General features: G+C 41.4%; 2 protein-coding genes and 1 long non-coding RNA gene across 5 annotated transcripts; 1 reads left to right on the top strand and 2 right to left on the bottom strand.

Moving 5' to 3' along the window:
• Window positions 1-8711: 8711 nt before the first annotated feature.
• LOC142604095 (uncharacterized) lies at window positions 8712-74447 on the bottom strand. Its single transcript, XR_012837992.1, has 3 exons — window positions 74236-74447; window positions 73629-73824; window positions 8712-8829 (listed from the first exon to the last, which is right to left on the bottom strand). It is a non-coding gene; the product is annotated as an uncharacterized LOC142604095 (long non-coding RNA).
• On the top strand, window positions 51777-78985 carry ASIP (agouti signaling protein). 3 transcript variants are annotated; one of them, XM_075768378.1, is made up of 5 exons: window positions 51777-51991; window positions 53020-53151; window positions 71457-71611; window positions 77068-77129; window positions 78809-78985. In XM_075768378.1, exons 3-5 carry the CDS (start codon window positions 71458-71460, stop codon window positions 78983-78985), a joined length of 393 nt encoding a protein of 130 aa, XP_075624493.1. In that variant the 5' UTR covers window positions 51777-51991; window positions 53020-53151; window position 71457. The 3 variants fall into 3 exon arrangements, with proteins under 3 accessions (XP_075624493.1, XP_075624495.1, XP_010307344.2); XM_075768380.1 differs by lacking the exon at window positions 53020-53151; XM_010309042.2 differs by lacking the exons at window positions 51777-51991; window positions 53020-53151 and having other exon boundaries at window positions 71431-71611.
• A 13896-nt stretch (window positions 78986-92881) lies between these two features.
• AHCY (adenosylhomocysteinase) lies at window positions 92882-121304 on the bottom strand. Its single transcript, XM_075769162.1, has 10 exons — window positions 120617-121304; window positions 118548-118738; window positions 116355-116430; window positions 114407-114559; window positions 107931-108043; window positions 104896-105103; window positions 103972-104059; window positions 102939-103056; window positions 96990-97184; window positions 92882-93878 (listed from the first exon to the last, which is right to left on the bottom strand). Exons 1-10 carry the CDS (start codon window positions 120642-120644, stop codon window positions 93747-93749), a joined length of 1302 nt encoding a protein of 433 aa, XP_075625277.1. The 5' UTR covers window positions 120645-121304; the 3' UTR covers window positions 92882-93746.
• Window positions 121305-127319: the final 6015 nt, after the last annotated feature.

Genomic DNA, 127319 nt, shown 5'->3' with positions numbered 1-127319 from the left:
TTGCCCTGAGCTGTGCATAGCAGCTGGTCAGACTGTCAGTTCTGAAGAGCCAGGCTACTGCAGCAAGCTGTATGTGCGACTTACCTCGGGAGTCCTGCAGAGCAAAATAAAGGGAATATGATTATGGAGCACAATCCCCCCATCACAGTAATGTACTAAATAACTGAGTTACGATAGTCTCAAATACATAAAATGTTCAGTTAAAAGCCAACACAGGTTTTGCAGAGACATCATGCCCCAGAAATCTGAAAACATTAAGGCATTAACAGGCAGAGATAAAGATCAGCTCGTGATATACCAGTTTTAAATTTTTTTTAACCCATTTTTCAACAGTACCTTTATGAAGGCACTTAAAGAAACTGAGCTGTCATGGGACAAGAATTAAGTGCAAGACTGGACACTAGTTTTGTACCAACCACTACTTAATGGGTAGGAAAGAATGGTTGCTTTTCAGAAAGGACAAAGAGAAATCCAAAGGGATCTACAGGATGCTCATAGATGCCAAGTGATATCTAGTCCTTCTCCAGAATACTTAAGATAAATTTTGCTGACACAGTTATTCAGAATAGCCATGCACAAAGCATCAGGAGGTCTTGCAACAAAGCTTAATCAATAAAATTTCAACAATGAGAAGAAATGGACATAGAAGATGAAGCCTGAGTCCTTGATGACTCCATGAGCCCTTTCCAGAGTAGTTATCAGGGTGATTTTTGAAATAAATTCTTAGCAATGAAAAAGTCAGCACGCCATGGTTTAACCAAAACCAACACAGAGCATTAGGAAAGAATTTTAATTTTTTTTTTTTTTGGGGGGGGGGGGGGTGGGTGTGCAGGGCAGGGGGGAACGGCATAAACCAGTGATGCAGCTATATTTGGAATTCTACATGCAGTTGTGAATGTCGAAAAAGTCCAGAGAGAGGCAAAAAGGATGACCAGAGCTGAGGAGCAACTTCCCATCCAAATAAATCAACGTAACACTGGTTCTCAGAAGAGATGACTGTGGAAGGTGTGGGGTGCCGGACTTATCCAGGCTTGTTGGTGCCAAATACAGGGCCATTACGACCCAGCAGAAGGGGCCCTGGGGGAGTCCAGCTTGGGCGAGAGCAGGGATTGAGCAACTTGCTTATCTTGCACTGATAAGCACTGGACCTGAACAGGGGCAGGAGATGAGCAATTTGTTCATCTTAACAAGATGCAGCGCCTGACAGGTCTGCTCCTTACTCAACTAAGTGACGCCTGGGGTGAGGGGGAGCCTTCACAGCTTGATGTTACTTTGGTAAAACTAAACAGACCACCGCTCCTCTGTACTGAATGCCTTTGTTTGCCGCCGCTTCCCCACCCCCCAGCCCCGATCAACTGCACAACAAGCCTTGTTAAGGGCCAATCGGCACACAATACCTGACTTAGTCCCACCTCGCCAAAAGTATAAATCTGGCATTTAGAATCCTCTTTTCTGAGGACAAGACCTCCAACTATCCGGACGGGTCGACGGGCCTGGACCTCTCTCCTCCCCAAGCAGGGACGCCTCTTTGGTAAGACTTGCGCCTCCGATTATGTCGGATGTTACCCCAGGAAAACTATCATTAACAAAAGCGCTGAACTATTAACTTAAGCTCAAAATTGTTGCAGTTAGTGCATTTATCAACGGCAATGCTGAACTTTTATATCTGTCGCTTCAATAAATTACCTATTTTTCTTTTCAACTTTGCGAAACTGTTTCAGTGAAAGTCCTTAGTGGGGCTCTGACAGGCAAACGTTGACTCTGATAAGTGGCTACACACATAACCCTTTAGACATAAACCGTTGACCAAGTCTGGGACTAAGACTGGACCTTGCTGCACCTAGGCTCCTCTCTGAGAAGGAGTTTAGAAAGCAAGGGGGTCCTTTCTGAACCTCGTGACTCAATGGGAGGGCCTCCCTCAGCCACATATCAGACTTGTATCCTTTCACGCGACAGAAGGTACATGCGAAAGATCTATAAAACAGCCAATACAGAGAGAAAATGACTGTTCAATATTCATTGAAGTTCAAGAATTCAACTCCATTTTCAGACAACTGATTTAGTAAAGATACTCAAAATATGTAAATAAGTTGTTGATCTCCTTGGCACAGGACATTGTTGAGTCCAAAGCAGAAAAGGATTTTTTTTTTTTACTTGATGGAAATCCAGTTTGACCCATTGTGGCAGTTCTTAAGAAAATACTTTCATCTAGTGTTCTCGGATCCAGAATGGCTTGTATGGTGATAGCTTCTTTCTAGTCTGGAAGCAGGGCAAAATGCTGTGATAAAAACATCACATCCCCTTACAAGTGCTTATTTTACCTAGAAATACCAGTCTGTGCCATCATGACAGTTGGGGTATTGAATTCTCCCATTTAAAAAAAAAAAATAAAAAAATTAGTTATGTAGAACAAATGGATGTTAATATTTGAATCAAGAGTGTTGCACGTACATCACATACATACAAGTAGACCTTCTGAAAATTGTTCCCGTTAGCTGCAGTAGATTGAGTTATAGAATGCAGAAGGAATTGTGCACTCATCATCTTCTGGCATGCCCAGTGGACATACCATCAAGGGCAGTAGTCAGCCATGACATTTTCAGCTCCTGGTCTCTGCTTCATGTCATTTAAAAATGAATGTTCTTACTGCCCACTGGGCAGATGACATCCTTGGTGGCAGAGCCTTTTCAGTTTTATTTGTGCCCTGTTTATCTCTGAGGTTCCAGAAGTCAGTTCTTCGCATTTCTGTAGACGTGACACAATCTTTTTCAGCACTTCTTTCCCTGTAAGTGTTTTTGATGCAATGCTATACCCTTCCCCATGTTGCATTTTGGGTAAACACACATCTTGTGTGCCAAGGCATCGGCAGACATAGCTGTTGGTAATAAAATGTAGGATTAAACTGTAAGGTAGAACAGTGCAAATGTTCAGGCTATTTGTAACTGAGATTATTCTCTTTAGATACATGAATGCATAGCACTTTTCCCCTGACAATCTCAAGTTCCCTAAAGTAATGATTTTGCATCCAAGGCACAGCTAGAAATAAAATTTGCTCTAATCTTTGAGCTGTGCCTGTTTCTGTAGTTATAGCATGGTCTGGGTCTGTTGAAGACATCACCTTTCCTGGAAACAGAGAGCTGTCAGTCTGACATTGCATTTCCACACAGTTCGCGTTCAGACTGGCTGTGCTGACAGCCCACGGGCAGGACACGACCTCTAGTTACTCCCAAATTTAGAAATGTTCCAAAAATCCTAACATGGTCCAGACAACAGTGTATTGCAGGTTGCTATTACAATTCACCAACTTCATTGCAGAGCAGAAGGTGCTGATAAAATGTCAAATGCTATTGGTTTTGATGGACAAAAAGCTGTTAAATGTAATAACCACTACAAATTCTCTGTCTTCAGGCAGCACTAGCTAATGATTGTCTGTAAGCCAAGAGGAAAAGAGATTTGCAATATAATGCAGCTTCAAAATGTTAAACTTGATGGCCGTTAGTACACACAACTCTGCTCAACACCTGTATGTCCTCACAAAGATGACTGAGATAAACCTTTTTTGGATAGGTCTTGGCACCAGTAGCAACACTCGCTCTCTTCAGTGTCTTTCACAGTTAGTTTAAATTGTTATGACTACAACGTCTTACCAAAAGCAGACATTTCTGTTATATGAGCATCACATTTTAATTCTGAGAACAAAAGGAGCTTTTATAGCCAACTATTTCCTTAATGCTCTTGCTGTGCTAAAGTCTCTGTTTCTGTGGTGTTTGGTATGAAGCACTACATCCAGTAATTTTTTTGACAGCAAACAGACTTCTGCTAGCATGATATTACCAATAGGAGTAGAACAGAGTTCTGCAGATCCATGGCACGCAATGGAGGTCATATCTACCTACAGACATTCAGGCACAAATCCTTAGCTTGCTTCACTAAACACAGCTTTTATCTGAATTCAGCAAATTAGTAAATATTTAAAGCAATACAATTTTATAGTCCCAAGCCATATAGAAGCTGTTGAGCCATTATCGGCCTAATGCAGTAGAAATGCTAACAGCACGGGACCAAATCCACGTTTGTTTGAGTACATAGACAGAAGTAGTTTAAATGGTAACACCTGCAATTTCAGGTACTTATTGCTTGAGTACAGCAGTACCATGTTTGCTTTACCTGGTGAAGCAAAGAAACTTACTATTTAGGATCTACACTTCAGTAGGGCTACCAGTACCATTAGTTTGGTTCAAGACTAAGTGTTAGTTCCAACAGAGATTTTGTTTTTTTCCTCTTATTAGTTCTTTCATAGATGTACAAGCCTTCACAGGCCAGTTGTCACCTGTCAGCTTCTTCATCCTCCTCTGCGACAGAGTGCTGGCTTGGGTAGTGACATCAGTCTTCAATCAGGGCATAATTTTTCCAGTTAACTTGAAACACATCCAGCTGATATTGCTTTGAATAACAAAGTTGTTGATTTTCTCTCCTTTCTTGATGGAAAATGGTTTTGTTGATTCTTAAGATACAATGTAATTAGAGGAGGAAAGCATTAGTTTAAAAGCTCAAATCCTGTCATTATTAGCACTTTCTTTCAAAAATTTTTAGTTGAATAAACAGAGCATTAGAAGACAAATTTTTTTAAATAGTCATTGCCAGTTTTATCTACCTACAGACATCAGATACTTGTACATCTGCTTTTATTTAAGAGCATATGAGATGTCTTCTACTGTAGCAGACTCAAAGCTGCAGAAGTCACAGTGCTTTGCACAGGGATACATGCTCCCAACCCTTCAAACCTCATTCCTAGCAATACAAACTCTAGGATGTGGTATGATGGCCAAAAAGAACATTTTCTTTGTCCATTTGTCCCTCCTTCCTACCTCTTCCCAAAATTAAGACTAAATAGATCATTGGGTACGGCATTGTGTTCCTTACTGCCATTACTGTGACCTGTCTATCGATTATCACTGCAGCCATTTAATTTACTTAGAACAATCTATTCAAGTCTTGAACAAACAAGTCAGCGCATGCATCTGTGGTCTGCACTAAATACTATTCTTGCATCTCCAGAACTGTTAGGACTAAACACACCATTTTTTCTTAGGAAATTATTTTAAAATCCATCATCTTACTAATATCTTTTTTTTTTTTTTTTTTTTTTTTTTTGGTACTGTCTTGGTGATGCCTTAGGGCAACTGCCCTGGTGACACACATGCTGAAATGGTGCTGAACTGGACAGCTGCTGCCTGCAGGCAGCGTGCCCTGCCCGCCAGCTGCCTCCTGCTCCCCGGAGCGGCCTGGGCTTTGCATGTCAGCCAGTACACGGGCTGGAAGCTCTCTCCAGTTGGTGGTGGCACGTTTTTTTTGAAGATGATTGTTGTCAACTGTCTACTCACAGGTGGGCAAGCGGCTCCCTGTGTGCAGTGCAGCTATCGCTGCCCACCTGACTGCGATGTGGCCCTTGTGCAGGGAGTCTGAGAATTCATCTTGGCTCAGATTTGCTTGGAAGCTGCTCTCCTGGTTCAGATAACTTCAGTCTTGATATTAATGTATTTAGTAAACATTATGACTTAAATATGGAGGCTGTGTCAATTTAGACTCAGCAAGCAAGATGAAGGAAAGCTGGTATTAAAGGAATATGAAGTTACATGACCAAGCATGAGCAGAAAAAGACATGCCAGAATGGACATGATCATGTATCACAGAATCCAAAGCACATAAGATATGATTAAAGCACTTGTATGTATGACCTGTATAGCAATCTCATATGTTAATCTACTCTGCTTCTTGATTTTGCAGCTTTTAGGGGAGCATATTTTCAGGTTCTCAGTAACCACAATGTCCCTACCTTTCACTTTCAAAAGCGTTGGTTCTCTCTAAAGGAACAGCACTAGGATAGACTAGCCCGGGATTCAATAAAACTGTTAAAGTCAGAAAGACCTGTCTCACATCCTTCAGAATGGCTTTTGTCACAGCATTTACTTTTAAGTTTGCAGTTAACAAGGTTCCAAAATACTCAAAAAGTAGAATCAATGCATAAATGAATCAGTTTCACAATTCATATTTCAAAATTAAATTAGACTGAAAGTGGATGGAATAAGTAACACTGTGTCTAAAGTCCCTTTACATAAATAACAGGTGATTGGAAACAGGCAAATAGGACAGAGAAGGTAGTGACCAAAACCAAGACTCTGTTCTGCACCTCTCCACCATTAAAGATGACCTATTTTCATTCAGCATGTTTTTCTTAAACAAATATCTGTTATTTAAGTGAGGTAGACTGACAGCCTGTTTAGCATATTTGGGAAATAAACTCTTCCTGAATGCATATCTTTTTTCTTCAACACATAATACTAATTCTATTAAACACATACATTAAGGAAGTATCTACTTTCTCAGAAAATTTATTCTAGACGCCTTCTCTTTCTTTTGTAGCCAGTTAATCATGATCCCCTTTCCTAAATGAATTTCTTTCCCCTTCTGAAGGTAAAAAGAAAATACATCTAAAAGCAGCATATGCTTCTACACAGTAGAAATGAAATGTCTAAATTAGTACTAATCAAATGTTACAACTTCAAAGATCCAATTCGTTCCACTTACCCACACTGTGAAGACTCAGAAGATATGGGTGCAATGGGCTGCTATGTTTCTTTTGTTAAAACAAAAAAGAGGAGGAAATTGTGGCGCCCACCATTCCTGCAAGAGCCTTCAGGCTACTAGACAACTCATCTAATAAGAGATTTGTGGTTTCATCCCAGAGGCAGTTACGTTTCAGTTGAGGTGAGTAGCTTCTATCGCTAAACATCATGGAAATTCTCAAGTTCTTAAAAATATTCTGATAGACAAAATTTGTGTGCAGTATGAATATTATTTTTTGTTGAAACCCAATGAGAATGGAATTAATATATTTTTTTAATAGAAGCTAGACCCCCACTAGGATCCTGATTTGTAGTTAAAAAATGTTCTGTCACTGGCATATAGAGTTCAGATCAGCCGCCTGTGCAATCAACCAGGGAGACTGTTACTGAAAATGTCTATGTACTTCTAAATTAATTAAGTTTTTACCATTGCATTTCTGACTGCTAGCCCTGAAGGCACTGGAGAGATTATAGAAAGGCAATGAAGTTCGCTACTTTTCTTTGTATTTGTCCTTGCCCAAGGGAGAGAAATAAATCAAACTCTTTCCTGGAGCTATTACAAAAACCCCACAAAGATGAAAAAAAAATGGAAATGGTTGAAATAAGAACAAATATCTAAAATTACAGCACTACTCTGCATTTCCGTCCTTATTCCAGATTATTTCTTTGATCCTGCTTACACTCAGCTGAAACTCAGCACTAGGTGCATACCCTGGTCCCTGCTGTATTGTGAGTTTTAGAGCTGAAGATCTCCTAGAAACAGATGGATTCACTCAGTTGTGTACTTGCATGTAGGGGACTATGCCATGCAGAGTTTTCATTTCTTTTAATTTGAAATTGGCCAGCAGAAAGACCGCATAGCTGTAAAATTGTAGCCATTCTTTAGATATATTGATGGATTTTTGGTTTTCCTGTCTGTGTTCAAACTGAAGCATTGTTACACTGTCATCCAGCACAGCAGTCACACATCTTGAAAACAAAATATCAGAATCCCACTGGATTCCAAGATAAAAATTAGTAAAAATTACTTGTCTTCTATCTTTCTTCTCAGCCCTTTCTATCACATGTAACCAGACTGAAGCCAATGTTCTCTTCCATCAAATCATTCAAGAGGGGACTGAACTTAACTTTAAACAAGCAAAATGCTTTGTTTTCTGGAGGAAAACCAGAACATTCAGGCAACTTTGAGATTCATACTAATCAGTTACATTTATTTTTACAGAGTTTCTGTTCATGGGACTCATAGTTCAAACCTGTAACTGCATGGAAAATGGTTGGGAATCAGCAGATCTTGCCTGTTTCCATCACTGCATTTCCACATATATGTCACATCACCACTCTCTGTCTCCTTTTCCCCATTTGTAATGATGCTGACTTCTCTTTGTAAAGCATTATGCAATCTAGTGAGATTATATATATAAGAGATTATTATTAAAGTAATAATGCCAGTGTTCAGAGAGAAATGCAGCATGGTACCAAAACAGTGATTAAGAAACTAGAATCGTACAAAACCAACAGTGGGATACTAAATAGTTTTAAAATGACCAATAATGAAATTAGAATCAAATTCAGTAGAAATGGAGACTTGTAATACTGGCCATAGTTGTTGGGGTTTGGTTTGTTTTTTTTTTTAAATCAGTAAACTTGGATAGATAGAGAGAGACAGAGGAGAAAAAATTGATACAAGACAAGATGGATCTTAGAAAGATCCAGCCAAGATGGTCTTGGAAAGCCGAGCACAAACAAACGGCATGATGAGCAGTACAGCAAAATGTGAAGGAATGCAGGTAAGATCAAAGGACGTGGGTTATCCTTATATAATGCAGAGTCCTGATCTGGAAAAGAAACTTCAGACAGGACTTCAATGAGAGGAAAGAGGAGGAGACAGCAGAGTCACAGCAGCTAATCAGCTTACCAAGAGTTTCCCTCATGTTACCATGGTCAAGAAGTTTGCATGTACAGCCAGGAAAATTGTAAGAAAAGAAAGTTCTGCCTATAGCAACATGGCAGCTCAGCTTGCTCTCAAGATGGGGAAAGTGCTGTAAACCACTTTCCATCCATATACAAAAGCATCTTACCTTCTTAAAAATCTGAGTCCGGGGTTTTGAGATATGGTCCTTCAGGAATACTGGACCAGCACTCAGTCTGTAGTTGTGGTGTTCCTCAGAGTGGACTTCAAGTAGAATAGAAAACAAGGAGCAGCCTAGAGAAAGAATATCACTTGATCACATTTTGCTCATGTAAAAATTCAGCAGGCAAATAACCAATGACATGTTGATTCTCATGGGCAACAATTTCAACTGCTTGCAAAGAGTACTTTTCCTCACCCCTTCCCTGAGCCTGGCACAGGCAGTGAGCAAAAAGGCATGCTAATGCCATAATTTCCTCAAATAAATCCACTCTTACTATTTTCTCCTCAATTGCTTGCTATTTTAAACTCCTCCTCTGTCAGAGGATGTACAGTCACCAAAGCAGTCAGTCTGATATGTCAAGAGAATAGAGTTTCCCACACGAGAATAAAACAGTTGTGTTACTCCTTCCTTCTTCCCCTACAGCTTAACTTACCCCAAGAAGGGCACATGCTAGCTCATTTCAGAAATTGCCAACGTGGCTACAAAGGGTGAACTCTTCAGCAGGCAATGATAAAGAGCAAGGACAGTCCCTCCTCATGCCACCTCTCTCTTGTTGTGCACCAGTTAAAGTCAAATAGAGGTGTGCACTGGGCTTATTGCAGCACTGTTTATCAAGATATGGAGAGCTGTGCTCTTTGAAGAAGTTTCTTGGAGTGGACTCTGAGCCTATTTTTTTTTTACATTCCCCACTTTCGAACCTAGAGGATGAGCTAGAATTTTCAAGGCAACATCAGGATGAAGAATACAATTGTTCTAGTGCAACAGAGCCTCTGATTTGCATGTGAAAAGTGACTTCCAGACAAAGTTATTGTCCCACATTTAACCCTGCTGGTGAGGAATCCTTCTTTGATTTAACACATAGTAGCTTAAGACCAACACAGACATTTCCTATGTTGTTGTCCAGGATATCCCCAAGCTGCCAAGTGTGTGGAAAATCCGCAAGATGTGACGCTCACAGAAGGCAAAAATCCTGTGCTAATCAGGGAGTCAGGAGAGAGCTGGACTCTAATGAAAGATGAATTGGGGTGGCTCCTTCACTCAAAAGGAACAGTGCACATATTAACAAAAAAAAAAGGTTGGGGGGGGGAAGAGAGAGTAGATAAACACTTTATTCAGAAATCTTAAACACTTACAAATTCACAGCCACTCCTCAGATAACAAACTTCCCTTTGTTTCCAGGAAAAAAAAAAAACCAACCTCAAAGTCACATAAATTCCTTCTTATCACGTCCCTGTATGTGCAGGACACAAAAGTGGTCAGGCAGTTGGACTAGAGGATGTGCTGGTCTCTTTTCCCAAGGAACAAGTGATAGGACAAGAGGAAATGGCCTCGAGTTGTGTCAGGGGAGGTTTAGATTGGATATGAGGAAAAAAATTCTTCACCGAAAGGGATGTCAAGCATTGGAACAGACTGTCCAGGGAAGTGGTGGAGTCACCATCCCTGGAGGTATTTAAAAGATGCATAGATGTGGTGCTTAGGGACATGGTTTAGTGATTGGAGTTGGCACTGCTAGGTTAACAGTTGGACTTGATCTTAAAGCTCTTTTGCAACCTAAAACATTCTATGATTCTAAAACAAATGAAAATAATGTGGAAAGATCACATAAATAAAACACAGAAATAGGCAGAAGAAAACATATGTTCCTTCCAAGTACTTAGGGACAGATTGAAATAGTTAGCAAAACTTTTAACAAATGCATTGAGAGAAATAAGGAAAAATTATATAATGGGACATTTTATTTAATTACAATTGTTTCCAGGGAACAAGCAACAGCAAAACATGCTTGCATTTAAGAAATTAGACATTCACATGAATAACAGTTACATACATAGCTCTACCAATAGCCTATTCAGTTTCAGAGTGATGATAATTTATCACCTTGTGGTATTACTTCAAGATGAGCTCAAATACAGAAGACCAGATGATACAGCATAGGTGGAAGTTCTTAGCGGAGCTGCAACAGCTATGGGTTGTAGTGCAGCTCATTAGCAGCAGATACATGGAATGACACAGTCAACACTTGCGAAGCCAGCATCCACAATACTCACTTTGCAGAGGTTTTAGAATCATAGAATGGTTAGGGTTGGAAGGGACCTCAAAGATCATCTAGTTCCAACCCCCCATGCTGCAGGCAGGGACACCCTCCACTAGACCACGTTGCCCAAAGCTTCATCCAACCTGGTCTTAAACACTGCCAGGGATGGGGCCTCCACAACCTCTCTGGGCAACCTGTGCCAGTGCCTCACCACTCTAACAGTAAAGAATTTCTTTCTAACATCTAATCTAAATCAACCCTCCTTCAGCTTAAACCCATTCCCCCTTGTCCTGTCACTACACTCCCTGATAAACAGTCCCTCCCCATCTTTCCTGTAGGCCCCTTCAGGTACTGGTAAGCTGCAATTAGATCTCCCCAGAGCTGCCTTTTCTCCAAGATGAACAACTGCAATGCTCTCAGCCTGTCCTCATGGGAGAGGTGCTCCAGCCCTCTGATCAGCTTCATGGCCCTCCTCTGGACTCTCTCCAACAGCTCCATGTCTCTCCTGTACTGGGGCCCCCAGAGCTGGACGCAGTTCTCCAGGTGGGGTCTCACCAGAGCGGAGTAGAGGGGCAGGATCACCTCCCTCGACCTGCTGGTCACGCCTCTTTTGATGCAGCCCAGGACACGGTTGGCTTTCTGGGCTGCAAGCGCACACTGCCAGCTCATGTTGAGCTTCTCATCAGTCAATACCCCCAAGTCCTTCTCCTCAGGGCTGCTTTCAATCCATTCCTTGCCCAGCCTATAGTCATGCTTGGGATTGCCCCGACCCACGTGCAGGACCTTGGCCTTGTTGAACTTCATGCGGTTCACAAGGGCCCACCTCTCCAGCCTGTCCAGGTCCCTCTGGACGGCATCCCTTCCCTCCAGCGTGTCGACCACACCACACAGCTTTTACTTTAGTCCTGGCCTAATCTGGTGCCATGACATGAATGGCAGTTAGAAGTTGGAGTGTGAGTGCGTTGGGTGGGCTCCTGGAGTGCGTCTTTGGGTGCAGTTTTACTTGGAATGATCCCCGTGGCTGCAACACAAACCTAAGGGTGAGAAATAGGGTCTATCAGATCTCCTTCAAAAGCGTACTCTTGGTCTGAAATAAGACATTAAATGAAGGCGCACACTTTACTTCATGCCTACACAAAGCATGTAGAAGCAGTTTCTGGCATAATTGCCTTGTCTTCACTAGATCCAGACTGTTACATGCAGTTTTAATAGATACTATGTTTCTTAATGCTTCTTTCAATAAAAAAAAAAAATCCACCACTTGACTAAAAGTGACTTCTTACTTTCTCACCCACTACCATCAGTGCAAAGTAAAACAACTGGACCCTACCGTGATTTTAAGATGACACACGTGATTCTGTAATCAGAAATAAAGTTTTACACAACTGTCAAATAATTGCATGTCCATTTGGTAGCACTTACAAACCTAACTATCTAACTGTTTCCAGGAGAAAACTACCCTGCCAGCACCACTCCTTTAAAACAGTTTCCAGGTACAAACTTCCAGGCAGACTTGAAGCCCGTTTGAGAAGACAGGCTTATGGCTAGTCTGTTACACCATAATAGCTGGGGTCATGTTCTCTGATATTTGCGTCATCCAGCCACTGGAAGAATCCTGGGACCATCATGTGGGTAGCTCAGCTACAGCATGAGAAGAGGGAGGGAAAGTGCCAGGGCAGCAAACCAGCCTTATGGTTTATGTCACATGCTCTCTGTGAACAGCATCTCTTCCTGCCACTGCTGGAGACAGAGTATGGGGTTAGGCAGCCAGCCAGCCTGCCCTGGTAAGCATTTCTTGGTTATGTTCATCATAGGACATAGCACCTGGATGGTGCCAAGGATAGGGCTCCATGGGAAGGGCTGTCTTTCTGAGACTCAGCTCTTCTAGTACCAAGGTCTGAAGTTAATCCTCTGCCTTTTTCTCATTCTCTTTTTAAGCAAGATAACTTTCAAATTTTTGTTTCTGTATACGAGTACATGCTTTAAAGAGTCTGTTTGGTGATGTATAGACGAGCTACTAACTTAGATACACCTGCCCTAAGGATTACGTAGAAGGATACCATGACAAGATATATTCAAGTTTTTCAGTGGACAGCCAGGGAAGAAGCAAGAAAATTACTGAGAAGAGATGGTTTAATCATGACTTCTTCCCTGTGCTTACTGTGAGGGTAAAAGCGTATGACCTTGACTGAGACAGTATTGAATCCTGCCCTGGGGAATGACATGCAGACATCAAACAAAGGTAGCTTAGTCCTTAATTACAAAAACTTAAGTTATATTAGAAGAAGAGTGAAGAAACTAAATGCAACTTGAAGAATAATAGAATAGCTGTAGAGACTGACAAAGAAATGCAATTAGCAGGAATTCCCATCTCAGCTCTATTTCTTAGAGGAGAATCTGAAAAGATACATGCAAAGAGCTGGAGAAAGAAAGGAGACCAATCTCTGCTCTTGAAGCAGCAGCTCTGAGATTATTTTCTTCCTTTTGTTGAAGGATGGATTTTTTCTTCCTCTTTTCCCAGTATTTATTCACAACAACATTTTCTGACTGTTAACCAAACAAGAACGTAGTTAGGATTATATCTTTCCCCCTTGTTTGTTCTCTGAGCTTGGATATCTGCCACTCCCTTGTTAACAGATATTAGATTTCAGTGCCTGATATTTAGGCCAAAATAATACAATTAAATAAGAAGAACTTGTCAGAAGTCAAGTTTATGGCATTTGAGACTTGACAAACTGTATCACAAGAAATAGTTATTTGAATCTGATGTTCAAAGTCCAAACCATCTTCTTCCTTACCAGCTTTTGTTAGCTTAAAGATGTTAGTTGCAGTAATTAATTGGAAATAGTGCTGAGCTGCTATTGACACCTGTTTATATGTTAAGAACAGAGTATTGCACCAGTTCACATTGAGTTGTTTTCTACACAGAGAGAAGGACGTATTCTCGCAAAAATATGTTTTCCCTGAAAGCCTCCTTTTGGAGAGTGAGGGGGGGAAAAAAAACCCAAACACCAAAAAAGCACAAAGCCAACAACAGAAAAACAGCCAGGCATTTAGGGTCGCTATTCCAAAAAGAGCACAAAGCCAAGGCAAAAAGTCATCAAAAGCTGTTAGTATTTTGGAGACAGTTCATTGCAGTTAATACAGTTCTGCAAAATATTTTTATTTTATCAAGGTAGCATTTTCTGATCTACGCATAATTGAAACAATCTTTTCCTCATTTTCAGTGCATCTGAAAAGCCAAGTTCTTGGAAACTCTATGATTCAAAATTCTTCATTACAAAAAGCATAAAATAAATCTGTTTAAGATATTACTGCATGATATAATAATTCCATCCTTGCTGTTTTTAAAATAGGATAAAAACCCAATACAGAACATAAAATTGTATCAGAAGACAAAAAGCTGTGATTGTGAAAACACAAGAGAAAAGTGTCTTAAGATTGGGAGTGGAAAGTAAAAACAATTGCAGATTTTTTTTCTGCGAGCCTGGGGAGTCATAAACACCAGATCAGCTGACAGAAAAAGTAGCAGAAGATTTATAAGAAACCAAAAGACATTTTAATTTGGGATACTTTGAAGTATCCTCAAGTAATATCATCATATTGGTAAGGTAGTAGCCAAAAAGAGCTATTTAAGTGCCTGGAATAAGACAAAGTGATTTTTTTGGCAAGGTAGCAGTAACAGCCACAGTAACAGCCTCAACATTGGCTTTCCTACAGGTTTTCTTTTCAGGAAACACTCTGAATCCAAGTGTGATATGTGCATTAAAGAGAATACCTATTCCTCTTTAAATTTAAATTCTCTTTAAATTAAAAAAAAAACCCAAACTAAAAAAAAAAAAAAAAACCACCAAATTGTTATAAAATAACCTGATTTGGATAGTACTTTTTAAAAAATTTGCCTTGTAATGACAAAATTCTGCTCAGACTGCTTTTTTTTGGATGAGAGTGAGTACAATCACTGTCCCTTCCTTCTTCTATTCCTGCCCCAGAAAGTTAATGAAGAAACTTTTTTCCCTTCCCTTGCTTTTCCTAGAGTACTTGAAATGAAACATTTATGAACATTAGTGCCAAGTCAAGTGGAACATTTTAATATCAATGACTGAACACAGTCCACGTTTTGTATTTTCACAAGGAAAAGCTAAACTTTGTGCATTTCTTCCCCCTCTCCGTCCATTTTTTAAGTTAAATAAATTATATTAAAAAAAAAAACCATCTACCTTCCTGGCCAGAAGGGAAGTAAAATAAATAAGTGCTACACCACAGTTATACAAATCTTTCACTTGCAATTGCTTTTTTTTTTTTTTATGAGCCTGTAACTTCTCACAGACTTTAACTTCACAGATCCAATGAACGTCACGATCATAACTGATTACCGTTTATGCAGATATACTGGGGAGAAGCCTGGCACATCGTATTATGACAAACAGAATATTGCACTTACAGACTTTACAGTCCTAAAATCTGCTTACTGAAGAACTATCAGCATTGCAAGCTTGCGTGGGAGTCCCTGGATTTCTAACAGCAGCTTCAGTGTGGCACTCCACCTCTGCAGCATTTATAAGAGAGTCAGTTAAAGAGCACCACTTTAAAAACAACATCTTGCAGCATTATATCTTGGCCCACAGTAGATCCAGATCACATATATCCACTTCAGAATCTCACTTGCAGAGCAACCCACCACAGTCCACAACTTTGTGCCTGTCCTGCCTGCATTTTATATTAGTCTCAGTCAAAACAGAGGTTTTAGCTTTGCTAATGACTTCTGTTAAGATGCTCATTTGCCTTCATAGAATCATAGAATATTTTAGGTTGCAAAAGAGCTTTAGGATAAACTCAACTGTTAACCTAGAACTGCCAACTCCACCACTAAACTATGTCCCTAAGCACCATATCTACACATCTTCTAAATCTCCACCACTTCCCTGGGTGGCCTGTTGCAATGTTTGACAACCCTTTCGGTGAAGAAATTTATCCAAATACCCAATCTAAACCTCCCCTGCAACAACTTGAGGCTGTTTCCTCTTGTCCTATCACTTGTTCCTTGGGAAAAGAGACTGACACCCACTGCCTTCCAATTGCTGTGATGATTATAGAGCCTTCAGGAGTAAGAGTCGTTTCAAAAGTACCTACTTGCTGCTGAAACAATGTTCAAAACCCTTATGATTCCATTGTGACATTTGAGCTGTTTTTTCCCTTAGAGTATCTTCCTTTGCAGATGGATAATTATATTAAGATCATCACTACGGATGTATGTTCTTATTCCCAAAACTCTTCCTCTCCATAGCAGTAACCACAGCTTTTCCCTCTCCGTCATCCCAAGTTGTCTGGTTTTAATCTTGAAACTATGGGCATTTCAGTGCCGTAAGTTAGGTATCTGCGGAGATTTTCTTGTTTCTTTGTATTAGCACAGATAAGACAGAAAGACGACAGAAAATAAATTATCAGGCCAGAAGTATAGCCAGAACATAGAAGTCAGGGACTAATTTCCATACATCTGGATGCAATCTCTGCTCCAGCAGGGACAACTCCTCCTGAATGATGAAATATATGGTATATTTGAAAAAGGGTTCATTCAGAACTAAACCTTATCCACAGATCACATCACACAAGATTTTACATTTAAAAACACACAAAATAATTCTCTACACCCTGTTTTCAGACCTAAAGGTTTCCCTTAAGTTTTTTTGTTAGATGATTGAATTCTCACCACTGACTTTCTTTTACCTACTTACATGTTCAAACAATGTAAAGAGAGCTTTCTGCGAAACTACTTAAGATTCGAACAAATGACAGGTGCCATGAACCCAACACTCATAACTACACCCCCACAGAAGGTGAGTGAGCCTAACCCTGCAAAAACACACCGGTACGTGCCTCCACATTTATGAGCCAATGCTCAGTAATATTCCTTCAGTAACAAACTAGACATCAAAAATCAAGACCCAACTTCACTATAATCAACAAGAACAACTTAGGGAACGTATCTTTACAGTAAACAGCTTTTTTAGTTTTGCAGAAGTAGGATAATACTTGACTACAAGTTGAAGCTAGACTACCAAGTAAAAAAAAAAAAAAAAAAAAAAAAAAAAAAAAAGAAAAAAAAAAAAAAAAGAAAAAAAAAAAAAAAAAAAAAAAAAAAAAAAAAAGAAAAAACAGAAAAAAAGAAAAAAAAAGAAAAAAAGACAAAAAAAAAGACAAAAAAAAGACATATCTTTGGAAAGGAGTCACCAGAGCCACTTTCTTAAACATGCAATAGACTCTTTATCGCCTGAAGTTTTTATGACATCTAGGCAATCAAATGGTTTGAGGGGAAAACTGTATATTATATGGCCAATACAAAGCTCTGATCTGCAGGTTACAATAAACAACTGTGTGTGTTTGCAGGTCTTCAAGAGTACAGTATCTTCTTTAAACTACACTTGTTTGATTTACATGAAAAAGTGTAATTCAGATCCTCTCTTTCCTTTCTCTTAAAAAAACCCAAAACCAACTCAAACCAACAAACCAGAAAAAGCTGCTCAGCCAGCAGCAGGGCAGAAAAGCCTGAAACCAAGACCATACCAACATATGCTAAAGGCTCGTGATCTAGAAGAAAATAATCTAGTATCTTTTAAGCCTTCTGATATTTTAAAATCTTGCTTTCTGCAAAGACTAGTAATAATTCAGTATTTGGGACTATAGATGCTGCTTCTAATTACAAAACATTTAAATAAAACTGAAGTCAGAGATGTTAAAGACTGAAACGTTTCTCAGGGGGATTGATTTTGGGGAGAGACCATGGAATTTTTTTCAAAAGTAGAGTGCTAACAGTGGCATATTAACAACAGAAGTATATGATGCCACTTCAGGAGAAAGAGGCGCCATCACCTACATTTATGAAGCTGCTGGAAAAAAGATAACTTGGGCCAAGAAAAGGTACTAAATAATACCTTGCCTTTACAGGAAATACTTCATCCAGTGACTACAAAGGTAAAATCTCTGCACAGCTTCAACACTTATGTAGGAAAAGGTTAAGCATCTCTAGATCCACACTAGCTTAAAGACTTGATTTTCAGAGGCAATGATTATCAATAATTCTGTCTTGTGCCCATGAACATGGAGGTGCTCAACAGCACCTAAAATCTAGAGACTTGTCTCAAACGGGTTTTCACTGTTTATGTGTTTAATGATCATGCATGAATATGTTAGCAGGCTTCAAAAAATCTTTTGACTTATTAGCATTCTTGTGTCAAAAAAATCAAGCTAAATAAGAAATCAATAGTCTCCAGACCATGCTTCTAATTACGTATTGTGTGAACATACACATTATTTAATTGATAGTATAGCAGGTGAAAAATTTGTAAGCACTTTTAAAAAATGTATAGAAAATGTGATAGTTAAAATAATGAAAGCACCACTTTAATGATAGCCCATTATATTTCTGTTATCTGTTTAATGCTTACTGGCTAGAGACTTGGGGGAAAAAATCACTCCAATATACAACTAAAAAGTGCCACTTTGAACATGAAAACCAGCCAGGAATATATTGAACTCACCAAGATTTAAGCTTCTGGCTTTTGAAAATTCTGCTCCTTAAATTTTCAATTTTTTACTCATAGGTGCCATAGTAATAAGTCCAATGGCCATCTGGAAGAGGAAATATTTTAAATGAGTTATTCATGTTGCTTTATGAATTTCAGATTTACTAGGAGAGGGGCTGGAAGTTGTGCTGTAGTAACAACCAGTACAGAGCGGGTTGAATGCAGGAAAGACGGTGAGAGAGATGCAAAGGGATCTAAACAAAAATTATTGGTTTCCAAAGCAAAATACATGTGGAGAAGAGAAAAAGAATAAAACACTTTAGTAAGGGCAGAGCTGCAAAACAAAGAAAGACTAAGTGTACTACTCTTAAGTTATCTCAAACCAAGGGTGAAGTCAATTGCTGAAGTTACATACTTCTGGAAAATGCTGTTCAAGTAACATTTAAACCTCAGATCTAACCTCAACACATTAAGACAGCCATTAATATCTCAAGCCCTTCAAATTTGAAAATGCAGGTTCTTTAAAATCAGGCCAGGATCATGACTTTAACAGAAGCTCCCCAATTCCTGCAAAGAACTTCACTGCAGAGAGTCAACGAAATGTTGATTCCTTTGTTTCTTCTTTCCTTCAAGAAGCAGCTCTCCAGCTTGTAACCTTAAAATACGTTGAATGCAGCCGACTCGTGCAATTGGAGTTACAATGCAAAAACACAAATAGTTGACTGAGCTTCTACCTTTCTTCATAAAAGATAATGGGAATTTGTGATAAAGATTCATTCAAATGCTGAATCACTGTGAATCAATGAAAGAGAAGAGGTCAGGGCATTAAACTGCTGTAATTGTTTCTATGGATATATAGAAATCAAATATCAAGACACAACATTTGTAGTAAGACATAGTATATTAGCTCATCTGAGAGAGGCATCCAGCCTCTGAAGGGGTTTTTAGTAACACATGCCATGGTATGCCTTGCTTTGGCTTTTACTCAGCAGTCTTGAATAGAAATTAATTTGGTATTATTAAGGGGAGAATTACAATAAGATAGAACAATGCAGTATTATTCTCACTTGAGTAGACGTCGAGGAATTAGTCTCATATAGAGCTGTACAAATTAAGCTGAATGATTGCTGACATATTCCATTGCTGTACTCCTGGCAAGCTTCCCCTTTCTGCCCAGTACCTTATGCCAAATTTTCTATGCCCATACGGTGAACCAAATGTGGCTTTAACAGAAGGCACAGAAGACATGGTGATTCCAGATACCTTTTCTTTGCCTATAAGTATGTCTCAAAATTAGTCCTATCCAACTTTCTTCACTGGCCATCCCCAGTAACTTCTCTTAGCACCAATTAATTTTGTCTTTAGGACTTAGCGATAAAGAAATTCCCTCTTGCCGCAAAGCATGTCATTTTCAGATCACGTTAAAGTTTTGACTACATGTGAAAAAGACCCATTTTTCTATACATAGATCAGGCAATCTCTGAAGGCAGAGGATACCAGAAATACCAATCACAGCACATTGGAAGTATCCCAGCCAACCAGCTGCTATAGTTGTTCCTAGGAAGGCAGGCAGGCAGGCAATTTTCTTCTCTTGTTCTAAATGTACTGAAGGAGGTATCACTGGTTTGGCAATTTGTAATCACAGTCTTCAGGGCAATATTATAGCCTGGGAAGAAGCCAATAGTGGCATTTGATATTTTAGGTATACCATCAAAAAACAACCCAGAATCTTTCCTAGTGTTCCTCACCTGTGGCCATGCTCCAAGCCATGAACATGCCAAATCTGATCTAGGTTTCTTTTATCCAGTTCATAGGCATCTAAATCTAACAACTGTTATGTAGAATGCCTGCAGCCCTAAAGAATCTGAAGGGGAAGACTGATGAACCTCATCCCTCACCTTTGGTCTGAACTCCACTTTGTACAGAGCTAGTCTACCACAAAAACTTTCAGATCACACTAGACCTATTCAGGGCTCTGACGGCTCCAGGAAACCAGATACAATTCAACCCAGGCAGCTGGAATATAACCCTGCTTGTGTGTCTAATTAAGGTTATTAAACTATGGGGCTTATATGGATGAAAGATAGCTGAACTGGCTGTATCAGTCAACAGAGATCACTTGGATGTACTAGTATAAATTACCTCACAACAATCCAAATTAGTGAAAGAGGCCTGAAAGTAAGTGCTCTCTCCTCCCTATTTTGAAAAATACAGCTGTTTGTTTAGTAACCTTCAAATATAAGATGCACGAACTGCTCAGGAGCAAAGCTTCAAACATTCTGGCTAAAAATCCTTTGCAGATATGCAGTTTTATATTTCCAAAACTACCAAACACTCACGTTCTGGCTAAAGGGAGAGCAACGACCACTCTGCTGTAGCGCACAACAGTTTGTCTTGGGCTGCTCTCAAGTAGACTACCTGCCACGGCTGCCAAGCGAGGACCCCTCAACAAGTACATCTCAAGCAACCACAATTAGCCATAAAACAGGATGCTTCAAGAGGAGTGATTTGTGCCACTGCAGAAAACAACTCTGAAGTGTCAAGAGCAGGATATAACGGAGGGCTCCCTTCTGACACATCTCTTATGCCATCATTATAAAGTTTGATTTTGACTTAGTTACCAGTTCTCTTGATTGTGAGGATTTCAGCACACACTAGTCAGCACCAGAGGGGTATCCATGTGGAATAGAGAGCAATTTTCCTCCTGGCAAGCATATTTTTGTAAGTGACTATTCTTATTCCAGTAAAATTTATTTCATACTTCAAGAGGGGGAAAAAACCCCCAACCCCCAAAAATCAAACCAACTCCCAAACCACACTGTGGTTTTAAACACTTTGTCTTGACAAACAACAATTGGGCCGGTGGCAGCAGAGTGTCTGTGAAGCTAGGATTAAGGAACAGTCAGAAAATGCTGATAGCTAAATTCTCTTTTTGAGGTCAAAGTTTGAATTACTTGCGAGAGTAATGAATGTAGACTGGGGTGAGAAGGCCAGACAGGGCAGCTCTCTGCTCCCATTCCTAAACCATCCTCTGCTCCCATACCTCTCACTGCACTAGGTGACTAAGATATTTGATAAATTCTCATTCCTTGTGCACTGCTGGAGTCAAAGTGAAATGAAAATTCAGATTAAGAATTAGTCCCATGGGTGATGCTGAGAGACCTTAAGCTTTCAAAGGGACACAAACTTCAACTAGATCTATGCAACGTGACTTAGGGAAGAGAAACAGTACTTCCAACAGCAGGTTAATAACAGCTATTTGTTAGGCTTGAGCAGAGAGTGTTCGTTTGCTGCAGCATGGCTCATGTTGCTGGGGCAAGTCCCACCATCTCAGCTGCCAAGTATTTAATTTCAACCCATTTGATGTGTCTCATCCAAGTATACTGCTCAAAAAAAAAAAAAAGGCAGAATCTTTCTGAAGAAACAAACACATTAAGTCTTTCAGTTTTTTGTTTTTAAGACAGAAGGCTTCATAAATTATATGAACTTTACTCATCAACTGAGAATTTGCAGTGGAGAAGCTACTGGAAAACATCAGAACATTTCAGGGTTTGCTTATTTACATAAACATGTCCCAGTGAAGAAGGGACAACAAAAGCAACAGTGGTTTCCCAGCCGTCACACTACTGAATACAGATTTCAAATGATACATTCCTTGCACAGATACTATAAAATCTCTTTTTTCCACAGGGACACCCCACACTGTGTAACTTCCAGATGTTGTCCTACAGTGACATGTTCAGTTCTCAGCTGCCATCCACAAGCAGATGTTTCTTTTCATGCTATAGTCTGTAAACATTTTGCCTTCAGCAGAAATCTATTTAAGCAGTATTTTTGAAGTTCAAAGAACTGCTTTATTTCTTTTTCAGTTTTGTGTATTTCTATCTTTGAGAAGCAGAGAACCATAATTTCTTTCTCCTTAGATTCATGCTTCACAGACAATCCTCTATTTATCACTCAAGTCAGTTTTGTAGTTAAATTCCACACTGAGAGGTTAAATTTTCGATCTATTCACTCTATGATTGCAATCAATCAACAAGTTTAAAAATGCATGTTTAAAAAACTTTTCTTACAGCAGTATTTTTATTCTCTGTATGCTACTATATTAATCCCACACACATTCCATAATTCCAATCTCCATGAAAAATAATTTCTTTCAAAATTTCATTAAAAACAAGCCTTGCTTTATTTTAGGTATAAAGTTTATTTATTCAAACCCACCCTCCAATGCTATTCCTATTATTTCTGAGGTTAATAATAATCAAACACCTAGAATTCAGCAAGAATTTTCTACAGAAAACAATATGTTTTGTTTCACCGGAAGTATAAATGATATGAAACATTTTCATTCTTTTTTTTCTTTTTTTGCATATTATTTTGTTATTTCTTCAGACAAATGTGCATGATAAATACTTTAAAGAACAGCTGTGATAGAGTGAATTTGCTGTTATTTGTAAATGACAGTGTTTACCATTCTTAAATATTCAGATAGCTCTTCTATATTTGGGGAAATATTGCAACCTCTCAAACTGTCATTTTTGCAAAATGATAATTCTGAAAATTTAGGCTTAAAACCAAGTCACTATTTCATACAGTCAAAGTTGCGTTTATGCAAACAAGGAAAAGAAAATTCTACAAATACTGAAAGTCTGCTCAGCTAGGGATCCAGTCCCCGCAGAGATACAGAAATACACAAGTACTGGATTAAAGTCCTTACAGACAGCTTCCTTGAATGAAACACAGGAGAATATTTCCAGACATTCACTTTTGATGTCACTGCATTTGCTTTGGGATCTAAAAAGAGTTGGTTTCATGCAGTCAGAGAGATGGTAAGTCACAAGCATGTTTCCTCCCAAAATACTTAATGTTTCAAATATTTGTCAGATACAGTGCTTTGCACTGAAACATGCACCCAGTAAATCAGTCAAGAGTCAGATAAAATATTATCTGAGGAAATCATAAGCTGTTTGCAGACCATTTAGGAAAAGAAGTGTTACTAACTGGACCCGGTCATAAAATTAAATGCTGGCTTTCGCATAGATCATCTTGAAATCCCTTTTCTATTAGGTATCTTATAAAAATTTACCAGGGGCCAACTTTTAGTTTTCTCTTTTCGCCCTTAAATCCACGCAAACTTGAATCCCATGCCAGAGCTCAGTTCTTTGGCCCCTATTTCCCTCTGGACACTTTAATCTCTTTCCAAGCATCATTTGAAGATTTGCCTCCTGTGAACACCTACTCTGCACTTTCCACACTTTGTAAGAGGATGTTCTTCCCACGTTCCCAAGTACTCCTTATTCTCTAGAGGTCTAAGTGAAGTTTATTCAAGAGATGAGAGCAGGCAACCAGCTTTCTTTCACCACCTGGCATCTATCATTACGAGTTTCACTTATTAGTCCTAATTCCCAGCTTCTTTATTATACTGTGCCTGAATATGTTCAGTTTGCTTTGAAGTAGGAGAGAATACGCAGACCGAGTAGGACAGCTCTTGGAAACATCATCGTCTACAGACATGTCCCAGTAGCATGATATTCTTCAAGCACAAAAGAGATGGCAGAGGACACCTGACTCATCGGAGGTCGGCAGGGCAGGGCAGCCCTCCAGCCCGGTCTGTAGGCACACCTGAGGGCAGTGCTGTGCATGTGCTGCTGTGCACAAGCCGCTGTCAGCACGGAGCTCTGCAGGCTTCACATTATGCAGGGCTGAGCAAGAGAGACTTTATTTCTCTGATTTCCTCTAAGGGTCTTTTGGGACAGGTTGGTCTCCTTGACGTCAAAGTTATAAACTTCAGCAATTCCAAAGGTATGAGGTCTCGGACAATATGAGTGTAAATTAAATTTCATAATCAGAATAACTATGACTAGAACAAACTGAAAACATTTTTATCAGTTTGCTAGACCATTTTACAACAAGCTCCACCTATAAAAGAGGACTGAAAGAGAGCACTCCTGCATAACAAGCACGGTGATATAGAAACATTTAATTAGTTAGGAAGCTGCTCTAATTTTGCTTGTTGGTTTTTTTTTTTAAGCTCTGCTTCTTTGAATTGAAGTAAGATGCAGCCCATACTGCATAGGCATTTTGCTCAGGTCTGCGCTGACAATCTCACTGGATAGCATTTCTGACCTCCTCCTTTTTTTTTTTCTTTTCATTTAAAATAAAGATTTTGTGTCTGAAAAAGATCTGTGTACTTGACAAGTCAATCAGCTTAAGCCAGAATAGGAACTTGCAAGCTTCTTTCTCTCCCTGCATGAAGGTTACACTAACAAGTTATACCAAGATCTGCAGGTCAGTAATGCTCCTTCATCCAGCTGAATATTGTCTAGAGCGTTAAGACAAATTTGAGTATTGGTCTGTGATCTTTTACCTTACCTTTTACAACAGACAGTGGGAAAAGCCACAAAACTCATATTTCCAGCAAAAGCAGCGAGCATATGCACCATTGCTGATGCCTTTAAATAGCCGAAGTCTGCAGGAGCAGAAAGGGTTGTCTTCCCTGGCCACTCCCTCTTGTTTCTACCTGCTGGTCACCAGATCACAGTATTGTGATCTATTCAATACTAACTTGGTTGGATTAATTCCTGATAGTCACGCTGAAATTATTAATAGAGACTCAGGTTTGTTAAATAGAAATCAGGAAGTTGACTTTTGCGGATGAGGGGAGAGCAGAAAACACTGCCTACCACGCTATTCTTGTGTCCAAGTTAGGACAATACAGTCTACATGGTTGGAAAGCTAGATCGGTAAAAAACCTCATGAATGATTGGGCTTAATGGGTCATACGCCACCTGAAAACCAGTAACAAGTGGAGTACTGCAGGACCCTGTTCTGGGACATGACCTATTTAATAACTTTATCAGTGACTTGGAGGAGGCAGCAGAGCACTTGCTGTTGCAGTACGCTCAAGGGCATGGCAGCCATCCAAAGGGACCCAGACAGGTTGGAGAAATGGGCCAAGGAGAACCTTGTGAAATTCAGCAAGGACAAACACAAAGTCCTGCACAGGAACAGCCCCTTGCAACAATACAGGCTGGGGAACAGCTTTGCTGGAAAAGACCTGGAGATTTGGGCAGACAGTAATCTGAATGTAAGCAGCGTGCCTTGGCGGCAAAGGTGAAAGGCAGCGTGGGTGTACGAACAAGGGGCATAGCCAGGAGAATAAAGGAAGCAATTATCCCTTTCAGCCTTCCTTCCGTCCTCACTATCCCCCATATCAATGCTCACTGGACCATCTGTAGAATACCTCATCCATTTTTGGACTCCCCAATACAAAACAGACATTGATAAACAAGAGTTCAGCAGAGGGTGACCAGACACAGGGCACTGGAGCACTTGCCCTGTGAGGGGACACTGAGAGACCTGAGCTTGTTGAGCCAAGAGAAGAGAAGGCTTCAGAGAATCTCATTGCTACTAAAGGGTAAATTTGAAATGCACAGTACAATCTATAGGTCATCTCATGACACAGGAATTCAAAATAATATATAAACATAATACCACTACAGAAATATTAATACGAGAAACAAAACTCCTTCCATCTACTTGTAAAAGAACTGTGGAAGGCAGGGACAGTCAGAGATGATCAGAAAGTTCACTCACATTGATTTGTAGGAAGGAAAAAAAATATGCCTTCAATAAAACTAAAATTTTCTATAGGAAAAAATGTTTATGCTTTTCTCCTTTACCTCTCAACCTCCCAGCTGTTTTTTTTAAGGAAGATGGAGAGGTGGACCTCCAGCTACCCATCCTGGAAGATTTTTTAATTTAGTTTTTGTTTACATAGAAGTAGTATGCCAGAACCCTGCCAGGGACTAAGTCCAAGCTCTCGGCCAGCCCTGACTGGATGCTCAGTGAAACGTGAAATGAGTCACAGCGTCCTCAGCCAACAGACCTAAAACTACAATATTAGATTCACAAGACATGAAATGAAACATTTCAGTGCTTTCCCTCCAGGGGAGGAACAGAATGGTTTCCCAATAGAACGTGAGTTGTGATTTTTTTCTTTCTGGTCATTAGTTTATACAATATCTTGGTTCTCACTGTCCAACGTCTCTCTCGTGCTTTTTGCATAAGGATCTGCAAACAAAATAGATTCATTTCATACAGCAATTCACCAACACTATTCATCTATAACCTCTGCAATCAGGCTTTCATTAATCACTACTTTACAAACTGCTGATTATGGTGTATCCACCAATGCTGCTTTTTAAAATGTTAAAAGAACAGTGTTTCCTTGAAGTTTTTCTTCTTGGTTAGAAAAAGAGCAGAGTTTTATCTCTGAAATTCTATTAAAATTCTATGAAATGCTATGAAAATCTATTAAATTGAGAAACTCCCATAAAACTTTGAAAGCAGATGATAACTATAGTGCCAAGTGCTATAAAAATGTGACACTGTAATAGAGTCCTTATTTGAGCCATATCAAATAACCCTCAAAGCTAAAATTCTTCCTGATTTTACATATGCTATGATTACTGTGGTAACTTGTTTAGTAATGATGTCAAAGAGTACTTCTGATATAGATTAATTTTATATTAACTAATACTTAAGTGAATGCAGACTTTAATAAATCACTTTAATATATTAACTAAATTCTTCCCTAATCATTTTCAAAGGGGTCAGAAAAGGTTCATTGGAAGAAAAATGCATTATTAGAACATATGCACAATATTTGAGCATCTTGAAACCAAACTGTCAAACAAGAGATTAATCTATACATTTTAGAAGCTGAAAAAGCAGGTAAATGCACCATATGGAGCTTTATTTTGACACTGGCAAAAGATTATATTAGAGATAAACTTCACACAAAGATTAAAGGTCTACCAAATGGAAAGTTTCCTTTACTCAACAAAAATATCTGAATTTGTTGGTGCTTTGACACCGAATGGTTGGAGTGTTTGGCAGAAAACAGCAAATGTCACCCCATTAAAGCTTCTGTCATCTTCAGAGGATGCTCTCACTTGTGAGGTGAGAGATCGTCATATGCACACCTTTGCTCTACCCAGGTCAAAACCGAGATTTTATACAACAGGGAGTTCCCAGCACCACACAGCAGGAGAACATGGTGCCCACTCAACTGCAGCACAAATGCAGATTCAAGCTGCTCATCTTACAAATAAATATTTTTTGAGCCAGGACTTGAACTGTGGCATCCCACATCCCCAGCCAGAAGTTACACGGTCCTGCCTGTCCGTATTTAAATAGCCAGGAATTAGTTAATTCAGAGCTTCAGTAGAACATGTTTGTGGAAAGTGCAACATTAAAATCATAGTGCCCAGTCTGATATTTTTGATGATGTCCAGCTGCCCTTTCTGCTAAAGTAAAATACTGTTTTAGGATACATGAACATCTTTTGTTTTTCTAGCAAAACTGTACCCTTGTTGAAAGGAGTACTATATATATGATTTTTTTTTCATCTGAATAAATTCCTTGAAATGATGACTCATTTTGTCAAAAAATCCTTAGTAAGCTGAGGCATCATTAGTAAATCCTTGCTCACTCGAGAGCAAGACCAGGAACACCAATTTTTTTTTCCTCCTCCTTCTGTTATCATCTCCAGGGCCCTCTGTTTCACCCACTTTTGTAGGAGTCTTAAATTAGTTCTCTGCCCTGAAAGTGCCTCCACGTGCAGTGACTCCATTCTTCTCCTCAAGCCAGCAAAGCTCCTACCTGCACTGTACGTATCATCTTTAGTCCCCACTCAACGTAGGTCTGATGGTTCCCCCTGAACAACCTCATACCCAGACAAGTCCTAATGTTGTCCGACAAGGTAAGTGACTTAAACTGCCTTCACCAGAAGAGAGTTCCCTTCTATCGTTCCTTTTCTTCTCCTCCCTCCTTTCCCCCATTTTCTCTCTAGCCATCCTTCTCAGATACATACGAAAGAGAGAAAATACAGAGCAGGAGGTAAGAACATGAGGCTGGAATCCCACTATTGCTTGAAGCCATGCACAGCAACACTTCCACAGGAACAAGTTTTTCCCAGCCAAGCTCCTCATTTTTGCCTCAACTCTGCCCTCCCTCCCTTGCTCTGGCACAAGCACTGGTGCAGCCAGGTAAGACTGTCATGCACAAGGGGCACAGCGAAGAGGAATAAGCTGCTGGGGGATAGAAGAAAGATGAAGTTGCCTCTTGCAGTAGGCATACCAGGTTATGGTGGCTTACTGTTGAAGTCTAGCCTAAGAGAAAAACTAAAAGGAAGAAGTTGAAGAAAATTTATTAATGGGACTTTTTGCCACAAATAAATGAATGAGCAAGGAAAGCAGAATAACACTGATCCCCATGTACCACATGTATTTCTGTTTCAGCACTTCCCATACAAATGGCAGCAGTAATAAAGAATTGTTATATTCCTCCCTGAATGCATAACATTTATAGTTTAAATATACAACTCCCATCCCCAGAATTACAAGTTACTAAGCCATTTAAAAATTCATCTGCCTTTCTGGAATCATCTTCTATTCGGTAATACCTTATTTCTCCATACACTGCATTCACCACTAGTATTCCCAGCAATATTTTGTAAGAAAATTATGAAAGACTGAAAAATATATAAAGCTGAGTCATCTAAAAGATTTTAAAAGGGCGTAATAAAATGTCCTTTATTCAAATAAATACTTGATTTCCAGGGGGTAGGTTTTATATATAGTGCTCTAGCAAGAGTCATGAGTCAGCCAGCTGGAACCATGATTTTGCCATAGCCAGCCCAGAGGGACAGAGCTGACCACAGCAAAGGTATTAGCTCCTCTGTCCTCAGTAGAGTACTGTACAGAGCACTGTGTGCTGCACAATGAAAACTAACTCCGTTCAAGATTTGGGAAGCACCTACCAATAAGCTGAATACTCAGCTCTCACCCCCTTTATGCTACATAATTATGAAAAACATATTTTTTATTCTAAGCACCACAGAGCAATACAAAATCAAATTACACATAAAAGGTTGTGGGGCATATGAGTCTGATTCAGTTCATCAAGAAATAAACAAAGCCCTCAGAAACAGGACTTGGAGCAAGAATATGTGCATTTTCTGTCAACACATTTCAGCAGCGTTCCAAGTTATTACCCTCCAATTATTCCCTATCAAGTGTATGCAGCTTAATCGTATGAAAATGGTTTTTTCCTAACTTTCTGCAGAGCAAGGTCAGCATGTGATCAACATGTGCTCTCCTCACAGTCAGCTGAATGTAACCGGTGGAAGCATAAGAAATGCATCCAATCTTTGGCACAGTTTAAGAAGTTCAGTTCCTGTCTACACCTGAAATATATTAAATTGGTTCAAGCCTACAAATCTGCAGATGCATTCAAGCATTCTCAATATAATAGTGTTTTCTGGCTGCTTGACCCTTGGCAAAGTGATTTTTGAGAAAAGAAATCAAATGTCTGTAAGCAGCTGGGACATCCTGTGAATCCTCTAAAGCTGGGGCTGCTTCCAGGCCAAGGGTCTGACAGTAGAGTTTGCATGAACTTATGTTAAAGACTTAAATATTTGACTATCTGCTATTATGAAACAGTTGAAAAGAGGCAGTGAAGCATGACTGTACCTGTACAGAATAACTACAAATTGTGCACCACATCTTCAAAGGGATACCAATTAAGATCTACAGCAAGGAGTCTCTCTTGACAATGTCAGACCCCAAGCTAGGAAACAAATTGTATATCCAGAGATTTAAGTACCTTCTTCTGGTTTCAAGTATTTGTCTTTATCATTACTTTCTTTAGATTATTTATTTTCATGAAAGTTGAGACACCCTTGGTTTGTCAGGCACAACTGAATTAACCAGCAGGTAAACTTGTTAAAGAAAACAAGATTATTCTAGAGAAAGGAGGAGGAAAAAAATAAAAAATTGAGATGAACTTCAGCAAATCAAAACATAAGAATAAATTACAAATTTAAATTACACACACCCATCTCTACAACACATCAAACTGCAGTCCACTTCCAGAGGGCTACCTTTTCAAGTGAACTTGTTCCTGAAGGGAACACACAAATTTGGTACCATAGCCCTCGCTACCAGCATGATCAGCACATTATAAAGACCCTTCTGAGTTTCTCTTCTTATTCTGAGCCTTCACCAACAGCAGGTTTTCCTCCATTGCTTTCCTGGTTTTGTTCTTGTTCCAAGTCACATTGCCACTCAGGACAGAGTAAAGAGAGTCCTTGTTCTCCCTGGGACCCTGAGCTTGCAAGTCTGCTGTGGTGTATACTCAAGGCATTCCTTCTAGATTAAAAGAAAGATACGAGACCTTTGTAAGGACTAGTCATGACACTGGGACAGTGCAAACAGCACATCTGACACTTGGTGTTTTCTCTCTCCATCATCCATCACAATAAGGCTCTTGTTACAGAATCATAGAATTGCTTTGGCTGGAAAAGACCTTTAAGATCATCAAGTCCAACCATTAACCTGGCACTACAAAGGTTATCACAGCAGTCCTTTCAAGACCTCAAAAGATGCACAGATTTTACAGTCTGCAAACCACATGGCTCTGTACCCATCTTTCATCAATGGCTGAGTCTGCATACAGCCGTGGCCCTAATCTGGACATCAGAACTGCACATTCATGTGACTACCCTCTCCTTATTAAAAAAAAAAAGGGTATGCATTCCTCACCAGCGGGGCTTACAGGAGGTGTACAGGCTGTCTATCTCCCCGATTAAATGTGCTGGGCAAGTTTTTGCTTTAGGTCTTACCCAAAAGCAGAAACAGGTAGGACCTTCTCAAGACCAGAAGTGCTCACAGAACTGGAGGATGAGGCACTCAAATCCTAACCCTAATCCTGAAGGGCCAGGACAACACACACTGCACTTAGAAAACAAGTAGCAGTATCCTACAGCAGTTTCTTCTGCTGAAATGCTAAAGACGTTGGAAAATGAGTTTGGGATCAGCATATGTGATCACTGGGTGGATACCTGCTTGGCAGTACAAGACTGTGGCGTCTACTTGGTGCGAGGAGACCATGTTCTGAAGATCACACATACACTGAAGCCTTTGGGCTTCCAAGACTATTACAGAAGCATTAATGAAGCATGGGTCACATTTTGGCCCAGCATTTACCAGTAAAAGAGATTGCTAACAAGCACTCCAATTTCATTTTTGACATAGCACCCAGTGAGACTTTATACAGAAGGCAGTAGACTCTGTCATCAACGGGGGGGGAAGCAGAAGACAGAAGATTTTTGGACCCTGGAGCCCACAGCCAACAGAATAAAACTCTACACATATCAGTGTGTTCTCAGGGGAATCTGTAGAAAGTGTGTCTTTTACTTCAGCTCATAAGGCTAGTCCCATAAAAGGCAAATTCAGAACAATTTAGTACATCCTGAGCGTATTGACAGAAAAAAAAAATATTCCAAGCTATAGCTTGCAGATTTCTAAAGTAGTTCTAGTACCATGTGAAAAGGAGTCAAATACTAGTCTGAGCAAGGTAAAGGTGGGGTTTTGTGGTTTAAAGCACTAAATACATTTAATACATTGAAATGACCCAGCCTAACAACTGACCCCAGTTCAGCCCAGCCTTAGATCCAACCATTACAACTCAACACAGCTTAAACACTTATGGTCCAAGTTTTATTCATCATGACATCAAAACCAGGATTTTTCAACAAAATGCTTTGTAGCTAGGGAGGAACCAAATTTTCCATCTCACAGAAATAGTGTTCTGTGAGAAAAAAATCCTTTGGCTGGACAAAATTGAAATGTACAGTTTGAAATGAAATGCCATCTTGAAATGCAAAAGCAAAGCGTTGTATCCTAGAGAAGTTAAAAAGTTGACCACTTCAATATCATTAAACTCTTTTGTTCTTCAGAAAGTAAGTTTATCATAATTTCTGTATTTTTGTAAAAAAAAAAAAAAAACCAAACAAAAAACATCACAGCATTTTTGCCAGGAAAATATTTTTCAAAACAACCCCATTATTTTCCTGGTGAAAACAAATGCTGTCTTCAGCGCTATCTGTCACTAGAGGACTGATTTGTTAATTTGGCTGGCTGACTTGAGTAGAAGTCATTACAATTACAATTGTAATTAGAAAGGGGAGCAATAAGCTAGAAAGACCGCTAGTCTACTAATAATCAACTGTAACTAACTGTTTTGCAACCATGAATCAAATTGAGGACTGTATTCAGAAAAATTAAATCATCTACTTCCGAGTAGAAGAGACTTTCCTGACTGCAGATGAAGATCAAACCCTGTTTCTTCTCCCTTTTCTCATGGATTTATGACCAGATCAGTAACAGATAGTACTTTTAAACATTCAGGATTATTTCTATCCTGGACTTTTCTCCCTTTTCTCATTCAGTTGCAAGCAAGTATGATTATTTCTGCTTCTCTCCACCATCTCCTGCTCAGATCTTGCACTACACCTCTAACTTTGGATGTCTCAGTTCTCTCTCTGCTCCACATGTAATGAACCTAATCTCACTAATTTGCCTTCCATACTTACAGTCATGCAATCTGGGCCAAGTTGTCTCTGTCAGAAAAGGAATATAGTAATTTACTTGCTCAGACTGCGTTTCTGATTATCCTGAGTTTCCAGTCAGTGAGAATTTGCCTACCTAGAAGCTCTATATGCAGTTCAGCCGGTGGAATTGCTCTAAGAAGGAAAGCAGCCCTCACGACCTGCATGTTTTTCTGGTCAGGCTCTAGATCTGCTCCTCCTAAAAAAAAAAAAAAAAAAATTATCTTTGTTCTGAGCACAGAAATGGGACTAGGCTCTGTGTGCCTTTTATGGTAAGTAGGTATTTGCCTTAGTTAATTTGCCCATCCTTAAGAAAACCTACACCCACATGGGGCAAAAGAGTCAACCTAGCCAAAGCACTGCAACATTTAGTAAAATTGAGCCCTTAAGGAAGGAGAAACAAGGAAAAAAATGTGTCACTTATTAAGAGAACAACAATAAAGCATTGACTTCTTTGCAAAGAACCAAAGCACAGAAACAAAGAGCATTCTTAGCCTAAGAATTTCTCAAGGACTCACCAGATTTTTGCCATGACACCCTCCCCTCAGACTCAAAGACTGTACCATTTCAAACTGACAATTATAAGGAGATGCCACCTCCCATCTATAAGTTAAGTGAAAGAAGAACTTTTTGTAACATCTGGAGGGGAACGTGACCTTCCCGCAGTAGGGTTTCAAACGCCAGAATCTATCCATCTTAGATCTAAGGATATCAAGGCCAGATGCTGCTAGGGATAGTCAGCCTAAAATGGTGATTGTATTCTCCTTCCATTGTCCTTTTCAAACACTCAGATCTTTAATAAACCTCGATAAATTAAGCCTTTCAAAACTTGGTCCAAAGACACGAATATTGTTTTCATTTCAAGAATTAAAAAAATAGGGCAAACGTTGTTATGGATACTAGAAAGACTGTAGAATCAAGAAATTAACATAGTAATTCCACTTTCCGAGTGCTTACTAAATGTGTTCCAACAAACCTACTAGTCCTCTATCCGGAGACACAATCTTCAAAGTTTTTCTGCACTTCACTCACTATCTGCATTGTCAGGCAGCCAAATTCTGAGTTATTATAAGTCTCATAATTCTCATAGAAAGACCATAAGCACAGATACCCACATACACAATGAATCATTTGGTAGACATTGTCTTAAAGAACTAGATATTATAATACTACTTACTGTTCAACATATGTCTAACAGAAAATTCACGTTAGTCTTATTCTTTGCTGCTTCATTAATGAACATACATTTGCTTAGGCTTTCCAAAATGTTTTCTGTTGAAACAAAGCTTTCTGCATTAGTTGAATTGCTTGAATTATTCATTGCAAGTAGTCTGAGCAATGTTATTTTTTATTTGAATATCAATCTAGACATCTGCAAATGCATCTTTTTATCCAGTGGAGAAAAAACAGACATTTCCAGGGTGTAAGTCATCCAACTGATATCAGATGTTCCTTTTAGGAAAAGATACTCTAAAAGCACCATTTTCTTTCTTTTGACGGTAAAAGAATTGTGGGCTGATTAGCTTAGTTGTTGACACCTACATTTAGTTACATGAATTTTATCTGGAAGGACTGCATCTTCTGACTGAATACTAAATATTTCCACCTATTGCTTTAAAAGCTCCACATAAAGAAGGTAGCAGCTGTGACTCCATTGTAGGTGCTATGTTCAAAGCAAGGGAAATTCACCTAGAAATTCTGAGGTTGACGTCATGTCTCCAGAACGATAAACTTCTCGTCAATGAGTTTAAAGCATGACTTGGCGATGGTAAGCATAATGCATAGCATCAAACCACGCCGCTGAGGCAGGAGATGAAACATCAAATTCCCAGGAGGCTTGTGTTGGACATCCAACAGTTGGCTCCGTGTGCAATATGCAGATAGCAAAGGAGAACAAAGAAACTCAACTATCGAGCAAATCCCTTCCCTTTGAGGAATATTAGCTGGCCTATATGTAGTCTTCTGTATTTATGACCTCCTTATTTAAGCAGACATTAACAAAGCTGCATTGAGTCCCATATGAGCTCATATTTGTGAACTAACACAAAACACAGAAAGAAAATAAACAGAAATTATCAAATTCTCCCATTTTAGAGAAGCATTTTCTTCATGTAATTTGGCCATATGCAACTACTTTATAGGCAAAATCAATATCTTCTGGACTTTCATATTCTCCCTCAGAAATATGGGTACCACTGAGATGAAACAAGCTTTCACCAAAAAAAAAAAAAAAAAATATGTTTCCTTTTAGCACTGTAATAATGTGCCTTCTTAATTCCTAGTGATTTTCACTAGAAATGGGAAATTTTTTGCAAGGTTAAAAAGGAAGAAAAATAAATCTATGGTACATGTTTCATTCCCAAGAAGTCATATACTTTTTCACCTTTTTTGCTACTTTTTTTTTTTTTTTACTATTTTGCTGTTTATCAAACAGTTTGAATACAGTGTAATACTAAACATAATTGCTATAATTGGAAGAGCAGAAAATATGTGTATTCTCTGAGCAGGAAGAGATGACCAAAATTAACTCAGTCTATCAAACCTTATGCAGGTAAGTCACAGTGCAGTACAAAAACACACACAACATTTTAGAAGCATGTAATAGACATAAAATGTCAGCTGAGAACACTTTGCTGAAGTTTTTGCTGTAAAACTCTGCCTAGATAAAATCAGAGCTTTTGGTGAAAATACCAGGTCCAGTGAAACTTCTTCTCAGTAATGTTTTTTTTCCAGATCTTTGGGGCTGCGTATCTTGTTTTTCCACTACAGTTCAGGTGGGGAAAAAAGGGAAAAGGGGCTGGAGAAATTAGGAAATTGCCACGGATTTCCTAAACCTGGCAATCTTCTCAGCGCAGTAGTGGTATTTCCAGTTGGACTGCCCACCGCCAGGGGCATGGCTGTGCATGTACCATTTACGGACAGCAAGATGATGTCTATTGCTCATGAACGCGTTTGTGGTGGAGCACTGGCAGGACCAGCGTGTCCCAGGCATCAGGCAGCCCACGCAAACCTGCCTCTTCTCACTCAAAGCTCACTTCTCCCTATGTGTTACTCCCAGATTTCTGTCCAGGACTTCTTGTACAGGAATACAGGCACCTTGTCTTAAACAGAAAGAGAACAGTAGCTTTAATTTATCCACTCAGCAAAAATGAGAAACCTCCCTTCAATGAAATCTGTCATATTAATTTTATATTTTCTCATTTACAGAAAGGGAAACAATGTGCTTCATAGCTGACTGGCTTGAGCATGCTAACTGGCACATACAAACCTCGGGTGAAACTTTTGTTCTTCCCAGATCACAACAAAGCACTAAGGGAGGATATCCCACCAGCCATATAAACACCATAATTTCTTGGCAATGGCTAACATTTTTTCGATAGTCACAAAAGGAACTGAGCATACATTTCTCCTACTTGAAACTTTTCATTAAATGAAGTTTTACTTTACAGGTGATGCTAGTTATAAATAAGACTCGCAACCCTAGGAATCATCTGGAAGTCCAGAGAAGCACATCCTATTCAAAGAGCCCTTATGGGAATGCATCTTTTAGTTGGGAGGCAAAGAGAAGCACATTTAGCTAAAACCAGACAACGCACTTCACAGAAGACAACCTTTGTTTTTTAGAAGAGCTAGATGACAAATAGAAGATGTAAACGTGGAAATGCTTCAAGAAGGCTCTTCATGTTTGCTCTTTCTAGGAGACACATCTATTTGGTGCCCTGCAGAGGTAAAAGGTGATTCCTTCAGTGTTACAGCACTGTGTGATGCAGGTGATGCAGAAACACCCAAGCAAGGGCCAGCACACTCAGGCCACGCTCTGCAAGCACGACCACAGCCACGCGTGTGCCCACCAGCCTCACAGCCACACTGGAGCAGGGCTCCCCCAGGCTGTATCACACTTGCTTCTACTTCTGTTTTCAACATCTCCACCATTCCCACACCTACAGAGCACTAAGGTGGGGAACAGGCAGGACAGAGCTGTCACAGGCACCTCCAGCCCAGCCCCGGTGCCCAGGGCTGGAGAGGACATGGGGTCCCAGCGGCCGTGGTGGGAGCCCAGGGCTGCTGGGGAGCCGTTAGCACCCTGACTCTGTGAAATTATCCCAGGGTTTAAAACTGATGTGACAGGAGGTGTTTGGGGCGGGCAGGAAGGTTTCTTAGCCACTTTTCTATATTAGAAGGGTAGCTCAGACTAGAGAAATGGGATATTTTATTGGGAGAAAATTGATGTAAGCAGAATTACTGATTGGAAAGTTAAAAAAAAAATAAAAATAGCTCTTTACTCCCTGGATAAAGCAAAGGAGATTATGGTATGCAGAGAGAGGAGCTGTAGGCACTAAATCTTATTTGCCACACTGGGACTAGAGCATGCTACAAGGTGTGGGAGAGGTCCCCAGGCTGCGCAGCTTGCTCTGCCCATAGTATTTACACAGTTAAACAACTATTTTACAATGCTCCACACATTGCCCTTTCCAAGATGCAACTATTTCGTACACCCGGCAGTGTTGTGGTCCCAATCAACTGCAGCAATCTCTGATGGAGCCAACAGCAATAGTGTCTGCCAGTTGCTTGACATCATCTATTTAGATAAAAGATCAAAGCTGTGGGTCATCTACTTCTCATCTAACTTCCCATGTGATCATACAACTTCTACGTCTTCTTTAAGCTGATGAAAATAACCCATGTTCCTTTGCCTTATAGCAGAATAAAGCAGTTATTTAGTTTGCCCTCAGTTCTGATGGTGTTGTAAGTATATTTGTGCCTAGTTTTTCCAAATCTGCAATGACTTGGACAGCCATGTGTCTCCAAACCAGGTCTGTGCCTTACACACCTGTGTTAATTCTCCTGATGGTGGATTGTCAAGAGTCCATAAGAGAAGCTGAAAGGCTCCTGGAGACCTCCTGGCCTGGTCTCCACCAGGGAGAGGTACACTGCTGGGAAGTGTTTCATCTGGACAAAAAAAAAGCAGCAGCACTCACCTGGAAGAAACCCTGACCAGTGCTGGGGCAGTGCAGCTGCAGGGAGAATATTAGAAGCTACCTGGCCTGCTGGACAGAGTATTAGCCTGCCTTCGTATGCAATACCATAACAACATGCTGCATTAGATACTGTGTAAGTACTCCAGAGTATGTATTTGACAAATACACATATACCCAAACATCTTTGTTTCGAGGAGTGCATTTGTAAATTCACCCAGACGGTGGCCTTCTACCCTGCAGAACTCATTTTGAATGTCGAGTATCCAACTGTAGTGTTGGGCAACTGAACTAATACAGGCACTTTGATATCATAAACTTCTGAAAGCAGGAATTATTCAGACGAAAAGGATTTTTCTTCTACATCATACTTTGGGTCCTGAAACAGCTGTACGTGTTTAATGACAAGGCACTGAAGTTTCCTCTGCAATATACTGCTTTCACTGAATGCATAATTCTCAGCAAGACTTCATGTATTTACTAGGATGTTATTTTTTATCTTAGTGATGCTACTCTGGGGGAGGAGAGAAAGGGAAAGAAAACCAGGCAAAGATGGTAAATACTACAAGAAGAACTGTTCAATAAGGATAGGCAATATATGGTAAGCTGCCCACAAACATTTTACCATTTAGTCTTTAAGTAAGCACAAAGGCAAGAGCCTTTTTGAGGATTTTGATGAGGTTGTGGAGTTAACTAGGCCATCCTGAAAAAAAAGAGACACATTTTTCCTTATTTCAGAGTTAGTCTTTTCTTGTTTCAAAGTTGGTCCTCTGTGGCCATTTGCAATGAGTCTTTTCAAACTGGTATTACTAGGAGTTTCTACACCAGCTACAAAGAATCTAGAGGTCAAAATTTACAGATGGTTTGAAACAACAACTCCGATTGGACCTATTAACTTCAATCACCTGAAGATCTAGTCTTCAATATTAAATATTTTTACTCAATACTAAATATTATTACTTCTAGGCTAACATGAAAATTTAAAAGTATGATTGTGTTGTCTGAGAGGGGGCAGTAGAAAAAATATAGCTTGTGGAGAGAGGAGAGATTGCATCTTATACAGTCAGAATTAAAACATTTCTAGGGAAAAAAAAATGAGGTTTTGCTTAAAATAGCCTCAGTGACAAAAACATGTCAGTGCCATCCTCATCTAATTTTTTTCTAATATACAACTAAAGAGGCATGTTTGGTAAACATACAACCAAATTCCCGAGGGGAGATTCGCTGTGTAATCACTGTCATAGGAAGCAGAAATAATCAGGGGTTTCAGGCAACTGTGAGGAGGCTCCAGCTGGTTCTGGCAGGGCTATATGCTAGCCATATGTTGAGCCAGGCTCAGCCTGATGCAAAGCAGATAAACTGAGACCAGAGCAAAAAGCAGGGAAAATACCGAAAAGGAGGGCAAATTACATGTTTTCCCCTTAAAAAGGGGGATAAGGATTTTACATGGTTACATTTCCAAATTAAACTCCAATTAAAATGTAAAGTCAGTGTTAACTGTTCTTGGTTCTCTAACTTGACAGCTTACAACAAAAGTTGTTCCAAAACAATTTCATATCTAGATAATAGAGAATATTTTCATCCACTGAAAGCCTTAATTTCAGCTATCGAAGATTATACGTCCAAGAGCCTGCACAGCCTCAGAACTTAAGACCCCAGAAACATCTTTTCACTGAAATAAAATCCAAGACATTATTTCTTTTTTTTTTTTTTTTTTTAAGGTCTCAATCTTTAAGTGTTTATCTGTTTCAAGTTGTTGTTCTGTTTTCTTATTTCCTTCTTGGGAAAACTCGAATGAATAGACTGTTTACATGTGTAGTTCCAGTCCCCATACTTAGGATCTGACTGACATACTCTCACAGCCTGTGTGGTACTTTCTGGACTGTGAAAAAGCACGGCTCTCCAGGCACAATGGGCTAACCCAGTACTGCTCTCATACCACAAGCAAAAATAAAAATCAACTAGTTTTGCATGCAGTAAAAATGAGAAGGTTTTCAAGACTGCACAATGTTTATTCATGTTTAGTAATTGCTTAATTAAAAAATTCCATTCAAACAAATACCCTTATACTTGAGAGTAAGGGCAGTAAAGGCAAGAGCTGCAGAAAGGGAAATGCAAGAGGACAATGTACCCCAGGTCCTGTTAGCAGAGGCAGACGGACCATCAGTCAAGCAGGTCTTGCAGAAGCAAGAGTCGCTTCAGCAAAATGTCATCCTCAACCATCAGGAAAGCAGGAACTGTTTTGGATGCTGTAGCCCCAGACTTCTTCCTCTCCCCTTCATTTCTCACCAATACAAGATCCATTTGGTTGCTGTGAAGAACAGCCTCTCCTCCCAGTCCTTGACTCACACAATGGAGGATGATGACCAAGGAGAAGACAGAAGGAGAAAGAAATACAATTCCTGTAGTATTATCTGCACCTTTTCTCTGAGTATGGCTTGTACAAGCTGAACACCTCATGAGTCAGACTGTTGTGTTGGGTTTGCATGGCAAGATTTTGGTAGCGGGGAGGGGGCTACAGGGGTGGCGGCTTCTGTGAGAAGCTGCTAGAAGCTTCCCCTGTGTCTGATAGAGCCAATGCCAGCCGGCTCCAAGACGGACCCGCTGCTGGCCAAGGCCAAGCCAATCAGCGCCTCTGGGATAACATATTTAAGGAAAAAAAAAATTAGAGAGCGCTTTTGCGGCCAGAGAGAGGAGTGAGAAGATGTAAGAACATCTGCAGACACCAAGGTCAGTGCAGAAGGAGGGGCAGGAGGTGCTCCAGGTGCCGGAGCAGAGATCCCCCTGCAGCCCGTGGTGAAGACCATGGTGAAGCAGGCTGTCCCCCTGCAGCCCATGGAGGGAGGATGAGGGGGTGTAGAGATTCCACCTGCAGCCCGTGGAGGACCCCACGCCAGAGCAGGTGGAGGCACCTGAAGGAGGCTGTGGCCCCGTGGGAAGCCCGTGCTGGAGCAAGCTCCTGGCAGGACCTGTGGATCCGTGGAGAGAGGAGCCCATGCCAGAGCAGGTTTGCTGACAGGACTTGTGACCCCATGGGGGACCCACGCTGGAGCAGTTTGCTCCTGAAGGTCTGCACCCCGTGGAGGAGACTCACGTTGGAGAAGTTCGTGAAGGACTGTCTCCCGTGAGAGGGACCCCAGGCTGGAGCAGGGGAACGATGAGAGGAGTCCTCCCCCTGAGGATGAAGAAGCGGCAGAAACACCATGTGATGAACTGACCGTAACCCCCACTCCCCGTCCCCCTGTGCCGCTGAGGGGGGAGGAGGTTGAAGCCGGGAGTGAAGTTGAGCCCGGGAAGATGGGAGGGGTGGGGGGAGGTGTTTTAAGAGTTGATTTTATTTCTCATTCCTCTACTCTGTTTTGCTTAGTAATAAATTAGATGAATTCCCTAAGTTCGGTCTGTTTTGCTCGTGATGATAATTGGTGAGTGATCTCTCCCTGTCCTTATCTTGACCCATAAGTTTTTCATTGTAGTTTTTCTCCCCTGTCTAGTGAATGAGGAGAGTGACAGAGCAGCTCTGGTGGGCACCTGGCCCCCAGCCAGGGTCAACCCACCACAACTGTATAAAATCCATGGTCTCTTCCACATGCTCCCCAACATGAGAGGCTTTAGGTCACATCCCTGAAGCCCACAGCCAGCAGTGCACAGGCATAGCCTTGACTCAGGGCACAGCTTCTGTATAGCGTATGGCCCACAACAATTTCAGCGTGAGGATGGATGGTGCACCAACATCACAGCAGTGTCATGATGCTAACCACACATTACAACCAGGCACCCACACAATCTCAATATTCATTATGGTAGTTTTGTGCCTCACTGCTGCCCTACACAGCCAAGTCAGACCCTTTTCTGCAATACTTGAATCTTTTCTGTCCCTGCCCCATCTTCTATCTCCAGGCCATGACAGTGCTACCAATGTGGTCCTTCTCTACTTTAAGAGTGGGAAAAGAAGAGGAGCTGGAGCCAGGCTGTGCTCACTCTCCTCTTCCTCAGCCATTGGTGTTCTTCTGTTTCCTGAGCAAATTGCAAGAGCTGCAGCACATATGGGATCAGTGAGTGCCTTGGGAGTGGGAGGGAAGGAAATGATCTTCTGTTTGGGAAGGAAGAGGTTTTCCAAGTGTTAAAGGGGGCAAAAGAGAAGTAGCTCCAGTTCCTTGGCCAACATCATGCTTGATGGAAGAGTCCCAGGGCTAAATCAGAACCTCCTGGCAAAGGAGCCAGAAAGGGGCATTTGCCTTCTCTACAGTCCCCCAAAGCTCATTGACTTTTTTAAATTCCCCCCAAATTTGACAGAAACCCAGCACTCAGTGGCTTGATTATAGCACTGGATGCTCAAAGGTTCCAGTGCTGTTGCCCACCATTACTGAAGTGAAAAAGAGAACTCTGCTCTGGAGTCCGTGAGACCTCAAGCCTCTGGAGGAGGCAAAACACCTGGTTAACAAAATCTAATTTCTGGGGTGGTGTTTTTTTGGAAAACCTGGAAATTCCATTAGACCAAATGTTCTGCCCCTTTGTGCCTTCAGAAAGGTTACCGAACCAAGAGACTTCCCTGCACGATGGGTCTGTAGAAGTAACCTGCTATTCAAAATAAATACCCTTACACTTGAGAGTAAGGGCAGTAAAGGCAAGAGCTACAGAAAGGGAAATGCAAGAGGATAATGTACCCCAGGTCCTGTTAGCAGAGGCAGAAGGACCACATAGCTTTTAGGCCTTTGCCTTCAACTTTTACTAACTGCCAATACCAAAGGCACAAAACAAGTAACCAACAGGTCACAGCTATAGGAACATAACTGTACATAGTAGAGCTAAATCACATTATCAGTTGCTTGCTCCTCTAGAACTGCACACCGGGTCTCCTATGTATTATGTACCTGATGCATAAACTTTTATTTTGTAAGTGCAATGGACCATGTGAACTGACAGCAGTAGTCCCATTTGACATTGCATTGGAGAGGGAGGAAAAAAACATTACACCCTTTCAAAGTACCGCCCCTGCCAACGTGTCTTGGATATTCAATATAAGCAAGACCTCTTAGATCTTTAATTCACTGATTGAAGGTTAACTTCTGATTTATACGAGAAGGAAGCAGAAACAGAACGTTAAAAATACAGACAACAGAAGGCCTATAAGAAAGGTATGTGGAAAATGCATTTGGATGTTCATTTCTAAGCAGCTACACAAAATGTATTGAGCATATCCTGCTGTTCCTTGTATCCTTAGGCTGATAGTACAATGCCAGGATGCCTTAATACTACAGTAGTTTTCACAGTTACCTCCTTTTCTTCGGTGGTTTATTTTTAAGAAAAATAAATCTATAGAAAGGCCTTAAAATGAGTTACCTAGGAAGCTCTAGATAAATCAAAGGATTTAGCAGGATTAGCTTCACTTGGCTTGCAGTGAGATTTCTTGCAATGAGAAAAACCAGAACTGCCAGTCAATGTACAGCACTTCAGCTATGACTTTCAAATCTGGCTGGAAGTAGATTGTCCTCAACCACAAGCCTGGGGTGAGTAAATTATTTGTTATTTAAGTGAATGTTTTGCTTTTATTCATAAATTTTTATTAATTTTTTTTTTTACAGTTTTTCTGTTACAACAAAATATTTTAGGAGGCTATAGCTCCAGCAAGAACTGTAGGTGTGATACGGATTTGTTTAACAATCTAAAATGAAAATACAGGGGCCAGAGAAATTTATGGCTTAAACACGCTGCTTATATGTTCACATAAATAGATACATATCATCCACTTCAAAAATAATAGCACTAGTCAGGTGAAACATGAAGGATAACTACTCACCAGTTTTTGTGATACAAAAAATGAGTATATTAAAGGAGACAAGTTTTAGTTAAATGAAAATATGACTTTCTGCAACTCTCCTTTATGGGCAAGATAGTGTTTTCTTTGTTTTTCAAGTTATCAGCTTGCCTTTAGAAATTGGACAGTTAAGACTTATAAATATCTTTTCATATGAAACATTCTTTTACTGGTTTTAGAGTTTTGTCTCATACTGGCCTCAAATTCTTTATATTATAGGGGAAAAATAAGCAGTTTCTTTGTTGCAGAGAGCTAAATCTTGGTTTCTGTGTCATGCGTGATTTTATTGAATGTTAGATATTTTTTTAAGCTGTTTCCAAAATTTTTTGTTGCCCTCTTCCAGTACCAGCAACTCTTACTTATAAATGATATACATTGTATATGTTCAGATTTATACAAGATGTTTTTTATGATGTGCATAAAATTCTGAAACCTGTAAACACACTGATGATATTAACAAGAATTAGATGTCTGTTGCCTTTCTTGTATAGAAAATAAGATGGGAGTTCTGAGTTTTTGAAGAATTTAATGAATAGGTCTTTAAATGCGATGCTTGATTTCACGTGCATGCAGTTTTGTGGCTCTTGCACACATGCAAAAGATGTTTTACACTAAGATTAACTCTAGCAAGTTTCCTCTGAGAAAACTCCATTTGTTGAAGGAGGATGGCAAGCTCAGATAATTTTTTGTAGGGCAATTAGATCAACAATCTTAATTTCCAGTAGCTTTAAGTTCTAAATGGAAGGAAAAGAAAAAAAAGGGGGGGAAGAAAAAATATTGTAATGCTAGTTTTGAGGGATTTTCCCCTCCCTTTCAAACTCCTTTGCAACAAAATATGTACCAATTTATCTGAAAATATAGAGTAGCACTACTGAGTACTGTCCGATACAAAATGTTGTTGCAACAGACAGAAATGTGGAAATATTAATTAAATATTATGGGGTACTTAAAATCCTTTTCTATGTTTAGTTAGAAAGTAGATGTAGTAGAACAATTCATTTAGAAGGTTCCAAGATACCAACATCCCAGCCTGCTTTAACGCTTAGATACATCCCCCAAAGCATAGTAAATCAGTAAGCTGTGAAAATGTTATCACTGTAGTATGAATAAACACAGTTATGAATGTAGAATGTAAACTAGCTATTTAATTAATATACTATTTTTCCTTTCATGGGTTGGTCACAACTACCATTAGAGCTTGTTATTTAAAGTGCAAAGAATATAAAAATTCAATCTAAAATATTGAAGCCCTTCCCAAGCCTCATTTTATATATATATAGAATATATGTATGTAGTGCATATATTCAACATTGAGGCATAGTGATGCACCATGTATTTGTTTTGCAGTGATCAGAAATACAGCAGGTTCTCCAAAGAGTAATGGAAATCCCTTCCCTAAAAACACTTACAGTTAAAAGTCCTGAAAACCTATCACAGAAGTGATCAGAGCTGAAACAGATGCAACAACTAGCACATCTAGAAAATATTGCTAGCAGCAATTAACGTATGTCTGCCACCTTTAAGTTTATGTCACTATTGCCTGTTTCTTCCCTGCATTATTCCTAATGCTCCACTCTACCTGCTTTGCTCTTGCTGTCTTTATTCTGCAAGCAAGTGAAGAAACTTCTAACTAAGGACACATCCTCTAAAATTTTACCACTTATTTCTATGAAAGCAGGAGCAAGCCAGATAAACATGTTATAAACTTGAAATATTTAGACTTCTGTTAAACCCTTCTGGTTAAGTAGGAAAGAAAAAAATAGTTCTTTTTTTGGATTAGTTTGGATTAACTGTTCATGGGTGGTCACCATTATTCAACAAACATCATGAAAGATGGCATGGATTCATTTTTTCAGGTTTTTAATCAATACTTTTCCTAGTATTATTCCAGCCCAAAAGCTCTGACATTTTCAATATTTCTATGATTAATATACTCTCTCTATTTCTCTTCTCTGAGAAATAAAGCATTTAAATTGCAAAGTAAAATCATATCTCATCTTGGCCACAACTTTCTGAAAATTAGGGCAACAGATAAAGAAATAAGGTCAAATCTGGCTGAAAGACTTTAGATCATCCTGAGCATGAAAGACAACCCACATTATGAATTTCCTAGCAAGGAAAAGGAATAGAGAAGCTCTGGTAACAATGACCATCGTGTATAAACATTGGGGGGGGGTTGGTGGTTTTTTATGTTGCATAAACACAGCAGTAAATCTAGTACTAACCCGCAGCCATGTGTGGATTTTACTCCTTTTGACTGCTTCCAGTGAAATAGCATTCTTTGATTTCTCAGATTTGAGGATAAACCATTAAATACCAGAGCTCTCAAGCCTAAAGATAAGACATTCCTCTGAACTGATGTAGTAATATTTTGCCAAAACGTAATGCAACTGTTCATAATATTTCACTCAAAAGCATAAATCAGATTCCATTGTATCATTCATGTGTCACTTCTGCAAACGCTGTTTCTCTGAATGTTCTCCAAATATGTCCATCATCATCATCTTATTACAGAAAAAAAAATTTTATAGCAATGCAACTCCACAGAACTAGCAGCAAAAGATGTGCCACTGAAATAATAGTGATCTTAAACTGCCTTCACTGATTTTTGCAAAGCGAAGTGTGCATCAAGTGGTGTTTCTGAGATTTTTGTGTCTATTCCCATACAAAAGCAAGAGCTAGATCTGTTTTCAGGAGCGATCAGGACCTCATATTTAAGAGAACGAGAAACCTCACTGAGAGATGATAGCCCTTCTGCAAAGGAACTCTTTCATGGCTGATTGTATTGTTCAAACCTCATCCTATCATGATGTTTCAGATATTTCATTACTCTACTTTTAATTATTTTTATTCATTTTGTCATGTATGAGTAAGGATTTATTTGCCTGTAAAAATCTGTTCCCTTTTCTAAATATTAGGTATATAAGCTGTGAATTTCCACTCTGATGTTCCTTCTACTAAAAGATTTTTGTTAGTTGCCAGTTATTTCATGTTTGCATTCCCAAATCTCACTGTATCTGAAAAATATAAAATATAAAATATTTAATTAGACATGTCACTGACTTAAATTGATTCAGAAAGCTTGTAAGAGTCTCAAAGTATGGAAATGCAGAAATTTGGTTTTGCTCAGACAGGGTTTCCAATTCTTAAACTGTATTGCTGCCCAAAGACAAATGTTATTTCTCCTCTTACAGAATTCACATGAGCATGCTGCTCAATTCTATTTGTCCCTTCTGATTGTCTTTCCAGCAAATATGTTTAGCTCACCTGCCAATATTAACATCACAGAAGCAGAGAACCTTCTTCCTACTAAACCCAGTGACAGTCTTGTAAATAACAGCAACTTTTATTTAAGTTGGATTTCTAACTTTCTTATTCATATATTAGAAAAAACACACCATAAGCCAAGTTGAATACTTTTTCAGAACAAACAGTTACAACTGAGAAAAAAGAAATAAATTAGAAGTGTTATATTCTTGTGCTGTATAAATGCAGCAAAACGAGGATGGATCAAGGCTGCTTTCTGTCACACAAACATAACTTTAAAATCAAAGAGATGTTGCCAAGAGGAGTCTGGTCTCATATGCCCAAAAAAAAGATATCAAATCCTATTATAAGGTATTACAAGCAGTTAAAAAATATGATCTGTAATTATCCACAGTCTATTCAATGGACTTTGCAGGTGGTGGATGCACACTGATCCCTGTCTGAATGGCAAACAGACCACATCCATATCCAGATCCTTATGGGAACAGCAGAAAAATTCCTTCTCTTGCATTCTTAAGGCAACTAATAACATTTGCAGAAAGATGTGCACATGAGGAGGGTACCAGGTACAGGTAGGAGGCAGGCATGAAAGAATCAGGGTGTTGTGCAACAGTATACATTCCGGATCACAGTGATGAAGGGTGTGGTGAAGGAGCCAGAAAATGTTACAAGGAAATGCAGAGGATGACAAAATGGGAAGAATTGACAGAGAGCAGAAAGAATGGATAAGAAAAAAAATAAGGTGTATAAAGGAAAGACAGAAAAGAAAATCTGAAAACATATCAAAGAGAGGAAAGTGAAACAGTTCGATAGAAAGAGAAGTGTGGAAAAACAAATGTCATAGAGCATGTTCATGAGACAGTACAGAAGACCAAGATGTGCCAAATATAGAAAGAAATAAAGAAATAAAGGGAGAGCGGGGGAAGGAAAGGCAAAATAAATACTTTTTTTGTGTGACCTTACAACAATAGAAAATATAATGAGCCAAACAGGGAGAAAATGAAACACTGACTGAAATCAGAAGGGAAAGACACACAAGTGCACACACATCCCAAATTTTTCACAAGGCTGCAATGGCTGGTACTGTGAATGCAAACCAGCCTTCCTGCATCACGCCTGACAACCTAAACCATTCTCCAGAGTGACAGCTGAGTCTCATTCCAAACCAGCACAAAACAAATCCCTGGGATTTCTTTCTTTCTTAAATGAGAAAATTAATTGCATCCCATAAATGTCTACAATATAATGAGATGTAAATTCGGTGCCTCAAGGCTGGAATAGAAGCTAAGAGCAGAATTTGGCCCTAATTCAGATAACAGCAGTGTCTGAAAAAGAAATTTTCCTTTATGGGAAATTTTGACTAAGATATTTTTTATTTCAAATGGGGAAAAAAAAAGGAGAAAATCAGAACATTTTGAACTTGAACTTTTGAAATGGAATAACAACAGCATTTAAAAAAAAAAAAAAAGATATTGCTGATGCTGTAAATTCCCCTGCAAATATCAGCACAAAGCTCTGTAATTGAAATTCTTTCAATTGGAAAATTTGGTTGCTGTTAAAGTTTTTCATGTGATAAATGTCAGTTTTAACAACTGAGAGCATTCCAACCCTCTAAAATTCAACCAGTTCTACTGCTAAGCGTTGCACTTCATATTCATCACCCAACAAAAGTGAAGCAACACAAGCAGAGACCAACGAGGGAAAAACATCTGTCCTTTCAAAAGCCTCGGCAATATTTTATGTTGGTCCAAGCCTGTCTTCCTCCCACTGTTCTAGGTTTCTTCTCAGAGCTACTCTGAGAGCACCACACAGTTATTTTTGTTCATAACGTTCATTTCCATCTGGTCCCCCAAACATTGCTTCTCACACATCTCAAGCACATTCAGTTAACTCACAGAAGACACACTCGTTTTGCCCACATTCCTGGTTGCTGGCCATAGCTTTCCTTTGTGTGGAACTCTGTTGGTGGATAATCCCCCAGTGCTCCAGGATCCAAGCTAAAGCTCTGGATGCTTGTTGGAAAAGCAGAGTCTAAGCACCGTGCATTTCCTTTAGTAGGAAGGGAAATCCCCAGATGTTCTGCGATATAATTTTGGTCATACATTAGCACCAAACAATAGTTTCTGAAAACCTTTTGGTCTTTGCTATATTTGTCTATAACAACAGCTGAGCTACATTCAAACTGGATTTAGCTACTTCAATTGATGTCACAAAATTTAGGTAAGGTTATCTACACACATTTCGAATCAAATGTGGAAACTAACTTTCAGCTAGATGTTCAAGCGATTACAAGCAAAATTCCCTACGCAGGTAAGATTGCTCCAAGTATCCCAGTCTCCCATGGTAGAAGTCACGTCATTATATGTACGCTTAACAAATAACAAATAACTAATTATCTGTGGATCACCTGCCCGAGTCCCTGTACCTTTCTGCTGGCTTGCAATGCACAGAGGCTTGGCCACAAATGGCTGGTTTCACATTAAAAACTTAGTTCCTGATCACATCTTTTCACTATTACTGCAATACTACAGCAGCATATAGCTTAGTGAAGAACATAGTGTTACAAATGTGCAGCTTAGTTCCTTCTTTTATTGTGTAATGATGTAAATATTAAATTTTTAATAATTACTACTTCTTTGAGGGCACTTAGAAATTTCCCTTTGACAATATCAGACAGAGAATGGAAAAACAAATTTCTTCAAGTTTTGTTGCAAAAAGAGATATCTCGGATGCAGAAGGTTTTCTTTGATTTATAAAGTTACTCAGTTCGAAGCAAAAAGATGTTAACAGCCCTTTTTCACCATGGTGGGGTAGAATTTAAATGCTGAAAGTCTACATTAGTCCTATCAGTTTACTGGACTAGTAATACTCCTTAGTATTGTATTTACACAGTGATATTTTATGGTTATATAAGTCTTCTGTGAAAAGCTGATTTTTGGTTAAATTTTTTTCTTCAACTCTAATCATCTCCATGTAAATCTGGAATTGTTGCATCATGACTTAAGTAAAACTACTTTAGACATTTGTCTCTGGAAAAAAAAAGTTACCTTGAATCAGGAAGACATACAAGCCCATGGTTGCTTTTAAGTGTTTGAATAACTTCACTCACTTTAATGGATTACCTACAAAGTTATGTGCTTTTTGTCCCCTTGGAATCTTACCATTCATATTTGTGTCAAATTCTTTTTTTAAGTTGTACGACCGCAGTCTGTACATTGTTCTGTTTCACCATGGAAGAGAACAGAAGCTGTAACACTGGAAAGGTAAAAGCCCAGTACAAAAAAAATGGAGAAAATATTTTTCAGTGGAGGAAAGAAAAAAATAAATAAAATCATCCTACTTATGGAATATACATACAATACTGCTAGCAATAGGAGTTTCCTAGGAAATCAGTCATGACAGACATTCAGGACAATCACAGGAGCCTGATATTTTAAACCAATCAAATGAATGACTGCAGTCAGTGAAGAGTTGGGATAATTTACTAGAAAGAAACTTTGTTCCCTCTCGGAAGAAATCCGTGACTAAAGAGATGGAAACTGAAAGACTTTTCAAACATGGCAAAAAGTACGCTACATTCTAGGCAGCACTCAGAAAAATATGTAACTTCACAATCTGTTAGTGCCTTAAACCAGAAGTACGAAAAAACCCCAATTTTTAAACTGTTCATGTTTACAAAATTTTCCAATGCATGGGTTGTGAGGAGTGGTTCCAACTCCAAAGCAGTAATTCCCATGGTCCCACGTTTTTTGCAAATGTTTCAAGCCCTGTAAAGTCAGCTTATATTACCTTAGCATCATCTTTCTCACCTAAACTACCACATTTTGGGAGCCGTACAGAGAAAAAGAAAAAAAATAAAAAAGACCTCCCAAAAAGAGTATTTTTTCCAACCCAGGAATAGTCCTGCTGAGATCCTGAGGGAACACTAAAGATAAAGTCTTTATAAAAATAGACTTGTTCATCAAACAGAGAAATGCAAAGGCCCTGAAGTTTTATTTCATATCATCTTTGTTCATACAAACACTCTTGAGACCATTAAATCAAATTTGATCATTCAACTTCCAAAAACCCATTGAGGCTTTGTCATTTATTCCAATCTGAAACTTTTGGTGCCCTACGCTGCAAACACGAGCTGCCTCATCAGCAGCTAAATAGCTTAATGATTACTTAATTCTATCTATCTCTTCACACAGAAGTTAACCAAGCGGGCATTAAAAAAAAAAGCTTATGGCACACATGACGCGCACATGGCTACAAAATAGCCAACAAAAAATATTAATATACCATTGAAATGCATAATTGAACCCTTGAAATTATAAAGAGACATTTGATGTGTTTTGAATAATTGCATCCACATTCTGGTAAACTCATCTGGTTTTTGTACATGCAGTTATCAAGCTTAAGAAAAAAGCCTTTCCTCCTCTATATTCTTACTTATAGTTACTCCACAAAACTATCTCATTGGAGTGGAGTTAAATCAATAAAAACTCTGCTATTCTCATGCTTAGGAAACAGCTGAGGAACTGCTTGTGCACAGGCCCAGCATTTATAACGATCTTCTTAGGGAGCGAGACTGCCAGATACAGAAACTTGCAGTAATGAGCCCTAAATAAGTACCAACGAGCACGACAGATGTTGTTTGCGTTTTGGGGGTTTTTGGTTTTTTGTTTTTTTTTTTTAATCAGTGGGTCTTTTCTGCTGTTCCCCATTATGCACCTTTTTCCACCTGAGTGACAGGAAAAAAAAAAAATAGCTGCCATCAGCTGAAAATGCCTTTGCCTGAAGACTGCTGGATCAGGACCATCCCCATGGCTTTGAAATGGGAAGAAAAAGGAGGGGCTGACGGTCAACTTTCCAGATTTTTTTCAGAGCAACCGTGAAAGAGAGAAGGAAAAAAAAAAGAAAAAAGGCACTGAGAAAAAGCAGAAATTCAAGTAGGACTCCATCCTCGTGATAATTTTGCCAGCTAAAATTTAGTAAATGCTTCTGCCCTGCTTTCAGGAGGAGGTGATATTTAAAAGCAGGCTGCTGAGCAGTCAAAAGGGAGTACAAACAACTCCAAAAGCTTTGCCTATAGTCTCTGCAGATCAGCAGAACAAGGGGGACCAGCTGCATTGATTTTCATTAGAGCCTGATGACCAGGACAACAGCTTACTGTTTCGGTAGGACCAAAACATTCAACCTCTTCTACAGGGTATTTAATTTTGTTTTACTGCTACATGGCACTGGAGATGTTTGTCTTCCTTTACACTCAAGTCAGTCCTGCAAATCTATCTCACTGGCCTGGGAAGCATTAAAGTTTTAAAACTCTCTTAACTTTGATATTTTACCTTTTTGCTCTTCTGCGTTTATTTGCTCCAATTTTCTGTTTGACTTCAAATACTTCCTTTTCAGCATTTCCCGTGACTTAGATTGTTTCAAATCTGTTTGATGTATCTGGCTCTTCAATTATTGCAAACTTTGCTTTTTAGTTTAGTCTACTTGTATCTGAGCTTTTTTTCCTCAAATTAATTTATATGTTATATTATCTCTATACATTCTTTTACTGTGTGATTTTAATGTTAAAGTACATTTCCTAAGCTGTATTTTTACACTGCTTCAATTGGTTAGCTAAATTTTATTCCTCATCCAAGTGAGGTAAATAAAATTACTATATAATGTTGAAATAAAATCTTTATTTTCCTGAAGCTTTTAACATTCCTGAAAGATTTTAAGGGTTTAGATTTAGTTGGTTTTGGAATGGTAATATTTCTCTTCAAACTTCAGACTTTAATTCTTTTTCTAATTTGCCCTGTAAGTTCTCTCTATAGCATGCCACAAAAAAAAAAATAATTCTACCCTAAGTGTATAAACCTCCATTAGTATTCATAATACTGTATAATTTTGTGCAAGTTTAGCAAGCAACAGTTGCTTTGCATAGTTAACAAGATTTGAAATGTAGAGATAATTTTATTTCCATTTGCAATACCAGCATTTTTCTTCCAACCTAAATTTCTACAACAATTCTATCAATTTTTAGTGACTGCAGTCACTAGAAAATGAGCAATAAAATTGCTCATTTTAGTATATTTGTTATTTTCCTAACCAGATGCACTTCCTACTGTTTTCCATGGGGGGGGGGGGGGTCTACTTTTTTTCCTGTTTTATTTCTCCTTGCATATTATACAGCTCGCTCTCTTTTGACTTTCAGCCATATGATGAAAGAAAAGGATAGCTCATCATGTTGAAAAGTTCCTTTGCTGCTTCACTGGCATTTTTGTAGTTTGTGGGCCATCTTAATATAAGAAACACTTCTGATTGAGACAGGAAGGATTCTTTAGCGGTATTATTTTACTGTAGAGTCTGCCCCCTTCCTTTAGAGTTACACACATTTTGTTTTGATAACTTGAAGTCTCTCCAGTCTACATTGTGGGCAGTTTTATTCACAGCCTCTCTCAAAAAGGTCTTTTGACGCTATTAGTGTTTGGTGCAGGGGGACTGTTGTGGTTCAGTTTTGGTGGTTGTTCTGGGCTTTTTTTGTTGGTTTATTTTAAAAGAACATGTCTCTTGTTCGGCTTTCCAAATATCAAAGTTGCACTTCCCTATGCATCTCCCATTTTACGAATTTTTTTTCCATTGAAGCAGGCTTAGAAAGTTTTCACAAGCATCACTAGCATTGTGCGAATACACAAATGATCACAGATAGGGAAGAATGTTATTTTTCTTGTACATGGAAAAAAAACCCCACAGTTCACTGAAAACTGAAGAAGAATTTTGCCAGCTTCAGTATACGTTTTTATCTTTAGTATTCCCTTTAATCTCTTATGCACAGACTTATAAGTAGAGCTAAATGCATAAATTAACCTCCAGTATTTTCCAGAGTAAAGATCTACTAAAATCCTTGACTAGATAGTTAACACCTTATTGAGTGTCCACGCTCATGTGGTATACATATTTGCATAGAAGAAATACTGCATAACTTCAAAGTTTTAACAACATTTCTTTAAACCAGCAAATTTCATGGAAAACCCCACAGAGTTCTTGAACAGTGTTTGCTTATGAAATTTGTTTTTCAAACTACACTTTCTCCTCAATCTTCTTTGACTCAGGTGGTTAAAATTTTATTTAATTTGAAAAAAGTATATCAAATTTGAGTTAGAAGGAAGTAGAGGGCAGCACTGAACAGTGCTCGACTCAGGAAGCACTCACTACACCTTTTTCTTTTGTTTCTCTCTGCCTTTTTTAAACACTCACGCCATGAAAGAAACCACCTGAGATGTCTTCCTAAGAATTTGTAGGTGAGAATGCATTACATTAATAATAGCATTTAATTAAGCATTTCAAATCCATTCAACACAATGATTTTAACTGTTTAGCAAAATGTTAAGTACATTTTCTTCCTGTCAATACAAGTATCCCAGTTAGAAATGCCTAAAATGAGTGTACACATATAAGCCTGTTTCTAGTCTTCCTGCAGAGTACACTTTTTAGTGGATTTTGCCAGGTTCTTTGCAAAGATATCTGTAACTGAGATATTTCCTGTCAAGCAACCCTGAAATTGGGAGCTGTGCTCAGAACAGCTGCAGGTCCAGTATGCAGCTGCTGATGGCAGGAGGTATGTTCTTTTAGGGGATACCCTCTGGGAAGGTTGCAGCTGGCAGTGACACCCATGTTTCTTGGTGGTGGTAACACGTTTGCTTAAAAGAAAAATTATAAAGGTGACTGATCCCACTTTGGGAACCGTCTGCAATGACCCACAATGAATCATTGGTTGTAACATGTGGTAAAATGAAATAAAGCTCTGTGCTGAGCAGATCTAGTGCACTCCTGTGATCAGTTAAAAACAGGAGGTAGAAAGAAACCACACAGACACCTTTCTGAGCCCAAACCGTGCAGAATCTACAGACTTATTTCCTATCTTATTTCTTACACAAAGCAGCAGAGAAGAAACTTCAGGCAGGTCATCTGAAAGCAATACTCTGCATTTCAGGGGACACAATGCATGAAAAAAATAAGTACATTGCAGTTACTACATATTTAAAGTATATATATAATCCCTAAATAATATCTATGCACACATTATTTAGGGATTCGCCCTGAGCTTTTTATCATTTGCATGTTGAATTTCAAAGCTTGTTGTTTCAGTGTATGCTTCCCAAGATTTTGGGATGGGCCACTTCAGTAGTCTGACTCAAAGCCTGACACTCTGGAGATAAATATGATTTATTTTCCTAGAGCTAAAGAGGTTTCAGAGATCTCAGGATTTAAAGAAAAAGAAACAACACACTTTGGAAAAAAAAAAAGTAGAGAGGTAGGCCAAGTTGGTAGGAAAACTGTAGTGCCGTAACTGTAAAAGCAGTATCTTTGTCTCCAGGATTATCTGTGAGAAGCGTGTCCCCAGCGTACCCTAGCTGAAGTGAATATCCACACTCCTGGCACAGAGTCAGAGTCTTGTAGGACCATAAATAAAACCGAAGGTCTAATCATTAGTTAGCACACAACACAGACAATGATGCCATTTCCAGCAATTTTGCTTAGAATTTGTATTCCTTAGTAAAAAAAATATATATATATAGAGTTTCTATAGTAGAAAACCCATATTAGCCTGTGCATAGATTTCTAAAGCATAACCATTAGTGAACCAGAATAGTCCAGATCTTAGAAATTTTTCAGACCTGGCTTCTACTTCTGGTGACTTCATCTCACTATACCTTTGCCATCTTGCTTAAAAACCCTTCTGTCACCCCACCCTCCCTCCAGCCCTGCCAAGCATGTTCAGGAGCTGAGACACTCTACAGTTTCTCTTTGGTATTAAAGAGATTGAGCTTTGAGAACTCTATTTAGACTTGGTTTTCAATTCCTTTGATCATTTTTATGATTTATCCAAGCCCTTTCCACTCAATTTGTGGCAGCAATAGCCATACCAATCTCAAATAAATATTCTCTCTCCAACTGAAGTAGGTCTTGTTTTCTCATTCAAGAACTACAGTAGCACTTTTGACAGCATTGTTACACTGTGACCTCATTTCCACCAAAACTCCCCAAACCTTTTGAGTCACTGCTTTCCAGAACAGTATGTCCCATCCTGAATGTACAATATTAATTTTGTTCTTAGATGTTTGTCCATAAGTTTTTTCATTCTTAGAATGCATGTTGTTTTCCTATGAGTGGTTTATCAATTAACGCGTATCTTCCAGATATTTGTCTTCATCCTCATTTCCCACTTATGGGCCACACATGGATTTCTCTTCTTCCATGAAGAAAGCTGTGCCTCGCAGCACTTTGCAGAGATAGTCCAGATCTCTCATTGATCTTGCATAGATACCCAAGACCGCTCCAACGTCTTTCTTCCATATGGTACACGTCTGAGTCACTGATGCCAGGTTTTTCAACACACAGACAAGAACAATGCAATTGATCTTATTCTTATTTTCTATTTCCTCATGTCTAAAAGAGCGCACAAGTGCAACAAATTGATTTGCGTTAAGTTGCTGCAAACTTTAATAGCTCCAATTGTTATTATTTGTCCATGCCACAGTCAGGATAGCACAACCTTGCCCAGATGTGGAAGGAATGCCCAGAAACCTCTGTTTTTCCCCATAGCCACCAGTGATCATGCCAGAAAGGTCTCCTCCCCACCACCCCATTCAGCACTTTCTCAGCTGTGGCAGCCAACACGTGTCACCAATATGCGAATGGTACCTTCAAGATGAAATTATGCTTATTACCAGACAACGATTAACATGAGTCAGAACCCTCTAGTTTAGGATGTCACAGACACAGGCAAGCAGAAGAGTAGGATATTTAGAAGTTCTGTTACACATGGAAAAGAAAAGATTTTTCTTAATCTTTTTCAAATTTAGCCCTTTAGTCACAGCCCCTTCAAGTTTCCCTTTTGCAAGTCCTTATGCCATCAGCTAAGAAGGAATTCCTGCCTTCTCTGTGGCATCCAAGGGAAGCAGGGAGCCCCCAAGGAGGCATCTCCCAGCTCTTCCCCAGCAGCCTGACCCCAGGTTACAGCTGGGCCATTTGGAACCAGCCTCAAGCACAGGCAGCCAAACCACCAGCAGCAGGGAAGAGGCTGCAGACCCTGTTGGTGCCCTCAGGGCCCCAAGAGTCTCTCAGATACAACATCCTGGACTGATCACCAAGTCTGATCACCACAGCTGCATCTTCTATGCACGTACCACACAGTGGGAACCTCTACCAACACTACATCTCCTATTACTCACTTTGTTTTCCATCCACTGCAAAGAGATATCATATGGTACTCAGCACTTCTGGTTCTGTTACGTTCACTGTGGAAACTCCCCATTCTCTGACTTTCAAACAAGTCACTTACAAGTAATCAGCAGAAAGAGCCAGAGAGTGATTTTATTCTGGTTTTACCATCAGATATAAATCAACCATTGTTCTTATTTATCACATCATCACCATTGCCAGAAGGATTATTGTTGGATTATTGAAGGGTTTCTGAAGCTAATTCACCATCAGCTTCCACCAGTCACAGATCAAATATCTCATAACTCATACCCTGTTTTAACAAAAATAACTTCACCACTTAGATGTCTTGATTATAACATAAAGGCCAATTTGTTCCTGAACATGCAAATGGAACAAAACCCAGGACAATAGAGGTTTATAGTGAATATAAATAGGAAATCTCACTCATCCACATCTGTAAAGCCTGTATCTAGTCATGCATAAGAAGAGGGTAGAAGGATGTGGGGGAAAAAAGTAATGTATCTTCATCAAAACAATATATAAGCTCTTACAAGATAAGGGGATAAGTGTTTCAAATAGTTGTTTCTCTGGAAAATGAGTATGGAGCAACAATAGTTTCACAGCTTCCTCCTTCACATGGTCTTCAAAGATAGATATTTTGCCAGTTTCCCATATTCTGAGAACATGCCTATCCTCCTAGAGGCAGTTCCATAGAGCTGGAAGGAATTATAACTTATCTCTCTCCCAAATGAGCTAGGAGAAAGACTGAAACATGCAGAAAATAAGGGACAGCCCAGAACACTTAAAGAACACTTTTCATAAAGTGCCCCAAATCCCAGTCCAAAGGTGGAAGTACATTTTCAAATAATCAGAGTCCTGTCCCTGAGCTTCAAACAACAGAACACTGCTCCAAAGCAGTTTTAAAAGGATAGAATACTATAAGAAGTTGATGTTAGTAAAAATAAGTTATTTAAAAACAGTAAGCAAAATGATAATCTGTGGCAGGCAGATTAAATTTCAAGTAGTGTCTGGAGATAAGCCCTCCTAATAATGCTATATATCTATTACATCATAGCACATGACTTGAACTTAAACAAAAAATAACAACACAGAAAAGACAAACATTTCCAAAAAAAAGTATTCAATTCATTATTGAGGTAAAAAACAGATATTAAAACCACTTTACCTTCCACCAGTCAATCAGAAGACAGGTACTGAAGTTGTTTTAAATCAACCAGTCTAAATAACTTGCCACAAAGCATTTGACATGCTGGCTGATGAACAGGGAGCTTCTCATAACTGAGATGTACATTCAGCATGGAGAGAGAGAGGAGCACTCCTTCCCCCTGAAGTCCTTAAGGTAGGAATCCAGGATTCCTTCTGTAATCAGTGGGTGGGTTGGTTGGTTGATTCATTCATTCATCCATCCATCCATCCATCCATCCAAACTCAACCCCAACCCCAGTTTCATCCCATACTGATAGAATCAGTTGCTCCTTGAAGGAAGGCTAGATAACCAGCTTAAAGTAGGTGCTAACTGTTAAGTGGGTGAAGCTGGGTGGGAAGCTCATTTTCAATAAGACATACAGCATCTGTATCTCTAGCAATGAAATTTTGTAATCATTTTATTATTCTCTGCTGGTATCCATTCTAATTTAAATGCATTTTTGTTCCACATGGGTGACCAAAATTGGACACAATACTCTAAATGAAGACCAGTATCTTGGACCAGAAATCCTTTCATATCTCTGTTACAAATACTTTTCTTGATACACACTAGAATTGAATTTGCTTTTTTCACAGCTGCATCACATTGTCACTCTTGGTCATGCTGTGATCAATACACCCAGTTCTTCCCCTTCTATGATTCGAAATCCAGAAGCCAATAACTTTAGAAATTTTTTTGCTCTCAGGCTTAAGTGTTTGAACCTGACCTCTGCACTATTGCATCTCATCCAATTTCATTGCTTCATTCCTTAGGGTTATCCAGCTGGAGATGATGACACGGTAGGGAGACAATGAAAGAGTGCAAAAGGAAAAAGAACTAAATGCATGAAAGGCAAGAGAAATTTTTCTAAAGGAAACTGTGTGAAAAGCAACAGGGCACAGTGGATCACTGAAAATGAAAGGAAACAAAAGGTAGAACCAGAAAATAGAAATCAAAGGAGTAGAGGAGCAAGAAGGGTAGCCTGAGTTCAAAACTTGAAAAAAAATGTTAAAATTAAAATTGCACAGAAACTTCACCACCACAGAAGTCTCTCTGGTGCACTTATTTCTGTACAACATATACAATTCATTTTAGTAAACTGATTGTGGTTTTGGTATAGAGAAACTAGAGAAAAGATGGTGCAGCTTGTGCTAGGCCTCTATATTTGGGAATGAAAAAAAATAAATACACAAAAGATTAGAGATAAGAGTCTGGAAGAAAGAACAACAGGAATGAGAACAAACTGAGAGAAGCCCTCCAATGTCAATTGCCAGTTTGACTTTGGCCAACAGTATTTTATAGCCTTGTTTTCAATTTAAAGGAGAAAAGCAGAAATTTGGATGTAACAGACTGGCATCCCATAGAAATTTTAATCCTATAAATTTGTGTCATCTTTTTTGTTTAAAAACAAGTTAAGATTGCACCATTTTATAGAGGTGAATAAGGATTTAAACCCATTTAATAAAAAGGGAAAGTTGAGCTCTCGTGGTCACCTGGCCACAGCAGGGAGGATCTTGGTGTCCTGCCATCACACGATGCTCCATGCAAGGGTCTCGCACAGGCAGCAGGAACACATGCTTGTCTGGCAGCATTTTGGGAAGATTGATGAAATCCCTGAGTAAAAGGTATGTAACCACTGAGCTTCACTTGCAGTTTTGGCTCCAGGGTAATTTTTGGAAAGCCTAAAAGAAAATATGTAGGCTGGAAGAGAAACTTAGCTGATAGCACTAAGAGGTATTAGAGGAGAACTACAAAAGTAGTCTCAACTATTGCCCTTAAAAGAAAAAAGACTTGGACCTAAATTTGCTTGAAGTCCAAAAAAGGTTGATTTTCACCTACAAACATGTCCATCTTCATAGATAGCATATGGATAATTTTTTAACCTGAGCTTATATTTAGACCCAAGCACCACAACTGCATGCTTTACATTTTTTTAAACAAAATGCAAACGCAAAAAAAAAATGCAAAGATAGAACATGAAATAATGAACGAAGTATCAGGCTGGAACAGAATCTTGAAACATGGAACCTGTTTTCCACAATCAAGGACAATTTTTTAAGAGCTAATCAGAAAAAATTTAGAATGGAAGATGCCCAGAAAAAAGTACACAAATGGGACAATCAAATGGTGATATTTCCCCTGGCCCTTGACTAACACAAAACAGATATTGTGGGGGAAAAAAAAAAAATTAAAAAAATCAAGAATCATTGACTCTTATAAATATGTAATCATGTTCAGAACAAACACAATGGCTATTATGGTTTGTGTAAAATGCATTTGTGCAGTGATTTTTATAGTTAGGTACAAGAGATCCACATAAGCATAAATCTGAATTCCTGATTCAATGTCAAAACTCATTGGTAAGTGGAATTAACATTGCTCTCATGGCTTTCAGAGCAGCTGAGTTTGGCAGAATTCAAATGCTGTGGTATTTATAAATGCAAGTGATTTGAACTACTGAAAAACAAACCCTCCAGAGATATGCCCATGCAGACAGATGCAAACAGTAGGACTGGCAGTAGCCAAGAAAGTTATCTCCAGGCAGTGTAGTGGTGTTTATTATACTACATCTAGCTGTATGTATTGGGTCTGGCTGAGATGGAGTTAATTCTCCCCACAGCAGCCCTCATGGTGCTGTGCTGTGTATTGGTAGCTAGCAAACTGTTGATAACACACCAGTGTTTTGGCTACTACTGAGCAGTGCCAGCACACATCAAGGCTGACTTTCCAACATTTCTTTTTCCCCAGCAGCAGGCTGGGGGTGGGCAAGATCTTGGGAGGGGACACAGCTAGGACAGCTGACCCAAACTGACCAAAGGGATATTCCATACCATATGACATCATGCTCAGCAGTAAGAAACTGAGACTAGGGGTAGGAACAGGGTGGGGGCATTCGTTGTTTGGGTTTTTTTTACAATGTTTGTCTTCCGGAGTAAGGGGCACGCTTACTGAAGCCCTACTTCCCAGGAAGTGGCCAGACATCGCCTGCTGATGGGAAGTAGAGAATAATCTTTGCTTTTTGCTTTGCTTCCGTGCGTGGCTTTTTGCTTTAGCTACATTAAACTGCCTTTATCTCGACCCACGAGTTTGGGGTTGTTTTTCTCCATCTTCCTTTCTCCCCTCCCTGCCTTGCTGAGGAGGCGAGTGATAGAGTGGCTCTGGTGGGCACCTGGCCCCCAGCCAGGGTCAACCCACCACACTGTAGTGAAGCAAAGAGGAAAACTTGGAGTATTTTGAGGATTTCCTATTATGATCAGTAGCAGATGGGAATATATGGGATGTTTCCCACAGGAAAAAGCCTGTTACACTCACCCGGCACTTAACGTGAAAAGGAGGGGCTGGATGTGCACACAAGGAGACCCACTGTACTCCATTTCATCTTTGCCATGGGTAGTGAGGCCACAAAAGTACTTTACCTATGATGATTATTGGTAGTTAGGTGGTTAGGTTGGGATTATGTTTAAGTGACAGTTGCGCATTTAGCATCACATGCACAGGGGGGCTGTGAACAGGGGAGACACGCTGAAGTTCAGCGGCCAACTAGTGTGAACTGCAGCACGTGACTCTCAATGCAAAGACACCCTGGAGACACCGCATGAGTCCGCACAAGACTGCTACAGATGGTATGATGACAGAGGTGATATCCTGCCGGGCACAGTGCTAGCACTGCCGTGTTGCACCACCCAGAAGGATACAACCATTGGGTCTTGGCTGCATGGAGTGCCCCAGGCATCCCCTTGAGCCTCACACCTCTGGAGATGCACACTGGTTGGGTTGCCACGTCACCGGTGAAGGATCTGCAGGAAGGGGTTAGCATACTCAGTGGCATCCAGAAGGACAAGGCTGAACCCAGCGTCCACATAAAGGTGGGAGATAGTCAGCCGAGACACCCTCCTGGAGATGGAGGTCCCTATCTACCACACTCCAAAGGTTTGTTGCTTGCTGAGGGCTGAGATTTGGGAAGATGCAGAGAGACTGCCAAGGCTCCTCTGGACCCTCATGCTATTATCCATTGCCCACCAACAATGTAGGAAAGCTTTGAGCATATCCAGAGCAACTCAAGCAGTCAGTGGAGCAGGGATATATAAAAAGATGAAGTACTTGATGTCTTCCCCAGACTGGTCAGGTCTGCTTTTGGCCTGAGCCTAGAGGCAGAGCCTCTGGGAACACAGCATTACCACTGCAGAGGAAGATACAGTGCACAGGGCACTTAAACCAGCTGGACATAGAAAAGTCCATGGGACCAAGCAGGGTGCATCCCAAGGTGCTGAAGATGCTGGCTGAGGTTACTGCTCACTTTGAAAGGTCATGGCAACTGAGGGAGGCTCCTCAAGCCTGGAAAAAGAAAATATCACATCCATCTTCAAAAAGGGCAAGAAAAGGATCCACAGAACTACATGGAAAGGAGACCATATTGCTCAATGTATTCCCTGAATTCAGCAAGGCCTTTGCTAAAGTCTCCCATAGTCTCCTTATAGCCAAACTGGTGAGATATGGACTGGATTAGTGGATCATAAGGGAGGTGGAAAACCAGCTGGTGCATAGGCTTAAGCACAGGCTTAAGGGTGGTGATCACTGGTATGAAGTCCAGCTGTTGACCAGTTACTAATGGAGTCCATCAAGGATAAAAAATGGGGCCAGTACTACTTAGCATCTTTTTATTATTAATCTAGTTGATGGAATAGGGTGCAGTCTCAGCAAGTTTCCCTGTCATATTAAGTTGGTAGGAGCAGCTGATGGGCTGAAGGAGCTGATCACATGAGAGGTTTTATGAACTCTGTCCATGAAGATATTCAGGTCTTGACTGAACGAGACTCTAAGTCAACTTGATATAATTTGGTACTGGTTTGAGCAGGATAGGACTACAGACCTCCATATGTCTCTTACTGCCTAAACTACTCTACAGCTCAATGGCAAATGACTTGTCAAAGCTGATTTAAGGAATGTGGTTCCACAGCACCACAGAGATTGCAAAAGTATCTCACGTAATAAAATAAAGACAGAGGGGTGCATGGTTGTTTTCTCCAATAGCTGAGCAAGAAAGGAAGAGGAGAGAGTTCAGTACTGCAGAATAATGTTGCCATAAGGCCCAAAAATATGTAGTGGCAATGAATAAATTCAGGCTGAAAATTAAAAGGAAATTTAATTTCTATATGGAAATTAAGGAGGGAGATATGGAAGGGCTTTACAATTGGAATAACAGAGGTCTACCTAGTCTTGAACCTACAAAGAGACGAACATGTGCTGATTGTGGGGGATAACAGTGTATTGGACTCAGCAATTCAAGAAGTTCCACTCAGTTTTTTCTTCCTCCAGCCTCAAGAGCTAGAGCGTTAACAATCACACCAAATGGTTACAACATAAAAAATTTCAAACTGGAAAAAATCAAAATGGAAAAAATTTGCAATCCCCTTCTTTCACACCTAACAAGGTGGCCAAACTTGTGTTAATTGTTCCAAGCATTTTTTTTTTCTAAGGTCATCATGTGTTTGCTCTTAATCATTTGATTCAGTTTCATTCTAGCTTTCTAACCACAAACGAGTTTTCTGAACAGTGGATATTTTTACTTTGGATTTTTTTCTTGTGGAGTTTTTCCTATCAATTCTGATCTTATGGAAATCTGTTTTCTTGAAGTCCACTGCTTTAGTTTGCTCCCCTCTCTCCTTTGTTTCTGAAGACTGAACTCTGTCAAACATCTGTATTTGCTCTTATTGGTTTTTCTACACTATGAGAAAATTTTCTACAGGATGTCTGGTTTGCTGTTGTAACCTTCTGCTATTAATCTTCTTACTGTTTTTGAAGATTTCAGGTTTCTTCTCCTTAATTCTGTTTTACCACACATATGCTATATATACTTGCTGTGTTCTCTCCCTCATATTCCTTGCTTTTTGGAAAGTTCACGTTAATTTCCTGAACGTAGAGTATAGAGACTCTATCTAGGAAATTCTAGTTTACTTATTAATATTTTTATGAGGAAAAAGTGTGGTCCTAGTGATAAGCCTCTAACATCAGCCTCAATTCAAACCCACAACCATAACACTTTCCGCTTTAGCTTCATTGTTCCTGGTGCCAGCAATGGCAACCCCATTGCTAAAGGACCATAAAGTCTGAGATTGTCATTACTCACTAGATAGCTGTAAACCTGAGCTGAACTCTGACTCCATTGGTGGTTCTTGTTGGTATTTAGCCTTGTAATGTGTGAACGTGTCAATGATGTGTGTGAAACCTGTCTGGAGCAAAAAGCAATCTAGAAGTGATTTTTTTCTATTGAAATCAAAGTAATCATACTTCTTCAGAATGACAGACAACTTGCCTTCCCAAATATATAATACTCTCACAGTTTCTTTTAATCACTGTTGGGCCACTGACAGGTTGGGGTTTTTTCTTAACTTTAGAAATTTCAGTTATTTTCAGTAACACCTTGAATCATAGATGAGGATTTCTCTGCTGAGTGGTAGATTAAGTAACGTTTTATGTTTAACATTAGTTGAGGAACTCTTAGACCTTTAGCTTCCTGACAGTTTTCCTCAACAGTTGTCATTTTGTTCAAGATAGCATGCTAAAATATTTGCCACAGCACATTTCCTCAATTGTTTCTCTATACATTCGCTTTCACTTATGCTATAGTAGCTAACTGAGCATTTCTTAGCAGCGGGACCCCTGAATAGCTTTCAATTTTTGTAGACAGCTTAGGGAATTGTGCCAGGAATTAAAACTTGTTTGGCACAGCTTTTACAGTTGTTGCACGTATACACTTTTCCATTATATCCAGCCACAGCAGACGTCGTCTTTATGAGGAGGATGAGAGAAGAACCAAGTAGTCACCTCTCTTCCTAAAAAATTTCAGGAAAAAGTCATGGCTGTAATGTTTCCTCCTTTTTTGAGAAATAAGTTTCCCCTATCACTAACGTGGGTGATGCATCGTCACCCAGCAGAATAAATGAAGGTGATAAACCTCAGAAAACATTTGGAGATTGAACTTCATGGGCAATCCCCTAGAAACCCTTTGCCTCAGTCTGAAGTGCAGGCTGTATAAAACAACCTTTATTGGTCCTCCTCCAACAACGTGGACAGTGTATAACAGCTGCCAAGTTGTACTTAAAGCAAAATTTTAATAGATCAGAATGTCGAGGAAAACGTATTCCCTGATGTACCTGGGAAATTAAAAATTTCTTGTGTTTTTGTTGTTTCAGTATTTGGCTTTTGCAATTGCATTGGAAAAGCATGAAAACTTGATCCCCAAATGTCCTAAGAACTCAAAAACCAGAACACCGCAGAGGTACAGAAAGGCACTGTTATTTTCCTTCTCGTGCTTCCAAGGGACCACCTCATAACACACAAAGGCTAGAAACCACACTAAACCAACCAGAATTGAGCATATGTGTATGCATACTACATAGCCACATTTTCATAAAGCCGCTGTTAAGCTCTCATTCAACTTTTCTCATATTTCAGTGGCATGCAAAAGAAGGGTAGATGTGTTGGGTGGGGCTGGCAAAGAGCGTGGGAAGGGGATTGAGGAATTCAGGTGTCCACCCAAGCAGCAAGTTGGCCCTGTGATCCTTCTCCCAGAACCTCAGAGGTATATGAGAGGTTCATGCCAAAAGGAGACCTAAGATTTTCAGCCCATTTCCCCAACATTGAATGAAACAACCCAAATGCATTGAGATTCAGGTTAGACTCCAAAGAGGGCCTCCAGGTTTATTCTGTAGGGAGAGCTTTGCTTGCGTTGATTTTATTTTAAATTATTTTGTGGTTTGAGGATGAGTAGCAGCTATTTCTTTGTGTTTACTCTTGTGTTTTTACATCTTGACAATTCACTTTAAAGCCTTGAAAAAGCACATAGCTTTCCGTGCAGTCAACCCTAACCTGCTATTAGGAAACTAATACTGCAGAGGAACCGCTGTAGCTGGGGTCAGTGGGGTGCTGCCTGGAGCACTAGTGATTCCCATTTTTCTTCCCAGGTGGATTCATTCCTTTCCGTCCAAATGCTCCCTAACATGCCATTTCCCTTTTTATTGCTATTCCTTTGCTGAAACCTGATGGTTGAGATGGGATTGCTCTGGAAACTGGATAGGATGGTTCTAGGTGACCATGAAATAATCACTCAGAACCTCCCCAGTCATCCTATTAACCTCCACATTTAATTTCCTCCCTTTTTCAGTCTCTCTCCATCTTAAAATCTCAGTATCTTTCAAGACATCCACTAATTCTTGCTTTTTTCCCTTGCATTCCCTGTTTTTCTGTCCTACCCTTTTCAAAATAGGAGCACAGCAGCAGAGCATAGATGAAGATTTGTCAGTGAATTACTGAGCGATGTACAAAGTTTTCAGTATTTTATGTTTCTTTGTTCACGTACTTTAACATTTTATTTTCCTAAACAGCTGTTTTCAGCGATTTATAATGATGCTGGTTTATTTATGAGTTGGTTCAAATTTGTCAGACCTCCTAAGAAAATTTCAACTTGTCCCTTCCAGTGTTTATGGCAGACTTCACGTATGAAACTGTTGAACTGTTCACTCTGTTGCTGTGTGAGGATAAATCTCCAAATAGAGTGAAATCAGCTGCGACAGGAAATGAGTTCCCCTCAAAAATGTTGAATGTACAGGGTGTTTCTGGGGAAATCAAATTTCTTCATGAAGACTTTTAATATGACATCACAAAATATAGATTAAAAAGAGACAAAAGCTGTTTCACATCATGTGTCATTTTCCAAATTTACATTCAGGCAAAATGCTTGAGAGAGCTAACAACTGGTGTGAGTATTAAAATACCTTATTTACATATCAAATATAATAAGCCAAAGCACAGAGGAAATGGCATAGAAAAGAGTACTGCGATCTCCGATGACAGTCAACAAACTTTTAAATGATTGCTTTTGTTTTGTTTTTAAATGTACTTCTGTCATTCCCTTGACAATAAAGGGCACTGCCACATGTTAACTATTTACTTACAGAATTTGCTGAACTGTGACTAAAGTTCAGTGGTTAGATTTCAGCACTGTGCAAGACTAAGTCCTCACAAACAACAATTAAAAAAAAATCATATGTTAAAGTTCTCCTAGCAGATTTTAGCTTCATTAAAGCAATAAATGGTAACCCTCTAAAGATACTACTATTAAAGCAATTTACTTCTCCATTGTTAGGAGGTCAATAGGAAAATAAACTTTTAAAACTATATGTTCATAGAAAAGCAGATATGAAGTTTGCTGGAGCTAAGGAAAATAGTTTGATTGCCTTAAACAGCATCTGATGAGTCCCAGAAGGAAAAGTAGGAAAATAATAAGCAAAATTGGAAAGTAAACCTCTCTTTAATGAGAAAAAAAAAACCAAACCAAAACCAACAACCAAACCCAACATCAAAGGGTTTTGTTATACGGTGCAAAAGATGAAACCCAACATTACACTTTTTTCTCATCTTCACCTCTGATTCCACTTTCCACCTCTTTCACCTTTTCATCAACTTTGCTGCACACATCTAGAGGCCTACACTGCTTTAAGGAGTGTTACCTTTCTAGCCACTTGGTATAATTTTCAGATCAAATGCATATTCACCAATATATGCATTTTTCAGGTTGAAACAGTCACTCAAAGGCTGTAAAATTCCTACCACCTAAGTGCTTTTGGCAAAAAAAAAAATCATGTGCACAAGAATTCAAATGAACACATGCAGCTAGGTTTGCATTTTAACACTAGAGCATGTTCAGATGTCACTGTTTGAAGTGAACAGATGCAAGCTGTAAAATTTTACTATTTTATTAAATTTGCACAGGCACAATTGCATTCATTGGCAGTTTTGCTGAGATAAAGAAAAGGAAGTACAATGGAAACAACATTTTGGGACTGTCGTGGTTTAACCCAGCAGGTTGCTAAAACGACCACACAGCTCTTCGCTCTCTCCCCCATGCTCAGTGGGGAGGAGAGTCCAAAAAAATAAAAAGGTAAAACTCATAGGTTGAGATAAAGACAGTTTAATAGGACAGAAAAGGAAGACGATAATAATAAGAAGAAGAATAGACTGCACAAAACAAGTGATGGAGAGCACAATTGCTCACCACCTGCTGACGGGTGCCCAACTAGTTCCTGAGCTGCAGTCGCACTCCCAGCCAGCTTACCCCCCATTATATACTGAGCATGACATCATATGGTATGGAATATCCCTTTGGTCACTGGGGTCAGCTGTCCTGGCCATGTCCCCTCCCAGTTCCTTGTGCATCCCTGGCCTCCTCGCTGGCAGGGCAGTGTGAGAAGCTGAAAAGTCCTTGACTTGGTGTAAACATTGCCCAGCAACAACCGAAACATCAGTGTGATATCAACATTATTCTCATCCTAAATCCAAAACACAGCGCTATACCAGCTGCTAGGAAGAATATTAACTCTATCCCAGACGAAACCAGGACAGAGACAGAAGAAGTTTATTTAAGTAGTACTTTGGGGGCGCGTCATGGTTTCCCTCCAACAGACAGTTATGTGTCAGCTGTGCCAGTACTCCAGATGATGAAGCACTGATCTGAAAATTATAGGTATGTTAAAGACCGTAGCCTGCAACTAGGCTAACAAGTTGCTTTAAAAGCAAAATTTACAGCATGAACACCACTATGTGCAAATCTAAACAGCTTGCTCTTTTCACCCCAGCTCAGAGCATGGAAAGAATTAGAGCCCAAAATGTCTACATCAAACTGTCATAGACATGTCCTGTGTCATAGAACCATAGAATGGTTTGGGCTGGAAGGGACCTTTAAAGGTCATGTAGTCCAATCCCCCTGCCATGAGCAGGGACACCTCCAACTAGATCGGGCTGGTCAAAGCCCCGTCTAACCTGACCTTGAACATTTCAAGGGATGGGGCATCTACCATCTCTCTGGACAATCTGTCCCATGTTTCATTACCCTCACTGTAAAAAATTTCTTCCTTCCTCGGACGCCTAGATCCTGTGAAAATCAGCATACTCTAATGTTAAACAATCTAAGATTTTTTAAGTAATATATTTTATTTGACCAACTGCATATTTAGAAAATGCACACGAGCTCTTTGGTACAAAAGCTGTTATATGGCTCTTTTTTGAATTTGAAGCATACACCTAGAATATGAACATCACCAGGGATGCTCAGGTTGGTAAAATTGGTTACATAAAAAGAAGTTCTAATTTTGATCTGAATGGTTATGGTTATAACCTAAATGGTTATCTACCTATACAGAATATATATCTATGTGTTAGAACAGTCTTTAGAATGCATCAAGAAATCTCAGTCAGGTTTGACTATCTTTTGTGAAAGGAAAAAAATAAAGGGGTATCCCCCTCTGCATAGAAAAAAAATTCAGGCTAGGTTCCTGACCTAGCAAATATATTCACGTACTTCTCATTATTCATAGGCATTTACCACAGGCAAAGGCTGAACATGTGTATAAGAGTTTGCAAGATCAGAGTATGTAAAAAATGAAAAACAGACATGTCATCTTGATTCTTTACTAAATTGCAATAGCTGAAAATTCAAGCCCACAATTTTACCATCACAACAAATTTTCATGGTAGGACTTGTTCCTTTCGTTTATTGCAATTTTTATTTTCTTCTAAAGATGATGTACTTTCTCCTCTTTTAGACGATTTGTGACCAACTTAAAGACTCCTCCCATCTCCTATTACAAAATTTTATTCAACTCATTCAAAGGACATGTCTATCCACAGTAATGACTATGATCCAGCTTGGGTCTCAACTTTCATACCAGCTTTGAACTACACTAGCTGCATAACATTTGAAATACAGACAAAGCAGCACTCAGTTCCCCGTAAGTTAATCGTCTCTATCATAAAACTCCAAGCTCAGATATATCTATTTCAGTTGCAGATGTCTAAATCACAAATGATCCAGCATGTGCACCCCTGCAAATCCTAATAGAGTCCTAATAGATCTGGGGGCTTATCCTCATGGCACAGCTATAACCAGCAGTGAAAGCAGCATTGATGTGCCCAGCACTGATTTGTTACATCATCAGGGCCTGTAGAACAGACTATTTTAGAAATGAGCCCAAACACTTGGAATTAGAGACATAATATTCGACATCTCACAAGGACGAGTTGCTCAGTGGAGGCTATAAAAGCGAGCGTAATACAGGCTCAGACTAGCAGCAGTGATTAGATTGAAGCTCTTCCAAGGCAGAAACTCTTCATCTTTTAACTCTCTGGTAATTTAGTCATTACGACCAGATTAATTGCTCAAAACATTTGATTTCACTCCCTCTTTTTACTGCTACTAGTAGCTTTTCACTGACAAAAAGCTACCCATAAATCTGGAGGCTGGCAGTTCCTCTGGGGGAAGGCTCCCATAACTGACACAGCATAAAACTAATGCACATGGAAATAAAAATCAACTTTGAACTTCAACAGTGTTAAGAATCTACAAGCAAAGGAGACCAGGATTTTGATACGCTCTGTGTACCCTACACAGCTGCACTGCATCACGCAGAGGTTGGCCAGGGCCAGTGGCTTTCTTCCAAGGTGTATGGCCACGTTCTGCAAAGCTCAGGTTTCTCCATAAGTATGTTCAAATCCCACAGACTTTGTTACATCTTAGAAGTTAAGTGCATACTAAACCCTAAGGCCCATAAACGCTTTACAGCACTGGGCCTTTTATAACTTGCATGAGTTATGGCTATGATTCACCATGGGATCAGAGTAGCCACATCAGGGTATAATAAAACAATGTATTGCTTCATGACTTATTTTTAAAAAGAGAAAGCAAATAGGAAAAATAATTTATGTTTTTTTAAAATGATCATTATCTTTCTAGGTTTTCTAGCACAAATTTGTAAACAAGATTTTCTGTGAAAAATCTGTTTATGTGATTGAGCAACTCAAGAGTGATGGCAGAAGTTCTTCTCGCCTTGGTCATACAATAAACACCACTGTAAAACTCAGTGGGGAGAACTCACAGTTTTTGGGAAAATAAATGTTTTGATAACAAAAAAACACGAAAAAAACCCCAAAACCATCTAAGTGAGCTATATTTGAGATAGCATTTCACCACTCAGACAACTGGAGTCTTAGGTATTGTGATATCAGAGGCAAAGTGCTAGAAACAAAAGAATTGTTCAAGGTATGTTGCTAAAGTTGCACAACATGACAGAAAAACATTGCCGAGATTCGTACCCTTGTGTCTCTTCTACGTGCAGGTTTTGACCAACTTTGGTTTTCATGATAATGGCATTTTTCCTCCCCAGGATGGAAAGTAAGAACCTCTTCCTAAGCCTATTGCTCTGCTACAGTTGGCTCAGAGCTGCCGATTCTCATATGGTAATTGAAGAGAAGAAAGAATGCAATCTCTCAAGGAGCAGCAAAATGAATCTCTCAGATCTCCCACCCATCTCCATAGTAGGTTAGTAAAATCTGCCATTTGGTGACAAATTAAAAAAGATTTGCAGGAAATTCAGTTGTTGATTAGCATGGATTATTTTGATAGCTTACTGCAACACTGCAATTTCATACAAATGTCTTAGTAGTACGCAGAACTGCAGTGGCAATGCGGCCACAGCATCCAAGAACAGTAAATGTGGCAAACTACAGTTTAGAGTAAAACAGTAATAATAATAATAATCAGACAGCTTATTTTAGTTTTACAAATTTCACTTCAAGTCCTATCATACTGTAAGCCATTTTACATTGAAGTGTTTTTTCTGTTAATATGGACATTAATCTTCCTTTGAATGTCTAGTGCAAATAGAAAAAGTGAACATAACTTTTTATTTTCAAATCTGCTCTCATGGCAAGAAATCAACAGTTCTCTAAGGTTTTAATATAACTTCAATTTACCTGTGTGCCAAGCGATCTTTAACCAGGGGAGGAAAAGAGCACTGCAAGGGAGAACCAGAGATCATCTACTTATCCAAGACAGGACCAGTTATGTCCCTACCTTCCCTGGCCTGTGACCATCTGTCCTGTTGGGGAAGAACCTTGTTAGGGCAATGCTTAACTCTTTTCTTCACAAATTTTTTTTTCCTAGCATCTGCCATAACTCTTCCAATGTAATTTAAACCAACTTTTTTTATTTCAAGAAACTTACATGTATTTGAGGATAATTAGCTGCAGAATATCATGCATAACTGTGACAAAATTTTAATAATTCAAAAAATAGAGCTTCTCTTGTTTATCTCCTTTCTACAGGCTTTTAGGAGTTTTATGTAAAGACGGTTGGTTTTTTACCTTGTTTCCTGTATTTTTCTCTGCACACTTGCTCAGGACAAAATTTCTTTAAGGAGAAGCAGTTGCCCCACGCATGCATTTCCAATGAAATCTGAACCTCTAAATCCTGAGTTAACTCAAGGTTATTTAACTGCAAGTTTATTAAAGTTTGTGCTGTTCTGCAGCCTCCCAAGCCATATCATTTCATGGTCCTTGTGGTCCTAGATGCCTTCAGTCTCACACTTCCAATAATTATTTTATTCCAATTAAAATCAGAGATATAAAATACATTCCCTTCAGCTGATTTTTCTATCTTTTCACAAAAATGTGCCCATGCCTGAAACATGGCAGATATGGCCATATTGCTTTGCAACAGACATCCAAGACCACAAAAATCCCCTAATGCTGTCAGGTTCTTTTGCTTTGGATGGTTCTGCAATGCCTCACAAAAACCCACCCTCCCTCCCTCTCTGCCCCATTTGGTTGTCTACAGGAGACACCTCCTCCCACTGGAGCAGAGCATCCATGTGTCCTCACTGCTCCATGGTGAAGCCCAGCTGCTCTGCTTTCCCATTTTATAGTCAATAGGAAGATGAAGCAATTAGCCAAAGTAAGAAAAGGAATTCACAGCAGACTAAGGGGCTGAATCTAAGAAAACAGCATAACCTCCAGCTCATTCTTCTCCTACATCCACGAAGATGATCCGAGGGCTGGAGCACCTCTGCCATGGAGACAGGCTGAGAGAGTTGGGGTTGTTCGGCCTGGAGAAGAGAAGGCTGCGGGGAGACCTTAGAGCCCCTTCCAGTCCCTGCAGGGGCTCCAGGAAAGCTGGAGAGGGGCTGGTGACAAGGGCAGGGAGTGACAGGCCAAGGGGAATGGCCTGAAGCTGCAGGAGGGGAGATGGAGATGGAGATGAGATGTGAGGCAGAAATCCTTCCCTGTGAGGGTGCTGAGGCCCTGGCAGAGGTTGCCCAGAGAAGCTGTGGCTGCCCCTGGCTCCCTGGCAGTGTTCAAGGCCAGGTTGGATGGGGCTTTGGGCAACCTGGGCTAGTGGGGGGTGTCCCTGCCCATGGCAGGGGGGTGAAACTAGCTGGGTTTTAAGGTTTTTTCTCAACCCAAAACGTTGTATGATTCTCTGCATACAAACAGAATGACCATTTGACACCGAAAATGCAAGAATAACTCAGAAGAGCAGATCTTGGCATAACACTCACCTCTTCCATAGTTCACTTGTCTTAGCTGACTGTTCCAAAAAGGAAAAATACAGATGCAAACCCCATTGTAACATCATTGGCCAGGGCTGCACTCACTTTCTTTGGGCACGAGGCATTTCCAGAGGTATCCCAAGGAGTTTCCGCAGCCCACTTGTTCAAAGGCGAGAGGCCAGTCTGATCCTCCACTACCCCACACCTAAAGAATATTGAATAAATACAAAGTGAGTAATAAACCTGAGACAAATCATTAATCTTTTTCTCATTCAATAGAATCTGACCTAAGTTTTTAAATAGTTTCTTTTGGAGCTGAAATGGCACATGCTCAAACCTTTCCGGGTTTTATTTTAGACAGCCAGGAGCCATATTACCTCCATCACTTGATAACTAAAATAATTATAACTTAATAAACTAAATATAAATTAATTGAAAGCATGCATTAATGCATGGCATATGAAAGTCCCTAGCCATGACCTTTCAAATAGGTGGAGAAAGCAGGTGGAGGAGAAAGGACACACACTGACACTGTTTTGCGGTTCTGGTTACCAGATCAAGGGACCTTCCTGGTGACAACTCCCGCTGAGAGCAGGAGGATGATGGCAGATCTCACCATTGTCACTGAAGTCAGCTGGGAACAATGTCGCCTGCCTCACTCCAGCGTACTGTAAGACGTAACTGGAGGCCCATCCTTTTCCCCTGATTTTTGCCGGGTTCATACACAGCAGCTGGGTGAAGAAATGGAGCCGTGCCCTTCACGGCGCTGGGTGTCGAAATGAGTGGGAGAGTTGCTAGAGAGAGAGAGAGACTGCCTTGACGACAGTCCTGCAGAGGATGGGGACAGGTTGAAATGGGAGAAACTAATGCAAATAGGGGAAAACAGCTGGAAAAAGCAGCCAGAGAGAAGTGGGAAGGGCAGGCGCAGAGGTGGATCCTCCAGCCCTGCTGCTGCTCCCTCTGCCTGCAGCCCCAGCAAAACCCCCACAACACTTGTGGGGGGGGGGAGGATGAAACCCAACCGCACGTGGTAATGTTTATTATAACCACAGCGTCACGGCAAAAGGCTGACAGGCTGGTCTTTCCCATCACTGCCACAGAAACAACTAATTAAGAGCAAATATTAAGAGAATGTTTAAATAACCACAGCCTCCTCTCCCCTCCTGATACTGTCAATTTCTTTACGATTCATCAGTTATAATTTGTCCTGTTAATATACGTATTCTATTCTTGTATAAGGTAACAGAAAAATTTGTCAGCTTGGTTTAAACATTTTGGATAGAGTTTCCTATTTGAGTGATGTTTTCTTATATCAAGTCCTATTCTTCTGGTTGGCCACACAGAACAGAGATGAAGGCACTCACGTTACAGCTCAGTTTTTCAATATTGCTGTAGCCATTCTTGAGTAATAAAACTCATTTGCAATCAGCTGTTTACACACCTGTCAATCAATCACAGTGCTCATGGTATCAAAAGATATGTCTGGCTCAAATTCAATAAACCCAAGACTGGACTTGAATCACATCTTGAAAGGTGAGCAGAGGATTTGCTAGCATCAATTAGTAAAACATGCAATCATCTAATTAATACATGATTTTTATAGTACTTCAAATTACAGTTGTATCAACAGGGGTTAGAGGTGTCTGTTATCAATATTTTCACAAGCCTGTATTACATTTTCCCCATATTGTCACAGATGAGATTTGTAAGGAGCTGGTCAGTCAGGCAGCTGTTGCAAATACTGTCAGTAGAGCATGAGGAATATGAGATTAGAGGCCAGCTGGGAAAAGTGGGTGTTTTACCCAACCCGGAGGAACTATAGAAGAGACAATTACAGCAGTTGCCTGTCAAAAAAAATCTCTACATTTCCCTCTCATCTGCCCACTGGGTATCATTTTCTTCTCTACTGAATTCCCAGGAATAATTAAAGCACATTTACATCACACCAATGTTTAAATCTCTGTTTAATGACATCATATACCCTTTAAATGAACATTATCAAAACAATTGTCGTGGTTTTGCCCCAGCCAGATTTTATAGGCAAAGCAATCTAGACAATCCTGTGCAATTCTACTATAGAAAGTTAAATTGACGTAGAATTAAATGGCTTACAAGTATCTTGGTTACCATCAGAAAGTTTCAAAGGGAAGCATAACAAACCCAACATAATCTGCCAGGTGGAACCGGATCTAAACCACTAATCCTAGTTAGTGCAATGCCTTTTTAAAGGTGTGCTTTTAATAAGTGACAATAACTACATGCCTGAAGTATAGGTCTTCCTCCCACTGTTTCTTAGAGATGTATAACCCTCACTATAATGATGCAAGGATAATAAATGAACCCCCCCCAAACAGCCCAAAATGTGTATTCTTCATTCTATAATTCTGTAAATCCTGGCAATTATTAAATATTCAAAAATGTATGGATAGTAAATACTGGAATAGACAAGGGGCCAGCATTCATCAATGGGGACATGTAAGTTTTTTATGTCAATCATTCATAATATACAGGTACTGCTTATTATAAACGTCACACGCACAGAATAGAATCAAAAATACCATAACAGATTAGTGAGCTGGGAAGTGTCTCACAATTTAAGAGTCTTGCTGTGTTAGATCCCAAGACAAGACTTAGTCATGAAGTTTATATATAGTAATAAGTAGCATTAGAGCTGATATGATAATAACAACTGCAGTAAATGCTATTAGCCCTCAGGGGATAACAGGAGGAAGTTCACAAATACTAGTGATTTGATCTAAAGAAAAATAAAGTTACCAAGTCCAAACACCTCCCCCTAAATTTATCACATCCAAGATTCAACTCTACAAATATTCACAAACCTTTAAGAGCTATAGGCACATTAACGAAACACCTTTGCAAGTAACATTTTGTAAAACAAGATGGTAGGTGAAAAAGGAACAAAGAACTGAAAAATGAAAGGTGGCATCATACAGATGAAGAGTTTATGCCAAATCAGCAAAGAGTTTTTTGCTTGTGAAAACCAGCATACACTTGTTAATTCCTGCCAAAGTTATGCAGGTAGCACCACCTTTTAACAGAAAAAAACAAATGGAATTCTACAGATTTTTCCTATTTTTATTCACACGACTAATGCACAGAAGCAGCCCCATCTTTTACACAGGGACCTTTAATTATATTAATCTGAAATTATTTTCCTTCTTTGCATTTGACCAAACAATGTGTAAAAAAGCCCTCCCAACATACAAACATCAGTGCTCTTCTGCTTCGCACGAGCAACAGCGATGGCACGAGTTCAGACATGCTATGTGTAAGTGAGGACGGATCCTAGAGATGAACGTCTTAGGAAGTGATGAGGTGGAAACGCAGGTTATCTGCCTTCTCTCGCAGAAAGATAACATTAAGCATCTCAAATAACACATGTGCTTTAAAATTGATTTAATATTATCTTGTGCTACTCTCTTTGAAGATTTAACTAAAAGATCCCAGAAAGTCAGCAGGAAAGAGGCAGAGAACAAGAAATCATCCAAGGTAGGTGGCTGTTCAGAAAACATTGTTGAATTAGAATGGTTTATTACTTCTATAGTTTTCCTCAGTCCATTCATTTGCAACGCTTTTACAGCCAATTCCCCAATTTAAATAATTTACATACAGTTTTTGTAGCTCTAAATACTGTAAAAACAGATACAAAACATTAATGGTGGAAAGCAAGCTATGTGATCTTAGATTAGTTGCAGGTTATTGTCTGGGAGTCTTGTTGGTTTTGATTTTGCTTTGATTTTTTTGTTTGTTTTTTAAAGTCCTCTCTTACACAAAGGTACTTTAACCTAGAGCTGGTTTAAGTATTTGTAAAATTATTTAGACATCTGCCATAAAGAGGTATCATTCCCAGTCACACCGTGTGGGTTAACTGTGCAGGCTCTGCAGTCCAGGGGCACAGACTCACTATCTGCTGATTTTTAACTGCAGGTGCCAAAAAAATTAAAGTAGAGGCATACCAAGAAGTTGGTATTTGGTTGAAAATGATAACCAACTTTATCAGATCAGTAGATTCAGATTGATAGATTTCCTTAATGTGATGTTATCCATAGTTCTCAAATGTGAAGTATTACATGGGCTAGACCTCTATATTTTAAAGATTGTCTAGAAGCGTAGAAAATAGCATTTTTACTTTATTTTTAATATGTCATGATAGCCATTTATAGCCACACCAGTTATTGCTGCAACCAGAAACATTTAGAGCTCCTTCTTTTCCTTTCTAGTTGATGTCTTGTGTGGTTAACCTTTCTTGAAATACTTCCTAAATTCACAGGATGACCCAGGTTGAAAGGGGCCTCAGGACATCATTTAGTTCAACCTTCAGCTCAAAGCAGGACATTCTTGCAATTGAACTTTGTCAAAGTATTTTGGCTTAAAAGCTCCTAAGGTACTCAGAGACCACAGAACATTTTACCTTAAAATTGAAACTCCTGAGAAACTACCAAGTTAAAAAAGTGCATAGGGTGCCTGTAGCTGGAGAGCTCCAGAGATCTCTCCCAGGTCCCAGGCACATGCTGATCAAACCAAAGTTTTCCATCATTCCAAATCACAAAGAAGCACCACTCCTTCGGTAGGCTGAGAGATATTTTTCAGCTCAGCTGTGTCTGCATTTAAGGATTCCCATGCACAAATCTGATGCACAAAGGATTACCGAGCTCTAAAGGCAACTTGACAAACAAACCACGTGAGGTAGAGCATTGCCATCACCTGCCCTCAGCCTCACAGCTCAGGAAACAAAGTGGGTACCAGCCCCACAGATTGACAGGGAGGTTTCACTCTTTCATTTGAAAAGTTTGGGGATCCATGAGTAATTTCTTTGTTTTACTGATAACATCATCGTCTTTGCAGATTCTTGCATCCCTTTCTTCGCTGCTGCCACATTCTTCCCTACAGAGCATTTTCCAATGCTCTATCCAGTCATTTTTCTAATTGCTCACAATACAAGGCTCATGAGGTTTACCATTTTGCTCGGTAGGTTGGTCTCAAGCCAGCATTTCCCATGATCCAGTCCCACCGCATCTCTATATTGCTACTAACATAGATCTCACTGCTAGCAACCTCCTACTCATCTCAAGCCAGAAGCTCCCACAGTTCACTTTCTTTGCACCTATGCTTTATTCTGACCCATACTTATTTTACATTTATATAAATTTTCATATTTTTTCTTCTAGAAAAATGCTGAACGGAAGATATCCCCGAAGCCAAGGCCCACACCAGCTGCTGACTGTGTGCCAAACTTCAAAACCTGCAAACCACACTTGAATTCATGTTGTAGCTACTGTGCTTTATGCAAATGCCGAATTTTTCAGACCATCTGCCACTGTCTAACGTTAAACCCAAAGTGCTAAGCCAAACTGGGAACACAGTAAGGCTTCTGTCTTTCATTAGCTTCTGAAGTGTATATTTCAAACTGTCCCATGTGCATAGCAATCAAAGTAGAGAGCTTTGAAGCTGGCAGCTTGGATTTGCCCCTCTTAAAATTAAACGGACAATGTTTTTTTTTTTCATGGGTTAATGCTATTGCAAACAGGATGTGTTTTCAGAGAGCAGACGACCAGGGAGATTGACATTGAACAGGTATTTTGAGCAAAATTGACCTGCATTTTAAGAAGAATTCTGGTTCTTGATGGTTTGGGGTTTTCTTGTTTGTTTGGGCTTTCGGGTTTATTTTTTTAAGGGTCATATTAACCATAGGCTGCAGTATTGCCTAACCGGTACCACAAAACCTGCACCAATGGCACGCAGATGGTCACACTAAAACATGACTGGTTAATCCAGTGAGGGACCAAAGCTTGGGTTTGCCCACAAAGACAGCACAGCACCAGCTTCGAGCAAAGCCCAAATATCATGCTGAAAACACAGGTTTCAGGGTTAACTCCCTTTTCACACATTCTGCAAAAATCAGGATGAGAATTTATATAGCTTATTCTGTTTGAAAAGACAGACCCAAACCAATAAGGCAATTTTTAATCATCCCCATCTGAACATCAGTAGATCCACCTCCCAGCTTTTTAAATATTCTACCAGTAACCAGTATCTCCAAGGTGTATAATATACATGTATATTTGAACCCTGAATGTATCTGTGCCTCATGACTTAAAAATCAGATTATTTTTTTCCCCCCCAGCCATTCTGTTGCAAGCAATCCATCTATCTTTCTTTCCCATTCTTACTATGGGCAACTCCCAGCACCTACCCCAAACGTGAATTTAGATGGCAATCTCCATGTGCTGCATGCAACCAGTAACCACAGGGGGGGAAAAATTATCGAACATTTTATCAACCCTTAAAGGCTCAGAAACAGCTCTGAAGGTATGGATGAAGCTCAAGGCAGCAGCAAACAGGTGTCTAGAAGACATCTTTCTCTTGTTCTTGAAGCTCTTTGCCTTAATCTTGAGTTATCCAAGATGGCACAGGAGCAAACTCCTTCTTGATTAAACCACCAGGAGAGATGTAGTAGGTTACAGGAGAGAGCAGGCCCAGAAGCTGCCCCCAACATTGAAGACTTCATCTGCCAGACTCCAGCTCTTGCTTTTTACCTCCTCTGTTCTGTATTCACAATGTTCCTCTCCTCCACTCCTGTACAACCTTTTTTTCTTCTGTGGGCCTTTCTTGATTTTAGTATTTTCCTTTCATCCCACTGCTATTGCCAGTCACCACCCAAGCCATGTGCGCTCCCAGGGCTAAAACCACATCTTCCATATTCACTCCACCTGCCTGGTAGGCGTCCCTACCAATGCTCTTTAGCTTTCACAATTGGATATTTTCTAACCATGAATTTCTAATCCCAGTCCTGAATTTCATAGTGCTCTGTTCAGGTCTAATTCAGAGGAAATTTCTTTACTAATTTGTTTCTAAGCACAGCTGAAGGCTACAAAAAATCTTCCAGGGAGGCAAAGATGATACAGATGACACTCTAAAGGGGCTCAAGCCATATGAACTTTCTTCTACATCAATCCAAAACCCAGAGCTCAAAACATTAGGTCAAATGTTGACAGAGGTGTTTGTTCATCTTAGAAATTATATATAGATGACAGATTAATCTAAAAGAGAGCCCAAATGATGACAGGATGTCATAGTGTTCCTTTTATAAAATACATCAGCTGTCATATATGATGCAAGCTTGAATTCTTTTAAATGTAGGTAAATGCCTTTTAATCAGATATCCTAGCTCAGGAATCCATAAGCCATTCAGTTATGATAAAAAGGATGAAAAGGAAGAATGATACATTACAATAGTCTTTGGAAACAGAATTTGGCCCCTTCTTTTACTAGGTAAAGATGTAGGTTCCCATCAAATTGTTTCAATATTATCATAAGAAATTGTCCTTGGTTGATACTAAAATCATATCAATAATCACACACCAACTTTTCATGTGGAAATAATATCATTTTCTTACCAGAATGTCCTGCTAGTCAGAAAAATTTTACGAGGGTGGAGGGGAGCAGGAGAGGAAAGGGAAGGAAGGAGAGCCAGAAATCAAACAAACAGCTGTTCACTAGACAGCAGCTCCCACTCCAGCTTTGCAGAATCACAGGATGGTTGAGGTTGGCAAGGACTTCTGGAAGTCATCTGGTCTAACCCCCTGCTCAAGTAGGGCCACCTAGAGCTGGTTGCCCAGGACCATGTCCGGACAGCTTTTGAGTATCTCCAAGGAGGAAGACTCAACAATCTCCCTGGACAACCTGTGCCAGGGCTCAGTCACCCTTGCCGTTAAAAAAAATGGTGTTTCCTGATGTTGGACTCTCTCCAGTACATTCATGTGTCTCTTGTACTGGGGAGCCCTAAACTAGGCACAGGACTCCAGATGTGGCCCTACCAGTGCTGAGCAGAGGGGAAGGATCACCCCTCCTTGACCTGCTGGCAATAGTCCTTCTAAGACAGCACAGGGCACAATTTGCCTCCTTTGCCACACGGGCACGATGCTGGCTCATGTTCAACTTGGTCTTCACCACAACCCCCACGTCCTTTTCTGCAAAGCTGCTTTCCAGCTGGGTGCCTCCAGCATTCATGCATAGGGTTGTTCCTCTCCAGGTGTAGGACTTTGCATTTCTCCTTGTTGAACTGCACGAGGTTCCTGTCAGACCATTCCTCCAGACTATGAAGGTCCCTCTGGACAGCAGCACAACCCTCCAGCCTATCAGTCACTCCTTCCAGTTTTGTGTCACATGCAGACTTGCTGAGGGTACACTCCACCCCATCATCCAGATCATTAATGAAGACATTAGCCACGGCTGTCATCTAAGGAAATGGAAAGCACTGAGACCCACAACAAGGAGCTACAGACACAGAAGGAGAACCAGTCAAGTACAGGATGGTGCATGCATACAGTGAAGGAAAAGGAAAGATCCTTTCAATGTGAGAATGAGGGGATTTTTTTTTCAACACATATGCACGTATTTTTTAATGTAGCATTTATATGTAGTGCATTTTGACTAATTTGATTTATTAATAAGTCTTTTTTGTAACTGGAATGGATTAGAAAAAGGTTATGGTTTCTTTGCCATTCATCTATCACACCAAAGAATATGTATAATCAAGTATTCTGAAATTGTTATTAGCCTTAGTAACTTTACTTTTCTGGGTAAAGAGATCATGTTGCATGAGGTAGTGATAGGATACAGAAATCAGTAAAACATGTACACCTAATATTTGCTTCCTGTATTTAGTCTGAACAGATAATTATATTGAGGCATTGTTTCTAAGTGTAAGAGTTCCCTAAGGGACATATCTGAAATGTCATTAGATAAGACACGTATAACAAAGATGGAGTGTTTAATTTTCAGTTGTCACATACCAAAATGCCTCCACTGAAAACTATTGGAATTCAAGTTTACAGACCCAGTAACACTCTACAACAGTCATTTTGCTCCTAGAGACTAATGGAAATTTTGCCCTAATTACAGCTTAGTAGGATTAAGCACAAATAAATCAGATTCACAGATTGGTAGGGGTTAGAAGGGACCTCTAGAGATCATCTAGTCCAATCTCCCTGCTAGAGCAGGATCACTTAGAGTATATTGCACAGGATGGCATCCAGGAGGGTTTTGAATATCTCCAGAGAGGGAGATCGCTATTAGCTCTTCTGAATATTGCCTATCTTTTGTGAATTTAAAATAGATACTGTATTTTCCCATCCAAAGTCCTGACTTCTTGCTTATTGTCACACTCAAAGACTATAAACATCCAAGTTTATCCTGATGGATAAAACAAATGGTAGAATTAACATCTTAATTACTGTTCTGCTGGGATAGAGTTAATTTCTTCATAGTAGCTAGTACGAGGCTACGTTTTGGATTTATGCTGAAAACGGTGTTGATAGAGATGTTTTCATTATTGTTGAATAGTGCTTATAGAAAGTCAAGGCTTTTTCTACCAGGACATGCCACCCCACCAGCAAGCAACCATGTAGTGCTTAGCTGCCAGCTGGAGCAAAACCACAACACTATACCAAACTAGCTCCAAACATGTCAGTTTTCCAAGCTAATTACTGAAACTGGGAGACTCCAGAAGGAAAACAAACAACTCCCCATGGCAGTCTTTAGGATCTTCCCATAGAAGGAAAGATTTGATGGAAGGTAGGACAACTTTTTCCAAGTTCTGTAGATGAGTCAACAGTATCTGTGATGCTGCATTGGCTAAGGGCAATGAAAAATTCAGTAAAGTCCCTTTGAGATGCAGAAATAGTGCTAACCTCATGATGAAATGAATTATAGAAGAACCAGATGGAGATTTGTATAACCAAACTGAGGAGGCAAGGAACAATTTCTACATGTCATGCCCAAAGCTGACTCTGTGGGAGCTCTGTTTTACAGTGCAAAAATTACAAATATTAGTCCTACAGCAAACATGCTTTTCAGAGTATTGTGGGACATGCTATTCGTGAGATACTGCAGTCTTGAGGTCGCTCACTGTATAGGTGTAGACATTAAATGGCATCCAAGGCCAATGCAAAAAAGCATTAAATCACAGCATTTTTCATCAAAGCAATCCAAGTTGGATTACACCATTCTATGGCCAGAAGTGACTCTATAAACACACTCAATAGGCAGATTCAGCATTTGTTCACATCCAGCACCCTATTTAACTCAGAGACACGACTGCATTGCAGAATCAGGGCTGAAAAAGAAAATAATTAAAACCGGACTCCCCTAACAAATACATGAGCACTTCACGTTTTTTTCTGTCTACTTCTGAGCTTTGAACTGTTGCCCTTCTGGACAGCCTTCTCCACACAGCCATGTCCAACATACAGAAGGAAATGCACGAGATGGCCTGCTATGGTCACCGCATTGCAAAATCCCAATTGCCACTGTAATACCTGTAACAGATTGGTCATAGACAAATTCCAAAACTGAAAGTGCACAGCAAGCAGCTACTCATTTCTAAACAGAAACATAATCTTAGATTTTTGTAGTACATTTATATAGTTGAAATAGTTGCTTCCTTTGTCAGATGCAAACTACCTCAACCACTGCATGCTTTTCTAATCGTGGAGATGAGACAAAGTTCCACATCACTTTCGATGGTCATCCCACCAAAGGCAATGAAGTCACGTGGTCGGCTATAGGCTATGGTTAGCAAGTCACACATAGACATTATAATGCAACTGAGGGCACCACAGGTGGGCCCACACAGGGGCAGTGCTGTATCTTGGCCCCCCATGAGTGGTTCTTTCATCACTATTTGTACAATCTCTACTCTGAGCTGTTTCAGCTTTCGTTTTGACAATATCCAGACTCCACTAGGTATTTTTCAATGGCATCATCAGCTCTCGTCAATGCAAGTATATGACGTGATTTAGCCGCAGCTGGGCACCACACGGCCACTCGCTCACCCCTCCGCTGGTGGGATGGGGAGGAGAATGAGAAAAACAAAGGCAACACCTCGTGGGTTGGGATAAGGACAGTTGACTGGGACAGCAAGGGAGAGGGAAACACCAATAACAGTACTGATAACAGATATTCGCAATGGGTGACAACAGAAAGTAATTTACCATTCTGACAACCAAGCAGACGCTCAGCCCGTCCTGGAGCCACACCGAACCTGCCCCTCCCCAGTCAGCCCCCTTTTATGGGGAGCATGACGGCACATGGTATGGAATAGCCCCCTGCCCAGCTTGGCTCACCTGTCCTGGCTCCTTGTGAAAATTAACTCTATCCTTGCCAGAACCAGGACAGTATAGCACAAAGCACGAGAATACCCACGATAGACCTGCAATGCATTTCCTCACTCTTTACAGGCTTAAGGAGCTACGAAATGTTGTGACACCTCACACAAGTTAGTTATGTTGCCAGCTACAGAACCTGTCGTAATATCCCACATAATATCCCAGTACTCATTACATGCTTAATGCCATTCTTGAATATAACAAAAACCCCACCACTTGCTCCAGAAAGCTCAGATTATAGATCCTGAGATGTTCTGCTGCTAACATGCTTTATCAATGCTCCCCGATTTCTTCAGATCAAACAATATATTGAGGATCCTGAAGTCAGCAGAAGCTTGCAGCTCTGTTGATTAGCTATTTCCAGTACATTGAGCAGAGAGAGAAGTTTTATACCTAGAGAGGATTTGGTGGAATTTCCTTCCCCTTCCCCAGCAAATTGCCCTGACATTTACCCTGACATGTGGGCCAAGCACCCAAATGTCAGTCTGGCATGCCAGGATAGTTTAGGTTTTTCTGGTCCTCCAGAATCAACACAGGTATTTTCCGCTTCTTGCACAGGAGCTAAGAAGGATATGAAAATTCCACACACTCCCCCTTTTTTCCCCCCTCTGGTAACCGACTTCCACAAAAGGACCAGTTAAACGGCATCAGCGTAAGTGCCCAGTGCCATCTCAGACACATCAAGGACACCCATGCAAGGCTGGCAGATGTGACATGGGACATACAGGAGACCATCCCCATCTGGAGCAGCAGCACAAGACTAGAGACACACTAGGCTGCCTGAAAGAGCAATCAATCACTCTCAAAGTGCCTTTCTTAAATTTGTGGTGCCTGCAGATTACTTTGAGGTAATACAAAGATTTTATTGGCAAATTCTCAGATGATATGCAGATGGCCAACATATGGCTAAGTCCCTCTCCTACAAAAAAAAAAAGGAGGCTTTAGTCATTTCTGCAAGATTTTTCAGTGAAATGAAAAAATATTGTAATTGCTGCATGGCACATGCACACATATTTCTATCCAGGAAATCTGTTGAGATGAAATCCTGGTCTGAACTATGGGAACCCTAAAATGGCTATTCACATGCAGCATTAATTTAATACATATAAAGGCAGGAAAAGACAAAGATATACCCTCCCCTAGTGATCCAGCTCAGACCCCTCTGAATCAGTGGAAATCTTCTATTGACTTTAACGTACTTTATTAAACACCTTCATTGCTCACCCTCTACCATCAGGTGGATTTAGCCAATAACAATGTTCTTGTGGTACCCCTGCTATTTTTGGCAGTTTCCTCAGCTAAAGCGTCACTCGTGATCTCATATGTGGTTCCCCTCACTCTGCGCAGCTGCCTCAAATAGGTAAATGACAGTATTATACAAATTATAACAGTAATAGCCAGAAATCAACAGTGAGAATACAGTCTCACTCTTCCTTGTGTTCCATAACAAAAAAGTGTGTCATTTTAAAAAAAAAAAGTATAAATTCATTAAAGGCTAATGGTCTTTCACCTATTGGTGAAGGACAGCAATTCATTAAGTTTTCTAGAATGGAAGTGGGAGCAGATGCATTTAAAGTAATTCAACAGCCACTGGTTCCTCACTCTGAAAAGGCCTCAGAAACACCTGGCAGAGCCAGACCACTTTAAGCCTGAAGGTTTCAGTATTTAAAAGATCTCCTTGCTATAAAGCTGTGATTCAATTCATAATTTCTCCACATTTGGGAAGCACTAAACGAGCACAGCAGATTTTTTACCTCCCCTTACTCTCTTCAACTTGTTCAACGTCCCTCCATCACTACTGCTTTCTTCTAAGTGCAAGGGCTTGGTCAGGGATGTCATTCTTTATCTACCAAATGGCATCTCGGTGGCAGGTCAGACAACATCACAGGCAAAAACCTTCACTGCCAAAAAGAGTCAAAAGGAGTTTGTATCCAGTTAATAAAATACACACAGGAAGCAACTGTTGGAGCAGAGGAAAAACAGGACCACCAAACGTTTGTTCTGAGTGGAAATCAAAATTAATAATGCAAAGCGGATACCTACAATAAACACTAGCTCAACACAAAATCTCGGTATCAGCCTGATTACTAAGCATTTAAAGGTGCTTCCAACACCTGCAATATTGCAACTAAGATACTGTTCAGTTTACTTCAAAAATGCTGCTGTTCCATCAAGGAAAAGGAGCACGTGCCTATGAATGTGGCCCATTTAATACTCCCTTACAGAAATGATTTGATGAAACCAAAACAAGAGTGCTACAGAAACATAATAAGCTTGCTGAAAAGTGTCTCTGGACTCTACAGATGGAACAAAAAGTAAAAACTTTGCTACAGACTTCCAAAATATCCTAAAGAGTTTCATCTCTCTGCTACGGAATTGCAGGGAATTTGATAAGCAGAAGGGATGTCAGTCCCCAGCCAGTTCAAAAGGACACTGCAGAACCTTAAACCCTTGTTGTTTTCATCTTATTAACTTCTGGAAGTAGTTTTCCACAGGATTTTTCTCTTTTCTTCTTTCAGAGCAGGACCTAGCAAGACTGTATTGCAAATTTGCTTTTTAAAATCATGGAGACTAATATATCTGGTTGAGAAAAATGGAAAAAAATATACAGCCTGTAATCTCTTATCACTTCTAACTCAACAGTGGAGGGAAAACAGGGGCAAGAGTTGCTATATTTAAAAGAGAACAGTTATTACACTGATAGCAATAACAAAAGCATTAACAGAAAATGAATCTGAAAGACATTTGAGGAAATATGTGATTACTCTTCTTGGCCAAATCAGAGACCTGTCTAAATACTAGGACTACAATCCTTCATCATTAATTTCGTTTTACCACCAAGTTCAATCATTTTGCAGGGGCAGACCACCCAAGATGACAGTGCTCATTACCATCCTGGGACAGCCTAATCACACAGTGGGCCAGTGGAAACTAGTGAAGATGTTAAACTGAAATTCAACATACTTTTCCTAGTGTGGTAACCAGGTCTAGTTTAGCTCTACTTTATTACTGTTGTTTTTTCTTGATCTACTTAAAAATCCCTGTTAAATTAATAGCTAGTAATGGCTAAATTTGAAGGACAGCTACTAACTATAATAGACTTTGGCATTTCCCAGTTCTCAGCCAGTGGTTGCCAGTATTTGGGGAACAGGGGAATTGGGGAGAAGATGTAAATCTGAGTCAATTCCTATTTTATGAAAAAGAGCACACACCACCTCTCCACATTCCTGACATACTGTACACACTTTCCCAAACTGGACCTCATTTATGCCCAGTTGGAAATCTCAGTTTTTATTTTTGCCTTTCAAAATGAGCCTGCAGACAAGATTGGAGGAAGAGGCTGATGAACTGGAAGGTCGGGCTGCTCTAAGACTTACTACATTTGCTCAGCCTGGTTGAGGACATTAGCCCAACAAATGCCACAGTCGAGCAGCACTGCTTGCTGCTCCAGGACAGGCTCTTCTCAGTACTCTTAACAGAGGATATGTGCAATCATACAATTAAGTGCATCACCCTGCTTGCCCTGTACACCAAACCTGTTGAGTTTCACAAATTTGAGTATGAAACTTGCATTTGTTCCCACTTCGCACTCATCCCTGTCCATGAAGGTCTCTATTTGCAACATGGCACAATGACGTCTCCTCCCGCTCTGAGAACCTGTGCTGACATTGGGGCTGCAGGCTCGCTTAGGTGCCTGAACAGTCCAAACCATGCCTTACCATCTCACTCGCCCTCTCTGCCGGCACCCAGCCTCAAAACTCAAAACGTCCAGCCCCTGCTCCCAGACCAAAGGTGCCAGCACTGTAAGGTGTTTCTGGCCTGGAAGCCAGATCCAGAGCCCCGCAGCTCACACCTCACCCCATCTATGTGACATCTGCTGTGCAGAGTCACACAACTGAGAAAAGTTGTAGTCTGTCATTGTCACATGCCTCACCATGCCAGATGTGGGATGCCACATGAGCTGCTGATGCATGGGGTTTCAGCGCTGAGGAGGGGGCGCTTGTGAGTTTCCGTATCTACAGATGCTGTCTCTCTTTGGTGCTATTCTTCATTCATTAGCTCCTGCTAAAACCACTGTAAGGTAATCACAGTGGGAATGACAATCTGTATTCAACAAATCAAGGTTCTCAATCTCAGGCTAGACTGAATACTGCATTAATTGCATGTATATTAAAAAGAAATTATATAACTAAAAAAATCTGTAAATTATTTAGTGAAACTTTCAGTGACAGATGTGCTCTTGCCAATAAAAAGCAAGCAATAAGGCTGAGTGATTTCATAGAATCATTTAGCTTGAAAATGACACTTAACATCATCAAGTTCAACCATGAACCTAACACTGCCAACTCCACCACTAAACCATGTCCCTAAATCTCCCCAGGGATGGCGACTCCACCACTTCCCTGGACAGCCTGTTCCAATGCTTGACAATGCTTTCAGTGAAGAAATTTTTCTTAATATCCAATCTAAACCTCCCCTGGCACAACTTGAGGCCATTTCCTCTTATTCTATCACTTGTTCCTTGGGAGAAGAGACCAACCCCCACCTGGCTACCACCTCCTTTCAGGTAGTTGTAGAGAGTGATCAGGTCTCCCCTCAGCCTCCTCTTCTCCAGGCTAAACAACCCCAGTTCCCTCAGCCATTCCTCACCAGACTTGTGCTCCAGACCCTTCACCACTTCGTTGCCCTTCTCTGGACACGCTCCAGCACCTCAATGTCCTTCTTGGAGCGAGGGGCCCAAAACTGAACACAGCACTCGAGGTGCGGCCTCACCAGTGCCCAGTACAGGGGGAAGGTCACTGCCCTGGTCCTGCTGGCCACACTATGTCTGATACAAGCCAGGATGCTGTTGGCCTTCTTGGCCACCTGGGCACACTTTTCTTTCAATACAGATCAGACACCCATTGAGAAATTAGCAAGGCATCAGGGCATGAAACAACAATATACATTTTTTTAAAGGAAATCAGCTGCTACATCAAAGGTCATGTTTCAAAGTCTTTCATCCATTCTGGAAAGCTTCAGAAACAGAAGTGAAATCTGCATATTTTACTCTAAAGGTTATTCAAAATTGTCCTTGAGTTCAAACAGAAGCAACACGAGTTTGGCCAAAGTATAGCTCATTACATAGCAAGAGGTTACATGACCCTGTTTAAGAAGAGAAGCTGCTAAGCTGTACCTAAACAATGGCTATGCAGTGTACAACAAGAGCTGAGCAAAAATATCAAACACCCTCTTGCATTAACACTGCCAATTCACAAACCACACTGTTGACAGGTACTGGGCATAGCATTTCTTCTGCCGGCAGTGCTAAACCACAATGGCACTGCAGGGAGTGGGAGGGAGGAACAGAAATTCTGCCAGTATTTTTATTAGGGTCTGTGTTTGATCTAGTCCTCTTCAACCACATAAAATAGAAAATCTAGCAGAATATATTCCAAATATAAATTTTATATTTTATCAATTCAAACCATGTTTCAAGACAAATTCCCACATTGTTAACTTGCTCAAACTACTGTATTTTCAGCAGCAAACCAGGTTTTCATGAGTTTGCTCAATGAAAATGCTGTGCTAGGAAGTCATTAGACCGTACTCTTCCTTCTTGCAGTGATGCTTTAGTGCCCTGGCCCAGGGCCTTGCAAAGCAGACATGGTTTCATACCTGGTTAAGCTGCTGGTGTCTGGACAATTCCCCAACTCATCTATTGAATCACAATTTCATGTGCTTAAACCCTCTGGACTTTGAACAGGGACTAAACAGGACTTTGCATTGGGCTCTCTAGGCATAGCTTTGCACACAGAATCTCTCACTAGAAATATTTTCAGCAACTCAGGAGCTGCTGCCCCTGAGCCTAATGTTTACCAGACTTCCTAAGAGCTCCAACAACCAGGAAACACAAGACCAAGTTTTCTGAGAACCAAACACACGTGTATATACACAAACAAATTTCTCAACGCATTAAACACCTGAATTCTGCAATCTGTAATGAACGTAAACAGAAATGTGGGGGAAAAAGTCCTGACCCACTACCCAACATACGAAATGAGAACAAAGCATTAACACAGAACCACTGGTTGCTAGGCCCTATTCAAAAACATCTTGACAAATCTTCCCAAAAAACCCATTCCAAACAAAAAAGTACACTGCTATCATAGCACACTTTATGTTGATCACCCAATGCGATATCTATTTTAGGTAAATTCAGGGTGTCAGCTAATCATCTTTAACTCCTGTGAGACTGCAATTCTTTCAGACTTGACTCAAAGGTTTCTGGGTTAAATATCGGAGGACAGACCAACTCAGGTGGCACCGTGGCAGGCATCTGACAAAGACCGCCTGACCAGAATAGGAAGTAGCTAAAAATTTCTTTAAGCTTTTAGCAAAACCTGGCAGACTTCATCTCAACCACTCTGGCATCTACTGAAAGGGCAGTACATTTGTGCACAAACAATCCAGATTTAAGGAGACCATCAAGGCCAATTTCTTGACACAGGTGGTCAATGAGCCAACTAAGGGAGATGATCTGCTGGATCTGTTACTCAAAACCCCCCCCCAAAATGATCAAAGATGGCAAGGTGAAGGCAGTCGTTCTTCCATAGACTGTGAAGTCTAAGGTCCTTGGCTGCCTGTGCAGTAAAGCAGACAAACTTTACCCAGAGCTGTACCAACAAAAGCAGAACGAGCAGGTCAGGACAAGGGATTCTTCTCCCATGTTTAGCACTTTAAGGACACCTGCATCCAGTTTTGGCTTCCCAGTATAACAACAACATTGACATACCTCAGAGCATTCATCTGAGTACAGAAGGCTATCAAGATGAGGGGACTGAAGGATGCACAAAGAGATTAAGACCTGGGTTTATTCAACCTGGAGAAGGTGAAGGGGGATTTATTGCTGCCTGTGACTAATACAAGCATGCAGTGAAGATGGAGCTAGACTCTTCTCAGAGATGCACAGGGATAAAAATGAGAAGCAATGAGTATAGCCTGCAACACAGAAAATTCCAGTTAAATGTAGAGAAATGTTTTCATCTAGAGGGTGATCAAATATTGGGAGAAAAGCCTAAGGATCTCTGTCCCTGCAGACAACTGAAACTCACCTGAGCAAGCGGATCTCCAACCTGACCAAACTGACCCTGGTATGAGGACAGGGATGAACCAGAGACCTCCAGGTGGCCCTTCCTAACTAAATTATTCTATGAATCCATGATCCAAGTCCAAGAGCAGAATTACAATCCTGTACTTCAGGATAGGACACATTCAGCTGACAAATGGGTTTAGAGAAGCCAAAGCTCACCTAGAGGAAACTAATCAAGAATAAGAAGGACAACACTCAGTCCTTGGTTTTCTATTGCATTTGTTCTACTACAACATCATTTTCTATCATTATTCTCTGTCACATGCAGCTATGTATGACACAAGGTGACCATTGCCTACATTTAGATGTGTACTGCAACTCTGCGTCTGCATGAATCTCAGTGTATATATGTAAGTTTAAAGGATAATCCCCTTTGGGATTTGTGGGACCCAAATTCAGTTAAAATTGGTGCTTTTTAGAGGTCAGTGCAAAACAAAGCAATGAAGAGTTGCATACAAAGCAACACCTTGTTTAATGATACCCTCTTTTTCCACTTCCAACAGTTCTTACTCTACACCATCTGTTTTAACTGCTCACTGACATCACACCTCGTATTTGGACATGAATCTCAGAGTTCTTCAAGCATGTTTTGAAAATCATACCAAAGCTTTCATCATCTTACAGCCAGAAACAGAGGTGGCCTGCTGTATAATGCTGACTGAAGGGGACAGTGGTAGAAGAGGACTTCCATGACATATACATAGATAAATTTGTGTGGGCAAAGGGGAAGAGTGTTTTTCCTGTAAGATTCAGCCCTTCAAATATTTAAATAACCTGAGGAGCAGCTCTTCCCTGTTCAAGTATATGATGCAGGCTAGCCACAGCACTGGCTTTGGCCTAGAGGAAGCCCTGTGTGGATACATATTTTCAGTAGCTTAAGGATCACACAAAAGAAAACAAATCCATGGCAAAACCCAAAGCATCTCACAACACAAAACAAGCCAAGCCACAGTCAGATCTTTAATAAAAGCACTTTGAGTCAGTGACAAACAAGATACAGCAGACATGACAACTCAAAAATCAAGTTGGGGGTAGAAGTGTGCTGCTGGTGTTTTCGGAGGATTGAACAAGGTCCCTAAACCTACCCGTCCCCTCAGTGGCTTCCCAGCTCTTCACAACACACTAGAAGGCTGCTAAAACAAAGTCACTCTTGCCTCCCCTCCTTGAGTTGGTATGGAAGAAGCATGGAAGGGTCTTTGTTCTCACCAAAACCAATGGAGTAAATTAACCCAGAAAAAAACCCCTCCAGCTCTAACCTCCAAGTAGGAGATTAAGTTGATTTTATAGGAAGGAGATTAAGTAACCTATACTCCTCCCTACTTCCTCCAGTTTTACAATGTGCACTTCAGCTAGGGCACTTTTGTGGAGAGAAGCCTGACACTGCCAGCCACCTAATAGGATTCATCTAATTTGAGCAGGGCACAGCAGAAAGCATCTCCCTGTAGAAACCGTTCCTCATTTTATTGGTTAGTCTGTTCAAAGAGGCTGCCAGCCACCTGTTTGACAAGACTGTGCATTTTCATTTAGCAATCTTCTGTCCTGTTCCCCTTATTGGGACATTAGAAGCCAATAAAAGGTGCATAGAATCCTTTTCACCATGACATTAGCTAAGTAACCAATTCTAATTCCAAGAGGCAGTGATCCTCTTTCACTAACAAATAAGGCCCTGAAGCTCCCTTGGTAAGGGGAGGGGTTCTGCAGCACTGAGAGGAGTACGGCAAAGCACTTGTTCTCAGAAGCCCAGCACACACAAGAGCTTTGGAAGGTTGCATCCCTGCACTTTGGTCTTTGGGTAGTGCCACCTGCTCAGTATCTGTAGTGGTCTGGCTTGAATGGCCCATCTCTTGATAAGCCTAGGTATTTGGCCTGCTTGTCACTCAGCTTTGTCAGCTTCACACACAGTTTATCCAGATGAGCAGCAGCCACAGCTTCATCCAGCTGGAAAACAAAACATTGAGACAAGAATATTAGCAGAACGGAATCCTATTAGTTCAGGAAGTCATGGTCAATAGTGAGAAATGAGTATGTGAAAACCAACAGCAGACCCAAGGAGGACTGAGCAGACTGACACAGATGAACAGTCAGACAGCTCTCTTCCTGCCAACATAGCTCACCTGCTTGAGCACAGAGGCATCTGCTTTGAGCACTGAACTGCATTCAGATAGAAAAGCCCCAGGCTTTTGAGGGAGTCAAGCTTAAGTGAGACAGACAACTTTTCTATAATCAAGCCCATTTCAATCTCATTTACACATTCACATCCATCCAATAAGTAAAGAACAGAGATCAAACCATTGAGAGGTAAGAATACCCACTTTGATAGAATGTAAAGCCTCAGTCATGTTTCCACCACAAAAACAGCTGGACATACTATATCATCTTACAAGTTTAGATAAGTTCTAATACCAGAAAAAATGCATCTCCTTTCCAGATATCCCATCTTAGGGGTACATTAACTAAGAAATTCATTCCAGAATCACTAATTTGGCAAGAATACTACTATCTATTGGCATTATCTTCATGAAGAATAAAGCCAAGGTGGGCTGTAGGACACAGGCTCAGAAATGTTTATATACTTTATCTCAGGTGTCAGGCAGACTGGCAAACTCAGGGGGTTGAAAAATGTGTACAGTGACAAGACAGTTGAGTGATACAGGAGATAGGTACAGAAGAGTCAGAAAACAAACACTAAAATGGCAAACTAGCTGCTATGTCAGAGGAGAATGTACAGCCATAAAGGATATTCAGAGATAGAAAGGACTGCACTAAGAAGGGACAGGGTGCTGTCAAGTTACAACAGAAGGACAAGTTTGACCACCTTTTGCAATTCCTGCAAAACACAAGCAATCATTGCTAAGGGAACAGATAAAAGGTAAGTCTAGATTCCAGCAGCATGGGAAAGACTGGTGATATTTCCCCCATACTAGTTAAATAGATGTGAAAGGTTCTGATATATTTGAGGGCAATAAATCAACAAAACAATCGAGGGCCAGATTTTCAGCTTGTGTGAACCAGCATGCCCTAAATGATTCAATAACTAGTCCTAGATTTCTCACTCCAAGGGAGTGTGGTAACAAGCAACTACTCTGAACTAATCCCATTGTAACAAACCAGGTAAAAAGCTACATCTGTACAGAGTACAATTCACTACAGCTCATAGATCTCTTGAGAATATGGAACCACCAGTATCTCCTGAGAACCAACACAGCCAAAGATGTGCAAGACAACCACTTCATCTTATGTTTTTAATTTTGAAGACTGTGGAAGCGTACCATGAAATCTACTGAAGAGTCAGGAAAATCACGGAAGAAAGAAAAGTTAACTGGAAGTACTGTCTTGAGAAGGGAAACAAGTATTTAAGCTTAGTAGAACCTGCCAGAAAAAGGAGGGTTAAAAATTGAATGCATATCTGGTTGACTAGACTGATAGGTGCATTTCCAGGAAGTTTAAAACAGATTACCCCCACTTGAAAAGGAGCTGAGTCCCTGACATTTCCCAGATCAGGCTCTCAAACTGGAGCAGAGAAAAGCTGTTTCACAGCTGCTTCAGCTTGGGGACTTCAAGATATAGATTAAAAAAGTACAAAAATGTAGACAAAGGTAAGCTGACATTCTTACCTTAAAATCAGATAGCTGAACATAAGGATGGACAGATTTCATGCCAAGAACACAGACACGAGTTTACCTAGATTTCTGCAAACACACATTGCAGAAATGTGTGCATGTTCGTAACAGCTGATCAAAGCAATATTCTTGCAGTCAAAGAAAGTGCGATGTAAGGTACTTGGTAATTCTTAAATTTTACATTTGGACCTGAAAGCTACTACACAGAACAAGGAAAAATACTAGCCAGAAAATTATCAGAGAAAGCTGCTCTTCCCATCTTTTGTTGGTTCTGACAAGGCAACAGCTTTGTTCTTTGAAGTTCTGTATGGAGCACAGAGGGTAAAAAGACTATTTTGTCACAGTACATGAACCTGAAAAGATCACTGCCATATGATCCACTAACACACCACTCCATTTGTAAGTAACTGATCTGGGCATTACTTCTCACTTCCAGTTCAAGTATGCTTACTAAAAATTGTTATTCAGGAAGAGGATGAAGCTACATTGTATTAGCAACATTGGACTATCATTTTCAAGAGAATTATCAACAAAGCTTTTTCTTTGAAGATGATTAAGTGTCAGCTTGCTGATCAACTCCTACATTGTATTTCTGGTATGCTTTGCTTGATCACTAACGTATGGTTTTGGAAGCTTAACACTTCATAAGCAAGCCCAAATATACACATTCTACTTCCCAAATGAAAAGTACTTTCACATTTAGTTTCACACCTGGTTGCATTCCAAAGGCAGTGGGACTGAACTCCAGCATCTTTTTCAATCACCATTTCAAATTCTCAGGCTTGTTTTGGAAAATTAAAACCAGGTTAGTTTTATAAAAAGAATGTGAGTTGTGACACGATCCAGATTTTTCCAAGAACAAAGAATGCAGAGAGAAGTTTAAAGGGAAACTTGAGGGAATCTGTCATTAATATTTTGTGACACTATTAGGACCAGATTGTGATAAGCTCTGCTCAGGTATAAGTGGGACCCAGACTCTATCAACCATAGTAAAAGCAATTCCTAGTTTCACTCCAGCTTCAACTCTGCCCCACAAGACTTTGCTGCTGGATAGGCAAGTGAAAGCTTGCCGTGAATGCTGACGTTCAGCAGAAAGAACAAGTTGATTGGGAGAAGCTCCCTGACTACTCTGACGCAGCACAGGACTTCCCAGCACCTTAGGTAAGAGCCCCAGGTCAAGCCAAAAAGTGACTAGATGTTCCTATCACATGTGACAGACAAGTCCCAGTTCTGAACAAGAGGTTAGCCACAAAAACCAGCCCACTTCAGACTGGGCATGACCAAAGCCAAGCATTCACTGAGGGACAGAAACTCCTTGCAACAACATTCAGTAGGAAAATGAACACGAGCACAAACAAACCAAATCTACACGATCACATCTGGAGTTGGCTTCCTTACAAGCTTACATCTTTCTGCTATTGTAACTCACCTTCTTTGGCAGGAAATGGACTCCAACAGAGTATTTGTCACTATTGGTCCACAGCTCGATCTGTGCCAGCACCTGGTTGGTGAAGGAGTTGCTCATAACAAAGCTCGGGTGACCCATGGCACAGCCCAAGTTGACCAGTCGACCTTCTGCCAGCAGTATAATATGACGGCCATTCCTCAGAGTATAGCGATCCACCTGGGTGGGAAAACAGAAGAGCAGTGCAATGTCAGGGTAAAGAGAGCATTTTAAATCATGTAAAGCTTGGTGGGCTTTCTTCCCACATCAACAATTCAGTGGGCTTGCAACAGAGACTTTGATTACAATCGAGACACCCCTCCCTCAATTCCCTGCCAGTGTTTGCAAAGCCTGTAGCTATTCTGCACTTTGCACAACATGAATCTTAGCATCTGCTTCATATTTAACCAGTTATCCGGTTCTGGTTTCTCCACATGCATGTTGTCTCAGACAGCTGTGGTGGGGAGCATGCTGCCAGCAGTAAAATGCAGTTCATACATGCCTAATTGCAACAACTGGTGTGGAGAGACAGAAGAGAAGAGGGAACACCTCTGCATGTAACAGTCCCGAGCCTTTGCATCTAACACAGAGGTAAGAGCCCGAGTCCTCAGCCTGCTAAAATGGCTCCCCTGTAACTCTTCCCACTTCCATAAGGTCACTGCTTTACAGCATAATAAACAGCTGTCCTCCTAGCTTCTGGTGTACCCTCCTCTGCCCTCAGGGGGACCAAAGACATGGTCCTCCACTCAGACTGATTTCCAAGCTATGCTGGGGGCAACAGGACTTTACACACAAAATCAAGTCTCAGATGCGCTAAGGAGATGGCTCTTCAGCTATATGAGAGTCCCACACAATTCGAAGGTAATGCCAATTAATATCTGCCTCAACTGTCTGGGCCAGATTGGGCTCCTGCAGTGTTAAACTTAACGCTGTTTCTCCTTTCCACCAGTCACTAGCTCTGATCTCCCTTGTCTTCAGCCCTCTAAGAGATTTCAGTATTAAAGCCCAGAACGAAACACCAATATGGCCTAGAAGTTACAAGAATATTCAGTATTCACTGGTGTTTGTTGCTCATGTCACACCAATCACGTGTGAGTAAATCAAATCTTTGGAAAGACTTAAAAGATAATCAACAACCAACTTTGACAAAGGCTAATGCTTTAGACAAGTCCATTTATCTTATGCCATCATAGAACAACAACTATGAAAGACCTACAAGAGTCCCTCCCCACAGGTGTACTTATATTTTTAGTCTCAAAAGTTATTTTATATGAAGCAAAACACACATCGTTCTCAGTTTCATTCCTAAATTGACCTGTAAGTTAAGCCACGTGGGATGAAGCTTTAACTGTAACAATACTATCTTCTGAAAAAACATCTTTGTGCAGGTCCTTAGCAGAGATGTAAAAAGTAAACCAATAGAAACCATTTTATTAGAACAGGTATTTATTAGAACAGGTATATTGTTTTCAGAGCAGGGTTTACACCTCCACCTGTCTTCCCCAGCTATGCTTCAATTACAGCACTATTTTCTACTCCTTGGGTTCATATAAGAGATTATTATGTTTTCAGCACAACATAAGCAGACAGTAACCACCTCAAACAGAAGCCCTAATATCATTCTTAATATCTCCTATCCAAGAGCAGTACAGGAAGTTAGGGTTAGTAAGAATTCACTGCACTGAGCAGTTGCAATATTTCTTATGGATGCTGACTCTCCATTGTAGACCACCAGTGACAGTGCTCAGTCCACCCAAAATATGCCATATGGGCTATAAGATTACAGCAGGAAGTAATGAAACAAAGAAGAAAGCAGCCAGAAGGCAGAACACTAAAAACCCTGAGAACAGCTAGAATATTATTTATATTAAATATAAATAATTATATTTACCGATTAAACAAGGTAGCAGTTAAACAGCATTTCAATTTTGAAGTCTGAATCATGTGGTTTAGGTGTCATAATATTATATCCATATAATATCCACACAACTTGCACCTGGACAGCTGCTCGCTTGTGCATAGAATCACGTAGCTTCAGCAATCTGCTGACATGACTTATTCAATGCACAGGGTAATGCAGAAAATGCAAATTTATGTCTTTGCACAGAAATAAACGCAAAAAAGTAGTAGTACCAGCAGAAGCTTAAGTCAGTACTGCGGAAACACATCTCATCTATGGGCAGATAAACAGGCTGATTCATATGAAATTGCTAGAAGAATTCAGGTTATCCAAGCATTAGGTTCATCTCCATACCTATACAAATGCCTCCTCCCTTTCCCCATCAGCATTTAGCCTGCTCTGGACCTTCTGGCTGCTTTGCACTTCCCTCCACAGCACAATACATAAATATTTTCAGAGCCAAATTTCATCGATCTCACCCTGACCTTTCCTTCCCCTCTGGAGTTGATGTTACCCATCAGTCTCTGATAAGGCAGCTGAGCAGGACTGCAATGCAAACTCATATTCAAAACAACCTGCCAGCTTTTTAGTAATAAGCCTATTTCCTCCTTAACTGTACTTTGAAAGCAACAGATAGGTCAGAATGTCACAATAAGACATTTTCCTTTCCCAGATATTAAACATTTCTTACACCAGCTCACCACCTGTAAATGGAGACCATACGGTACTGAAAACCTCTGTGTTGGGCACTTTTAATTGCTCTGTACCTCTAGCTGAGGTGTAGCAACCCTCAGCTCTGGTATTAATCCTCTGATCAAGAGACAGATGTTTTCACAGGAGGTGAGAGATTTTTGCTCTTGTACTATATTCCCCTCCCTGCTACAGGATATAGAAAAAATCTGCCAGGTCTTAGTAAAAATTTGACTATTTAGCAAGTTAGTACTTGGTATTAAAAAACATAGGATACTACACCCAGAACATCGATGCGAAAAAACGTGTTTTTCTAAGGATAAGTGCAAGACCTCACACTTAACACAGGACTGACATCCCCTTTAGGCGCCCAAGACTTGGTATAAGATGACTACCGAAATGTCCCTTTAATGAATTTGAGCAAGAAGCCTGAGAAACCAGCAATGGCCTGATAATTTCCTTCCCAGATTTGAGTATAAGAGCAATTCCATCAATTATTGTAATGACTCATCACTACTGGCCTGAGAAAGGTCCCAACACATGCAGATGAATTCCCATGCAGGTGGTGAGGGGCAGGAGCTGCGGGATGCCTCCTGGGAGCTTGGTTCTAAACCTAAAGTTAATGCATGACCTGGAAGAGTTAAACAATTCAAATTTCTAGTCAATGCCTTTTACTTTGTTTCAACCATGGAATTTAGGGCTCTAAAGTCACATTTTGGCTCCCAGTCTTGCCTTTGCCCCTTTTGAAATGAGTAAATTTTTAGGATGTGTATTAGTCCACTCGTGCTCAATTGCCCAGCCACCATGGCAGCCAGGCACAGAGAATGAAAATTAATAATGAAGCTTTTTCACAGCAGAAGTTGTTCACGCAACACCCGCTCAGCAGGTACCTCCTTACCTTGTCACGCAGGTCTGAAGTCTTTAGGGACAAGAAATCTGAACAGACACAAAATGGAGCATAGGGCTATACCACTAGCACAGTGTAGATACACAGAGCATTAAATACAACAATAACAGAATCCAACTGGAGATTCAAACTAGTTAACAGTGCTTCAGATTCACTGCTAGAAGTCAACAAAACCAAGTACTAACCTGAGTCATAGACCAGCTTTTATTGGGCTTGGCAACGTACACATCTATAGGCCATCCTCACTTCAGTAAAGCTTTAAACATATGGAATGGCCACATAAGATCAGATTTACCTCCAGGTACATCCCATCTCCAGTGGTAACTAGTAGATGGATAAGGAAAAGTACAAGAACAGCCCAAGGGTAAAGTGCTATTTCCCCCAGTGAATCCTCTGAGCTTCAGCTCTCTGTGCATCACACTGAGACAGAGGTGGTCTACTCAGGGCTCTGAGAGACCCCTTTTAAAAACTTCAGCTAATGACTTTTAAGCAAACACACTTATGGCACCCACTGCATGCTGGGTAGCTATTTTCACAGCTTTTGCTCTGTAAGCAGGTATCCTCTGGGTCACTCTGAACATCCTGCTTGCAACAGCAGCAGTTTATGTAACAGATCAGATACATTCACAATAGGAGGGAGGTCTTCAGCATTAAACCATATGGACAACCTTGACCCTAATTCCATCTTTTTGAAAAGGTAATATTATTGTTTTAACCAGAAACTTGTTACAGTTTTCATACCTTGCTCTAGACTGCATCTCATTGCGACCAGAACATCTGTGACAGACTAGCTCCTTCAATACAGAGTATATAAAGATAAAAGGACTACACTTCTGCCAACAGTGACACAATTTTTTATATGGACTTTAAGAGCCACATTGAATGGCCATGTGCAGGTAGTTTGTATGTTATCATATTAACATCCAACTTAGCCTTCAACAATGTTTACTTTTTGAGTAGTCCCAGTTTTAATTTTAAAACCCAAGCTACCAGAAAGCAAGCAGCTAGCTGCAGGCAGCTCTAGGACAAGAGCTGTTGAGCAAAGTCAGCTCCACACTAAGGTCATGGGCAAGAACATACTTGAACGTAGTGAGAACTTGAGGGTACAACTTCATACCTAGTTGAGCCCACATTCAGTGTCCCAACAGCAAACAGGATACTGAAAAGACTCTTGCACCTGCTTAGTGTTTGATGAGTGGGTGGCTAATAGAGTTTGGTGGCTTAGAGTTTGATGTGGGTGGCTAATAAGCCACCAGAGAGTTATGAAAATTGGAAGGGCAGATTGAGATCTACTAAGACATATGTTTGGGTGTGGTGTTTTTAAAAATGTAGCAGGATTCTGAGACAGGTTTTCTATCAACAAGCACACTCCCTCTTTAAAAGGTAACTAGAAGTCCCATGCCAAGTCAGGCAAAGCCTGGTTTGCTTTATGTGATGCTCTCCCTCACTATGCGTGTTACGAACCAGTTTTAACTTAGTTTTGTTTTGTTTCTCTGCTTCAGGAGACAGCTAAAAAGCTGAAATTTTTAGATCCCTATTTTCCTGTGTAGCTACAGCCATAGCTTGAAGTAAATACACAGTGGGAACGCAAGCTGAGCAAGGATAAAACATGCTGCCTTTTCTGCCCACGCATAGACTTCTGGTCTATACAAGTTTCTAAAATGAACCCACTAAGTCTGGAAAAGAAGTCTGACTTTGGCAGAGCTCCAGATAGGCTTTCCTGAGGCTTCAAATCTCTGAGTAAAAAAAATTGCTTTGAAAACAGAGGTGTGAATTTTTTCAAACCTTGACAGAATCCTAGAAGACATTCCCTTGAGATTCACTCTAATCCTGGCACCCTGCACCAGGACCAAGATTGTTCTGGTGGTACAGAACAGTACATGAGCAAGCAGCTTCCCAACAGGAAATTCAGATCAGCCACCAGGCAATCTATGGGTGCTGTTCTTAAGAATGGTCTGTTGTGTGTTAAGAATCTAATGGTCTGTTGGGTATTCGTTACCTACCTGGCTTTTTGAAAGTGATTTATGGCATTGTTTTCAGCTGGGGCTAACAAAGAAAGCACATTTCCATACATCCTCACCATACCCCAAACAATGCTGACTTCCTGCATGGGATGAACTTAATGCAATTGTCTACATCGCCACCACTAAGGGGTAGGCTCCTGTTTGTCAAGGAAGTAGGAACACATGGAGAACCCATACCAGGCACCTCTCGCCAGAGACCACACTGTACACTTGGGCACTGACTGGAACCAATTGCTTTAACACCAACACAAGGCAGAGCAGAATCTCCATTCTGATCAGCCCACAGCAACACTGGCTTCCAAGAAAGCTAGAAACACAAAGGACCTGAAGAGAAATACCCGCCTTTCTGGAAACAGACATGGAGTAGCTATTGCTTCTTTCTAGCAGGAGAGCTTCTGCAAGGGCTGTCTCACCTGAGGTTTTACATTCACCGCCTCTACTGCATTTTCATTCAACCACTTTGCATCAACTTCCACATCAAAATGGCCAATATTACACACTATGGAATCATCCTTCATCTGCTCAAAGTGCCTGCAAAAAAAAATTATATCAAAATTTAATGCACAAAAAAATTTTTCTTCAGCACCAGAAGATGCTCTGGTCCATAGCTCTGCTCAAAGAGAAATGACAAACACCTGGCTCACTGACTGCATTTGATTCTCACAAGATGTGTGGGTCTGGTAATCTTCAAGGCATGTGAAGTCTACTGGAAAAAACTCTCAAGCTTCTAGGGAAGGACACTTCCCAAGAATATAAGAGGTTATTGGAGAGAAAATATTTTCCCAGTAGGAAAGTAAAACTATTTTGTTTAATTGGTCAAAACTGAAACACCTCCAGTTATTCTCTTTCCTACACAGAAGAAATAGTTTTCTTCATGACTTTAAAGTTTCCAGCAGTTTTACATTTCTAGAGACCAATGGCCTTATCTCCTCCCACTTAATCTGATCTTCCACTACAACATGTACAATCATAATGGCAAAGATCGAAGTGAGTTTGTGTAGAGTGGAGGGGCTATAAAATGAGATCAAGAAGCAATTACAAAAACTGCAGGGTAGTTTGAGAACAGGCTAGTTTCAAGTCTGCTATGCGTACTCACAGATGGAATCACTTCAACCTTTACTTATCTCCTCTTCTCTTCACATTTATCTGTCCTAACACAGAATTTAGCCCTGATGCTCTCATTCTCCAAATGAGAATCTATCCATCTACGCCTTTTGTTTCTCCATCATTACATGCTGTAAAACAGGAACAGTTGCAAGGTGGCAACATCCAACAGAACTGAAAAACCAATGCCCCAGTGTCTCACTAAATTGATGCTAAATTCTGATGTCCAGAAATTAGACTGTGTGCTAACCCTCACCATACTGCTGACAAGTTATGATTGTATTTAAAAAAAAATCTAACTGTACAAGTACGCTTTCACTAAAGCAAGTGGCTAGACCATACCTGCCCTGAACAATGTCAGTGCAGCCAGTGGTGGTAACAAAGATATTGCCTTCTTTGCAGGCCTCCTCCATGGTCGTAACTTCATAACCTGAAAAGAGAAAAAGTTACTCCTCTAGCCAACCACCAGCACACTTATTAAAAACTGGGCTACAATATTACAAGCCAAAAAGTGCAGAGAAAGAATAAGAGAAGCCTGTGCCACCACCTGAGCTGGGGAGGATGAACGTAGCAGGCATACTTGTCTTAGTAAATACCAAGATAGTATGAAAGTATCTATCCCTCACCCATTTCCAATCTGTAGATCTATATATTCAGTGTCTTATGCCCACAGACATAGTACCTGGCACAGCACTCATACTAGATTCAAGTTTGCAAAGGAAAATGCACCCACAACACCTGCAGGTTCTTGTCAGGTATGAACAGAAATGGGATAAACTGGAACCAAGAAGCATAGTTACAGGAGGCACCCACAGAAGAGAAGGAGCACGGCTTCCAGAGCGTGCCGTCAGCACAGCTGGAAAGGCAGAGAGCATGGCATTGCTCTCCAAAAACATTTACTGGTGTTTTATTGTGGAGATATTTTAGTGAAGTCTTAAGCCACACTGGAGGTTAGAGTTGCACAGCTTGAAGGTAATGAACCGATTCAGAGCCAGGCTTATAGCGTTAGGAAACAGGAACTTTATCCCACTATGGTCTCTATATCCTCAACTCCAAACATAACTTCAAGGCTCTACTAGTTAACTCCTTCCCTAACTGTAAGGAAAGAATTCCTACAGTTAAACTGGCATCACCTCTACCTACCTCAACAGGGACAGAGCTGAAATGCACTCAAACTTTCTTGGCCAACTATTATTTATTGCTCTACACTGACATGCAAAGTCCCCCATCAGATACATTAATTTCTGCATCTCCTTCAGTTCTCACCTTCCATGGCTGCCTGCAGTGCGTTGATGGGATCGATTTCAGTGATGATGACTCTGGCTCCAAAGCTCCGCAGGGCCTGAGCGCAGCCTTTGCCCACATCACCGTAACCTGCCACGACTGCTACTTTTCCAGCAATCATGACATCTGTAGCACGTTTGATGCCATCGATGAGGGACTCTCTGCAACCATAAAGGTTATCAAACTTGCTCTGAGGAAGAAAAAGAAGCAGTTTCAGAGCAGATGAAAGTTACTCAAGTAAAAATTCCTTAGAGAAACAAAATGGACTTACACGCAAGTACTAAAAACCAAGAGGCTGACAGTCAGCTAAATACTTTAACCACAGTGAGGGATGGGAACAAGATAATCTGGTTTGGTGTGTTTGTTGAACCAGTTTCAACCTATATAGTTATACCAGATACAGGCTTCAGCACATCCCTGGTGAGAAGCATGTCATAAATATGTTGTGTCTACTGACCAGGGCTTGGACATGTTAAAAGCTTGATTAGAGGTAAACTGTATCAAGCAAAAGCACAAATAATTCTTGCATGCAGAGGTAGGTCCAAGTTCCTTAACCAGATGTTCAGCAGTTCTCTGCTGCTGTTTATCAGACAATGAACCGAACCAAGAGCCACAGGTAGACAAAAACACACAGCAGAGTATCTGGCCAGTTGGTTAGCACATATTCTTATCTTTGCAAGACACATGCCTCCTGCAGAAGTAGCAAATTGCCCACATCGACAGTGAGAAATTGGTTCCTGCAGCCCAGGAAGATCAAAATTGCATCTTCCCCCCAGGAAGAGTTACCCTAACACTGCCAGACCTCAACACTGCTCAGATCTAGAAAAAACCAGCAAGTAGCCGTTCACCGTACCAGGCACTGCAACCAAGAACCCCTGGATTTCATCTCCTAATGCCCCATCACACATCCTGCTACTGTAACTTCAACACATGAGCTTAACAGCCAAACCTCCGAATAAAAATTGCCTGAAATTGCTAATTCAAGTGTCAAATAGTATTCACTTGAACATCTTCCTAAACTCAGAAACACACATTGCTGTACTAACTTTTGTAATGCTATTCCCTTTTTCTCGTTGGGCCCTTTGTTTTGACCAGGAAGATGGGCTGTATAAACAGATTTGATTATGTGAAGAGTTACAGAAGCCAAGAATTTAAAAAAAAAACTGGCTACTCAAGTTGTGCCATGCTTCCCAAAGCAGGGATATAAATAACTCACCACCCCCAGCAAAATTCTGGTCTCAAAGCCTGCCCTGTGCTTTCTACAGCCTTAGGTCACCAGCCATTCTTGCTTTCACTCAACACAGGTAGCACTGTCTGCTATAAACAATCTTAAGTCTGCACATGTAGATGCGAGTAGGACCACTGATCTTTCAAACAGGACCGACCGTGCAGCAATGGCTGGTGCCATCTAGCATGTGTAAGATGATGTTACAGTTTGGTTCTCAGTCTAAAGCTTACAGCTGTAAAGTTTTTTGTAGTAAAAAAATGAAAAGTCCATGTATGCAAATGTTGCAGCTATGACTCCAATGCATTATCTGAGCAAGCTATGAGGTATAGTGGCATATCACTCCCAGCCTCAGAAGCTGGCCCAGGACTAACGTGTAAGAAGTTATACTTCAGGTACAGAAGTCCCTGACCCAGTGCCTGTAACTCTTACCACAGGCACGTTTGCCATTAATATTTCAGAAAATTTCTGTTCCCATCCTTCAAATTCCAAAGCTAGTGCCAGTTGGTAATCCTCTTTTTAGTCCTCCAGCACATTTTCCTTGTGGTATAAGCCTTCTTATGGAGGAAAACAGCATGGTTAGATTTGATTCCTCATCACCCAATCCCCCAGTTGCAATCAAAGCCTTCCAGCTGCCTGTGCATTCCCATGCAGGCAAGGAGCAGAGTGCCGGATGCAGACATCAGAACAGAACTGGATGCTGCCTGCCTTCTCTCTCCAAATACTAGTATAGGAACCTGGCACCCAGTGAAATTATCAAAGTGGGAAAGCACAATTTGTCAGCTCAGTTGCATGTCTTCCTGGAGACATGTAACTGTGGTTAGTAAAAATCTTTTACTACATAAATACTTGAAAATAAGCACTTGTTTGGCACTAAAGTGAGCTCAACCCAAATCCACTCAAGCAGCTTTTCTTTTCTGAATTTCCAAATCTACTAAACAGTATTAATAGTTATTATGCAGGAGGCACAAATCTAGGTGAAAAGGGAGGCAGAGAAACAAGCTTTTTCCAAGATCAACTGGATTCTAGCCCACTAGATATGAAATAAAAATGCCAGATGCATCTGAGCAGAAAGGAAATATTCTGCAGGTAGCAAACTGGAGAGAAAGCAGGCCAGTGAGAACTGCCATGCCCAATAGGATAATGTTAGCATGCCAACTTGAAATAGATTTAGCAACTAGATTTGAAAAACATCTAGATGCATAAACCTTAAGCACGCCTGAAATTCCCACTATAATTCATCCGCATCCAAAAAGCGCCAGCACCCTTTAAACACCATTCCCCCTCATCTCTCAATTCACCAGGATTTGTCTCGGGAAGCAGGAATATAGCTAAGCAAGGAATAAATACCTCCTGCCCTATTCTTTGCAATTGCTGCTCGCAGACATACTTATCACATCAAGAAGCTCATGTAGGTCACTTCTCCAGCTGGTACCTGCCACCTACCTGTGGTGTTTAAGCTACTCAGAGTGAGGACGTGCCCCTTGCTGCAGGAACTGACTGTACCCCAGGAGTCACAATTTCCAAAGGTGTTCTCACATTATTAAAATGCAGAAAAATGGACATCCTTACATACAAAAAAAAGCCCTTGATATTCTGAAAACAGGGTATTTACAACAGCACGTCCCATTAGAGACATCATAGGCTCACGTCAAGGATATGGTGAAAATCTGTTCAGTACTAGGTCAAGAATAGCTCAGCAAGAGAAGGAATACTTGCATGGGAATGACAATATCCCAACACCAAACTGGTCAGATAGCAGAACATAGCAGAAGAGCTCTAGCTGCATTACCTTGGTGACAGAGTCATTAACGTTGATAGCTGGCACTTTCAGGGTCCCATTGGCCTTCATCTTGTACAGGTTATGAACTCCAGTGGTTGTCTCTTCTGAAATACCTCTAATTCCTGTGGTGAGAATAAAAGGATTCACCTTAGTTGGAGTTAACGCTGCTGCAAACCAACTCATCCAGGTGCTGGGAGCATCATCCAGGGGCCTAAGTTAAACAAACCCTTTGCAGGAAGCAGGGAAGAGATGAGAACCCTCATTTGGATCCTCAAACAGTAGTTTGAAACTTCAAACCAATTTCTTCCCTCATAATGCAATTAAAAGAGCAGGACAAAATATTCTTTGGAAAAAATGGAAGGGACCAGCTCTAGACCAAGGAATCAGGAAAAGATCTCACTAAATGATCAAAAACACCTCTTCTGCAAAAAGGGAAAAATGTTCACCTCAGTGATGTTTCTACAGCCTAGTCCATTCTTGCAAGGTGGCTTGAAAGGAGATGATACACTTAAATCTAAAACACTTGGATCAACTTAAAAAAGTAAAAAAAAAAAAAAAAAAAGAGAAATACAGTTTGCCATTCCCAATCCTCCTGCTGTAATCAACTTCAGCTCTGACTAAACAGCCAACCCCCCCCCCCCCCCCAAAAATCTGGACACTAGCTACACAAAACTTCAATGCATGGGTACTGCTAGCACAATCAAAAAACATTATTTCAAATATATCCTTGTTTGAAAACAGTCCAGGAAGCAGAGACCAGAGACAAACAACTGTCTAGAAACATCAACATCAAATGACGGACCAAGATCCTGATAACACAGGAACTGTCATGAGGTTACCTGGCTCCACATTACACCAAAAAGCCAAAGCTGTAAAGGCACCCCCCACTTTAAGGGTCCTGACTCTCTGTGGACCTTTTGACAGCAGCCAATTGTTTAGAAGTGGCATCACCGCACGTGACTTCTGGATCTCTCCTCCCTCACGTCTCAATAATACCTCAATGCATATAAACTGTCTAGTTGCTACACTGGACAACGCCCTGATTACTTGGAAAGTCTATGCACAAAGAGGTACACCATTTACGACAGAATAAATCTGAAACTATCCAGCCTGGCTGAATTTCCACTGTGGAGAACATGGTAATCATGTTTGTTCTTTAAGGACTGGAGGCATACTGCAAGGCAATTATTTTGTTGAAATGTGAACTATTGGTGGAAAATAGAGGAATTCTGCTAAATCAGGCTGAAACCACCAACACAAGCAACATCTCTTTATCGAGATCCATGTGGCACTTGGAGCTAATTCAGATTCACAAGAAAAGAGGAAGTATGAGAACAGTGAATACCGAGTTATATGTACATCAGAGGTTTATGCAGAGAAGATATTGCCCCTCCAGGCAAGCGACCTCTCACATTGACCTCAGAATAAAATTGAAAGGATGCTTGTAAGCAAAATAATTTTACAGTCATTTTGATAGAAAAACCAAAAAATAAACAACATTCATAAATTGTTCTGTTCAGGCCCTTTTACTGATGAAGCAGGTGACAGCCCAGCTTATCCCCACATGATTGCACATGAACAGACAGGAATATTGCTCCTTTTCATGTCATTTTTCTTAAGTCCTCTCCCTCACTGTATAACATAGAATCACTCCCAATTCCTACATATTTTTTTTTTTAAATCCGCACTCTATCCACAGCCCTCCTAGTATTTCAGAAAGGTAAGCACTAGCCTTCCTATTTCAGAAATGGCAAAACAGGCCAAAGGACTGGCTCAAGATTACCAGGCAACAGCAACGGCAGGGCTCCTCGACCACAGCCCACACACCAATATTACTTTAGGCACAGGCAAGTGGGAACCAACAACAATAACGCCCAGCAAAATCCCCCAAAATTATTTATGTACTCCATTAATTCTGGGTATCGAAGAGAAGTGTCCAAGTGTTACTACCTCCCCAGAAGACAGGATGAATAACTGGAGAATCACCTCTGAACAGCACGCAGAGCAGTTGTCGCTGTTGGGAGCAACGGCATCAGCACAGCCCACAGTGGGAACAGGAGCAGGGCTAAGGAGATCAGCACCTCCAGCTCAGCAGCTGGCTTTGCCCAGAGGACAAAGGAAGATGTTCAGCCACCCGAGGGGCCCGCCGGCTCTGGGAGACTCCTTGAGACCAGTCCAGGTCCCTGCATGAGCACCGGAGGGCAGGAAGGCCAGAGCATGTTTCAGAGCCACACGTACCTGCACCCTCCTGCGCACGGCTCCGGAGGGAAGGCAGGCAGGTGTTTTGCCCCGACCCTTTGGGTTTCATCTGCCCAGCTGGAACAAGAGCCACAGCAAGGAACCCAGGGGCTCAGGTCACCCCCCAACAAGGGGGTGAAAGGGAGGAAAGGGGAACCCCAGATTTGTACCACAGCTCAATTCAGTGAGAAAGAACAAGCCTTATTAAAATCACCTCCGGAGTTCGCGGCTGAAGCCCGCGGGAAGCGCAGCTCGCTGCACCCCCCAGCCGGGAGCCCCAATCCCGGGCCCGGCCGCTTCCTCACGGCAGGGGCGGGGGGGGGGAACCGGCCCGCGCTCCGCGGCGCAACACCGCCCCCTAGCGCCGCGCCCGCTGCCCACGGCCCCCCCCAGTGCCGCTCCAGGCAGCGAGGTGTGATCCAGCCCCCCCCGCTCAGGGCAGCGCAGCACAGACACCGGTTCCGCTTCAAACCCATCCCTCCTGCTTAAAAACCCCCGGGAACGGACCTAAGGCTAGATGAGCTACACAAGCCAAGGACACGGACTTCAGTTTCAGTCTCCAAGTGTGATTCAAAGTGGTTTTCACACCAGAATTCACACAGATGCCTCAATGGAGTCTAAGGCAGACAGAGCCATTAGACCTGGTACAAGAACAAGCATTATTCTCGTGTTTTCATGCTCTTACTGTTCCACATGCAATTTTTCATGAAAGTAGGTATGTTTGTTCATCAATTTATTGAAGGAAAATTGATTACTAGTTGGAAAAACTGGGAAAACAAAAATACTGAATTTGTTTCAGTGTAATTTTAGACAGACATAGGTCTCATGTTTTAACTCCAAATAAAGATAAAATATTATGTTACCAAAAATAATGAAGGTAACAAACAATATATTACTTACTGGTTTTGAAGGCTAAAATAAACTCCATCTTATTAAAGTGTTAGTAGTTATTTAGGTAATCTTTTATATCATTCGAAAGATGTTGGACTATGACCCAGCCAACCAGGCAGAAGCACCAGCAACTCTGTCACACGAAGGACATGAGACCACCAACACCAGAAGGAAACGGAGCTCGTTTAGGCTGATTTGTCCCCACAGAGGTCTGTCACCACAGACCTCACAGAGCCTTCGGTAACTACACTCCCCACGTGGTTACCTGCAGAAAGGCCGTGTTCAGGCTTTAACATATGTAGGGCTTGCTTGGAGGGGACAGGACAGTTTAAAGAACATTGCCTGGTGCACAGGAAAATATAGCATCTGTAGTAATGTCCCAAAAGTATCGATTTTCCAGCACAACTGCCTAGATCATCCCCTTGTGAAGGGAATCTGTGGGAGGTCATGGCAGAAGCCTCCAGTTCAAACCTGCCCTCTCTTCTCATCTATCTGGCAACTACGAGACACGCTCGTCACCCTTCAAAAGCTCTCCAGGCTGACGTTTCCAAGCTCAGCAGATTGTCTTTAACATCGCACTAAGCAAACCTCACATCATGCACGCCAGCAGCTTCCCGGCCCTGGGGACCACCTGCCTGCTGCCCCAGGTGACATTTACAGGTGGTCTAAACTACTTTGTGACTCTGCTAAAAGAGGTGCTGCCTACACCGCTCCATTTCAATGCCTGAGTGACTTCAGTGACTGGAGAACAGCGAAAGACCTACAGCAAGTAAAAGACTGAAATAAATGGAAAAAGCCCTGGTAAACACTCAGACCTGCTTTGCTCCCCTTTATTTCTTACTCAATGAGCAAGTCTGCATCAATGGATCACAATGATCCAATCTTCTCCATCCTTTCTCAGCAACAGTCTTCTGCACAGATGCCAGAGATCTCCCTTGCACGAGCTCAGATTTCTCCTTTATTTGGTTCTAGTTTTCCCCCTCATACCTTTATTTATCTCAGTTTTAAAGGCATTTAGTTTAGTGGAATAAGCCAATAGTACAAAGGCCATTCTGCCCTCTAACAGCAGTCACAATTAGGGAGAGGGAAAGTTTGCTGAGCATTTCCACGCAGCTATTTAATACATCTCCTAGTTGAAGTAGACTTGAATGAGCCCTATTTTCAACTGTAGTTGCACACCAGGACTGAACTAGCTTCAGCCTAAATTAGAAATAGCTGAAGCATGGAAGACAGACAGTTCCCTTTGAAATTAGCCCAGAAAACTTGTCCATCCTTTAAATGGCACTTTCAGATGCTGCATGCCAAAAACATCTCCTGCGCTCACAATCCAGTCTTTCCACACACTGTACTTGCTCTGCTAATGTTACTCTTGTCCTACCTCTCCCCCAAAGAGATCAAATATCACCCACCACTAGTCTTTAGGATATATTAACCTCTTAACTCCAAGATACAAATAAATGGATGCTCAGCAGCTTCATTTAGGCAGCCTTTGCAGCAAAGGGCTAAGCACAGAGCTCAGTTAAATGAGATGAAGACTCTAGTCAGTGGGTCCCTTCTGGAAGTTCTGCAGTTTCCAAGGAGCAATGGACTGGAAGGTAAAACAGATCAAGTTCTGTCACCCTCCACAGAGATCAGTTAAATATTTTACTGAACCACTGCAAGGAGGGTTTGCAACTACAGTCAGTGCAGATACACACACATTTTGGCAAGGGAAACGTTGACAGGTACGGCATCCTGCCTAGACTCTTTAAAAAGCCAGTGGAAGAGCCATTCCTATGAATTTAGGAAGCAACCCCAGGCGGTAAGGATGTCTTATCAATGGCAGACTAGAGGTGGATGCCAAGACAGGACACAGTTGAACAGCCATTGCCCTACCACACCGTACCATACTGGTTCCTTCCCCACCAGGAGCACAAGTAAGAGGGAGCAAAGGGCTGGAGGGGAGAAAGAAGCAGACAGCAGGAGGGCTGGAAGTGTGAAAGGAGTTCAGCACAAGGACCCGCAGGAAGAGGGACACCAGCTGAGGTGTTGTATGCATGTGGCAGGGAAACCCCCCTGCAAAACAAAGATGATGAACATGGAAAATGCATGTTTTAGCCTCTGACAACGCCAGGAAGACAGGGAGGCATGATCAACTGTGGTATTCCTTGGCATCAAACGGCAGGAAAGCAAGAGGTCATGAACATCAGAGGCAATCTAGGAAGCAAGATACCTTTGACAGAAGAGAGGGGATCCCAGCATGGCTGAGCAGACACCAATGAAAACCTCTCATTACAGTTTAATTAACACAAAGACATTGACTGTTGGATTACTAACGACATAAGTTGAGGATGAAGGAGCAAGTGAGGCCTGTCACACAGAAGAAGTTCCCTCTCTTCCTTGGGCACCCCTACCCACAGGAGCATGTGGATGGGGAGCAGCCCCTCACACAGCCCACCACCTTCAGATTTTTTCCCCATAGCTTCCTCTTAAAGCAGTGCAAGAGTCAGAGGAGCAGGCTTCTACAGCAACCTCACCTCTACGGACCAAGAATGAACATCAGCACACCCCACTGCATCAGTTGACTTTCCAGCCCATATCACCATCCAATGTCACCATCCCAGATCAAACATGCCCTTTAGCAGCATCGGGCATCTGTGGCTTGCAGCACACAGATGATGGACTCTCACAGAGCTAAGGAGAACATCTCATACTTGCCAGGCACAGATCAGCCTGCTACTGCAGGCCACGCCAAATTCCCATCAGATAACCTTTTTACATAAACATGTGCTAACAACACCACACTGATCTGTTTTCATTTCACTAACTTACACTAAGGTAATAAGTCGAAGAGTCCCAACCCTGGCTCCATCAGCATCTTTGCTGACAAACTGGATGAGTTAATGCCCTGTAGTTTATACAAGGTAGAAAACTGTTCCCTTTCCAAGAAAGGCTACAGCTGGTCATGACTTCATCCAGAGGTGCACTAACAGGACAGGGAAGAAAAAGCATTAATGTTAAAAATATTAATTGCAACCAGACATTAAGCAATTCTAAACCACAGCCCATTTCCAGGAAGCTTTTGGCAAGTCACTACCACCACTGGTCATTCTCAGGTAATGAGCACTGTGTAAGGATGGCCAGAAGGACAGGTCACTGCAGCTTATATACTACGAAGCAGAGATGGAAACAGCTCCTGAAGGTAAAAGATTCTGGTCTTGGAACTGTAAGCAATTTTCATAGACTCATAGCCTGTTTGCACATGCCTGTCCCTCTTCCACCACTCCTTTCACACAAACAGGGAACTCCCGCAGAAACAGACTGCTTAAACAGCCTCCCAAGCAGAGCTGCGCCTGACAAAACAAAATAGAAATCACCTTTCAAGAGCTGTGGGTATTTGGTATGAACTAGGTTGGTGAGATCTCCACCGTCATCCAAAATCATGTTGAGGGGCTGCCCGTCCTTGAAGTAGAGGGTCTGCTCAATGCACCACAAATATTCCTCATCGGTCTCTCCTTTCCAGGCAAACACTACATGGGAACAAACACACACAGTTAGCCAGTTTCTTACTCAGCATGTAGTAAAGTAGCCAAAGGAAGATTTCAGCAGCAGCTCTCAGCAGCAGAGCCAACAGACAGATGATTATCTGTGCCTGCAGGCCAGAAAAGACATTTGCATTGAAAAAAAGAGATCTCAGAATGAGAAGTGAAATCACTTTGCCTTCTGTTCCAGGCCACAAACCTCATCAAATGTTGAGATTTCACTGCTCTCATTCTTCTTCCATGTTAAGAGGAAGAAGGCAAACGAAACTAAAGCAGATTCACATCCACAACACCCCACTTGCTCCCCTAATACAGTTTATGTTACCAGGAATTAGAAATAGCCACTGGATATATTGATATAAACAAATATATAAACAGCATTTTCTAGCACAGCAGAAAAGAGGGACTAGACTTTTGCATGAGCTAAGCACCGGACTACAAACTCTTCAGTAACTTTGAGTTTAAACTCTAGTCTCTAGCATAGTGCTAAAATCCAAGCTGCCGTGCCTTGTCTGCTCTTATTACGACATACTTTTATATATATATATATGCATCTACCATTAGCAACATGCTGCAACCACTAGCATGTTGTATCTAGCAGTATTTTTACCTTTCCAGTACTGGCTTCATGCTATACTTGAGCCTCAGTGGGACTCACCCATTCAAACACATATTAGGCACATGATTTATATACCCCAACATTTGGCTAAATTGTCATGTTTTCACCGTTTACACAGGAAACTTACTCTTCAGCCATGAAGAGCCAATCATGCAATTGCCCCTTCTGAAGAAATGTGCACTGGTATCTCATACTGCATCCAAAGGATCAGCATTCCTCCAAGGTCTCAAATTCAGTATGGGAAGTGCAATATTAACAAAAAGAGCAACATCCACAAAACAATGATACCAAGGGCAGAGGTCAAAAATTTTGATAAACACTCCACCAGTAAACTGCTCTTTGGTTGAGTTTTGGGTGTTGAGAGCAGTGAGAAAGGCAATATCTTAACATCAGAGTCCTGCTGACGAAGGGATTGCTTACTTCTCTTACCTTAGAATGGACCACAGCTGGGAAAAGACTTGTGGCAATAACTACTTCGAGCAGAAATGAAAGACACCTCCCAAAGCAGAGAACCAGGCTGCCAGAAATCGGATTTAGCCTCTGCCAACATCCAGGCTCAGGCCACGTAGTTCCCAGCACAGAGTAATGAGGACTGTATGTGCTTAATCTGAGCAACACAGCAGACAGCTTAATGTATTCATACTGATCCACAAGGAATTGCTCTTTATTGGAAGGTGATGGTAACAAAACAGCAGCATCCTGATAAACTGCTTCAGGGATATTAGGCAGCAAAGCAGCTGGCCTAGCTCTAGCCTTAAAATATCTTGAGTATTAACCGTGTCACTGTAGCAGGGCACTCTGCAGTTAATATCCCTTCCCCAACCCCTATTTAGCACCAAGCTTGCTGGAAAGCACCAAACACCTCCATCTACACACACCTACACACCAATCCATTTAATTACCCAGCCCATTCAATCATCTTAATGACCAGGCTTAAAGCTGGTAACAAACAGCCAGGCTCTTTCATAGCCTAACACCAGACACTGTCAGGAGTGCTTATGCATAGTCTGATGCAATGCAGCTTGAATCAAATGTCCTGTTTTGTAACACTGCTTTTGATGGGCTATTTCTAGCCTGAAGCTTGTTCAGAAGAGCTTGATTTGTACACAGTTTGATTTAGCTAGAACAGGCAGTACACCCCAAATCAGAACACGGACAACTTACCAGGGATACCAGCTTTTGCAATAGCAGCTGCAGCATGGTCCTGAGTGGAGAAAATGTTGCAGCTTGACCATTGTACCTGGAAAACAACCCAAGTTTTGTTTGCTGAACAAAGTTCCGAGATACGAGGCACTCTCTTCCAGACACGGGAGTTAAAAAGGGAGCAAGAGCAGAAAGGCATATTAGCGCAGATTCCTGCCTTTCTCAGTAGCTCTGCAAAGCTAAGGTGAAAACTAATTATCTGACTAGGCCAGGGAAAATAATGTCACTTTGGGAGTGAATGTAATGGAGCTTTAGCTGTGCCACATACTCGGCCATCCCACTACTCACGAGAGCTTCTGCCAGCCAGCCAGAGCATACATTCAGCTATAGATCTTCAGGAAGTACACAGTAGGGTAGGTTTAGAACATTTTGGTCAATAAAGTTCAGATTTTCAGAACAGCCACACAGCAAGTGTCCACTTAGGAATATGGACATGCAGCAACACACCTGCTGGCACTCAGAAGAGTCAGAAATGGAGCTGAAAAACTACACTTGATCAAGAGGCATTCTCCAAGATTATGCTCACCCAACTCCCACTCTGTGCTCCAGTCATAGAAGCTTTTCCAGCTAAGTGTTTTCCACACAGATTTCATAACTAGGCTCAGGCACCTAGAAAAGCAACAGCGTGTTGCTGAGTTGCACAGAAAAGTATCCGCATACCTACTGCAGCTCCCCAGCGGGCACAGAATCCATCGCACATCCCAGAGCCACACACAAGTTCTGACTCTGCTCCCTACGGGGCTGACTGGCAGGTATTTGCACACTTACTTGTAACAGACCTTGAGGAGAGAGGGCAATAAGGCATAAACCTTCAGCCTGTTTTCAAATACTCATCCCATTTTGTCAAGAATTGACACTTCAAAGTAAGGGCTGCAGTAGGAAGCACCTCATCTGAGCCCACACAACCAACACTTGTCAGTGAACACACACCTGGAAGGAGCACAAGAAAACTGAATTCATGACCTTAAGCACTGCTTTCTTTTAAATCTTGTGGAGGGACGAGAGTTTTATACACAGAGTAGCTGGAATAAAGCCAGGACTGTACCTCCACATCAAAGCTCTCCTTCAGCATTGCACCATTTGCAACCGTGGAACAGCTCTGAACAGGCTGAAGAACACCTGCACAACAGCACGTACCTTGCCCAGGCTGACCTGGCATGCTGTCTAAACCTACCCCCTCCACTTTTTGAGGAAATGCCTTAGCTGCTACAGAGAAAGCTTCCCCTTCTCCCAGCGCCTTTTGATCAGCATGACACCGCTCAACTCCTTTAACCATTCCCAGGGAGCGATCCCATATAGGGCACCTCTGGGCAGCCTGAGTTCGGGCAGCTAAACTTCAGGAGGAAGGAACTTCAGATCACGTACATACTTAACATCATCGGTCATCAAGTTCCAGCCAGCTCCCTGCTCAGCACGCAAGCTACGTGGATTGTGCTCAGATGCCTGGCTCTCCTCACACCCTGTCCGGTGAACACTCAGCCGTGATGGTGGGACATCATTCAGCAAACCAGGCAGAGGACACAATGCAAGAAGTGGCTTATTAAGTATCTCAGTCTTCAATGTGGACCAAGGTAGCTGGTCTACAGTCACACAATAAATTCAAAGTCAGTGGAGTCCCCAGCCCTCAATCACTGAACCACGCTGCCTCCCTGTTTTCCTGCACAGCTCAAGGGTCAGTGTGAGCTCTCAGAAAGCTTTATCAGTTTTTGCTGACTTTACCACAGTGCAGTGTGGTTCTTAACACAGGCTAATCTGTGCTGGAGGCAGTCACTAGAGCTTCAGCATTACCAGCAACAGCACTGCATGCCTGAGCACAACACGATCGTGTGGGTGCAGCTTTCGGCACTGCTGCTCCGGGTGCCGTACACACAGCTGACGGAGCTGCTGAAGCCAGCGACCCAGCCCAAAACAGGCACTAATGAAGATGCAGCTTGTCCAGAGGGAAGACACATACCACATCCCAAATGTGCATGCAGTAGAGGTGACAAGCATTTTGCTTAAGGAGAGAAGACATAATCCATCCACCTGGAGACTGCGATCTCTTCCAAGTACAGACATTTGCCAGGATGCCCTAAGGTAATTATATAAGCAGCAGCACCACAGGCAGAGCGTTACCTAAGAGCCCGCTGAAGGAGAAATTCAGAGACACTTTACCTCAGCTCCCAGCTCTATAAGGGTCTCTATGAGAACGGCCGTCTGCACAGTCATATGAAGGCAACCGGCAATACGTGCACCTTTCAGCGGCTTTGATGCAGCATACATCTCCCGCATCTTCATCAGCCCTGGCATCTCATTCTCCGCAATCTCAATGGCCTTGCGACCCCAGTCTGCAAGGCTGATGTCAGCTGCAAGAGAAAGAGGACAGGTGTCAGAGTTTAAATAGCTGAGACCTCAGTATCTGTTCACACGCTTGTGGATAGGCATCGGCCTGAAAACAGCTGAACTGAACATCCAGCAACAGCTGGGAGAGAGTAGGGGGAAAGATGGACCCTATTCCAGCTACTCCCTGCTTTTTTACTATGGTACACAGGCTTTCAACAAGTTTAGACCAAACCTAACCGCACCTCTGAAAAGTGTGCTTTTGTATGAGCATATTAATTGAACGATTTAGTGTGCAGACATCCTGAGGCTCATTAATTCAGTTAAGCCCCAGCCTTAAGCGTTCCTCCTTACAGATACTGCCCAAGGGTCTGACGCTTCCTGGAGATTTACTTTCGCAGTACTAAGACTTGCGTGTGGGGGGTGTTGGCTGTACGGCCACAGCTTCCCCACATGAGAACACACATCGCGTGCTCCCTGCCAAGCGCAGCAGGCGCTCTGCCCAGCTCCCCCTCTTACAAGCTAAGCTGCAGGGTTCCTACCCCTTGGATCCACAAAGCTTGTTTTCAAGGCACCATAACTACCTTAGTTTACAATTCTACTTCTGCCTTTGTAAAAAGGATCTATAGTAGAAAAGTTCAGCAAAAATTGGACAAAAGATACTTCTGACAGGCTAGCTTGGGGTAGAAAATACTGCAGTCACTAAGGATGTCAGACTCTAGCGTTAAAAAGACAAGGGTCAAACAGCTAACGCCTCGACGCATCGCTTTGTGGTATCGCCCAACACCTCTTACTCAGTTAGCTCTTTCAGAGGAGGTTTCAGAAGATTACCATTTCACTTAAGAACATGGTCAGATACTTTTCTTTCACCTACCTAGTGAACACAGGCCATTTACAGCACTTGAACACTAGGACCCGAGTCAGACTGCAGCGTTTAATACAGACAAGCTAATTGCATTTTGCTCCAGAACGAAGCCTAGGGGCCACTGAGCCGTTGCCTTTGCTTTAGCTGACTGGTGCACAGCCTTTACACCAGCGGGGGACTGAAAAAAACCAGGGCAATGGAAGGACCATGGAAACAACTGTAACAAGAGAGGGGTCTTGAATCTTACCCCTCCTAAGGGCTCGGTAGTTTTACCAGGACTGCTTAAAAAAATCCCCTGTGGTATTTTAGGCTCATAGCCTCCAAGGTAAATTATTTATTAATCTGAGCCTTATAGACTAACATTCTTCACTTGGAATTTAGCCTTCAAAGAATACTCAACTCTTTATAAAAATTAGAGGGTTTGTGGTGTTTCAGGTCTACGGAACCACTCCCAAAATCTTTAGGGAAACGTGTAACGGCAGGTCCCAGATTTAAAGACACTTCCACGTTCCGGGTGAAAGCCTGTCCCCAGCCAAGGGCCTCTGGCGGGCAGGACAAGGTCTGGGGACGGGGCAGCCGGGCTCCCCCGCGCCGTGGGCTCCGGGGCGGGAGATCAGCAAAGCCGCGGGTGGGAACCCCACTCGTGCCGCGCTGCGGAAAGCGGCAGCGGCTTCAGAGAGTCGGTGCAGCCCCGAGGGACCCCCTCCGCCTCCCCCCCGCGGGTATTCCAGCAGCACGGGCGCGAACGCAGCCCTGCACCACAGCAAGGAGGTTGGGGGGTGCGGGGGGTTCAGGCTTGGTTCCCCTGCCCGCCCCGCGCTCCCCGCGGCGCCACTGCGAACAGGCAGCTGCCATCTTCCCCCCCGCGGCCGCATCCAGCCGCGGTACCGGGGCCGCGGAACTCTCGCTGCGCTCCGCGGCCGGGCCCTGCAATCCCGCCGCAGCGGGCCGGGCTCCGCGCACCGGGCCGCGGCGGAGCCGCCAGAGCCCCGCGGAGACGGGACGGGCCGGGCCGGGCCCGCGGCTCGCACTCACTCACCCACTTTGTACGGCAGCCTGTCCGACATGCTGGCTGGGCGCGGGCGGCGGCAGCCGGAGGAGGCAGCGCTGGCCCCGAGCGCGCTTTAAGTAGAGGCGGTGCCACCGCCTGCGGGGCGGGGCTGCGCCGGCACGTGCGCGCTGGGGCCCGGCTTGCCGCCCCCCGCCTCGCCGGCCCCCGGTTCTCCGGCTTCCCCGCGGGCAGAGAGGGCCGCGGAGGCCCAGGTGCCTGGGCTGTGCTCAGAAGCTGCCCCCGCCCGCGGTAGCGCAGTGGGCTCCAGAGGCCTTCTCTGCCCCCGGGACCAGAGTGAGCCCCAGACCCACGCGGGGTCCTGGAGCGGCCCTACCACCCAGCACCGCCGGTGCCGGGACAGGCGCTGGTCCCAGCACCAGAGCCGGCCGTGGAGCCGCTGCGGGCACTGACCAGGCAGCGCGGCCCAGCCTGCTGTCCCGGCAGGTTCCCCGCAGGATCCCACGGGTTCCTTAGAGTAAGCAGTTACTCTGTGGCGTACGGGCCCTGGGCTGCAGCAATGCCGAGGGCAGCGCACAACTCAAGCCAGCCAGGCCTGCGAGGCAGGGCAGTGCGCCTCTGAGATGCCACGCAGACAGGGCTGAGGTGCGGCGCAAAGAGTCCCTCTGTCTGCCTGGACCTTGGACTTGGCTGCGGCCTGTTCTGCTTCCCAGGCTGCGGCGGGTTTGCCAGGTGCAGGGCAGGCACGGAGCAGGCAGGCCCTCCGGCCCCTGCCCCTGGCCACAGCCAATGCCCGCGGCACGCGCAGGAGGCAGAGCCCTGCTGCAGCCTTGTCTGGGGGTCACACACACATTCGTTCCTGTTCTCACATCTGAAATACATTTGTCATAAGCCTCAGTCATAAACTGGAGAGAATTCTGCAACCAGGGTGTTACATACCTCCTCTTTTATCTGTGTAATGTTTAAAAGTGAGGATTTCCTTATACTTACCCAGAAATTCTCAATTATTTTGCAAAGTTTGAAATAATTCTCAGTGCAGACTTCACCCCAACACCCCAGCTGACAGTGCTCCCCATAAATGAAGTTCAATATTTGTTACCTGAGCAGCAGCTGATCTTCAGTGACCAGTGCCACAGTGAACAGTCTACATAGAAACACAGAAGTCCCAGTAGGAAACCTGTAGCCCTACAGCCAGTACACGTGCCAGTGGTGACAGTTGTCTTTGATACTGAGAGTGCTACAGGTGCACCGGCACACCTGATACACCACCAAGCAGATCTGTAAATCAAAAGGTGCCCAAAGGAGTAGCATGTCCATTCCCCTGGGACACATTCATTTAAGTCAGTCATGCTTCAATTGGTTTACACCACCGACAAACTTTTTGTCACAGCTCGAATGCACTGGCTTGCAGCAGCGGGACAGGAATTTGGGCTCTGGCAGTTCCCCACCCACTCACCTGAGACACTGAGGTTGTATTGTGGGCAGACTGCAGTTTCTGCGTGCTCCTGCACGCCTGTCTCTGCCGACAAACAGGGAACTTCCTGACAGCCCTGCATTATACAGCGTGACCTAAGGGCCACAAAATGCTCCAAATGTGCCTTGCATTAGGTCCACAGCCTCCCCAGCAAACCTGATCATCAGTTTGTCAATTACAGTGAATGTCTTTATGCACTAACCCACAGCAACCCCTACACATAAAATGTCCTTGCTAAATTAATGAGCGAGGTCAGAAGACAGACATCGTTTCACGTAACTCCCACTAACTTCAGCTCAAGGCACAGAATCATAGAATCACGGAGTGGTTTGGGCTGGCATGGATCTCACAGCCCATCTAGTTTCACCCCCCTGCCATGGGCAGGGACACCCTCCACTAGCCCAGGTTGCCCAAAGCCCCATCCAACCTGGCCTTGACCACTGCCAGGGAGCCAGGGGCAGCCACAGCTTCTCTGGGCAACCTGTGCCAGGGCCTCAGCACCCTCACAGGGAAGGATTTCTGCCTCACACCTCATCTCCATCTCCCCTCCTGCAGCTTCAGGCCATTCCCCTTGGCCTGTCACTCCCTGCCCTTGTCACCAGCCCCTCTCCAGCTTTCCTGGAGCCCCTGCAGGGACTGGAAGGGGCTCTAAGGTCTCCCCGCAGCCTTCTCTTCTCCAGGCTGAACAAGCCCAACTCTCTCAGCCTGTCTCCATAGCAGAGGTGCTCCAGCCCTCGGATCATCTCCGTGGCCTCCTCTGGACTCGCTCCAACAGCTCCATGTCCTTCTTGTCCTGGGGACACCCGAGCTGGACGCAGCACTGCAGGGGGGTCTCACCAGAGTGGAGCGGAGGGGCAGAATCCCCTCCCTTGACCTGCTGGTAACGCTGCTGGGGATGCAGCCCAGGACACGGGTGGCTTTCTGGGTTGCCAGTGCACATTGCCGGCTCATGTTGAGCTTCTTGTCCCCTGACACTCTCAAGTCCTTCTCCTCAGGGCTGCTCTCAATCCATTCTCCACTCAGCCTGTAGTTCCCTGTCCCAACACACCTCCTTGTGAAGGCTGAAAGGGACCACCACCTGCCTATAGCTAAGCCAAGGAGTGGGGGTGGCGGGAGCTCACAGTATTTATTGAATGAGGACAGATCAGCTCCACCTAGCGTGAAGGTGCTCCAACGTTTCTCAAACTATTCTCAGTTGTTTATAACTGCATAAGGAGTGCTTAAAGACAAGTCATGCTAATGGCATGGTTTGCCCTGACCCTCTGATTTATGAGATTAATACCTCATAGCACTGTGTTATACTACATCTTAATGTATAGGTAGTCAGTGCATTGACTATTCATATACCCCCCGGTCCTTTCATTCTTGCTGTCCTGGTGGATTTGGGACACCAGATGGCACAAGATAGGCACAAAATGGAGGGAATAGGAAACCCTCTGCAGTGAAGAAGGAACAAGAAAAAGAACAGAAGACTACAAAAAACCACTAACTAACAGCGTACATGAACTGATAACAGGATGTTATTCGTGTTGTACATCCTGTGACTGTTTCATTTACTGTAGTAGTTCAAGTAGGGAAGTTCTGCATTGTAAATTTAAATATCTCACAGTGAAACTCAGGGAAAAATCACTTTTAAAAAACGAGAATATGACATTTCTTCAGAACTATAAAACAAGATTGGGCTTACTGGCATGGCTAGGAAATACTGTAGATTTCAAGACTAGGACAAAACATCAGTCTAAGCTTCTGTATAATACAGGTGATGCTTCACACAGGTACTCCATACAAAGCCAGTTAGTTGCTTGACGGGGGCAATTGATACATTATATACATTATAAGAAGGATTTTGTGCAACGATACATCTTTTTATAAAAAGAATGCCAGCGATTTGTTCAACAGGATTCTCACTTGACAGTGCACTGGGAGGATCTGTGCTGAGCATGAATTAGAAACTTATAGAACATGAGGCTGTTGTTCGCAGGACTTCATTTGTCACAACAGGAAGAAGATGGGTATCAAAGAGTGGCAAGAAGAGTCTGACAATCGATGTAGTGCTGTGGGAGCACGGAGCATGGGTTCTATCCCTCCCACAGCACAGCTGCCCCTTGTGGTGCTGGCTCAGTCCCTTAGGACAGGCTTTGCACGGGTGATCATTAATTGCACACTCATTTTCTAGATGCCCATGACAAGCATCCTCTGCTCTTTCCTATTCTTTGAGCATTGTTCTGCCAGGCTGTGTGGACTGAAGTCCAGAGTACATCACTGGCCTTAGAAAATGCAGCACAATGCCAAATACTCTGACAAACCAAACACTGCGTGTCTCAAAGTGGTACCCTCAAGCAATGGGAACATTTGACGTTATATTCTGTACCTCAGTTCACCCTTACCCATAAACTGCAGACAATGATTTCACTTTCCCACAAACTTACATACACATTGCAAAAATAAATTAATTTCTGCCTGTGGAGCACTACACTATTGTGGTGGCAGCATCCAGGAACATCCTGAATTAGGAAACTAATGTCGTTTTACCCTGCATAGAGGTTTGATGAGGAGTGAAGAAGAATCTCCACAGCAAATGATGCAGATGAGAGAGATGTTGCATAACTACTGTTCCAGCTCGCACAAGCCATTCTGCGCAGTGAGAGGTACAGCGTTTGATGATCCAGTTAGATCCTATCATGGTAAATGTCACAAGGTGCCTAATGAAGGTTGTAACAGTGATGCCATCACTGGCGTCGTCTTATGTGGAGTGCTTTGCTCTGTAGCCTTACTGCTTGTGAGGGCCCCAGCCAGCAGCTGAAGGTTGCAGCAGCCTTCTTTCATGCACACTGGATGACTCACACTGCTAATTTAGCTTAGCAGGGGTCCCATGTGGACTAGAGCCCTTGATGTTTATGCTTTAAATTGGCATTTAATATAGTGCTGTTACGGGTAGCATAGACATACGCTTACAGTACTCACAAATGTGTTACAGCTCATGCCGCAAGTAAACTCTCCCTCCTGCCTCAGGCATAAACTCTGAGACATGTATTGCCTCGTGTGTTTGCACAAAGTCCTTCACAATGTGATTTCCTGCTCACTATCATCTTGTGCAGCAGTACAAAGTAACACCACTGGGGATCTAGTTCAGTTAATTCTATCCCAATCCACCTCGACATTTATATTACTGTAGCAAGCATTAGCATTATGATGATAATATGATCTTCCCCAGTGATATTAAATTCAACGCATTCCCGATTGACTGCAGCTAACTTTCTCCTCCTCTGTCCTCAGTAAAGACTTCTGCACTTTACCAGGTCCTGATTTTGTGTTTATGGTACCATCCACTTCCATCATTAACTGCCCAACAGAGGGCAGAGAGCCCCTTGGTTTTGACTTCCCTGTGAATGAGGACTATCGACATCTAAGTAAGAGTTTGGTATGATCAAGCTGGTGCCTTTTGGAAGGCGTACGGTTAGTCCAAGGGTTAAAAGGAGGCTGTGTTTTTGTTGGAAGAACACTAGAAATTATTTACTTGTGAACATGCTTGTTTGTACAAGCAGTGCAAGCATGAACTGAAGCAAGAGCTAGAAGATAATAAATGAACTGGTGCAAAGGGAAGTTTGGACTAATTTTACCCAATGCCTCTTATTTTCCTTATACCCCCAACAAGAGAAAAAACACTGGGTTATGTTTCTTAGAGGAATCCTGGGGCCGGCCTGTTACACAACAGACTGGTTCAGTCCCTGAGAGCCCGAGGATCTGAGTTGGTGGTAAGTCAGTACAACATCATCTTCTCCTCCCTCTCGCAGCTGTAGCAAGCACGAGCATAACATGAACTGAGGACCAAGCCCTGAGCCTTGTAGAGCAAGTTTAACCAAGTAAATTCTCCCTTAAACCAGTCTGGGAAATAATGAGCGCTGCACCTGGTATGTTAATGGCATGCGATGGGACTGGTACAGCAACCTTCCTGCCCCTTGCTGTTACTCACCTTAAGTTTGCAATTCAGCTGCCCAGTTACTTAGTGCACACTGAGCGTAAGAAAGGCCGGGTAAAATAAATAGGGTGAATGAGCAACATTACTACTCAGCAAGGAATATTCAAAGCCGTGGGCCTGTTAGCTTCCTTGCAGTCCAAGACTGTAGGTTTGGATCAGAGTTCTTGTTCAGAAGTGTAATGCTGCAGGTCCAAGGGACGGACTTAGTGAAACACACAACTTGACCTCCTACTCAGCAGGATAGATAGCTTGGGTGGTTTTGTTCTTTTTAGCAGAGGACATTGGGGTATCCTGGTATGAGGGACTACATAAGGTAAAAAAGGTACAGACCCCTGAAGCTGATGAAGACTTTTAAATAATTCATAATGGAAACCAGTTCATTAGCTTTATTTGGCTTTGGATCAAGCCCAAGGTACTTAAATCATACCTTCTCCCTTTGTATTAGTTTTGATATTATGTAGCTTTTTATCAGCATCTGTTCTGCTCTGAAATGCAAGCTGATTTACACCAGAGCAATTTGCAAGGAGGTAAACCACTCAGGGGATGAGTCAGCCTTTCTGATGTAGACAATTTACAAGTGTATAAATGAGGGAGGTTATCAGGGTGGGACAGGAATAAACCTGGATCTAAACAAGATAAACGCTCCCTCTCTCTACTAGCATCTCCATTTCAAAAACTCTTCTCACAGAGCCTGGCAGAAGCAGGCATCCAACTCACGCTGACATTGAGTAAATGCATGTGTTCCTGTCCTTTAAGAGTCCTAAATGCAGCATCGAGAGAGCAAAGCTGTAACTGGGATCCAAGTGGTGCCTGTGGGTACCTGTGTATCTGCTGTGCTGTCTCACCACGGGCCCAGCCGACCTGAAGGCTGCTGCAAGGTCTCTGTGCAGGCAAGAGCTGGACAGAACCATCGGTTAAAAAATGGACGGTGTGTTTCACCTATCCCACCAGCACGTCATGTCTTTTTCTGAAAACTCCCCAGCAGATTTACGGTATCATGTTCTTCAATCCCAGGGACAAATAATGTTCAGCCTTTCGCGTGGGGAAGAGAAGAACAATTTTCCTAGTATCTTGTCCTTCCTTTAGAACATCTGTATATCTCAGTTGTGTCATTTCCGTTCTCAAGACACCTAATCACTCCCTCCCAGTTCTCTGATTATGCACTGTAGAGCAATTGAGTAATAAAATAATTAAATAGCCACATGTCTTTGTTTTACCCTTTAATTAGACTACTCGGAAATAATAATAGTTTCTCACCATCCTGAGGGTTTTGTTCATTC

The sequence above is a fragment of the Balearica regulorum genome, chromosome 16 (assembly GCF_011004875.1).
Source record: "Balearica regulorum gibbericeps isolate bBalReg1 chromosome 16, bBalReg1.pri, whole genome shotgun sequence".
Taxonomy (NCBI): domain Eukaryota; kingdom Metazoa; phylum Chordata; class Aves; order Gruiformes; family Gruidae; genus Balearica; species Balearica regulorum.
Note: the sequence above shows the minus strand (reverse complement) of the source record. Positions and strands in the feature narration are given on the sequence as shown.

Coding starts and splice junctions, on each gene's coding strand:
- ASIP (XM_010309042.2), top strand. CDS start 71,431: ATGATAATGGCATTTTTCCTCCCCAGGATGGAAAGTAAGAACCTCTTC. Junction 71,612..77,067: donor CCCACCCATCTCCATAGTAG/GTTAGTAAAATC, acceptor CTCTCTTTGAAG/ATTTAACTAAAAGATCCCAG. Junction 77,130..78,808: donor AGAACAAGAAATCATCCAAG/GTAGGTGGCTGT, acceptor TTTTTCTTCTAG/AAAAATGCTGAACGGAAGAT.
- AHCY (XM_075769162.1), bottom strand. CDS start 120,644: ATGTCGGACAGGCTGCCGTACAAAGTGG. Junction 116,431..118,547: donor TTATAGAGCTGGGAGCTGAG/GTAAAGTGTCTC, acceptor GTTGTTTTCCAG/GTACAATGGTCAAGCTGCAA. Junction 105,104..107,930: donor TTAATGACTCTGTCACCAAG/GTAATGCAGCTA, acceptor TTTCTTCCTCAG/AGCAAGTTTGATAACCTTTA.